The following is a 120,623-nucleotide window of genomic DNA, read 5'->3' as shown; positions in this document are numbered from 1 at the left end:
CGCATCCTCCGTCCTCCTCAGCGTAGTGATGCGAAGAGCGTCATGCGAGCGCTTGACAGCCGCACCATGGCGGTGTCAGCACTGCAAAGACGCGGACAGCATTCCCGTAGAAACGTCAGTCGTCTCCGCAATCCAAGAGGGTTATGCTCTCACAGAGAGAACAAAAACTCTCCACGAGCGCAGCCTCAGAGTGCTTGATGCCCAAGCATGAAGACAGCGCTCGTGACCGTAACTGGAACCCTTATACCTCTCACATCCAAGATCGCACGGACGAAAAGCAATCCTGAAAAGGACGCTGATCTCCGAATATACGAGAGAGTGGCTGTCTTTAAAAAGACACAGAGCTCTCACGTATCACTCTTTTAGGGAAATCACTCTTTAGGTGCTCAGCTGATGATGCGCACAGGGAAAGGCAACGCACACACTAAACTCAAAACAAAAAATATGCAGAGCAGTGGAATACTGCGAGCGTCCGCTGTGTTAGTACTGCTTGTCAATCAACTTCAGCAACCGTTCCCAGAAGAGCAGATAGTAGCTTCTCAGTCAGATAAAGCCGGCTTTCGAAGCGAAAAAAGCTGATTTCCCTATTTGCACGTGCGCCTTATATACGCACCTGGCGGGGCGGCGCCAGCATTATGCAAATATCTCAATGCCAAGTTCATTGGCGTTTTAGTAGTATTCGAAGCAGATTGGTCTCTCTAAGCGAGCTCCCAATTCGTCGGTCACGACGTGACGTCGTAGTGACCGACTGAAAGGGAACCTACCCATATTTAAGAGGTCATAAAAAGAAAACTAATGAAGGTAGGATGAAAGTTTTTTTTTAAGCAGAGGGTCTGTTCTTTCATTTGAGATATTATTTGTTTATATATTTAAAGAAGAACATTTTCTGAAAGGCATTAAACTTTTGTGAAAATCATGAAAAATGCTGGCGCTGGCTGGCAACTTTAAAAAAAAAAACACTGGCGGGGAAAGAGTTAATAAAAAACCCAATGTAGTCCAGTTTTCTACTGCATTTGCCTGTTTTAAAAGGTGTAAGTGTTGTAAATGCGGTACAATTCCAACTGAGGCAAAAAATGTTTGCTGTTGTTGGTGTTGTTTACATTACATGCGCGATTGCAAACAAAACACGTGAGATTTTGATTTACTTACGCCTGTGGTTGTGACTCCTAAACGGGGTCTTTTTAAAGTTTTGACCCCTCCAACAGTTATAAACAAGTGGAAAATCCGAAGTCAAACTGAGCCTTGTTTGTAAAGCAGTTCTCTCCAAAATGCAGCCAGGGAACAAACTCATTTGCAATTATGTTGCTGTCTGGGAAAAACGAACTGCATCCACTTCTGGGAAAAACGAACTGCATCTTACGACAGGGAAAGCTAAATAAGGTTTTCTTCTCCTTACATCCAAAAACACACTTTTTTTGTCAAACTATCTTGCTAAAACAAAGTTGTCGCGTGCTGTGCAGTGATACCAGTCACTTCTACTCGACGGAGCAATGCTAATGCGTGTTCTCGCTCTCACTTGACGTGCAGGGAAGGTGTGCTTTTCTGGGGGTAAAGGCCCATAAAAGGAATATGGGGTCAATCAAAAAAGGAGGCATGAGTTTGGCTCAGACATACTCTGTTACAAGCTCAACTTTTTTGACACTTTGCTTATGTTTAGCATGAGGACTACAACTTTTAAACTGTGTTAAATCACTTAAAACAGACGCAATAGCTGATTCGAACAAGTAATGTTTCACAGTGGCATCCATCTGTTTAATGTACAAAATCTGCTTTACCGTTGCTGCTGCGTTAGAAATGGGCTTGAATGGCCTCTTTGCCAGACTACTTTCAGAGCAAATCTAAATTTGCCGGAAGTTGTCTGGGTTTTCCCAGGCTACCTTACCATCTGAATGTCGCAGCTGAAATCAGACCAAGCAATGTTTTTACAATCTTCTATTGTCAAATTTTGGTGAGCCTGTGCAAATTGTAGCCTCAGTTTCCTGTTCTTAGGTGATAGGAATGTCACCGGCTGTGGTCTTCTGCTGCTGTAACCCCATGCTTCAAGGTTCGATGTGTTGTGCGTTCAGAGATGATATTCTGCTTACCTTGGTTGTAACAAGTGGTTATTTGAGTTACTGTTGTCTTTATATAATCTCGAACCAGTCATCAACAAGGCATTTTCGTCTGTCGCTCACTGGATATTTTCTCTTTTTCGTACAATTTTCTGTAATCTCTAGAAATGGTTGTGTATGATCCTAGTAGATCAGGGTTTTTTGACATACTCAGACCAGCCGGTCTGGCACCAACAACCACGCTACGTTCAAAGTCAGTTAAATCCCCTTTCTTTCCCATTCTGATGCTCGGTTTGAACTTCAGCAAGCCGTCTTTACCACGTTATAGATACCTAGATACAATTTGTTAACAAGCAATTGAACAGGATGGCTGAAAAACCTCAGCTGATAGGATGACAGAATGGATGACAATGTCTTTCTTCTTGTCTCAAAAGGCCTCATGATTACAGATCCTCATCAATAACTGTAAAACACTGAAATACAGTACAATTTCCCAAACAGCCTGAAGAGCTTGCATTTACAGTTTTGTCTCATTCATAAATGTGGCAATTTAGAGAGAACCTTTAACACAGTGGCAATTTTTAATCACTTACTGCCATTCTAGTCCAATTACTATAACAGCAGATGGTCACTCCACGTGTATAGTGCCATGACCCACACATGCTGTAAAGACCTGTTGTGTTACTCATCTCACTCTATGACTCAAATCACTTCAGTAGCAAAGAGCAGCATTTTGTTTACAATCCATCTCTTGTAAGACCTCATCGTAAGGAGCCAATCAACATAACGCAGCACTCACAAGAAGAGATGTGACGTAACAAACTAATCTTTCAAAGCCTGTCAGGATTTAAACAGAGATATACATAATCCCATTCAGCACTTAGAGGAGCTGTCAGGGGGATTCGAGCCCAAAGAGGGGCAATCCAACCGAGATAACAGAGCGACAGTCCGCAGAGCAACAACGCCATCCTGAAGTTCTGGTTGCAGCAGAAAACACAGTGAGGCGAGAGTAAAAGACAAGAGCGTGTAAAAGAAAAACTTCAGGAGGAGTTCAGTAGCCGAGAACAACTTTGGAATATGGGAAACACCAAGAGTGGCGCCTTGTCCAAAGCAATTCTGGAAGATCTGAAGATGAACACCAAATACACAGAGGAGGAACTGTGCGCGTGGTACGCTAGCTTCCTTAAAGAGTGCCCTACAGGACGTATCACCAAAGAACGGTTTGAAGGCATCTACGCAGGCTTCTTTCCTGACGCTGACCCAACGGCCTACGCCCGACACGTGTTTCGCAGTTTTGACACCAACGCCGACGGCACGCTGGACTTTAAGGAGTACATCATCGCTCTGCACCTCACCTCTTCAGGCAAGACTATGCGCAAACTCGAGTGGGCTTTCGCTCTGTACGACGTAGACGGCAATGGGACCATCAGTAAAAATGAGGTGGAGGAAATCGTACGGGTGTGTATCATTGACCACTGGATTTAGCATTTGTTTATGTATCTCATTACACATTTCAGATAGATGACCACATGAACATCACTTGAGTGTATGCGATGCTTGCATGAATGTTTGATATTTGTTCTCTATACAGTCAATATTCAACATGATTCCTGCTGAAGACCAGAAAAATCTTCCTGAAGATGAGAACACACCAGAAAAGCGAGCGGACAAAATCTGGACCTTTTTTGGAAAAAGTGATGATGGTAACAGTTGATGATATGAGATTTTTTTTCTGCAGATCTTCTCGCCGATCACATCATGGTATTCATTCACAATCTTCACTGTTTTCACAGATAAGATCGGAGAGGGAGAGTTCATTCAAGGTGTCATGGACAACAAAGATATCTTGAGGTTGATACAGTTCGACGAGCCAAAGAAGATTCAGGACAAACTCAAGGAGAAGAAGCACTGAAAGACCCATTCCTTTGAGACTGATCATGCATTTGAAACCCACATAAACCAAGCTGCTTTGTTTCTGGATACATCCAAAAACACAATCCTTAACACAAACCAGATCAACATAGCTTTTTATATGAACTTCTATCCTGGACCATCACCAGATGTTGAAGAAATTTTGACTGAAGTATTGGCGATTGATGTCACCATTGCTGTTAGAGTCCAATTTTATTAAGAGCAATTAGGCTCATGTTAACAGTCCTACTGTAGAAATCTCAATCCTCTTAGGATATGAAGGTCGGGTAAGACAAATCCTCAGGGTCCAGTGACTCTCCTCTTTTAGATCCCTTCAGGGTAAAGGTGATTTAAGCTTTCAACATGTATTCATCAGACTGTTTAGCAGGTATTTAATAGGATGATTTTTTTATGTGTAGAGAAGATGGAAAATATCATAGAGAATTTTTATGTGAATTAATGAATGAATGTGATCACAAAGCATAGGCAGGCAGCCATGTAAAAAGTTTCTGCCATTTTTAATCAAATGCAATTTAAGAATTGTAATGTTTGTAATAGTGTTTTAGCAATGCTGCATTCATGATATGTTGTGGTTATCGTAATTACCAGATGACAAATCGTAATATTCTGACAACTTGTTCATCTTCAAGATTATACAGATCAACACACAAATTCAAGTCAGAGCAATCAAAAATTTCTGAGTTTACAACTTGTAATTAATTATGAGTGCAACAAGCATGCATTTACGTTACGGTACTTATAATTACGGTCATGCCGACATTGCACTACCACATTAATCAGTCACGTGTTGTTTCTATTAATGTACCTGTGTATTAATTTACCACCCTGATGTGTTAAATTAAGACAAGGGCATGTTGTATTTGTTTTACTGATGATATATTTGGATGATGATGTTTTTTCAAGGACATTACTTACCTACTTTTGTACACTATTGTTACAAAACAAACCTGTTTAAAAAATGGATATTCCGATCAAGCTTTAATTACTTGATTGAGTTCAGAGTAAGATTAAAGTCCTGAGACTCCAAACCAGTTTAGACTTACTAAACCTGAGTACAAAAAATGGCTTCATCCTCAATTGTATCTTTATCAAGTTGACGCTGCTTACAGCCAAAGCCCTAAGGACAAGCCCCAAACACAGCAGCTTACCTCTCTCTAAAGCCGTCTTTGGCTCAAGCGTATGTGTGGCCTGGTTTCAGCACTGAGATACTGAGCTTCAAAACAATGGCTGTAGATCTGCTGCTGACCTAAAGAAAACCAGGGACTAAAAGGTTAAGTGTCACTCCAAATATGCCCAGCAACCATCTTTCCCCTTTCGAAAGTGTCCACATATTCTAATGAAATAAAACATTTTATAAGCATTATTAAATTATAGTACATCAACAATTTCATCATTGCATTTTTCTCAAGTCTGCTTCAAATATTTTAATATAGTGTGATCAGTCACATGACATTTACAGATCACGTGATTGGATCCAATGATGTCTCCAGAAGCACAAGGTCACATCACAAAGATCACAGATTACAGTATTATTTTACAATAAATGTATGTAGTTCTGAAAGGTAGTAGTTACTGTTGTTCTGCACTGTGAACAATGGATTTGCTGGTTCAACTTAAAAAAGTAAGTTAATTAAACACAAAAAGGTTTTGTTAAAATTGTTGTGCCAACTAATAGTTTTAAGTTAAATTAACTCAATTTTTTTATGCCATCAGATAACTGCAAAAAATGTCTGTAGAAATGAGTAAAAAAAAAATGCAGCACGAAGTTACAAGAACTTGGTTTTGCAAGTCAATTCAACCTACTATTTTAACTTTTGACATAAATTATAAATTTAAGTTGAAATTGTTTAACTTAATTTTTTAAGTTAAAGTAGCATAAAAATGTGTTGATTTGACAAATATGCTGCAAATTTGTTTACAGTGTATTACTGGCAGCTGTTTTCCAGTAACTTACTTTATTCATGTAATTTATTGGCAACAGTTTTTTTAAAGTTAAATGAACATTAAACATGAACAAGTCTTTATCTTTACAGAATGTTTAACCTCCTAAGACCGAGCTTTGGTCTGGCTTGCATTTTAGATTTTTTTCCAGCTGTTTTGCGGTTAGGAAGAACCAATAAATATAAAAAACAAATATTTTTCTTTGAACATGAAGTAGTATAATTGTCCATGTTCGTGTACAACAGGTTCCAGTTACACAGAATTAAGTATTATGGCGCAAACAACAAAAAATTTGATGTCTACGTATGTGGACACACCAGGAGGTTATTATGAAACCATAACAACTACAGTCATTGCACAGCAGGCACAGTCCACAGTGAGATAGACATTAGAGCTGTTAAAAAAGCAGTCAATTTCATGCCTTAATTCTTGTTTGCCATGTTTGTGAAGTCACGTTTGGCCGTGAGAAACAATGTGAGATCTCTGCGAGATTTTCTTTGTTGTCAGTGGAGACTTGCGTGGTTTGTGAGGTTAATCTGATGGTGCGTGGTGTGCTTTATTGACCACATAGCGGCACTCCACACACTATAGGAATGAAAGTGTTAAATCGTTGATTTTTTTGTCATGTTTGTGGTCTCTCACATTTTGAAAATCTAATAAGATTTAACAAATCTCGCGCATGTTGAGGAGATGAAAATGCATCTCTTCCTGCTTCGTTAGACTCTTCCGATGAACATTCCTCTTTATTTTTCTGTTTTGTCCAATCAGATTAGGTTTCAGAACTTAAAATGTCCTGGAAGCACACATTGGGTAAGCGATGTGTCATTTTGTGCGTCTTCGCTTTTGACTAGATGAAGCCAAAATGAAGCCAGCCATTGCCTATCCAGCAAAGTTTTGATTGATGGGGTAGTAACCAATCATGAAACAATTACAAGGATTCAACTTACATCAGTAAATTGTACTTCCATGCAAATCTGCAGAAGCGCATGCAGATATATGCGTGCGCATCATCCCCGGAGGTTTTGTTTTGGTAGCATAGAGGGCCGGCTAGCCTCTCACAGCTGCTGAGAAACCGCTACAAAGGTTAGATATAACATCTCCATTGTGGATCGTCAACTGCAGATTACTTTTTTTGTGTTGAGAGTGTTTTGGAGAAGCAAAAATACCAGACGGTATAAAAATGAAATCGCTTCACACAGTTGCACCGGACTGTGGAGCTACACTCGGATAAATTAAGTTTGTATTGTTATGTTAAGCATATTTTTACGGCTTTTGTTTCATGTTAGCGGTTTTTGATCATAAAAATAACAGTGGAGATGACTAAGACACGAGACAACTGGGCTCATTTTTTTATGACATGATATGTAAATGCATCATATTTATGGCTATATGAATCAAATGCATAGAATATACAAACTAAAAACAAGAAAATATGTGGGGGGGAAATCATAGCAAGCTAGCTATAGACAGTACATGGTAGGTACTCAATTTATTGATAATCATGAATACCTTTAGCTGAAAGCCTGGGAAGCAATAATGAAATGCTTTTCAAACTACCAAGTATCACTAAACTCTTCACCATAACTTGTTCATGCTGCATTGCATGCATATTACATATGCTTTTGTAGAAATGCAATATGATCTTGTTTAAAGTTTTTTCCAGTAGAACCAAGCTTTTGTACTATACATTTGAAAAATCTTGACTAAAATTGAAAGTAAAGTACTGTAGTTTTACAATACATTTCTGAGAGTGCAGTTTGATACACGAAAAGTCCTACTGTGAAAGTAATGCAATTACTAACCTGGTATATACTGTAATCGAATCAAACCCATTACTCAAATTGAGCTACAGGAACACTAAACACCGTTCCAAACAAGAAACTGATCATAAACAATTTGAGTATTTTTTTTCTTAATTTTCTCAACAACATACACTGTAGTCATTTCCTGGGCATATTCAACAAAGACATTTTATTTTCATAAACATGTTGATAAATGAATATTATCAATGAAGACTATTAAGTTGAGAGCAAAAAATCAACATATACAATATAATATATTTATATTTATATATATATATAAGATCTACTTTGGACCACAGACATTCAGCTGAACAGAATACACAGAATGCACACCACTGACATCAATTCAATACGACTTTTGCAACGTACTAACAGCTTGGGCAATGCAGTACAGTAAAACTTGTCACATGCTAAACTGAGCAAATGTAAACCTGTCATACTCTACAGTATGAAAAGTGAATGATTGTTAGTAATAAACTCATAAATCAATAACTTGAATGCATATCCTCAGGTGTTGCATGTTAACTTCTCAGAGATATTTCATATTGTCAAACAGTGTTTAGTTTTTTCATAGCGTACAAGTGTGATAAAAACAAGTTTGACAACTGTAGTAATTGTACACATGAACTTTGAATATCTTCCCTGCCTCGGATGTAAACAACTAATAGTAAAATATAAATAATACAAATCTCAGAGTTAATATAATAAACGCACAAATAGTTTCTTTTCCTAAAATGTGCTGTGAGCTGTTCTTCAAACTAGTGTTATAAATGTCATATGAAATCTCTCTTATAGCGTTTGAGAAATGAAAGTACAGTTTATCTGCCAGTAATAGAGCTGTAAAGTTTAAACAGTGATCAGCTGCCTGTAACATTGTGCATTCAGTGTAAAATCATGGTATCCCATCAGGCAAACGTTACGTACACATATGCATTAATATGCATATTAATATGCAAAACCTCTAAATATGCATTAGAGATTTCATTAAAACACACTCTGACAAAGACTACAGAAAAATGACAATGCTGTAGGATGTGCTTGACGACAATTACAGACACACACACATTTACAACTATTTACAAACACTTAACAGAATAGATTGTGAACATTCCAAGGCAATTTTACCTTTAGGCACTAAAAGGTGTTACACAAATCATAATTAAACTGCAATCCAGCTTTGATTGACACCATATAGTTTTACCCTTAGCAAACACTTTCCTCTAGAAATTCATAAAGTGTTCAATTTAACCTAACCATCTGCATAAGGGGTCTTAGCTTCACCTCTGATAAAGCAAATGACTTTTCGACCGCACCCTGGGTTGTCTTCCATGAACACAATCAATGGACTTACCAGTACCACTCCAATAACACTAATTTACCATTAACCATACAGAACTAGTCCTACAGTAAGACAAAACATGCTTTTCTGAAAAAATATGAAAATATATCGACTCCATCCTTAATGCATTTGACTGATAACGCATCTGTTCAGACCTCGCTCGGGAAGCCTGTAGATTTGCCAGCAGTTTGTGAAAATAGCATTCAAATTTTGCATTGCATTCTTGTTGCAAATCAACTTCTTAGTACAATACAGATTTAACAATATAACATTTTATAGATAATATAATAAATCTGTTCTTCCCTTAAATTTGATGCTGGTTATTTCTGCTCAAGGTTCATATTTAAATTAACTAGGTCATGGGGGACTGAACATCTCTAAAGCATCCTGATGAATGTATTCAAATTGAAACAATCATATAATGTGCGTTTCCATACATCATTCAAGCATAAATATCTCCAATTAGACGACGAGTTTGCGTACATGATTTCACTTTAACACCAAAAGCAGAAAGTAAAATTGGTTGGATGAACTTTTGCAAATCTTTTACTTTACAGTTCTCGCTCTGATATTTATCAATGATGACAATTTGTAATCATATTCAGAGACGTACCGGGAAGTAGCATATTAAAGTTATTCAGTACTGTATATACTGTATATATATATTTATATTTATATATATATGTGTGAAAGGACATGCGGGATTATATGTTTAAACACAGCACAGGATGGCTAGTCAATATTCATAATGCAATCTGATCTTTTGCTGTGCTGTAGTCCCGTTCATCCTCACATTGAGAAACTCTTCTGTAAAGCTTTGATGTTGTATTTGTTGCGTTTTCCAGCAGTGGAGATCCAGAAAACCAGCAGTGCTTCCAGTGGAGATACCTGTATGGCTTTGGCTGAGGTTGAAGTACTCAGGTAGACAGGCATGCAGGTAGTTTCATGTTTAATGTGTACGCGGTTCTCATACAGTAGGTCAGTGTTATCTAGATGTCCATGTCCACGGGTCTCAGTTCTCCTGTCTTATGTTCTTTCACCCACAGCTCTCTGTCTTTGGCGGGGTCCACACTTTGCAGAAGCTTGTCCACTGGCTCCAACGTCTACAACACAACCACAAAAAGTTACACTTTAAACATGTTTGGTCATTGAAAAAAACATATATATGCAGGGTGCGATTTGCTGGGGGGATAGGGGATCCCTCCACAATCTTTATATCCATGCCTCTGCTGAATTATTTTTTATTATAATTCCATAATGATAATAATTCCATCATTGTGATTAATGTTCATTAAAAGGCTATATTTCATTTCTTCAACTAGGGGCAATTTTAGCCTTGTGAAATTGAATACAATTCTGAATTGTATCCTCTATGCTCCTTCTGTGGTGTGGAAGACGAGTCTGTACCTCACCTTTTTTGGGACTGTGTTCATGTAGCTACTTTTTGGAAGAAATTTTGTTTATTTGTGCGTACTTCTTTGTTAGTCAATTTCTCTTTGGAGGTTAAAGATGTCTTATTTGGCTGTTATAACTCTGATAAAAATTTAAAAGACAAGTATTTTCTTGTAAATTTATTTATATTTCTAGCCAAGTTTTTTGTGTAAATTTGTATCTGTCAGACCTCTTTTTATTATTTTCTGCAATGACCTGAAATCTTATTTGGGTGCTATCTCTTCTTCCAACAATGCCAAAGCTTTAAAGTCAGTTACGTTGTGCTCAAAGTACAATATTTATTCTTTTCTATGAAAGCCCAAGTATCTCAAGGCACTTTTATATTTTGATCTTATTTTAAATTTTATTTTCCCCTGGCTTAATTTTATGTTATATTATTATTTTTGTTATTTTTTATTTATTTATTTTTATTATTACTTTATCCTTTTACATATTTTTGTTTTGTTTTGTTGTTTTTATTTAAATTGTTCTTCACTGTATTATTTATAATTGTTTTTGTGTTGAATTTTTATTTGCTGCTATGTTTCTTCAATACAAAAAAAAATGAATACAAAAAACTTGCTCAAAAGTATAAACAGTGTGTTTACTTTTATGGTCTGTAAGAGGACAAACCTAGATTACAAAAGAAATGTGTTAATATTTTACATTTTTTCAGACCTGCAATGAACAAATGTCATTTCCACCACATCCCAACAGTTGTTATTTAAAAATAGAATAAATTATGCCACTCCAGAATTGTTTAAGATCATTTGTGTAATAAGTTTTACCATTGTGTCCACAATGTACAATAATTATACATTTGTCAATAAGATAAATTAACTGCCCTAAGGACCAAATGGTAAACTGCTCACCTGTCACACTATAAAATTTTATATTGGTTTGGGTATGAGCTTATTAGCAAATAAATAACTTGAATTGTTATATAAAGTGGAACATGATCTCATAAATTGTGGATACATTTTTAATGTGTGATGAGAGCTTTTTAAATATTTTTAAAAAGCATGTTTGGTGATGACAGTGTGTTGTGGAAATGACAATAAATACATGAACATAGAGAAACAGTAGAGATATTCCTTAAAAAATTCTTAAACTCATCACACTCATTAAACTCAATTCAAAATAAAATCATATTAGACATGTAGCAATTTCCTTTTAACCTAGTTTTATTGTAAGTTTGACAAAGAAAGAGGAATTTTTCCATAATAATATGTATTTTTGAAAATATGACCAAAGAACATTAAAATGCCCATAATCTAAGAATCACTAAATGGCCTAAAATAAAGATTTTGTCTGTAAGTAAAATGCTCAATAGTGTAAACAACAATAAAACTAGTAATGGACAATTACTGTTAAACACTTTTGTCAACGCCAATGACGAGTATTTCCGGCAATCCGTAATGCTGCTATTATTCACCAGGTGGTGGTCTTCCGCAACGAATAAAACCCGGAAGTATCACCCTAGCTCTAATGTGTTGGGTCAGCCACTTTCTCCCTTTGTTAGTATAGTATTTTGTGGCTGGTTTTGGTTTGTTTCTGTTCTGGTTTGCAGGAGGAGCTATGGGGGTTGTACCAAGGTGGCTAATTGATGGCTTAATTGGAGGCTGGGTAAAATCAGTGCTCTCCAGCTGGCTCGCTCTCTAGGACTGCACTCGCGAGCAGACTCTCAGCAGGGCTGGCATCTTTACCTTTTTAAACTACACATATTCAGTATGTTGATTTACACAACAGTTTTGATTTGTCTTACATATACTGACTTTATGAATATGTTAGTTAATAAATATACTTTTGTTTAAAATATACTTTGGTGTGGTCTCCCCTTTATGTCGTGTTCACTGTGAGCCAAGTGGCTACGACATTACCTTAGAATGAGCTATTTCTATCTACATATACCGCGGGTACCCTTACATGGAAGTCGCCATTTCAAGTCATCATGTTTCTACAGTAGCCCTAAATGGACAAACTGCTTTACAGAGCACATTTAGTCACTATGTTGTCTCAGACGATGACATGTTTGTCCTGTGGTGGCTACTGTAGCTTCTCTATGCACTTCGAAAGGAAGTGGTAAGATGTGGACTGAGCCATTGGTTGCAATTCACAGTCTCACCACTAGAAGCTGCTAAAATTTACAACACAGCACCTCTAATAAAAGTGATTAACACAGATCATGTAGAAATGCCTCAATGAAATGTATCTTTCTGATGAGTAGTAACAAGCTGCAAAAAGTGTTAACTTCAGCTCAATGAATATCTGTGTTGCCAATTTCATCAGGTGTCACAGAAAACATGTTTGATATCCATCTGTTGCTTCATATTCAGACTGTCACAGACAGTCTGCTGTAAATCCTGCTGCTTTCACTGTCACATCGCAAGAGCTGCTTACACTTAAACTACAGTTCTACAGTAAGACAGTTCTTGGGTCTGCTTTGAATTCATAGTGTATCTGAGGATCATGGAGTGTGCACTGAGAACAGAGCAGATTATATGTTAAGGTGACCAGACGTCCCCGTTTTCCAGGGACAGTCCCGTTTTTTTGGTGTTCTGTCCCCGACTGAAGGTGTCCCCGGAAATGTCCCCGTTTTACAGCATGTCCAAAACAACCAGCAAATACACTAAACCCCGATCAACATAGCGTAACTTTGTAGTACCAGACCGGAGCAATCATGTAATGATTATTTTTACCAGCAGAGGGGGCCGCGAGCTACTTATTACTTGCACACGCCACTGATTTAGCAATGAAGAATTTACAACGAGACACATGAAAAAGTATCATCATCAATCAAGTTATCATAAGATATGAAAACAGGTAAAGTTATAGGGGCTTAAGGTACTAACTACTCATGTTAAATTAAAATAATAAACCAATGAAGTGAACTGATCACAGTATGTTACGGAGCATTTGTTTTGTGTAGGCTAAATATGTTTACATTTTGCATTATTCCTTCTGTTCTTCACGTTTACAATGTTATGAAATCAGCTGAAGTAGTACCTTATCTTGTGTAAAAAACGGGAGAAAAAAGATTTTTTGGCTACAGAAATTGTTCAATTAATTGAATTAGAAACATTGCAAAAAATGACTTTCTTATTAGTATTTTTCTCTTGTTTTCAGTACAAATATAAAAAATTCTTAAGTCAAGATGCATTTTCTTGATGGGCAAAATGACCTAAGAATTTAACTCTAATTTTTAGACCAAAATATCAAATTTGTGCTTAAAACAAGCAAAAAAATCTACCACTACTTAATTCAAGAAAAATATTTTTTGCATGTTTTAAGCACAAATTCACTTAAATTTATTTATTTTTGTCTTAAAGCTGGATTTTTCTTGGGGGATTTTGATTGTCAGGGAAATGCATCTTGTTTTGGGATTTTTTAGATATTTGTGCTGAAAATAAGACAAAGATACTATTAAGTAAGAAAAAAGTCATTTTTTGCAGTACAACAATAAAAAAAGAAAACTTTTTGTCCCCATTGTTTAATTCATAGATAACAACAAATTAGATTTTAATGATATTTTCACCATTTAACTAGGAAATGTCCCCGGTTTTCATTTAAAAAATCTGGTCACCTTATTATATATACAAAGGAGAAGTAATAAAATGTGAAGTAAAAATAGTAACACAAAGCAAAGCCTTTAGTGCTGGATATGAAAGGCTGGTTTGACTGAGAATTGCCGTAAGGCCGAGTTACTCACACTTTGGTTGAACATGTCTGTCTCATGACGCAGTGTGGTGTACTGGCGCAGGTGTTGCTGTATCATCTCCACCCGCTCCACCTCCAATCTCTCCAACTCCTTTAGGGCACAAACACAGAAAGAATCACATCGAAATATTAGGTGTTTACTTGGTTTTAAAAACAGAAGGTTCCAGCACCAGATTCCAAAATGGATGAGAGATAATAATAATGGTCCATATATGAAATATATTTTAATGTGTGCATTGACCACATTGCTTTAGTTAGTTATATAGCATATACTACAGGTCAGCAGACTGTTGTGACTGTGAAAGAGGAAATGGCAGCAAATTAACACGTAGTGCACATTCAATGAGGTGTCATTTCACACAAGAAAACTGTGATGGAAAACATGATTTGTAATTACCATGCTTGTGGTGACCATCTCTTCAAACCATTTCGACTGAGCTTGATTGTAGAGGTCAACACAACGCATCAGATCATCACCTATTGAGATCAAACACAGACATAGCATTATTATCAGTAATTTAGTTACAATAACAAGACCAGACACTGTTTAATAGGTTCTCTAAGTGGACAGAAGATCAATTGTATAAACAACGGTGCGTGAAACAACAATGGATCAAATTCAAACTTGGGTCCCTTGTACGTACTGAATACAATCCAAATGTGGCAGTCACATGGATCACAGCTCCACCTAATGTGTCATTCAGTTTTTACCTTTTTAATTCGGTCTTTCATTAGTTGCAATGTTTCTAATTATATTTTTAGTGATTTTGCAATTGTTTACTACATCTTGTCCATTTTTTAAAAGAGTTTTTTTTGCTTGCATGCACTTAGAGGATTTTGCAGCAACAGACAGTAAAATTTGTTTAATCCAAATGAAATGACTAAAGTGACATTTGTGAAAATGAGGCATTTTTAATCACCGACTAATAATAACCTTTCATGCCATTAAAGTGAAATTACTGAAACTCATTTACAAAAAAAACATGTCAGATGCCCCGAGGGTTTTGCATATGAACTCCTAATATACAAGTACAGTATAATTGGGGTTATGCTTAAAACAAGTAGTGAATGCCAGGTCTAGTAACACATTTTACTCCATTAAATATTTTCTTAAAATCAATATATTTTTGAAAATATATTTTTCGTTGGCACATAATTTCATGTGTTCAGGTCAAGAAAATGTTTACTAATTGTAAACATTTAACTGGTTGATCTTAAAAGTTTGAATGAAATTGACACTATTCAATGTCTTGATCTTAAAGATTTATTAGCTTGATGCTCACAACACAAACTAAACTATTTACCTGCTTGGAAAATGAATATAAATTCTGTTATCAATATATAAATATTTTATATGAAATAAGATTAGTAATAAAATGTTGTTTATCAGCTATATCTTGTAAGATTTACTTATTTACTGAAGGCACAGTGCTTTTCTGTACCAGCAGGGGGCAGACTTTACTCATTTATTATTATTTATGTTACCCTGTATAATACATCAAGCACATGCTTAGCTTTTAAATAACATGCATAATTACAGGTAATCTGAGGCAAAAGGAAATCTATTGGCACCTTTAGACAGATCGCTCCATCTATATGTAAATGAGGCCCTGCCTTTAAAAGATATTTGCTTTAGTGAATTAACCCGTCAAGAGTTATTGAAGGCAAGCTGCTATTGACGTATGCTTAATGTCTGTCCATTGATTTAGACTGGGAACAGTGCGTATGGGAGTTTAGGTGAGGGGGGTGGGGGGTGGGGGTCATACATCATACAGGGTTTTTTCTACTGAGCTCAGCTGCACAGAAAAACACTGTAAACATCTTGGCAGTGACACAATTAAACACAATCTACTGCACTTAAGCATTTCAAGATCTCTGCAAACAAAGCAAAGCAAAGAATCTGTAATTCTTTTTAAAACTATTCAACCCTGACATATTTCATTTAATATAACTCGAGTAACTGCAATAAGTAACTCATACTATGATTTTCTTCTGAACCATGAGAGTGGTGTTTGCACACGCAAAACCCTGATTCTGGTGCTTGTATATGGAAGATCATGACTGAGTGCCACTTAAAATGTTACGATTCGATCTTAAAAATAAATAAATCGCTTTTTAAAAGGAAAAATCATATACATATTTAAAAATGATTCTTAAATTTATGTTTTAAACTGTAAATAAATCTGAATTTGTATTTTTTTTAAATAAACAGATAATTTTAAAACTCTTTATTTTAAAACACAGATAAATAATAAAATAGTAGGGGAGAACCGGAGGAAAAGCAACGCGGGACGAAAGTAATAAAGTGATTTTCTCTGAACCCTGATAACATTTGCATTTCAAATTATGACAGTATCTTCAGCATGCAACTCTTGACAGAGTTGACAAATATTTAGTTATTTTGTCACCGTTTTGCGTGTGTAGGTCCAGAAAGCTGTTTTCAACCATGAAAAGTAAATTCCTAAAGCACCCATTATTTTCTTATAACGCGTTGTGTTTCTCGTTTCATGTGTTCCCGTTTCAAGTACTGATCAATCTACAGATTATTTAGTGCTCTTACACATCCTGAAGTGTACTTCTTAGGGGTGATTTCCTGGACAGAGTTTTTCAGAATAAAAGTAAATTGGGTTTAAATGTCAGGAGTTCCTGCCGCTGGACCTTTTTTGATAGACCCGCCCCACACATACGCAACCCAGGCAATGATTTCGGTTAGTAGACATGCCCCTTACTGCTGAAGTGTGTTATGATATTCAGCCCGGCTCCCTTTTCTAAAGTGTTTTTCAAAAATCATGCAACCCGCCTTTAAGTTCATTTTAAAATGTGAATTAAACAAGTAGTTTAAACGCTATTAAGCCTAATAATTAAAGAGTGCCTAATAAGCCTAATAATCTATTTAAAGAGTGATTCCTTTCTTTAAATTTTCTATTTGAATTATTAAAGTGATAAATTGATTTCTGGTTTTATGTTAAAACGGCACTGGTCCTCTATACTTCATTCTAAGAAAATGGTGCTACTATAAGCTCGTAATCATAGGGGAACCATTTTTAATGCTATATAGCACCTATGAAGAACCATACGGGGTAATATAGCATCATAATATAGCAGGTGCTATATGGCACTCAAAATGGTTCCCCCATGATTACAAGCCAGTAAATCACTTAGTGCTATTTAGCACAGTCTGTTTTTAAAGTGTCACTTCTGTTTTGTATGCAATTGCTATCATGTTGTAGCTTTTGACCAATAATTAATTTGTGCCTATTACTTATTTACTTTACTACTCTTTATAATGTGTTTTGATTGGAATTAGAAAGATCTATTTGTACATAGTGTCTCTTTCCTGCACCTTGGAGTTTGCTGCTTTTACTTTTCTTTTAATTCCATTTTATCTTTACCTTGTGAGAAATGCGCAAGGTTTCCAATGCACATGTACTGTCATTTTACTTGTGCAAATAGCTATAAACTAAACTAGCATGTTACTATGGTGTTCTGAGTGGTTGCCAGATAAAAAAGGTCAGTATTAACAATTTTCCCATATATTGTCATATCTTAACATGCCTTGCGCTCCTCCTTTATTCCACCTGCTTGAATCATCCACCAAGCAAAATATGCCCGTCAATTCAATCTGATCGTATAGGAAAACGAACAATTATCTGATAAAGCAAAAATGAAACTCCACTCCTAAACCAAATGTTAATGTTGTGAAAGGAGGTCCTAATAAAACGTATAAATGAGATCTTAAAAATGTATACATTTTAGCCATCTTGTAAATTAGGTACATGCTGCTAGACGATAGTTTATTACTATGGTACCATGTCCAAAAAGCACAGTACTTTTTTGGTGATCCACTAGAAGTGACTAACCCAGAAGTGCTTATATTATTAATTTAGTCTTTTATGCAAATGTGAAGCATAAACACCTTCATTCATCACACAGAGAAGAGGTGTTTCAGTGGCTGTGCAGGTTGACTGTCAGACTCATTCGACTCCTCAATACTGCATGTGTCATTCAGGCCAGCAGGTCGTCCCTAACCTCAAAAGTTGAGAGACACATCCTACCAACAAGAGCATGTGAACCTCACAGCTGCCAGGACTTCTAACATTTAGCGTGAGAGACGGCCCAGGAAGAAACTCTTGTTTCTGCTGAATATGAGGCTGTGCATGCTGAATTTTCTCATTGCAAAAATAGATCATTACACTATGCCTTTCCCAACTCAACGTCTGGAACCAATCCGGCTTGGCTCTTCTTAAACATCAGCTCCTGGGACCCATCCAATGTCCCCTTCATCCCCTGCACTGTTCTTTAACATCCTGTTCTTGCATCATGCTCAAAAAACACAGTCTCAAGTCAACAGTCTCAGTGTACTGTAACAATGGCAGGCAATTTTTGGCCCATGCAAGATTTCCTTACAAAAAGCTCCTTACTTACATAAAAACGCTGGATTACAGAGGGTTAGTTCATTGGCGAAGTCATCCAGAGAAGAGAATAACTTGAGGGTTTTAAAGTCTAAAGCCCTATTGAAGAAGATGTCAAGCTTAATGCCTTTGTTTATCCCTTATAGCAAAATGGCAAAATGAAAGAGAATAGCTGTGATTTGAGGACTCTGATTGGGCAGATGAAGGGAAACGTCTTGTATGGTTTCAATGAAACATGGGAAAGTGGCAACAAAAGTAGTTCATATGACTCATCCAGTACATCTCAAGTCATCTTTCAAATCTCGAAACTGCTGCTTTAATGAACTTTCATATTTTGAAATATATCCCCACCTGAGTCTCACAGCTTTCATCTGAGCAAACAAATAATCTTGCATGTGTGTAGAGATCTTAACAACAGCCTCTTTCACACAGTAATTCTGGTAAATTACCAAGAATTTACCAGAATGAATTTACCAGTGAATACAAAAATGTGCTGTTGACACATGCAGTGACCTTCCGTCTTTTTACTAGTAAGACATCATTCACACATCAGTATCAAAATACCGGTAAACTTGGAGAGAAAGCGGAAGTTACCTTTGTCATATTTGTAAACGGCGGGTTATGACTTAATATCCACCGTATTTTGTTGTTTTCACATCTGTGGCAAACAGTCGCGAAGTTACTTGTGACCAAACAAATTGTGTGAGGCAGCGTCAACCTGCATTTGCACATTAGGCTTCACAGATGGTGTGCTAAGGACGTCGGCAATATGGCAGACGGTAAGCTGTTTTAAACAACTTTGGTGAAGAAATGTGGATGTTAACTTCAGGTGTGCTTGACTTTTAAGCAGCATGTGTGTGGAAACATCCGTAAACAGTTCGGGGGTAAACGCGTCACCTGTATAAAAAACTTTCTGATTGGCCCGATCTGTCAGCGCGGTCTGACGCCGTCCGTTCTAAATGCCGGTAATCCTATATTTTTCATTCACACATGGCGCTTACCGGTAAATTACTGGTAATCTTACAACCTGTCTTACTGGTAAATTGGGAGCACTGATTTACCGGAAAGGTTCTGTTCACACATGACATGTTAACTGCAATTTACCAGTAAATTACCAGTAAAGACTGTATGTGTGAAAGGGACTAATGTCTCAAGTTTGCCATCAAATGATACATTTCAATATAAACTCCAATCTAATCAAAGTCTAATTAAGCCAAATTATTAGAGATATAGTAATTTAAAGGCACCATACTCTTACATTTGCAAAAACGATGAAAAACATCTGAGGTGAAATTGATACTTAGCTGATACATTTATTCATTGACTCCATTAGGTTTCTCAATCCATTAAAATGGAAACCCCACGCAATACATTTTCCCTGTTCGCTTATAAACTAAAACGTTTCTATCTGTAATCCCTCTTGTATAATATAAATTTAGTAACTATTCAGATGAATAAACCTGCCGTCGGGTATGTTCCTTATGGTAACATCATACCAGCATCATTTAGTTTTTGTTTAATGACCTAAATGAGTCTAAACGCTCAGACCTGCTTGTGTAGATTTCCGTCTGGCCTTCTTGATGTCCTCCTCAGTCTTGTTGCTCAGTTTGATCTCAAGCTGCTGTGTTTTCACCTCCAGATCCTTCTGTCTGTCTGCCAGAGCCCTCCGTGCCTGCATCACATATCAACACATGTGTGAAAACTGGACTGAAATAAAACTACATCTTTAAAGTCGCCATAAAACAGAAGTGGCAATTGTCTTATTTTTCCCGTGGTGACGTATATCTGGGTGATAAAAGGTAAGGCTGGACTTGAATTCGTCCATTGAGAATTGATTGGATCGATGTACGTTGAGTAGTGTTGCTATTTGCTAATCGTTGTAAACTTTTCCCGGACCTCGCCCACCTGCCATACCCTATGACCGGAGGGAAAGGGAGAATAGGTGTGTGCACAGACCGATCGGCGGCTGGCTTGAAGCAGTGCATGCCATTTATACATTTTGTCCGATTTTAGCTGGCGCCAACGGCATGTGACAGTGACGCATGGTTTTAAAGTACCGCAAGAGCCATTCAAGAACATCCGGCGCATCTTTTCCCAAGTGGCTGCAGGGAGTTCTGATGACGACACAGCTCTTCGTTATTGGTCGCCTCACTAATGACAAAGATCACGTGCGTTTCATGTTTAATCCAACCTTCTGTTCCACTAATACAAATTATAAATCCATGTTTTTATAACAGGTAAATGTACAATAAAAAGAAACGAAAAGAAGCAAAAAAAGAATATAGTTTTATGCTTCCAGTTATTTTCGGGCATATAGTATAAACAGCAACAAAAATATTGAATATTAAGGGTTTCTTGGTTGCATCTTTTTTTAAAAGATTAGTTTGTTTTGACACATTCACCATCTAATTCACTTTATTCGCGATTAATAAAATGAAACACGGCACAAATGTCACTACGGCAAGCAGCAGTTGTTCGAATCAAATCCTCCCTCGACTGCAAGCAGGAAAACCTCGCAAATTGGTCTGCAAAGCGATGCATGAACTCTAACACCTATCGTTTTGAGGAGGGAAGGAGATTTGTGTTTTTGATAAAAAATAATCAAAGTCACAGATGAGTCATTTGTAAAAAAAAAATAAATACTACAATATTGTAAAAAAATACCACAATAAATTATATGAGTTCATCGTACTTAATCTGATAAGTTTCAGGACTGAAAACGGCATTGTAAATTAAATATCCACTGTTATTGACACCAAGCCCAGCAAATGGCAAGTTCTGGAATGTGCCTCTCTATGACGTTGTCGTTATTTTAAACACCAATGGCAACAACTACTCTGTAGCCCCACCCACAGGTTCCCGTGTGACTTAGTAGAGAAGTAACACAAGTGGTGTGAGGTAAATCGGATGTTCTCTTAACCACAAACAAGTCATTGAACACTACAAAATATTGTACAGTGCCTGATTGTGGAAGAACACGGTTGCTGCATAACCTTCCCTTGGAATTTGATATTAGGAATGGGTGGTTGATGTTAATGTTTAAACCTGATAAGGAACACTGTGCCGTCCACGGTACACCCCCTCCCTTGCACTTGAGGCTGCATTACGTCATTGTAACTTTGAAGCATTTAATCTTCAAAATATACGGTCATGCGGCACATCGTTGGAAAGCTTAGACTTTAGGTATTCCATTAAGCGCACACATGATGCATAATATGATTTTTAGCAGTCATAAAACTGTAATCTAGTTGTTAGTTACCTGAACCGGGCGGCGCCAATTTAGGATATTTACTTACCTTTAAAATCTTCCCTTTATCCGCTTCGGTGAAATTGTCCAAAACTAATTGTTCATAAATATATCCAAGCCCTTTAATCCAAAACGATTTATTCATCTTACAATCTTGACATTTCTGACCGAATTACGATATAAATAGTGTATACAATTAGTTCACTAACGGACATTCGTTCGAATCTCACTTTTCATTCACGATTTATAATGAATATATTCGGATGTCACGTTTATTGTGCAACGTCTGAGGAACAGCCGTTCTATAAGAGGCTACAGGGCATCTATGGTCCGATTCACATTTTTACATTTCATTTGGTGTTTATGTGTATTAGTACATGTTAACGATATGCAAAAGGTTCAATTCCCAAAGTAAACGATGATGCGAGTTATCGTCTCCAACGAAAATATTTTCTTGGACTAAAACAAACACACGGATTGTAGGCAACAGTTTACTTCCTGGGATTGTTGACGTAGACAAGGCCGACATTATCATAACTCCTCCCGCTTCGGACTCTCAGCCTGTAAATTAACTCAGCATTGCATTGTTGCTGAATCTGTTATCCAATCATAACAGTGGGTGTTTACTTCCAAGTCATCAACGCGGCCCGCCCATCAAAACAGAGCATTTCATAAGCCATCCTCAAAACCAGGGTACAAAATAGCCTATTTGTATTGCTTTTTATGTTTTGAATGTAAAAAAACACACAAACATCATAAGTAGACCTCAGACAACAGTATAAAATGCAGTGGAATCTTCTGATTTAGGAAAGATTTTAAAAAATGACAAAACCAAATGATTTAAGAGTCATACCTTCTCTACTCCAGCGTAACGACTGACAAGCTGTTTCCTCAGGTCGGCGATGTGGTGGTCGTATTTCTTCATGTCCTTTTTAAAGTTGTCCCCTCTGAAGGTCAGTAAGGGCTTCTCTACTTCACTGTGGAGCTAAGAGACAAACTCCTCTGAATTAGTAAATCAAAGACACAAACATCTGGATGGCATGCCTGTTAGCTCTCCTTCACAAGTTTTGAACCCTGGCACTACAAGACCAACCATTCCACATCTGAGCACAGATAAGTTCTTACTTTATTTTGGCATATATTGGAGCAGGTTCTTTACTTGATTATTGTGCTCTCCCAAATAGTTTTTAATTTGTCATCTCCAGAGGGTTGAATGTAAATTATACGTGATCTGAAGGAATAAGACAATAAGGAATAAGAAGGAATGTGCAATAACCTCAATCTTCCTGCAATTAATCACCCACATTGAAGCTAAATGAAGCACAGTTGTATGAGCGAGGGGAAGCGCTGCAGTGAGAAAAGATGAATTGTGGCAATCTAAAGGAAGCTGTGTAGCATATTATATAGAGCGGCTAATAATATCCAGCAATGTAGAGAACTATTCAGAACTACAGAAATGAAATAAAGGCAGGACATTCTCTTTCTAGCCAATGCACACGTTTAAAACAGTTGAATTCAATTGTGCAGGATCGTATTTGGATCTTATATCATCACTGTTGAGAAATGTCATGAGACAGGATGTCTAAGTGCCCACCTTTGAGGAAAACTTGAGATGGACCTCAGCCTCATCGGTTAAACTCTTCTTAAGTTGAGCCCAAGCATCTCCAAGGGTCCTAAATCACACAGTAATAAGGATGTTTAACACATAAACAATTTTTACACATAAACTCTTATAACCAGTAAAATATTTGACACACTTGTTTCTCATCATCAACTTTTTCAAATGTTGTGTAGACAAATATGAAGTACAGCATGTTCACACTTTAATTAATTTAATTAATTTGTTTTTAAGTTAGAGGTGATTTACTATAGACTTTACTTTGGACTTCACCAAAAACCTTATCATAGACTTTGCTGTAGTCTTTGCTGTAGACTTTACTGAAAACTATACTTCCTAAGTCTTTACTGTAGATTTTAAAGTAGACTTTACTGTAGACGTTACCACAAATTTTACTAGAGACTTAATAATAGACTTTAGTATAAACTACGAAAGCATTTACTATAGGCTTTACTGCTGATTTTACTACAGGTTTTACTACATACTTCACTGGAGATTTTACTACATACTTTACTAAAAACTTAACTATAGACTTTAGTACAGACTTTACTGTAAATTTACTGTAGACTATTACAGACTTTACTCTAGACTTTGCTGTAAACCTTACTAAAGACTTTACTGTATAATTTAAAACACATTTACAGCAGACTTTACTGTAGACTTTACTACAGACTTTGCTGTAAACTTTATTACAGACTTTGCTGTAAACCTTACTATACACTTTACTGTAGACTAAACTACAGAATTAACTACAAATTTTACAGACTTTACTGTAGAATTTACCACATATTTTACTGCAGACTTCACTGTAGACTTTACAATAGACTTTATTAAAGACTTTACTATAGGCTTTACTGTAGATTTTACTGTAGACTTTACAATAGACTTTACTAAAGACTTTACTATAGGCTTCACTGTAGACTTTACTACAGACTTTGCTGTAAACTTTATTACAGACTTTGTTGTAAAACTTACTACAGACTTTACAGTAGACTTATCTACAAATTTTACAGACTTTAATGTAGAATTTACGGTTACACTTTATTTTGATAGTCCACTTTAGACATCCTACTAACTATAAACAACTTTGCAACTACATGTCAACTAACTTTCAATAATTTGCAACTATACGTCAACTAACTGTCATTAGACTATTAGTAGACTGTAAGGGTTGGGGTTAGGGAAGAGGTTTGGGTTAGTGGAATAAGTTGACATGCACCTGCAAAGATACTTATAGACAGTTGAATGTCTGTTGAGATATCATCACAATTAAGTGTTAGTAGATATTAAGCAGACAGTCTACTAATTCTCTAAAGATTGGTAGTTGATAAGTAGTTGCAAAGTTACTTATAATTAGTAAAATGTCTAAAGTGGACTATCGAAATAAAGTGTTACCGAATTTACCATAGACTTTACAATAGACTTTTACTAAAAATGTTACTATAGGCTTCACTGTAGACTTTACTACAGACTTTGCTGTAAACTTTATTACAGACTTTGCTGTAAATCTTACTACAGACTTTACTGTAGACTAAACTACAGACGTAACTACAAATTTTACTGCAGACTTTACTGTATACTTTACAATAGACATTACTGTAGACTTCACTGCAGATTTTACTGTAGACTTTACTAAAGACTTTACTATAAGCTTCACTGTAGACTTTAGTACAGACTTTGCTGTAAACTTTATTACATACTTTGCTGTAAACCTTACTACAGACTTTACTGCAGACTAAACTACAGACTTAACTACACATTTTACAGACTTTACTCTAGAATTTACCACATATTTTACTACAGACTTTACAGTAGACTTTGCAACAGACTTTACTAAAAACATTGCTATAGACTTTCCTGTAGGTGTTACTACAGACTTTATTGTAGACTTTACTGCAGGCTTTGAATGTTGCACTTGCAATCTCAGACTTGCACTCTCAGACATGTGCTTTCTGGCAGTGATGTCATTTGCAGGCATGAGCTTGACAAAAAATTGAAAAGTTCACGTTGCCAGTGGATGCTGAAATTGTTACATTTACTTAATGTAACAAAAATATTTTTCCTTGTGTTTATCGCAGGATTAGTACATTTTATATATTATTTGACAATAAATTTAAGTGTAATTTCACTTAAGTACATCAATATATTAACATACATCAACAGCACTATCATCTCTACGTTCAAGGCAAAAAGGGAAAAACATGGACGTTTTTATTTTGTTGTTGGCAAGTTATACTGTAATACCACAATAATTTTGAATAGCCTAATGTTCAAACATGAAATCTGCAATTTGTAGACACATATAATAACTTAACATTTTTAAATATCAGAAATTAACATTCCTAACAAAACCTAAATATTGACAACAATACATTGTAAGTCGTGACTGCAGGTGACATCACTGCTAGAAAGCGCATGTGTCTGAGAGTGCAATGCTGCAGCTAGACCCTGTTGCAGGCTTTGCTGCATATTATACTACAGACTTACTGCATGCTTTACTGTAGACTTACCCTTCCTCTTGTGCTGCCATAGGGAACTGAGAGAGCTTGGCGAGATTCTTGGCATATTCCTCTTCGATTTTTATCCTAAAGCAGAATCCAAGATAAGATAACAATGTGACATGAGGACAAACTACTGGCATAAACACTTGATTACAAATACAGAAAACATTGGATACTCATTGTGAACAGTGTCATATTTATTTCGACAGGGATTTTAAAAGAAAATAAACAAAACGACCTTCACTGATGCCGCTAATGTGAAACACATTATACATGAGAGAGGTATGGTTTATGTTTTAGCTTCAAGCTTCTTTAGAGATGTTCAGCGTTTTTAATTCAGAGCTCTGTAGCTGCACATTCACTAGTAGAAAAAACACCACAAATAACTTGGAAACATTCCTCTTTTTCTAGGACAGACACCATGATCATTTGCTAATGTCAATTCAGCTACCAGCTTGAATGTATAACTGTATGTATTATTCTCTTGTATTTATCCTTTCGGCCTGATTATTTGCAGGGGCAAACACTTTGTGCCACCACTGTTCTAAGAAAGTTATGGCAAATAATTGCACTTCTGATTTACTGTGTTTCTTTCATTTCTCTAAAAGAGTCACATATCATGCCTGACAGAGAATGAAACAACATGGGAAACATATAGTCCAGTCAAGTGTAATATTTAGTCTGGGTTAGCACAGTGGCTTGGCGAAGAGGCCAGTGAATACAGAGTAGGGTGTTATGTAAGGCGAAATGAGAGACTGTCTGCCCACCTTTCTCTGATGAACTCTGCCATCTCTTTCTGCATCTGTTTGCCTTTCAGCTGTTTCTGCAGCAGAACCTCGAACCCGGACACTGTGGTGGTGCCCTGAGGGTCCTTCTTATCAGCCTGCAGAGGATAGAGAGGTATTACACATGCACACTCGCATGGCTGTGACATCACCAGGAACAGACTGTCAACAACATGTGAGTATGATCAGTTGTGTGTGTGAGTCATACTGAATCAGAGTGTGTAGGAGGGGCGTACACGCTTACGGGTGTGTGCTTCAGATAAGGGCGTGTATAGGTTGTGCAAAGTATGACTAATGTAACATGAGTGCCCCTGATGCTGTTTCTGCATAGCATGTCAATGTGTGTGTGTAGGTTTAAGAGTCACACATCACAGGAGTGTCATAATCTCTTCACACAAGTGGTTTAAAAAACAACCAGAAGGAACTTGTAAAGCAAGATATGTATACATGCATGCCTGCCATTCATTTTCCCCTACTGAACTCATGCTGACTACTAATGTCAATCATTTCTTGTTCTCACACTTCATTACTAAGGCTGTGTTTTATCCCTATCACTATCCCTAGTTTACTATATTATGAATCAGTTTATTTTGAACTTGAACTTTGGTGCTAGCAAAGGTGTTAACATAGTAAAAACAGGGATACCAATGACTCTGGCATTAAAGTGTTGATTTCAGTAAGTAAACGTATGCAGATGCATTATTTTGTGAGAATAATTTTTGCGCAAATGCTTCAGGGCACTGGAATAATTGTGGGAATTGGACAGCCATAGAAATTCAATTCCCAAATCAGTCTGCCAATATCCAATTTGTAGGATGGAAAGGGAAGCACTTTTTTGCTGATAGAAATGGTTTAATGCACATAACTGATAGCAAAAAATGCAATTATTTTCCAAAAGTATTGGGATGCCTGCCCAACAGCAAACAGGACTTTAATGACATTGCACTCAAGTACATTATGAAGTCTCCCCCCTATTACAGCTTCCACTCTTCTTGGAAGGCGTTCCAAGATGTTGGATTGTTTCTGTGGGAATTTGTGGCCATTCATTTTGTAAAGCACTTATGAAGTCAGGCACGGATGTGGGGTGAGAAACCTGGCTCACATTCTCCATTTCAGTTCATCCCAAAAGTGTTCAATGGGGCTGAGGTCAGGGTCTGTATGCCAGTTAAATTTTACTGAACTCATCAAATGTCTTTATGGACCTTGCTTTGTGCACTGGGGCACAGTCATGCTAAAACAGAAAAGGACCTTCGCCAAACATGTTTCCACAAAGTTAAAAGCAAAGCATTGTCCAAAATGGCTTGCTATATGCTGATACATTAAGATTTCCCTTCACTGGAAGTAAGGAGCCCAAACCCTGAAAAACAACAAAAACAAAAGTTTCCATTTGGCACAATGCATTCAGGCAGGTAACTTTGGCATTGGACTTGGTGATGTAAGACTTGCATTAGGGATGGGCATGAGTATTCGATTGCTCGAGTACTCGAACGTGGCATCGATGATCGATCATGAAAACGATGATCATGTGGGTTTATTTATTTATTGGGGTTATGGCGGCATTTGGATGTCTGGTTAGCATTACAAGTGCCTGTGGTAGTAAAGACTGGGTGCGTCAAGTGTTTGAAACGCAGACCGGTGTGTGACATCAGTAACGTGAACATGCATGATAAAAAACAGATAAAGTCCACGCAGGTGCGCTGCAGCAACCGCCGATCCGCAATTCTGTGAAGCCGGATACACCTCACATCGGATGAAAATACAATCAGTCAGACGCCAAATGTACAGTGCCGTCACAAGTTCCCTCATATCATCTCATATTTAAACATCAAACATATCTTGACTGAGAACAGGTGAGAGTACAACACGACACAGCTATTCCCTAAAATGATAGCAAAAAAGCTGCTTACTGTTATGAAGCTTATGCTTTGACTGGATGTGTTTAAAAGCGAGTTATGGAGAGTTATGGTGCACATCCACAAAGGGAGTTAAACTTTACTAGTACATAACTTAGTTTAAGTCTTGCATTATGTGCAGATATATGCATGTTGTATAATACATTTATGTTGTATATAAGGCTTAATATTATGTAGAGTGCGTCACACACATAGAAAACACATCAGTTTGTGTTTATTAACCTTTTAGTTTCACTTCATCACGCAACTTTTCTTATTTAATTCACGAATTATTTTAGTACAGTGAACTCATTGTCATGTTCAAGAAACCAATTTGAAATGATTCGAGCTTTGTGACATGGTGCATTATCCTGCTGGAAGTAGCCATTAGAGGATGCGTACATGGTGGTCATAAAGGGATGGACATGGTCAGAAACAATGCTCAGGTAGGCTGTGGCATTTAAACGATGCCCAATTGGCACTAAGGGGCCTAAAGTGTGCAGAGAAAACATCCCCCACACCATTACACAACCACCACCACCCTGCACAGTGGTAACAAGGCATGATGTGTGTGTGTCCTCACTCCTCTTCTCCTGACACTCTCTCTCTCTCTTCTTTCTCTCTCCTCTCTCTCTCTCTCTCTCTGTGTGTGTGTGTGTGTGTGTGTGTGTGTGTGTGAGTCTCTCACCCAGAAATAGTCGCAGTAGCTCCATTCATTGGGTTTGAGTAGCTGTTGCTCTGGTGTGGATGTGGACACAGGAAAAGTGACGCAGTTGATCTGTGGAGAGATAACAGAGGGATATTGAGTGAGAAAGAACTGGTGTGTGAGAGACTCACAAGGGAGAGAAATGAAAGGTCATGGTATAAAAGTGCAAGACTGGTCACATACAACACAGTTAGCAGTGTATAGTTCATAACACACTGCGGGCTATTGTACATTTCAGAACAATAGCACAGTTTTCATCCAATTCAAATAGGAAGTCGGCGTGCCGTCCCTTTAAAAAGGCATCTGTATTTTTCATCTGTTTTCCCAAAAGAGAATGATTGTGTTTTGGACAATAGGTGTTCAGTTTGTAGGGCATTGCAATAGCAGTGCAAAATGGTCTGGGTTCGATTCACAGAAAAACAAAGCACTGACGTACTAAGAAAAAAATTATAGCTTGAAGTCGCTTTAGATGAAAGCATCTGCAAAAATGCATGTAAATGATTCAGTTTTATGCAAAACTGTAATTATAGTCAATGTTTAGGAAAAAAATAGTTTTAGCCTTGAAACATTTTCTTTATATCTCTTGTGTTTTAAAAGGCTCAACATCTAAAGGCAAAAGCCTGTGTTTGTTATATGATCCAGTAAATACAGAAGCAGTCATGCAAAAGACAATGTACTCCTGTACTTAAGACCACATACTAAATATATGTAAGAAATAATGTGATCATATTAGTTATACTATATTAAAAAGCAGCAATTTAAAAATATATACCTGAGGTATTATACACAAATACCTCAAAGATGTTGCAAGGCAATGTCCCTCAGGGAAATTTTGCAATGCACATTAATAAGGGGGCTATTTATGACAGCTGTGTTTGTTGTTTAATATTTTGGGAGCAAATCAACTGAAACAGGGCATTATACCCCGGAGAGCTACAACTCTGTTGTACACTACTGCAACGTGTGCAGAAAGTGGCATGCCATTGTAAACGAAGATAGAGATTCATCGTAACCACAAAACAGCCCAAAGTTGTTAAGAGTAGGATTAGTCCCAAAAATTCTTATACGACACAAACCTCAAACTGCTGGCTTTGACTGCCTCAGACTGCAGTTAGTGTGTACGCTCATAAAGTGTTTGAGTATACACTCTGGGGTCCATGGCGTCTCCAATTAGCCTGTAAGCACTGCAATTATGTAATGCTCACCATCTGTACCGCCTCTCTGCCTCGGCCAAACAGGATATGCTGCCTACCGTAGCCCTTTAATGCACAAACATGCACTCGCATTTTTCTCTGTAAAGGCTAAAATTGTATTTTGATAATTCAGCAGTATAAGCATGTTGCATTTGTCACAATTTAAGTCTTTGTACTTTAAAATGTAGCCTTTTAAATTCATTATATTTGCAATTTCATTTATTTACTGCTGAACTTCAAAAGAAATCACATTTTCCACATAGGGGCAAAAAACTGTTATTTATCATTACTAACCCTGTTAAGCCTCAAAGGTACTTCAAAGCTGGTTGAATGATTTTATTTTGTCTCCCATACTGATTTTAGCTGGTTAAAGGAAAACACCACCTTTTTTTAATATTTTACTATGTTCTTACCTCAACTTAGATGAATGAATACATACCTATCTTTATTTAATGCGTGCACTTAATCTTTGTTCAGTGCGTCATGAATGTGTTAGCATTTAGCCTAGCCCCATTCATTCCTTAGGGTCCAAAAAAGGGATGAATTTAGAAGCCACCAAACACTTCCATGTTTTGATGATACATGAGTAGTTACACAAGTAAATATGGTGGCACAAAATAAAACGTAGTGATTTTTTAAGCAGATAAAAAATGAAAACTATATTGTATGGCGGAGGAGCACTTAGTTTGCAGCATTTCGACCTTGGGCGCAGTAATATCATCACTCCTGACTACTCCCCCTTTCGCTCAAATTTCCATCAATATTACTGCGCCCGATGTCTACTCGTGTAACAGTCTTAGGAAAAACATGGAAGTGTTTGGTGGCTTCTAAATTCATCCCTGTTTGGATCCTGAGGATGAATGGGGTTAGGCTAAATGTTGAGGTAAGAACATAGTGAAATATTGAAAAACTGTGGTGTTTTCCTTTAAGCTGGTGTAACAGGCTGGATTTAGAGGGGTTTGGCCACTTTTTTAGCTGGTCAGGCTGCAATACCAGCTGACCCCACATCTATAACCAGCTGACCCACCAGCTTGACCAGGCTGGAAGACCAGCTTAACTACAGTAGCTTTTCCAGGCTGGAAGGACCAGCTTAAATCAGCTACTTCCATCTTAAACTAGCTAAGACCAGCCAACCAGCTTAGCCAAGCTTCCAGCCTGGTTAAGCTGGTTGGTCAGCTGGTCCTCAGCCAAGCTTAAAAGAGGCCAAAACCCCTATGAAACATTGACCTCCATATAGTATTTATTTTGCCTGCTTTGGAAATCAGTGGGTACCATCAACTGTGGGCTTACCATCATTTCTCAAAATATCTTATCATGTATTCAAGAAAATAAAGAAACTCATAGAGGTTTAAAACAACATGAGGGTGAGTAAATAATGCCAGATTTTTTCATTTTGGGTGAACTATCCCTTTAAGATTACATAAGTTTACAGTAGAATTCAGATACAATATGATTATCTTAACAGGTGAACGTGAAGTAAAGTCTCTTGTGGACGCTATAGTGTCAAAGTGAAACAGGTGCATAAGTGATAGAGCAAAATGTGGGACGGAGATCAGTTCAGCTGTCTGATTAGTGATTTAACAAACATTCAATGTACGCCACAAGTAATATTTTTCTGCTTTGCCACAGGAACAATATTTTACTATCACTATATCATTTTTAAATATATTTAAGCTTGATGAGGCCAATAGATAATTACATTTAAAATTTAAGACTAAGACAAACTCACCTATTTATTAGCACACTTTTAAACAGACAACTTGAAAAATAAAATCATTTTTAAAATGAACAATAGAAGGTTAATGCATTATGTGTTAATTACAACACTTACAACATTCAGGCAAAAAAGTATGTTTTTAATTACTTTAATACTGAAAAATAAAGACATGCACATACTGTATTCACCACAAAAACAAATACTTAAAGGTGACAAAGGATTTAAATAATGTTTCTACCCATCTACATAGAAGTATGTAACTTTATGAAGTGCAAAAATATCCAGAAACGTTTTACATTTACAAACCAAGAATTTCTCCTTTGAATGAATTGGTCTATTTTTTGCCCTATTTGGAATGGTCATGAATATTAATATTGAGCTCTGCTCTGATTGCTCTGCTTTGCTCTAAGGCTCATTTCAGTAGCTCACATTAGCAAACATACCTTATGTTTGAGCCTGTATGAGACAAAAATACAGATTTTGAGGAATATTCGATTGTTTGGAGATTGTAAATGGATGTTTCTGAATGGTAAGTTTGTGTTTTTTTTTTTAGTATGGACCTGCAAAACATAACTGTAATGTAAATAGTAGAACTTTAGCCTAAACGCTTGCATATAGCATTAATTAGCATGTAACGCTAACTCAGCAGTCACAACTTTGTTTTTAGCATTTTAACAACTGATGTCACAGTCTGTGTTATACTGAGATTGGCCTGTTTTTCAGTGGTCTTGAAATTAAATATGACAAAATTCACTTCATTCTATATCAGTATCATGAGGACACACATATCATAAATAGCTCAGTTTCCTGAGAATAAATAAAACCACAGTGATAGGTGTCAGCACATGCATTGAATGCTGGGTAATACATCTGATTTCAGAGGACTACAAGAACATAAAGATTGGGTTGATAAATTATGACTTGCGATCTCTTCTGAGCACAGCCTCTTATATATGTATCTATGCACCTCATTAGCAATGTTTTGGGCTGATAGCTGCATAGATAAAACCATTTACAGGAATTATGTATGTGTGTGTTTCCAGCTCTGGCCAAATGCTTTTTATAAATATTCATTCAGCAGTGAAATTTAGAAATAAATATAGCCTAATTCAAATCTACAGCCACAGAAAAAATAAAAGACCACTCCTGTTTTGCCTTTTAGCATTATTTCTACATCTATCGTGACTATTTCAGACCAATATCCGTTGAATTCCAAAAAAGCAAACCTCAGGAGGGACATAAAGTCCCCCAACAGCAATAAAGACTGCACTCATGCCAGAAAACATAAGAGATGTGATTAAAAATCAGGGTTATTCTATCAAATATTCATTCATTTTCCTAAGACTTTAGCATCGTGTTGTTGAAAAATAAATATATAGGGGCAGCGCTAATTTGTGTAATATGCATAGACGACAATGCGCAGTGCATACGTGCTCCTGTACACGACCTGCAAAACGCGCAATTACAATCAATGCAGCGGATAAACGGGCCATAGATATGCACGCTGATAAGTTCACATCCACTCGCCCCAGACGCCTCCTAATCTGATGGCGTTTGAGGTGATTTAGTCTATCGGTCCTCGTCACTTTGTTCATTTCATGCCTGGAAGATCATGCTGATTGTCGTGGCTAGTAGATTTTCCATTACAGTGCCATCACATCTATCACTCCTGTTGTTCGTCCCTTTCCTCTCATCTTCCCCAAAATGAGCCCATTCATCAGACTCAGGCCCGTCTCCTCTCCTTTATAACTCCTCAGTGAAGTAAGCCGCCCTTATCAGGAGCTTATTACACCTTCTGTCCACATGTTTGAAATACAACCCCCTCCTCATGCTGAAATTCAGCCCTCTCTTCCACCTAAGCAATAACTCGTATCAACATTTTGGAAACTGCGCAACTGGTTTTGGATCAGTGCAAAAATGGATACTCATGATACTGCGGTGGATTGGTGCGGGTGGTTCTGTATGCAGAAATGTTTTAAAGCCAGTGGGTGAGCTTTAGAAATTTAAATGCATTTCATATAATTGTTTTCTGATTTTATAGTTCTTTTAGATGAGGCAATTCCTGCACATCATATCACCACACACTGGGGTACAAGACACCCCCGCATCCTCCACAGTATGGAGCTTCATCAAAATCTTTTGAGCCAATCATATTCAAGTTGGATGTGCCCAGCGGGTCAGGTTTTGGCTACATACTGAAACTAAAGCAAACTCTGGATTAACAACATGTTTCGCATTGACAGTCATTAAAACAGTGTATTTTGGCCAAAATATAAAAGCTATTTTATATGAGATGATCGTGCCCATACACTGCAAAAAATGATTTTCAAGAAAAACAAAATTTAGTATTTTTGTCTTGTTTTAAGTAAAAATATCTAAAAATTCTTAAGTTAAGATGCTTTTTCTTGACCAAAACGACCCAAGAAAATAAGTCTAGTTTTTAGACCAAAAATATAAAATTTAAAAAGTGTTTTTATGCATAAAACAAGCAAGCAAAAAAAAAATCTGCCAATAGGGTAAGCAAAAAAATCTTTTGATTTTTTTTTCTTGTTTTATCCACAAAATCACTTAAATTTGATATTTTTGGTCTGAAAACTAGACTTATTTTCCTGGGTCATTTTGCTCATCAAGAAAAAGCATCTTAATTTAAGAATTTTTAGATATTTTTACTGAAAACAAGACAGAAATACTAAGATTTTTTTTTTGAAAATCATTTTTTGCAGTGTATACCAAATGGTATATACCTGGGAAAGGTGTGTCAATTTTTTTTTATTTGGCATAAACATGAGGCAATTTCAAGATGTGATACATTGTATTCAGCATTAGTGAATCAAGTTCAAAATGCAACCCCGACACACAAATGACAGCACTGCTTGTGGGTGGAGCCTGTCTAATTTTTTTTTTGGGGGGGGGGGGTGTCCATGCAAATGTTAAACCATATGCACATATATTAACTAGTCTGGTGTATGTGATGTCTTTACCTTTAAAATATTTTTAAGGTCTTTTATTATGTGCTTATGTGTATTTGGGTAAACAAAATGACTTACACAGCCAGCTCATGTCTGGCATCTGCTCATGAACCCTTTGCCCCAGTCTCTTTTTAAATGGTGTAAAGAACGTGACTGTTGGAAACCTGCCATTTCTGCTGAACGACTGAAATGATAGCAAACGTAATGATAGCATGGAGCATGCATCAGGGACACAAAATCACTCTGCAAGCAAATAAATAATTCTGTGAAAGACCAATCCGGTCAGCAGCTTTTAACCACAAACATACGCATACAGAGATTTTAACCATTGCTGAGACTGTAGGGCGCTCGGCCTCTGTTGCTAAGCGACAAATTGCTTCTCCTGTAAGGGCATCTTTCTCCCCTTACAAAACAATATTTGCTTTACACCAATATTACGTGACATCAGTATTTAAAAGTGTACGTTTTTCAAACAAATCTCACATGAGCGGCTCTCGTGTGTTTCTTGTATATTTTTGTTTACAATATTCAGTTGTACATGTGGCCTCTTAACAGCCAGCGCTTCCACAGCTGACAGCCACCTATTATTTCAAGCACAGTTAAGTGCATCGTGATGGAGTGCAAACGTGAAGCAGTCAGCCTTCTGGTTTCACATTAGTGATACTCAAGAGATACTGAAGGTAAGCAAAAGGTGAAAGTATTTTAGGCTCAAACATCCAACAGCTCTTTACTATTGATTCAGTGAGTCTACGGTTCAGTGGTTGTCATGGTGAACCGCTTGTGAGTTACAAAAACTAAAAATATGATGTAGTATATTTATGGAAATCCATAGATGCATTACACTTTCAGTAACATGGTAGGTAATACTGATATTTTTATCAGTGCTTTTTGCCAAATTGTGCATTGCCAAGCTAAATACAAAAACATTACTATAACTACAAAATGTGCAGCATCACAGTTTAGTGATGTTATGAAAAGGTAATGGCTGTCCAATTATAGCAAATAAGTTTTAAACAAAAGTGCTACATTTAAACAATAACTTATTACACATTTTCCATTTGCTTACTGTAAAATTGACCAGAAATATTCGGTATTTGCTACTACTGTTAATCTGCCAGTCAATCCAATAATTTCAAACTGGCCAGATTTCAGGCTGGGAGGTATATTAGTCTATAACTACTGTAGCCATTTGCATTATGGTGCAATTTGATCGCCATATTCCGATAAAGACTTACCAAAGCATTTAAATGCGGCTGAAATGACAGGCGCACTGGAAAAAATAATTTTCAAAAATAAATTCTTTGTATTTTTGTCTTGTTTCCAGTAAAAATATCTAACAATTCTTAAATGAAGATGCTTTTTCTTGATGAGCAAAACGACCCAAGAAAATAAGTCTAGTTTTTAGACCAAAAATATCAAATTTAAGTGATTTTGTGCATAAACCAAGCAAAAAAAAAAATCTGCCAATGGGGTAAGCAAAAAAAAAAATCTTGAACATTTTTCTTAAACACTAAATTCAAGAAATATTCAAGAAAAATTTGCTTACCCGACTGGCAGTTTTTTGCACAAAATCACTTCAATTTGATATTTTTGGTCTAAAACTAGACTTATTTTCTTGGGTTGTGTTGCTCATCAAGAAAAAGCATCTTAATTTAAGAACTTTTAGATACTTTTACTGAAAACAAGACAATAATAATAAGATAATTACTTGAAAATAATTTTTTTTGCAGTGCAGGTGCCAGCTGTGGGCACTTTTTCAGCTGGGTGCTTTGGTTGCTATGATATTTATGTTTTGTTTATCAGTCATTGTACAATGGGATAGTTGGTTGTTGTGGTATTTGTCCCACCCCTCCTCCACTGTGGGGGCTAAGTGAAAAGTGACATTGACGAGCTGAGCATTTCGGCCAAAGTTGAACATTTTAAACTGTGCTTCCATTGGAAACAATTGAAAACATACGCCGGCCGCAGGCATAAATGCTTTGGTGTACAGCGTTAAGGGTGTTGCACACCGGACGAGAAGCGCTGCGCCGCATGTAGAACAACGCGCAGGTATCGTACAGTGGACCTGCACATCAAATAGCGCAAGCCTAGTAATATAGCGTCTACTTCAGGATGCAAAATATGCATTAGAAGCCAATTTTAATCATTAACGATTTGGGACAAATATGATGTATTAGTGGCACGACAGAGATTTGAGCAGCGTCCAGAGTTACAGCGGACCACCGGCTTGCATACATTCATAGAAAATAATGTGTTCTGTTAGATTCATGGCGTGATGCGACGCTTTTCGTCCGGTGTGCGACCCCCTTTAGTTCGACTGAAGAAAGGAAGTCATATACAGTACTGTGCAAAAGGCTTAGTCCACCATGCCAGCATTAGATTTGTTGTTTTGCAATGGTATAGTAATCATATGTAATTATTTATCAGTCTCTTTATTAGAATACAACTAGAAAATACAAAAAAAATTGTATTTAGTACTAAAAGCAGTATAAAAGCTAAAGTGTCAAGTATTTAGGGTAAACTCCCCTTCCACTTGAGCAACAGCAAGCGACTGTAGGATCTCTTAAAGGGGACATTTCACAAGACCTTTTAGGGTGAAAAATAAATCTTTGGTGTCCCCAGAGTACATATGTGAAGTTTTAGCTCAAAATATCCCACAGGTAATTTATTATAACAATTGCCACTTTGTAGGTGTGAGCAAAAATGTGCAGTTTTTGGGTGTGTACTTTTAAATGCAAATGAGTTGATCCATGTACTAAATGGCAGTGTTGTGGTTGGATAGTGCAGATTAAGGGGCGGTATTATCCCCTTCTGACATCACAAGGGAAGCCAAATTTCAATTATCAATTTTTTTACATGCTTGCAGTGAATGGTTTACCAAAACTAAGTTACTTTTCACGTTTCAAAAGTTTATACAAGCACTGGGGCCCAATTATAGCACTTAAAGATGGAAAAAGTCAGATTTCCATGATATAGTATGTCCCCTTTAAACCTAAATTAAATTAAATCCTAATTTATAATTCTTATCGAATGACTTCACGCCTTCAGTCTCCTCCAAATTGCTTAAGATGTGTTTCGTGCCAAGAGAGGTCACACTAAACACCGACCGATGCCTGAAGAAGACATTTAGTTCTGAAAACTGTTTTGTGTTTTTATTTTGTATTTCCTGTATTTTCTATTTGTATCTTAATAAAAAGAGTGAAACATAAATATGGATGGACATTACAACTTTGCTAAAACAACAAAGCTGGTGGTAGTGGCCTAATGGTGTATTCCCACCAGCTGCGGTAGAGGCGGCAAAAATGCGCTATTCGCGCGTAGTTGGATGCTTGAACATTTGAGTTCACTCGCGTGTGAAATTCTAGTCATTCGAGACATTCACATGGAAATTTGCGTAATGGGAGGGGCTTCTGCGACTCCGCCACTCCGCGCGCTTCCTGTAATCACGTCACTGCTACAGCAAGGTCCTGATTGGTTAACGCGGCACGGAAATGCGCCAACACTCAATTTGCACGGAACGCATCATTTGCGCCGTGCTTACCACGTGTACCGCGCCGCAGGATGGCTAATCGCGTCTTTGCATTGACTTAACATGTAAATGACCCGCACTTGCCGCCTCTATCGCGACTGGTGTAAACGCAGCATAAGACTTTTGCACAGTATTGTACATCTGAAAAAATCATGTTATGTTTAAACTATTCTTTTTAACTTTTTTGTTGAATGGCCACTAAACTGCATGATCCATCATTTCAAGCAACTGATTTTCTAACTTTGCTAGTTAGTTTCTCTCACAAAATGAAATCATTCCACTCAATCAATACAATATTTCATGTTTACTCATTTATCTGTTAAGCAGCCGTGTAATAAGCAGTATAATCTGTTGATTATTGCAAAATAAACCCTTTCAGATTATTTTATGATCATGCATCATATCTTATATAAAACATCTATGGCTTCAATCCAAAAATAATTCCTTTGTCTGAAGAAATTACTCTGTTATTGATACAGACCACGTTTGAATACAATCTCCATCCGACAAAACTTTTATATAACACGGCATATGCCGTCCGTACAAACAAACAATAACGGGAAGAATGGCAGCTTCCTTTCATTTTTTCTTGCCTTAATCTCGTTCATTTTCTCGCTTTGTCTGTGCGTTTTTTATTTCGACATCCATTAGTCTGTACTATTGCCTTTTGTCACCATGGAAACTGGACTAGCCAAGTCTTCCCCAGCTCTCTAGGCTTCTCTGGTTTACTCTTCCCCAAGTGGGCGGTCTCTTTCTCCTATGACGGACACCCTACCTGCCCTATACACGCACCAGAATATCCAGCGCTCCCCAATCTCTCACCACTATCACGGTGCAGGTTACATAACACAAACCAACCCCCATCTGTTTTAAATCTCCTATGTGAATACACAGAGTTGAGCTGAGAAGATCTTCATTATGCACATTAAACATTTAAGGCTCTCAAATGACTCTGTGTCGGGATTTATGTTTTTTTATAAAACCTGTAACATTCATTAAGCATACCCTGAACGTTTAAATACCGATTATTCCATAAAATCCCTCAGCACCTTCATTTTTAAGGCGGTTAATTAGCTATTAAAATCATCACGTTTTAATGAGTCAGAATATTTTTTATGAAATACAGTAAAAGCCATATTCATCCAGGCATCTCAATATAAGCTTAAGACTTTCACTGAGAGTCTCAGTTGTGAACACATCTGTGCGAAGAGTGACCTGCAGTGTCATGAGCGTGCAACATCTGACCCTCATCGCTCTGATTTACAAGAAAAAGCTATTTTATTCTATTACATCGGTGTGAAATTCAAGCTTTTGACGACGTTTCCAGGTAAAGCCGGATCAAAGTGGGTTTCAAATGCAGCTGGAAAGCCACGTGAACGCACGCTGCATACATAATTTGAAAATGAGTGCAACGCCTCCGGGCACTGTGTGCGTACGCAAAATCTCCTTGGCCAAACATCAGCCATGTCGAATTTTGATACGGTGGTCTTCTCACAACTCTTATTGGTATTTGCAATGCTCTCTGTTTAGTACGTTGGGCATATAAGGTCTTGTGCTGGCCTACAGCGTCTGAAATAGTAAATAATGGTCTTTTAGAGAAATCCGAGTGTTTGAATGTGTGTGGAAGAAAAGCCAAATCAGAGGGGTGCTGAAAAGAAAATCTGATATGATTTATGTCGCGTTCTGATCTTTTGTTTCAAAGCCCTCAATTCCCAGATCTTGGGATGATTATTTGAATCAATGCTTCCATTCTGTCATCGAATCCATAAAAACGTTGTAGTGCAAAACAGCAGCGATGTGATGTAGTAGTCATAGTGTAACTTCCATTGGCATCACTCAGATATACACAAACGCACACACAGTCAGGACATTGGAGAGAGCGAGTGGCACGGCACAGAGAGCAGATGTTTCACATCTGTGAAACACTTCAGACCACTGATTTAAAATCCCAGGGGCTTGTTAACTGCAAAACTCTTACACACTGGACCTATCTGATCCACATTATCATTAATAATAATCAATTCAGGTGCCGATTCTTCTAAAAGCCTCTCTAGAGAGCATCAACACAGTGCTCTCAATAGACAATGTTTCTTCATTATACAGTTTTGTGTAAATGAATGCACTGTAAGCATTGTCAATACTCACTGTGATTTTGGTCTCCTTGATCTCCTTCTCTTTATTCTGCCTCCTGGCTGGGGAGGTGGACCCAGGGCTCTGGGGGGACAAACACGAGGCATCGTCAAAACTGCCCTCCGCGTCAAAGCTTTCCTCCATCTCGATCGCTCTGTGCCTTCTCTCACTCTATTCAGCACTTTCGCTCTGGTACACGCTCGACTCCAGCACACAGTCTGAATGCTCTGGCTCTGTTGCTGTGGTGAGGCGAGATGCAGAGTGGAGCTCGTGTGCGCGTGTGTTTGGTGGGGGGCGTGAGAGTGGGGGGTGCTCAAGGGGAGGGGGTGATCGTGGAAGCGTGACGGAGTGAATGAGAGAGGGAGAGAGACTTGAGGAATGAGCTGGTGAGGTACACAAGACGCTCAGTAGATAAGTGTGCGACTCTCATAAAAATAGTCGGGTATAAACAAAACCACGAGAATAAAATCAGAACTTATATTTAGAGAAAAAAATGCTTGTTTTTGCTTTAAATTAAATAGCAGATATGCACACACTGTAAAACAAATTCTGTAGAAATTACAGTATTACTAGCAGCTGTTTGCCAGTAACTTACTGTTGATTTAAATTTATGTTATTTACTGCCAACAGTTTGTTTAAAGCTAAATGAAAATTAAACATTAACAAGTCTTTATGTTAACAGAATTAAACTTTAAATTAACAGAATCATGCAAAGCATTCTGGACCCCAAAATCTATAGGAAATAAAACAGAAAAAGATTGATGAGGATTTTTGGTTCCCAGAATGCTTTGCATGAGCTTTAATTTTATAGTTTTATTCTGTAAAGACAAATTCTTGTTAATGTTTAATATTGATCACGATGCAAAGTAGTAGTTGTATGGGACCACTATCTGTCAAAATTTGATTGATTTATGACCCCCTTTGACAGGGGGCGGGACTATCAATCAAAATGTGTACAATCTGTCCAGTTTCTGGACTGTCGTATATCAAGGGCTTTAGACAGCGAGTATCCTGCGCGTGTTTTACGATGTGTCAATCAGCTCGTTGTTATTTCTGTGTGTGTGTGTGTGTGTGTGTGTGTGTTTTATGTCAAGCCTATGCTGTCATGTTTATTGCTGTCAAAAATAAAGTTTATAGTTTTAGACTGTCCAGTTTCTGGCAGGTTTTATGACCGGAGTTTCTCCGTCCTGTGTGCGCTCCTCTCCCGGGCACGCTTCTCGACCCCCACTGCGTGTCTCACAGCGGGGTCGGTGTTCAGCGGACCTGTGTGGTTCTTTAGACGAAAACCTGTTTATTATAAACTAAATAAAAATTTAACCGTGAGTCTTTTCATCACCCGCTCTCTATGTTCACGCGCATTAAAACTCGCTCACCGGTGCACGCGCCGGGTGTATGGGCATATCTGCAGTTTTAAAATAAACTTAATAAATGTAATGCTGGCCACTCTGACAAAAAGTAAAGGTTTATTTTAGATTTAGGGATTTCTTTAATCAAGTCTCTGATTAAAACATGTGAATGCGCGCACCGACGGTGACAGAGAACTTACGCTGATGCGCACTTATATCTGACCTTAATAAACTTTTAAATATTTTAATACGTTTTCATCCCATCTTCAGGGTTTGTTTTTATTAATGTCTACTTAAAACCATGTGTGAATATGTGTATATTATACAACGAATCTTATCGTGTATGCTCTGACAAAATAAGGCATTGTTTTGGATTTTGGGTGGTGCGGACACATGTTTGTGGCGAATACTGTTGAATGTGGGCGTTCGTTTTGTCGGGGGTTTCTTTGAAGTCAATGGGGAGTCAAACATTTTGGATGTATCTGGTTGGGCTTGGATCTGGTGTTTTCTATTGGTCTATTTCTTTGGTGTCTGATCGGACGCAGTGTTTCGGAGGCTGATTTGTGGGGGTCTGTGTGCGTGTGGGATGGTTCGCAGCAGGGGCGGATTGTAAACTAGTTAGAGACTTTTAAAACCGTGATGGTAAAATGTAATACGGTCCACTCTGAAGAAAAGTAAAGTTTTATTTTAGATTTAGGGAATTCATGAACCAAGTCTCTGATTAAAACTTCTGAGTGTAACATCACAAATATTTAATATATTCCGTATACGTGTATAGTTTAACCATTCCCTTATGCCATAACCTTAGGCGCCGTCAATACTTCTTTCTTTAGACTAAAGGAAATTTATTTTAACCTAAATAAAAGTTTATTCGCATCACGAAGTCCGTGAGTCTTTTCTAAAGGTCGATCACCGGCGGTGACAGAGAACGCGTCGGATGTACGTTCATATATTTCGTTAAGAAACTTTTAAACGATTAAACACATTCATAGCATCTTCAGGGTTTGTTTTTATTATTGGCTTCTTAAAACCATGTGTGAATATGTGTATATTATAACGAATCTTATATTGTCTGCTCTGACAAAAATAAAGTAGACTTTAAGTGAAGTGGCAGCGCGTATTTTATAGCCTACTGTTTAATATAAACGTTTGTTTTGTCAAAAGTTTCTTTAAAGTCACGCAAAAATCAAATATTTTACATGTATCTGGTTAAACTTAAATCTGCTATTATCTATTTAACTATTTTTCTGATCAGTCAGCTTACAGAAGCTGCTCTTATGATCGTGTGTGTGTGTGTGTGTGTGTGTGTGTGTGTGTGTGTGTGTGTGTGTGTGTGTGTGTGTGTGTGTGTGTGTGTGTGTGTGTGTGTGTGTGTCAGCGAGGCAATTCACAGCAGGAGAGGGTTGTAAACTAGTGAGTTAGACACTTTTAAAACGTGTTGGTAAAATGTAATATAGACCGCTCTGACAAAAACTAAAGGTTTATTATAGATTTAGCAATTTCTTAAACAAAGTCTCTGATTAAAACATATGCGCGCACCGACAGTGACGGAGAACTTACACTGATGCGCTCTTATATCTGCCGTTAACAACCTTTTAAACGTTTTAAGACATTTAAGTCCCTCTTATGGTTTGATTTCATTAATGTCACCTAACAACCAAGTGTGTACATGTGTATTTACGATAAATGTAACACGGTACGCATTGTCAAAATAAAAGGTTTCTTGAACATGGTATTCCAGTGCGTGTTTTTTGTCTTGCGAGTGCTCGTCATATTTATTGATGTGAAAAAAGTTTGATGTCTAAGGCGTTCAGTTTCTGGACGGTTGGTTTTTACCAGCGGTCTCTCATTCTCACCACCCGTTATCACCCACCCAGTAGCCCCCAATGTGTCTGAACAGCGGTGATGTTCAGCGGCCCGTATTGTTCCTAAAACTCCGTGTTGGTAAAATAAGTGTAATACAGCCATTGACAAAAAGTAAAAGGTTTATTTTAGATTTAAGGTGGTCCACCAGCGCCTTTATGGCAAGCACTTCAGGTTCTAAAAGTTTGTAACACCAAGAATTTGTTTAATGAAATATACAGTACATGTATAAGCAATGCACCCGAGTCCATAATCTCCGGACGGGTCGCCAATACTATTTTCTTTAGACTAAAGGGTATTTATTTTAACCTAAATAAAAGTTTATTTGCATCACGAACGCCGTGAAACTGTTCATGCACCGCAATCTATTGTTCACGCGCATTAAAGGTCGATCACCGGTGATGACCAGAGAACGAACCGGGTGTGTGTTCATATAAACTTAATAAATGTAATTCTGTCCGCTCTGGCAAAATAAAAGTTTATTTTAGATTTAGCCATTTCTTTAACCAAGTCTCTGATTAAAACAAGTGACTTTTGCTTAGGGCAATAGGCACATGCACACACATATCGGTGGTATTAAAAATAAGGTTTTTAAAGTTTAAGAAATTTAAACATTTGAAAAAAATCAAACATTTTAGAGGTGTCTGAGTAAACTTATATCTAATGTCATATGAGCCGTACCGTGTAGCGTTCGTGTCTGTGTGCGTGTCCGTGTCAGTTTATGTATGTGTGTGTTATGCAATCGTAGAGTAGGGCGTGGGATGTGAGAGATTGTGAGGGTGTGTGTATGTGTGTGTGTGTGTGTGTGTGTGTGTGTGTGTGTGTGTGTGTGTGTGTGTGTGGTTATCACGTGGTGGGGAGGGGGTCCCAAATGATCAATGGCAGGATTTTTATGTGATGACAGGCCCTAGGTCAGCCTGTGGGGTTAGATACAACTTAGGTTAACATCTATCAACGTATAATAAGCAAACATGAAATTATATTATACCTATGCATTGTTACTGATGTTCCTAGTTTTGTGTATTTTTTCTTAAACAAACTTTTGCTTTTCAAACTTAGACAGTCTTCATACTTATGCATACATTTGTTCAAAGTTTTTCCTCGCTAGTGTCAACCCTGTGTCTGAGATTTTCTTAAACTTTTGCTTTTCAAACTTAGTAAGTCTTCAGACTTTTGTCTCTTCACACATTTGTTCAAAGTTTTTTCTTCGCTAGTGTCAACCCTGTGTCTGAGATTTTGTAAACTCATGTACACGCTTGTGTATTTTTCTTAAACTTTTGCTTTTCAAACTTAGTCAGTCTTCAGACTTTTGTCTCTTCACACATTTGTTCAAAGTTTTTTCTTCGCTAGTGTCAACCCTGTGTCTGAGATTTTGTAAACTCATGTACACGCTTGTGTATTTTTCTTAAACTTTTGCTTTTCAAACTTAGTCAGTCTTCAGACTTTTGTCTCTTCACACATTTGTTCAAAGTTTTTTTCTTCGCTAGTGTCAACCCTGTGTCTGAGATTTTCTTAAACTTTTGCTTTTCAAACTTAGTAAGTCTTCAGACTTTTGTCTCTTCACACATTTGTTCAAAGTTTTTCTTCGCTAGTGTCAACCCGTGTCTGAGATTTTGTAAACTCATGTACACGCTTGTGTATTTTTCTTAAACTTTTGCCTTTCAAACTTAGTCAGTCTTCAGACTTTTGTCTCTTCACACATTTGTTCAAAGTTTTTTCTTCGCTAGTGTCAACCCTGTGTCTGAGATTTTGTAAACTCATGTACACGCTTGTGTATTTTTCTTAAACTTTTGCTTTTCAAACTTAGACAGTCTTCAGACTTTTGTCTCTTCACACATTTGTTCAAAGTTTTTTCTTCGCTAGTGTCAAATCCTGTTTGAGATTTTTTTGTAAACTCATGTACACGCTTGTGTATTTTTCTTAAACTTTTGCTTTTCAAACTTAGTCAGTCTTCAGACTTTTGTCTCTTCACACATTTGTTCAAAGTTTTTTTCTTCGCTAGTGTCAACCCTGTGTCTGAGATTTTCTTAAACTTTTGCTTTTCAAACTTAGTAAGTCTTCAGACTTTTGTCTCTTCACACATTTGTTCAAAGTTTTTCTTCGCTAGTGTCAACCCGTGTCTGAGATTTTGTAAACTCATGTACACGCTTGTGTATTTTTCTTAAACTTTTGCCTTTCAAACTTAGTCAGTCTTCAGACTTTTGTCTCTTCACACATTTGTTCAAAGTTTTTTCTTCGCTAGTGTCAACCCTGTGTCTGAGATTTTGTAAACTCATGTACACGCTTGTGTATTTTTCTTAAACTTTTGCTTTTCAAACTTAGTAAGTCTTCAGACTTTTGTCTCTTCACACATTTGTTCAAAGTTTTTTCTTCGCTAGTGTCAACCCTGTGTCTGAGATTTTCTTAAACTTTTGCTTTTCAAACTTAGTAAGTCTTCAGACTTCTGGCTCTTCACACATTTGTTCAAAGTTTTTTCTTCGCTAGTGTCAACCGTGTGTCTGAGATTTTCTTAAACTTTTGCTTTTCAAACTTAGTCAGTCTTCAGACTTTTGTCTCTTCACACATTTGTTCAAAGTTTTTTCTTCGCTAGTGTCAACCCGTGTCTGAGATTTTGTAAACTCATGTACACGCTTGTGTATTTTTCTTAAACTTTTGCTTTTCAAACTTAGTCAGTCTTCAGACTTTTGTCTCTTCACACATTTGTTCAAAGTTTTTTCTTCGCTAGTGTCAACCCTGTGTCTGAGATTTTCTTAAACTTTTGCTTTTCAAACTTAGTAAGTCTTCAGACTTTTGTCTCTTCACACATTTGTTCAAAGTTTTTTCTTCGCTAGTGTCAACCCTGTGTCTGAGATTTTCTTAAACTTTTGCTTTTCAAACTTAGTAAGTCTTCAGACTTTTGGCTCTTCACACATTTGTTCAAAGTTTTTTCTTCGCTAGTGTCAACCGTGTGTCTGAGATTTTCTTAAACTTTTGCTTTTCAAACTTAGTCAGTCTTCAGACTTTTGTCTCTTCACACATTTGTTCAAAGTTTTTTCTTCGCTAGTGTCAACCCGTGTCTGAGATTTTGTAAACTCATGTACACGCTTGTGTATTTTTCTTAAACTTTTGCTTTTCAAACTTAGTCAGTCTTCAGACTTTTGTCTCTTCACACATTTGTTCAAAGTTTTTCTTCGCTAGTGTCAACCCGTGTCTGAGATTTTCTTAAACTTTTGCTTTTCAAACTTGGGCAGTCTTCAGACTTGTTCTTAGTTCTATCTGCTCAGACAATATTTTGCTTTCATCAATCGTCTTGCTTTCTTTGTAAGCGACATCATATATCTGTGATTGTTTTTGTGAATACAGGTTGTTTCATTTCTATAGTTTATGCAACATTTTGGCAAACTCTTAAAATTAGTGCTAGATGATTAAAACAACAACGCAAAGTATGTTTTAGATTTACTTACTAAATCTTTCACAACGAAACAACGATGATAGCATTATGTCTGAATCTGTAAACTTGTAACACCACCAATAGCTCGATGTACATAACGAAGATTGCAAAATAATAAAGAGTGATTAAATTAAGATGCAAACATCTACAAATTGACAATGTTTTTAATCTATTGGTACCATTTTAAGGCTACATGTCCAAACTATTTCAAACACTGCCAATTTGTAGATGTTTGCATCTTAATTTAATCACTCTTTATTATTTTGCAATCTTCGTTATGTACATCGAGCTATTGGTGGTGTTACAAGTTTACAGATTCAGACATAATGCTATCATCGTTGTTTCGTTGTGAAAGATTTAGTAAGTAAATCTAAAACATACTTTGCGTTGTTGTTTTAATCATCTAGCACTAATTTTAAGAGTTTGCCAAAATGTTGCATAAACTATAGAAATGAAACAACCTGTATTCACAAAAACAATCACAGATATATGATGTCGCTTACAAAGAAAGCAAGACGATTGATGAAAGCAAAATATTGTCTGAGCAGATAGAACTAAGAACAAGTCTGAAGACTGCCCAAGTTTGAAAAGCAAAAGTTTAAGAAAATCTCAGACACGGGTTGACACTAGCGAAGAAAAACTTTGAACAAATGTGTGAAGAGACAAAAGTCTGAAGACTGACTAAGTTTGAAAAGCAAAAGTTTAAGAAAAATACACAAGCGTGTACATGAGTTTACAAAATCTCAGACACGGGTTGACACTAGCGAAGAAAAAACTTTGAACAAATGTGTGAAGAGACAAAAGTCTGAAGACTGACTAAGTTTGAAAAGCAAAAGTTTAAGAAAATCTCAGACACACGGTTGACACTAGCGAAGAAAAAACTTTGAACAAATGTGTGAAGAGCCAAAAGTCTGAAGACTTACTAAGTTTGAAAAGCAAAAGTTTAAGAAAATCTCAGACACAGGGTTGACACTAGCGAAGAAAAAACTTTGAACAAATGTGTGAAGAGACAAAAGTCTGAAGACTTACTAAGTTTGAAAAGCAAAAGTTTAAGAAAATCTCAGACACAGGGTTGACACTAGCGAAGAAAAAACTTTGAACAAATGTGTGAAGAGACAAAAGTCTGAAGACTGACTAAGTTTGAAAAGCAAAAGTTTAAGAAAAATACACAAGCGTGTACATGAGTTTACAAAATCTCAGACACGGGTTGACACTAGCGAAGAAAAAACTTTGAACAAATGTGTGAAGAGACAAAAGTCTGAAGACTGACTAAGTTTGAAAAGCAAAAGTTTAAGAAAATCTCAGACACACGGTTGACACTAGCGAAGAAAAAACTTTGAACAAATGTGTGAAGAGCCAGAAGTCTGAAGACTTACTAAGTTTGAAAAGCAAAAGTTTAAGAAAATCTCAGACACAGGGTTGACACTAGCGAAGAAAAAACTTTGAACAAATGTGTGAAGAGACAAAAGTCTGAAGACTTACTAAGTTTGAAAAGCAAAAGTTTAAGAAAAATACACAAGCGTGTACATGAGTTTACAAAATCTCAGACACAGGGTTGACACTAGCGAAGAAAAAACTTTGAACAAATGTGTGAAGAGACAAAAGTCTGAAGACTGACTAAGTTTGAAAGGCAAAAGTTTAAGAAAAATACACAAGCGTGTACATGAGTTTACAAAATCTCAGACACGGGTTGACACTAGCGAAGAAAAACTTTGAACAAATGTGTGAAGAGACAAAAGTCTGAAGACTTACTAAGTTTGAAAAGCAAAAGTTTAAGAAAATCTCAGACACAGGGTTGACACTAGCGAAGAAAAAAACTTTGAACAAATGTGTGAAGAGACAAAAGTCTGAAGACTGACTAAGTTTGAAAAGCAAAAGTTTAAGAAAAATACACAAGCGTGTACATGAGTTTACAAAAAAATCTCAAACAGGATTTGACACTAGCGAAGAAAAAACTTTGAACAAATGTGTGAAGAGACAAAAGTCTGAAGACTGTCTAAGTTTGAAAAGCAAAAGTTTAAGAAAAATACACAAGCGTGTACATGAGTTTACAAAATCTCAGACACAGGGTTGACACTAGCGAAGAAAAAACTTTGAACAAATGTGTGAAGAGACAAAAGTCTGAAGACTGACTAAGTTTGAAAGGCAAAAGTTTAAGAAAAATACACAAGCGTGTACATGAGTTTACAAAATCTCAGACACGGGTTGACACTAGCGAAGAAAAACTTTGAACAAATGTGTGAAGAGACAAAAGTCTGAAGACTTACTAAGTTTGAAAAGCAAAAGTTTAAGAAAATCTCAGACACAGGGTTGACACTAGCGAAGAAAAAAACTTTGAACAAATGTGTGAAGAGACAAAAGTCTGAAGACTGACTAAGTTTGAAAAGCAAAAGTTTAAGAAAAATACACAAGCGTGTACATGAGTTTACAAAAAAAAATCTCAAACAGGATTTGACACTAGCGAAGAAAAAACTTTGAACAAATGTATGCATAAGTATGAAGACTGTCTAAGTTTGAAAAGCAAAAGTTTAAGAAAAATACACAAGCGTGTACATGAGTTTACAAAATCTCAGACACAGGGTTGACACTAGCGAAGAAAAAACTTTGAACAAATGTGTGAAGAGACAAAAGTCTGAAGACTGACTAAGTTTGAAAGGCAAAAGTTTAAGAAAAATACACAAGCGTGTACATGAGTTTACAAAAAAAAAAATCTCAAACAGGATTTGACACTAGCGAGGAAAAACTTTGAACAAATGTATGCATAAGTCTGAAGACTGACTAAGTTTGAAAAGCAAAAGTTTAAGAAAAATACACAAGCGTGTACATGAGTTTACAAAATCTCAGACACGGGTTGACACTAGCGAAGAAAAACTTTGAACAAATGTGTGAAGAGACAAAAGTCTGAAGACTTACTAAGTTTGAAAAGCAAAAGTTTAAGAAAATCTCAGACACAGGGTTGACACTAGCGAAGAAAAAAACTTTGAACAAATGTGTGAAGAGACAAAAGTCTGAAGACTGACTAAGTTTGAAAAGCAAAAGTTTAAGAAAAATACACAAGCGTGTACATGAGTTTACAAAATCTCAGACACAGGGTTGACACTAGCGAAGAAAAAACTTTGAACAAATGTGTGAAGAGACAAAAGTCTGAAGACTGACTAAGTTTGAAAAGCAAAAGTTTAAGAAAAATACACAAGCGTGTACATGAGTTTACAAAATCTCAGACACAGGGTTGACACTAGCGAAGAAAAAACTTTGAACAAATGTGTGAAGAGACAAAAGTCTGAAGACTTACTAAGTTTGAAAAGCAAAAGTTTAAGAAAATCTCAGACACAGGGTTGACACTAGCGAGGAAAAACTTTGAACAAATGTATGCATAAGTATGAAGACTGTCTAAGTTTGAAAAGCAAAAGTTTGTTTAAGAAAAAATACACAAAACTAGGAACATCAGTAACAATGCATAGGTATAATATAATTTCATGTTTGCTTATTATACGTTGATAGATGTTAACCTAAGTTGTATCTAACCCCACAGGCTGACCTAGGGCCTGTCATCACATAAAAATCCTGCCATTGATCATTTGGGACCCCCTCCCCACCACGTGATAACCACACACACACACACACACACACACACACACACACACACACACACACACACACACATACACACACCCTCACAATCTCTCACATCCCACGCCCTACTCTACGATTGCATAACACACACATACATAAACTGACACGGACACGCACACAGACACGAACGCTACACGGTACGGCTCATATGACATTAGATATAAGTTTACTCAGACACCTCTAAAATGTTTGATTTTTTTCAAATGTTTAAATTTCTTAAACTTTAAAAACCTTATTTTTAATACCACCGATATGTGTGTGCATGTGCCTATTGCCCTAAGCAAAAGTCACTTGTTTTAATCAGAGACTTGGTTAAAGAAATGGCTAAATCTAAAATAAACTTTTATTTTGCCAGAGCGGACAGAATTACATTTATTAAGTTTATATGAACACACACCCGGTTCGTTCTCTGGTCATCACCGGTGATCGACCTTTAATGCGCGTGAACAATAGATTGCGGTGCATGAACAGTTTCACGGCGTTCGTGATGCAAATAAACTTTTATTTAGGTTAAAATAAATACCCTTTAGTCTAAAGAAAATAGTATTGGCGACCCGTCCGGAGATTATGGACTCGGGTGCATTGCTTATACATGTACTGTATATTTCATTAAACAAATTCTTGGTGTTACAAACTTTTAGAACCTGAAGTGCTTGCCATAAAGGCGCTGGTGGACCACCTTAAATCTAAAATAAACCTTTTACTTTTTGTCAATGGCTGTATTACACTTATTTTACCAACACGGAGTTTTAGGAACAATACGGGCCGCTGAACATCACCGCTGTTCAGACACATTGGGGGCTACTGGGTGGGTGATAACGGGTGGTGAGAATGAGAGACCGCTGGTAAAAACCAACCGTCCAGAAACTGAACGCCTTAGACATCAAACTTTTTTCACATCAATAAATATGACGAGCACTCGCAAGACAAAAAACACGCACTGGAATACCATGTTCAAGAAACCTTTTATTTTGACAATGCGTACCGTGTTACATTTATCGTAAATACACATGTACACACTTGGTTGTTAGGTGACATTAATGAAATCAAACCATAAGAGGGACTTAAATGTCTTAAAACGTTTAAAAGGTTGTTAACGGCAGATATAAGAGCGCATCAGTGTAAGTTCTCCGTCACTGTCGGTGCGCGCATATGTTTTAATCAGAGACTTTGTTTAAGAAATTGCTAAATCTATAATAAACCTTTAGTTTTTGTCAGAGCGGTCTATATTACATTTTACCAACACGTTTTAAAAGTGTCTAACTCACTAGTTTACAACCCTCTCCTGCTGTGAATTGCCTCGCTGACACACACACACACACACACACACACACACACACACACACACACACACACACACACACACACACACACACACACACACACACACGATCATAAGAGCAGCTTCTGTAAGCTGACTGATCAGAAAAATAGTTAAATAGATAATAGCAGATTTAAGTTTAACCAGATACATGTAAAATATTTGATTTTTGCGTGACTTTAAAGAAACTTTTGACAAAACAAACGTTTATATTAAACAGTAGGCTATAAAATACGCGCTGCCACTTCACTTAAAGTCTAAAATAATACTTTATTTTTGTCAGAGCAGACAATATAAGATTCGTTATAATATACACATATTCACACATGGTTTTAAGAAGCCAATAATAAAAACAAACCCTGAAGATGCTATGAATGTGTTTAATCGTTTAAAAGTTTCTTAACGAAATATATGAACGTACATCCGACGCGTTCTCTGTCACCGCCGGTGATCGACCTTTAGAAAAGACTCACGGACTTCGTGATGCGAATAAACTTTTATTTAGGTTAAAATAAATTTCCTTTAGTCTAAAGAAAGAAGTATTGACGGCGCCTAAGGTTATGGCATAAGGGAATGGTTAAACTATACACGTATACGGAATATATTAAATATTTGTGATGTTACACTCAGAAGTTTTAATCAGAGACTTGGTTCATGAATTCCCTAAATCTAAAATAAAACTTTACTTTTCTTCAGAGTGGACCGTATTACATTTTACCATCACGGTTTTAAAAGTCTCTAACTAGTTTACAATCCGCCCCTGCTGTGAATTATCTCACACGCACACAGACCCTCACAAATCAGCTTCTGAAACATTGTGTCTGATCAGATACTAAAGAAATAGACCAATAGAAAATATCAGATTTAAGTTTAACCAGATACATCTAAAATGTTTGATTCCTTATTGACTTTAAAGAAACTTTTGACAAAACGAACATTTATATTCAACAGTATTTGCCATAAATATGTGTCCGCACCACCTAAAATCTAAAATAATGCCTTATTTTGTCAGAGCATACACGATAAGATTCGTTGTATAATATACACATATTCACACATGGTTTTAAGTAGACATTAATAAAAACAAACCCTGAAGATGGGATGAAAACGTATTAAAATATTTAAAAGTTTATTAAGGTCAGATATAAGTGCGCATCAGCGTAAGTTCTCTGTCACCGTCGGTGCGCGCATTCACATGTTTTAATCAGAGACTTGATTAAAGAAATCCCTAAATCTAAAATAAACCTTTACTTTTTGTCAGAGTGGCCAGCATTACATTTATTAAGTTTATTTTAAAACTGCAGATATGCCCATACACCCGGCGCGTGCACCGGTGAGCGAGTTTTAATGCGCGTGAACATAGAGAGCGGGTGATGAAAAGACTCACGGTTAAATTTTTATTTAGTTTATAATAAACAGGTTTTCGTCTAAAGAACCACACAGGTCCGCTGAACACCGACCCCGCTGTGAGACACGCAGTGGGGGTCGAGAAGCGTGCCCGGGAGAGGAGCGCACACAGGACGGAGAAACTCCGGTCATAAAACCTGCCAGAAACTGGACAGTCTAAAACTATAAACTTTATTTTTGACAGCAATAAACATGACAGCATAGGCTTGACATAAAACACACACACACACACACACACACACACAGAAATAACAACGAGCTGATTGACACATCGTAAAACACGCGCAGGATACTCGCTGTCTAAAGCCCTTGATATACGACAGTCCAGAAACTGGACAGATTGTACACCTTTTGATTGATTGTCCCGCCCCCTGTCAAAGGGGGTCATAAATCAATCAAATTTTGACAGATAGTGGTCCCATACAACTACTCAAAGTTTGTCATAACATGTATGTAGCCCATCATGTGTGTGGTTCCTTTTTCAAAATATGTGTTCTGCGCGTCGAGAGATCCTTTGTGCATCACGTGTCTTGTCAATATAAGTGCCTGCTGCAGATGCGTCTAAAGGGTTTATGATAAAAGAGACGCTTGCGTTTGCCAGATACTCGCATAAATGTGTAATCGGACTTTACTGTTAAGGAGTGTCTTGCGTGTATTTTGTGAACATGAATTATTTTGACAAAACACATGATGCACATGGTTAACATGACGCAACAAACACATATTTTGAAAAAAGAGCAACACACATGACACTCTGAACACATATTTTGAATTTGTGCCCCTCGAAAGAGCAGTCATGATTTAACTTTCAACAAACTGTTGCCAGTAAATAACATACATTTTAATCTACAGTAAGTTACTGGGAAACAGCTGCATAACTAAGCAATTTTTACAGTGCATGATTCCAGTACCATTTATTTATTTATACTTTATTTTTCCACATTGTAAACTTTGATGATCACTGTTATTAAATTTATTAAGTATTGTAAACTTAATTTATTTGTAGTATATTTGGAGTTCCTGTAACATTTTCTGCTTTTTAAGTTATTATTTTTTATTAACTTAAGCTATTTGCTGTTTATGCAAACACAACTTGAAAATTATAATTTCACTGTACTTATTTTTGTTTCTCTTTACCCAAAAAATTGTTTCAGGGTACCCCCAGGATTGTCAAACCTAAATTCAAGGCTTTTTAAGACCTTTTTAATACCACTTCAAATGAAATTCAATACCTACATCGCACCCATTCGGGTAGAATAAATCATTTTAAATAACGTAATATACCTCAAATAATTACTATTTACAAGGGTTTGAACATTCATGACAACATGCCCAAGTCCAAGGCCCAAACGGCCTAACCCTTATCTTTACCCATCATTTAAAACCAACAATCAAATAGATTAAAGATTGGAAATTGAAAGAAAAACCCCTCAAACACAACAACAAATTAAAATGTTATGCTATTTTGACCCTAAAAGACAAGAGATCTGTTCACTGCACCAGACAAAAAACTGGACACAAGCTCATATATAGATATATTTCTGTTAATAAATAATCTTTATACAGGACCATACTAAGGTTTTCCAATGCTAACTTAGTGTGACAATGTAAATATGTAGCCTATAGCATATATTGCAAGATGATTATCTAATTAAACAGTAAACAAAATATATAATAGCTTTCAAATTTGCGTTATTGTTTGCAGCTTATTATTGCATGGATCACACAAGACTATTGTTTAACATATAAATTACCTTTTCCGACATAATGATCATATTAAAACGTATCTTCTCTACCTAGATTTACTAGAGACGGATTATGGAACAGAAGATTGTGTGTGTGTCACTGATTAAATCAAACAACCAATCACAGGTGAGAGGACACCCGTCATTGTCCCGCCCCCACAGTCCCAAAGTCAACTTGATCGAGCAAGTGCGTGTTGTGCAGCTGCGTGCGCATAGAGAGAGTCGAGCGAGCGCTCATCCCAGCCTTTACTTTATCATCCCAGCCTTTTTACTTAACTGTTTACTTTGCTCGCGTGACTGTGTTTGTTTGCTTTGAACAGAGGTGCGCTCTCGGGAGGATGTTTTTCAGCGTGCGATTAGTGTTCTGTGAACACGCGAGAATGCTTTTCCGCACACTAATAGTGTTCTGCACGCTCGCCAAGATGCTTTTCCGAACATGGATAGTGTTTTGCGCTCGTATCTATCGCTCGCGCATGGTTTTTGTGCATGCGAGTTTTGTGTCTGAATTAACAGCATATAAATCTATTGATCATTTGAAAAATTAAGACCTCCGTGAAAAATTCAAGACTTTGAGGTGAAATTCAATACCTTTCAAGGCCTTAATATGGGAAAATGAAATTCAATACTTTTTCAAGACTTTCAAGACTCCGCGAGTACCCTGTGTTTAGAGCACTCAAAAAAAATAAAAAAAAATAAATAAAAAATAGATAAATAAATAAATAAATAAATAAATAAATAAATAAATAAATAAATATATATATATATATATATATATATATATATATATATATATATATATATATATATATATATATATATATATATAGTGCACCTTGTCCAATTTACTTAAGTCAATAAAGTTAATTTAACGCCTTTTTTAAAAAATGAATTGAATCAACTAACTTGATATATTTAGGTTATTAAGTTTGAGTTGGGACTACATGAATGAATCTTGTTCTGTTAAAGCAGGCATGCCCTTCGTTTTAATAAGGCAACTGGTTTCCACAAATTCTTAAAGTAAAATCAACAATTTATAACTGATACCTATTTTTGTCATGTTAATGCAAATAAAAAATGCTATTCTGGATTTAAATATTATTATTACTTAACTCAAAATTGTCATAAAAAAATATTACGATGTAAATAAATCATAATTGTGGCATAATGAGATTCATTTTCTTTATGCAGAATTTAATTTAACATTTTTATTATTGCTTTTTGGGATAAAAAAACACATTATTTGCCATAAGCCTCTGTACATTTGCCAAATAAAACTTAAATTAAAACTTAAACTTAAAAAATACATGGGCATTTCTTTATCACCCAACATGACACAATCAGGAAGGTAAAGATAAGACATTGTGTCTATCATGTATGCATGTGAAAGATCTATACTGTGGAGAAAAACTGAACTTGAGACTGAGATACAGTATAGCAATGTAATGAAAAACAAGAAAAAGACAATGACAAATTTGGGAGTCCTAGAAGAAGCATATTTGGTTCCCCAAAATAACCTTTCAGTCTTATGCATTGCTTAAGTCTATTAAGTCACCTCTTGGTAAAAATAATCCCGTTTTAAAAAAATATATAAGCACACCTCTCCGTAAGTATCACTTCTAAGTGGTAAGATAAAAAAATTGCAAGAAATTAGTATTTAAAGAAGATGCAAAACTGCAGAAACAGCACCACGGCCCCTTCTTCCTCTGACATGTACGTGTGTTTAAACCAAGCGCAGCGAAGAGGAGGAGAGGGGGAGGAGAGAGAAAAATGGGCATGCGATGAGCACCGAAAGGCTAATTACCATTGGAGGTACGGCTGCAAACAACAGCACGCTGTCAAAACAGACAAACCACATGACCTGCAAAAACAAAGCCATTTCTCACCCTGCGTGTGCTTGTGTGTGCTGATGTGAGCTTATCTTTAAGGACGGGTGATGCTTGAAATGTATCTCTATTCAATCTGAATTAGCGTTAGTGAATGGAGAAAAGTGGGTGTGTTGTGTTCATGGTGAGTGCGAGTGTGCGTTTTTTTGAGCTCAAGACCCTGCATCACCATCTGTGTGTGAGCAAGCATTACAGACTGTGTGTTTTATGTGTGCAGGCAAAAACTTCCCAGCATGCATTCTAAATACATCAGCGCTCTCTCATGCTTCTGCAGTATTAACTGTGCCAAGTGTCTTTACACGATTATTAGATTCTCATCTTTCTAATAAAGAAACATAGTCAGTATATGTCCAAAAACCAGCATGCATCACCCACCGCACAAGCCGATGACATCTCACAAACACGTTATGTCTCTCACCGTCCTGCAGAACATTGTAGAACGGGCAGAGAACCTGCCGTCCGGTTCCTCGACGTTCCTTCACTTGGTCCTGTTCAGTAACTGTTCTGCACCCAATCTGCCTTACTCTTCCCTTCTCCGATTAAACCCAACACCTTTCCAATCTTGGCCTGAGATCAAACTCAAAGTCTGTATCAGGATCCAGAACTGGGCCGACCATATGGCCCCGATCCTTACCGCTCCTATTCGGATGACACAAACTGCCCTTGTCTGGCTGCTACTCGGTCACGTGAGCCGTGGATAGTTTTTCTTGGCCCTGGTTCACCATCTTCTTTAACTGTTAGTGTCCCCAGATTGGCACAGATGGTACCAGATCTACTGACTAACAGACTTTTGTCTGAATCTAAGTAACAGTGGAAGATCACATGGTTTGGTGTTTGCAAATCATTTTGGTTACAGACCGAAAAAAACCCCACCAACTAACAGATTTTCTTGATGAGACAGAATTATTTTGAGGTGTTATCCACACATAAGCAAGTGAAAACGAGCCAATTATCGGCTTTCAATTACGTATGTAGTCACGAGACTGTATAATGTTTAAGCAAAGCTGAAGTGCACCTGGTTGTTCATGCTGGTTTTCCTCAGCAACACATCTGGATGCTCCAACACCTTCCCAGTGGCTCCAACATTATGACGCCCATGTACTGCAACAGGGAGATAGGAAGTGAGTCAAAACGAATCTCTCATACTGTATGTTTAATGTTTGATTGTAGTGCCTAAAATTAAAAGGGGACATTTTACAAGACTTTTTTTAAGATGTTAAATAAATAGTTGGTGTCCACACAGTACGTATTTGATGTTTTCGCTCAAAATATCATATAGATAAATGATTATAGCATGTTAACATTGCCACTTTGTGGGTGTGTCCTTTAAAATGCAAATGAGCTGATCTCTGCCCTAAATGGAAGTGCCGTGGTTGGAAAGTACAGATTTAGGGGCGGTATTATCCCCTTCTGACATCACAAGGGGAGCCACATTTCAATGAGCTATTTTTTCACATGCTTGGAGAGAATGGTTTACCAAAACTAAGTTACTGGGTTGATCTTTTTCACGTTTTCTAGGTTGATAGATGCACTGGGGACCCAATTATAGGACTTAAACATGGAAAAAGTCAGATTTTCATTATATGTCCCCTTTAAAGCTGGCAACCACAAGAGTCCCACAAAATACGACCCGTAAGACATCATTTTTGAGACTCCTTGTGCGAGGCGACTTATCCCGGGGATTTTTACTGTAACAAGTATACTTTGGATAAAAGCACCTGCTAAATGGCCAATTATGCTTATTTAACATACATTAGATTGTAGCTGGTTAAATTGTCCACTGACACATTACACACATTATAACATTAAATGAACATTGACTTCATAAACGCTCAGTGAGTTAAGGCTAAAAAGCAACATAATATCCACACGTTAACCCTATCACTGAGCAATGGCATGCAGATGGCCATCGATGAGCTCTCTGAGGCTGACCAGTCTGTACGTGAGACCGATCGTGTCCAGGGGTGAGTTATTGTGATGATGAAGCCTGTGGCACAGTGATGAATTTTGAGCTGTCTCTCTCCTTTCCTCAGGGCGGAGGAAACGCACACAGTTACAGCATTAATAAGTCGGCCTTCACAGATATCAGCGCTGACATCCAGCCTTTGATGCATACACGACAGATCTCCAGAAGCACTGGGACATTTTCTCCACTGCGGTTCGCATAATTCATCGTGTCTCAAAATCCACAAGTGTTTATGACTAATTGACAGTAAAGTGAATATACAAATCATGTTGTCATGTAAAGTTTGATTTTACTCATTGATGATTTCAATCTTTGACGTGATCATACTCAGTCAATTTTAAAATGTATCAAGGTTATATTTTTCACATAATATTCTTTACACTATGTAGGCTGATTTAAGATGTAAGGCTGTCAAAGAGCTAATGGCTTTTAAATGCAACACAGGCCTCATGTGGAAGAGAACTGTGACTTCGAATGGGTGTGTACATTTCAAAATAGTATTTGGAAAACCAGAAAACAGGTAAATTAAAGTATTCCAAATAGTCTGATTGAGTCAAGATGTGACTGGACTGTTTCATTTAGACTGATCTCACGGAAAGTCATGCAAAATTTGATCAATTTATTTATGTCCATGGCACGAAATTCATCTTTTTTCGTGTCTTGAGCGTGAATGTTTTTCTCGTGACACTCGCACAAATTACTTTAATAGTTTTTCGTGTGCGTTGCACGACTTTCTTTAGTCACGTGTCATTTTATGTATTGTTTTCTCAATGTTTTTGCTATTTTCTTACCATTGTCGCTTAAGGTTGGGGTTAGAATCACTTTCTGTTACGTTTTTAGACATCCTAACCCAAACCCCAACTCCAGGCGAATTGTTTAAAAGCGGAAGATAAACATGTAGAAACCAATACATAAAAGTACATCCTTACTGAAACCCCAAATCTAAGCATCAATGATTTAAAAATAGGGGAAAAAATGAGAAAACAATACATAAAATGACATGAAAAAGAAATTCGTGCCATGGACACGAAAAACTATTTAAAAAATTTGAGTGTCACGAAAAAGACATTCATGCTCAAGGCACGATAAAAGCTGAATTTCGTGCCATGGACACAAATAAATGAATCAAAATTTGCACGACTATAACACAACTTTCCGTGAGATCGTTTTGGTTTCATTAAATAAAAATTTGTAATGATATGAAATCCTTTGGAATCAAAAACTGTACAGACAAGTTTAAGTAAAATCTTAGTACTTAAAAACTCCTTAAGTGGCACTGTCCCGCTCACGGGACACCTAAGTTTACGTCAATTTTTTCCATATAAATTTTATGTATATCACAACAAACTATATATTGTTGGAAAGGTCTAAGCCTCTAGAATACATATATCAACAGTGTTTTATAAAATAAATTATGTAGGGTGAGTAATTGATTCAATTTTAAAGAGAGTGCGCCTCAAAACATTTTTAAAGGATGTAAAAAAGGTGAAAAAAAACTGTTTATTATATTATTATCCAACATTCGTCCTTCGTTCTGGGCAAATGTTAGATGAATATGTATATGTATTATGTTACACTGTATTTTTTTGTCTTGAAATTCTGTACCTTTTAAAGCATCCTTGAGCTTGGCAAAGGGCTATATAAATAAACATAAAAATTAAACATTATTATTATTATTATTATTATTATTATTATTATTACAAATAAAACACGGTAACCTGGATGCTGCAAATCATTTTAACATGTACAGTTTAATATTACACAACGTTAAATATAAATATGTATTTTAATAACATATTCTATTTAGAAATGATTAAACCAAATAGTGTGTTTGTGACATTTAAACATATTGTAAACAGGTTTTCCTCACAAAAGGTCTGCATTCGTTAAAAATCAATATTCAATTTTCCTTAACTTACTTATGAGGTAAATAGTCATTTAATAAGTGGGATAATGTACAGGCAGCAGTTTGTTACAGCGAAATAGGCACATTCAGTGTGATACAAGACCCTCCGCTTCAGATCCTGATCACACTGTCGGGGCTCATTATCCTTTACATAGTGAAAATGTAATACCTGAGTTTCTGTGAGTCCTCGTGGTCTTCATAGTGGTGGTGGAATCACATGGCGGCTCCCACGTTGTCTCTAAAACAAACAAATACATTGTGACATGAATGACTGTAATGCCTTTCAAAGTTGTGCTGGCCATCTTTGCCAGATCTTAGCCTGGTACACTAACAGAAAATACTTTTTAATTTTATCCCAAAAACTTGCACTGTATTCACCAACCATATACAGTACAACCCATTCAATATTGCTTTCTACACTAAAAATGTTGTGTTATTTTCCACCCAGCTATGGGTCAAAAAAGGACAAGCCCACCCGCTGTGTTAAATCAACCCAAAAAAGTTTATATTTGAATTAACAATGGGTTAAATTACAACCCCACGGGCTGGGCCCGTCCCTGTCTGACCCAACACTGGGTTGAAAATAACACAGCATATTTTAGACTGTAAGTATCTAAAGAAAGTCATTGTTGAATAAAAACTCTGCCCCTTTCTGTGTAAATTAGGCTGATTATAGATCACGTCTATTCTCCAAAGTGTGCACTGCCTGCTGCATGATTACGTCTCCAGAACTCGGTGTACATTTTCTATTGATCATGACAGCAGTAATTCATCAACTGATGAAGTGATGATAAGCATGCATATATCAAGAGATGTTATCTACATCGTACCTTCTGCGTATTTCAGATACCTGAATAGCAGTGGTTAATGTTGTACAGTGGCAGTTAAACCATACAAACTGGTACTCATTTTTCTTTCATGTTTGTGTCTTTAAATGAATGAATTAATACATTTGTAGTGAATCAGATGCTAAATGAATGGCAACATCACATGCAAATAAATGGAATCAGTTGGTGCAATTTATTCTTGACATCCCCTGAACCCTAAAGATAGTTTTTCTGTCCCATGTTGTTTAACTGAAATATTTAGTATATATAATTTTTGTGCAACCATAATGTAACTGTAGGAGTGGACCAAAGAATATAACATTGTGCAAGCAATTTTTCTTTTTCATAGTCATGGCTGAAAATTTTTACCATATTTTTCCCAGACACTGATTTCAGTCAAGATGTATTTTTATACTAACTGTTGCAACACACCATCCCTCATTTAAAGCATTCCGTAAAATCTAAAATGTGGGAATGTCATGGGTTTCAGATGGTGATCATTCTGACAAGTTTCCACAGAAACCATTTAACATCATTACTGCAGATTTTGAGAGGTACAGTTCATGCTAAAATTAGTCCTGGCCTGTTTTAGTTAATCGTATAAGGAGCAGCCTCCAGATGTAATTTGTTTTCAGGAAAGAAATACAGCATAAAGTGAAAAACAGCAGTTTGTGGTCGTACAGTATACAGAAACTGTATATACTGTGTACAGAAACAGCCTCTGGATACTTCTGTGTTTACATGCAGTCATGAGGTTTAGTGCCAGACTGTAGGATCACCGCACTGAATAAACAAACATCTATTTCACAAAAAGAAATATGATTTCAGCCCATGTGCATCTGACTGTGTTTTTTCTTTATGCAATAGTCTGTGAAGTCTGCATCTGGCTATTATTCATCATACATCACACAAAATCCTCTTTGGAAGTCGCACTGTCTAAACTGTTAATAGTTAGCAAGAATAAATAAATTCAAAATTCAGGACAATCATGCCTCAGTGGAAAACAAGAGGTCATCATGTCTGTATTCGTCCCAGGCGGTTTGCTGAGGTTAGCAAGAAAAGAGCAAGACGATAAAGCTCTAAACAGTGTACGAGTGAATACATGAAAAGGAATGTGAAAGTCTCCGATTATTGCAGATGAGCTTGATTCGCCCCGTTCCAGCTGAATAGGCTATAAAAATGATAGCGAATGCTAATGAAGTTTTTCAGCCTGCGGCTCAGCTTTGATGAGTTGAATGATCACACAACAAAATACTGAGATACCTTATCAACTCTTCGCATTTATTATAAGATGATGTACACATGTGAAAAGTAGCTTTGGGTAAATGAATAAGAACTGTGGCATATAAAGCTGTGTTTACATGACAACAATGTGATAAAAAACAGAAGTTCACAGACACACAACAATGCTGTCACAAAGATCTGCTTTTACACAGATTCCCGAAGACGATTGAATTCTCTGTATTACATGTGCAGGCCAGTAGATGGCAATGTAACATTATAAAGAAACAGTGAAGCTCTTCTACAAGAGCAATAAATAAAAACAATAAAGACGGCAAAGCGTCAAGCTGTTTTGATTTAAAGTTGCATTGTGTAACTTTTAGAAGGATCTCTTGACAGAATTCAATATAATATACTGCCCTCCAAAGGCAGAGTGCAGTATCTACGCAAACACTGAAACTGAGAAAAATGGCTTTAAAGTTTTTACACTAGCCAGCCAAACATGTTGTGGGTAGATTAGTGGTAATGCATTCATGTAATGCCTTGTTAGGAAGAAATTTTTATAGAAAAAAAAAACATGATCACCAATGTGACCCTTGACTCTCAAAATGCAGATACTGCACTCTGCCTTTGGATGACCTTTAACAACTAAAGCACTATTGCAATAGCAGAGTGCAGTATCTACGAACTAAATGTGTTCACTCAACTTTTTCTCATGCTTCTTAATACATTTTGATTGTTTTTAATAACTGTAATAGTTTTATTGATGTTTGCATGTTGTGAATGCTAAAAATGCTCCTTTTACCACAAAGAGTATTTTACTCATTTTATTAATTTTTATTTATTAATTTACATTATACGAGGTTTGCTTTAAAAACAGTAGTTAAAATGAACACAAGTTAAAAATAGAAGAACATGTTTGTCCCAAAGACATTATTTTAACTAACAGTATGCCCATTTTAGTTAATTTTCATGTTGTCTCAAAGTAGCACAGTTATGTAAACTTAGATATTCTTAAGATTATAGCTTAAGAAGTACTAAACAAAATGTTTTAATATTAAGTAGCCTACAGAATTAGTTCGTGGAAAAGAGCACTTATTATGGAAGTGTACTTTTTCACCTAGCGTGCTTTCTGCCGGCCCCGGCTGCGCTCGTCAGGTTGACTGGGCTCCGTTAACTTTGCCTAACAATATAACTTTACCAGACTCTTATCAAACAAAGGAGTAACCCCTGTCAATACAATTGGATTAGCTGCCTAAAAAGTGGAGAGATGTTCGAATCAACAAACACCAATGCGACTGAATCGGATTACATCATTATTGTCGGAGGATATTGCCTTCAATGGACGAGCACAGGTAGGTCAAAACTTGCTAGCAGCTGGCTAGTTAACTACTTATAAAGCTGTAATTTGCCTATGTATGAGTTATTATCTTGCTATCTTCCTTACCCGTATTTGTTTATTTGCGTTTTAACGCGAGTTCAACCATAATTTGGACGCGGCATGCCATGGTTGGTTTGTTGTTGTGTGTTACGATTGGGGAAAACCGCAGTATGCGGTGTCAAAGCCGGGGAAACAAAGCCAGAACGCAGTAACGTCACTTACTGCGGTTTGCCTTGGTATTAGCATGGATTTTGTAGTTACTGCAATTTTGACACCCTCATTTCTCTGAAACGGGACAAAATTTAACTAAGAGACTTTGTCATAAGACAGAACAGATGTCATAAAGCTCGTTTCAAGCCTTAACTCCATTTTGACCAAGCGTGTAGTTACTGCGCTTTCGCTTTGGACGGCAGTATACATACCTATATAATTAGACGTGTACCTTACACAATTACCTGTATTGATTTTATAACTTTAGAATGAGCCATTTTTATTAACTCATTCACCGCCAGCCTTTTTGAGAAAAGTTGCCCACCTGCATTTTTGTGATTTTAACAAAAGTTTCACAAAATTCCTTGCAGGAAAAGTTATCTTCTATAAATATATAAACATACAAATTATATCAAATTAAAGAACACACCCTCTGCTTTCAAACAAACAATAAACAAACAAACAAACAAAATGGGGAAAAAACGTTTGATTATATATTTACTTTTTCCACTTAATTTAACCACTGAAATATGGATATTTCTCTTTAAAAATACAACATTTAGGCAGTTAAAATAAATCATTAAATCTTTTTAACTTCCGTTTTTGATAAATTCGGTTTGGCGCCATCAAGTGGATAAAAGCGGTATTACACTTTCACTTTGAAATTCGTCCAGAAAGGCATATTTATTAGTTAAATATTAACTCATAATTGATGAGATAACTCGTCAATGGCGGTGAATGAGTTAATATGCACCACATGTTCCCTTACATGGAAATCATGATGTTTTGCCACCATTTTTCTACAGTAGCCCTAAATAGACAAACTGCTGTACAGTATGCATTTTGTCACTTTGTTTGTTGTGTTAGGCAACGATATGTTTGTCCTGTGGTGGCTACTGTAGCTTCTTTATGCGTTTCGAAAGGGATTGCAATTCACAGTCTCACAGCTAGATGCCACTAAAACCTACACAGTGCACCCCTTTAAACCTAGGCTATAGACTGTTTCATCGAATGCAGTCGCTGGATCCTAAACTAACTTCCGGTAAAAAAACTCCGTCAACTTCCGGTCTGGGTTTGTTTACTAGTGGCTAATAATATGGCGCCGACTACAAAAGTATTACAAGTTAAGGTGATGAGTAGAGTAAAGTTTGGCTCATGTTATTGTGCTGTGCAGCTTCACCTCCGGGACAAATAACTTGTCGAGAATAGGTTGGTTTCACGTGACGTCACATTGCTGCTTCGCGAAAGCGCGAAACTCAGATGGAGGGCAGGAAGTGAAGTAGCTTCATCTGCCGTATGTTAAAATGCCTATGTTTTGTGTAATTTACGGCTGTTCCAATCGTTCTAACCGAGAAAAAGGAAAGGGGGTTTATAGAGTTCCAAAGATTGTCGTTCATAAAGGTGAAAAATGTAAAAATCTCACAAAACAACGACGGAAAAAGTGGATTTTAAGCGTACGTCTGCCGCCGAGAGGAGCGAACTCTGCTAATGCCCGCAGCGATCACTTGGTCGGAGGTATGTTGATATATAACTTGGTTTTTGTGGCTGTGTTTATATAACATTAGGTTGACGTTAAATGCTCATTTACGTAGTAATGATTATTAAGTAACCGGTAGTCTAATGGACCTCATTTCTACATTTTAAGCTGCCCTAGTGCTTTGTGTGACGCTAATGGGCTCCGACATTCAACCTCGTTTAACTTACCAAAAACTAAACTCAAATCATAGGCATGTCTGCCACGAGAGCAGATGAAGATGTTTAAGAAATACCAACAAACACGGTCAGAGCCGGATTAAATAAATGGACTACACTAGGCAGGCTGCATTTTTTGGGCCCCCCCATCAAGGTTATTTATGAATTGAAATCTGAAACTTACCAAAGTTACTAATAAAAGTGAATTCACATTTTACATAGCCTAGTCTTTGCTTACAAATTGGTTGTTTGTATACCAAATTAAGTCATGTGTTGTATATTAACCAGTCTATCAGACAATTTTTTGCTAAATTTATTATTTATACGTCATTACACGGCTCTATTAAATGCTATTAAATTATCCTCACCTTATCCATTGGGAGTGTCGTTGTTAAGGCAGTAGTACAAGTAAATAACCAATAGGTGTCAGTAATCCGCGGGAGAGCTTCACTGCATATTTCTCTTCAAGATTGAGAATCGCAACGAAATCCTCGTCGAGCAACACGTCCACTGAGGTAAATGTCCTCAAAACACTGGTTATTTATGTTTCAGTTATATGAATTATATAATAACAGTTTTTATATTATGTATAACAGTTTTATCTCTAAGTAATGGTAGTGCTAAACTCTAATGTATCGTTTCTGAGGCTGCTAGATTTTTCTTTACGCTATTCACGTTTGTGAAGTGAATTTAAAGCACATATTGCTTGCATTTGACTTAGTTAGCCACTATCCATTGGTTTTGTTATCATGTTTGGTATCTAACGTGATTTTTGTGGGGCTTAAAGAAAAAAAATCTTGACCCCGCTGTTCTGCCATTAAAGTCATGAATTATTATGCAAGGAACTGTTTTTTTTTTTTGCCTCGTTATTATACGCAAACATGCCTTATATAACGTAGGGAAATGATCGTTTGTCCTTTATTTATTTATTTTTTGCAGCAACCATGTCTGTGTCCTTAAAGGAACTCTGTCAGGTACAGATTAGAACTATGAACTTGAAAATCAACCATTCTGATGACTGGCGTCCCCATCCGAGTCACCACCTCAGACAACAACAGTCATAAACTCACAAACACAAATACACTCAGTAATGGGCTTAATAAAGAAAGACTTAACTATGATTTAACTATGATCTGTGTTAACCTATGATATCAGTTATTGATGTATTTTAAATATTTACGTATTACTAGGCTTATCATACATGCATTGAAGTTTTAAAATGTATCTAATATAAAACTTTAATTAAATTGAATGTTTTGGATACCACCATTAAATTATTTTGTGCATGTAAAACACAAGCAGCAATGTTTTTATTGAATTCAATTTTGAATTAAATTGAATGTTTTGCATAACACCATTAAATTATTTTGTGAATGTTAAACACAAGTAAATGTTTTATTTATTGGAGATAAAATGGCTGTTTAATTAATATAATACTTCTGTTTGTTAGGCACTAACAAGTGAAAATAGTTAGGTTTAAGTACATTTATTAAAACTCGATGCTTCTGTGCAGAAGGAAGCCCGTGAGCCACGAAGGTAAGTTTGCGAGCAGATTCATTTCCACTTATTAGACAGCAGTCCGCTCATTGTGTTTTGTATTGCATCACTTAAAGATCGTAAACCTTTAAAATCGAGTTTAGTAAGATGTATACTACAGTCAGCTTTGGTTAACTATTGAAGCATCGTCTTTAAGGCTCAATGTGACCGCAGTATTTGTTGAACACTGCTGGCAGCGGCGACGTCTGTGTCCGTACCATTTTATCAATGAGAGCATAAGTTCGTATCTCTCTGCCCCCGAGTCATAAAGCTCGTCTTTAATTGAAATAATGTTTAATAACTTAAAAAATACGGCGTTTTTTTAATTTCCTGAAAAATAATGGTTTTGGATCCCGCCCGACAGCGGCGAAATTGTAGATGGGTTATTTGTAAAAAAAAAAAAAATCCCCCTCTGTCTGGGCCCCATCCCGCCAATCGGGCCCTAGGCACGTGCCTAGTTTGCCTTTGGGTTAATCCGGCTCTGAACACGGTCGGAATGTACAGAGGCTATTGGATCTCCAATAGACAGCTGAGAGCCCGGATCTGACGCAGACAGCCGAGAGCTCCGAACCGAAGCAGCCAGCTGACAACTACTCACAATCAGAGGGCATCAGTGGGTATGGGACATTAAATGATCAAGGTAAATTATTGTACTAAGATGTGTAACTAGCATTATTATTCAATGTTACAAATGTAATTGTCAGAAAATCACCCTGTGTAATTGGACCAGAGAACTTGAATGTTTGTAAAAAGGTTGTCAACCAACTCCACAAAAATTCACATAATTCATTCATGAATTTCAGGTGATACTCGAAAAATTAAAATATTGTAAAAAGGTTTCACCTATAAGTTGAATTACTGAAATAAGTGAACTTTTGCACAATATTCTAATTTTTCAAGTTTCACCTGTAACTAATTATGCTCCCCACTGCTATATTGCAGGCTATGCAGATGCCGGATGCCAGACTGAGCTGATGATGGATGACATTGAGAAGATGAAGCATGTTCTGAGACATAACACAACAGAACTGAGAGATCTTTGGACCAAACCACTAAGATGACAAAGTTCTAGACAGGGCTCCCCAACTTCTTAGTTTTAATTCAGATTTTTTTAGCTGTGCAAACCCTACATCACATGTGGTCCTATGTCTGTGCTGTCTAAATTTGAATAGTTCATTTTAGTTTGCTAAATAAATGTAAGAGCTGTCCAAATTGAAAACGACCTTCACTGACATCTTAAAACACATCAGTGCCCTTTGTTTTGCTTCAAAATGCACACAAGTAATGTTTTTAATAAGGCATGTTTGTTAAAACTAGTTATATTTCATAAATAAACTAAGGCCTAGTCCTGGCTGAAAGATTTAGCTTGAAGATTTATAAATGCCTGTTATTTGCTGTGTCTTGTCTAATCTTTTGGAGTCTGTCATCACATTAGAGTAATGAGGAGGGAGGGTCATCAGTCACATCATGTGTTTTCAAATGTAATATTTTTATCCCCTAATCTAATTGTACTGGCAATATGTATTATATGAAATGAAATGGATGCCAATGTATTATTGCACACCATGTTCTTGTAGTTAGTATAACAATTGTTTAAAAAGTCTTGTAAATAAACCAATGGCATTTAATCACAACAATATTCAAAATGTCATCTTGTCTCATACGACACTATTGATATAACAGAAATATATTACACAGCCTACTTTAAAGAGTGCTTGGAGTTCATATCCTTTCATCACATTAGACATGTAAGTTTGTAACTTGCTGTCGCGGTATTTCTGGAAGTATACAGTTTCTAAAAAAACATTCAACATTAGGAACCACACACCATCCCAAAGTTTAAGATCTGGCAAAAAAAATACTTTGAACAAAAATTCTATTACAGTGATGTCAACAGCCTTGACTGTCGGTAAATCTTTCAGTTCTACCGAAAACTCACTCATCTTCATGAGGTAAGGGTCACGTCTAACATATGTTAATAAACTCCTTGTATCTATGTCTTGAAACTGGATCTAATTCTGTACAATACGGACTCTCTGCAACGGTTCCCTCCATTAGACGTATTCAGATTTTTACTTCCTGCCCTCCATCTGCCCTTAGACCCGCCCTCGCACGTCATCAAAATCACGTGACTGAAACCCTGCTATTAAAATGTTTCGTTTTCCAAAAGACGAGGGGAGACGGCGAGCATGGATCGCCGCTGTGCAAAGGGACGGTTGGCTTCCAGGCAAAAGTGCACGGATCTGTAGCACTCACTTCATTTACAGGTAACAACTCGTATTAAAGGCGGAGTCCACGATGTTTGAAAGCCAATGTTGATATTTGAAATCACCTAAACAAACACGCCCCTACTCCAATAGAATCTGGACCTTCTGTTGATAGACCCGCCCCACACATACGCAACCCGGCAAGGATGTCGGTTAGTAGACACCCTCCTTACTGCTGATTGGCTATAAGTGTGTTTTGGTAGTCGGCCCGTCTCCTTTTCCAAAGCGTTTTTCAAACATCGTGGACTCCGCCTTTAAGTACAGAAAATAGCTAGATTATCAGTAACACGCCTGCAATAATAAGTAATTCGTTACATTTATTACACACGTAGCTGACAATGTAAACACTAATCTTACACTGTAACGTGAGCTCTGTGTAGTAGCTGATACGCTTTATGATTAAAAACAATAACGTTATAATGCCGGATAGCTATCAAACAAAGGAGCCACAAAGTTTTTACATGCTGTATTGAACAGTTAGTGCTTCTGGTTTACTCCCTGGATACATAATAATAAATACAAAAATGCTTAGGTTTTCTAATGCAGCTTTAAATTAACTTTCTAAATAAGGAATTGTACATTTTCACTGATGCAATAACTGCATATCACCATTATATTTATTAGTACAGCTGCTTTAAAACAGTGTGAAAAATGCTATAAATAAACTTAACTTTGATGTAAATGTATTGTACTAGTATTTTTATTGATATCATAGAAAGAATGATTTTTTTACACAACTATCCATAACCAGAACATTTATGGATAAGGCAAAGTATGTGTGATGGTTAGTAAAGTGCAATACTGACTATTCCTGTCACTTGTTTCATTTTAGGTGCGCCATCAGTGGACCCATGCCATCCAGACCATGTTCCATCATTGTTCACACACAAATGTTTCACAGAAGTTGGAGCAATACCAGAGGAGACAGAGTCAAACACCTGTGCTTTCCACTGATGTGGAGTCCATTGATTCACCTTCCTTAGAAATTACCCATACTGACCCTAAAGAACGATGCACTGCTATGGGTACAGATCTGTCAATGGCAGACATTGACAAGCTACAAAATGAAAACTTAGAATTAAAAATTAAAATGGCTTCACTGGAGAAGAATCTGGAATCTTTAGAAAAACGACTACACGATCATATGTTTGCCAGTGTGTCCGATTTTATTTTAAATGATGACAAGCACACACATTTTTACATAGACATCTATCTGGAATGCATCATCCACCATATTTACCCTTCCCGATCAGTTTCTTCTGATCCTGATGAAACTTCGGCTAGGCTTAACTAATGAAGACCTAGCTTTTAGTTTCAAAGTGAGTTCTGGCACTGTCTCAAATATCGTTCATGACTGGCTCGATGTGATGGCTAAAGAGTTACAATGCCTTGTCCGGTGGCCATCCAAAAAAAAGACATCAGAAGAAATCTCCCCACTCGTTTTCAACAAGTCAGATGTATAATAGACTGTACCGAAGTCTTCATTGAGAGACCAACTAGTTTGCAAACACGAGCAATCACTAACTCCCACTACAAATCACATAATACTGTGAAGTTCCTTGTTGGTATCAGTCCAACAGGAGCCATTACATTTTTATCAAAAGTCTGGGGTGGTCGTGCTAGCGACAAGGTAATAACAAAAAATTCTGGTTTAATTGACCTCCTTGAAAAAGGAGACCATGTAATGGCAGATCGAGACTTCAATTTCCCTGAATATACCTGATCCCACGAATTTCCGTGACATAGTCACGGATCTCCACATTTTTTCGTGGCCCTGCTGTCTTTTTCCGTGGCACTCTCACGGATTGGTTACTCAACTGTTTTGTCCTATTTTCTTACCATTTTCGCTTCGGTTTAGGGTTAGATTTACATGAAATGACATCCCTACCCAAACCCGACTCTAACCCCAATGCCAGGATACAATTGTTTAAAGTTAAGAAAATATAAAAGAATAAATCAGAAAAAATAGTATAAACCAATAGTTAAAGTGACATACTGTAAATCCTCTAATATTGGCCTGTATTCCATTAGCGGCCGGGTCTCTAACATTGGCCGGTTTCTATATCGGCGGAGGTAAATAAAGGCCGGTCTTTAATAGTGGCCGGGGCTATTATTAGAAGTAACTTTGTTCTGGGCAGGCCACAACATTATGCTTGTCATACATGCAATGTTTGCTCACGAATCCAAGCCATCGCTACGGTAGCCTGGTCATGTCAATCAATCAATCACTTCGCTTTTGACTCGCACGTGAGACTCCAGTCACCATTGTTTACCATGGCAGCTGCGGAGCCAAAGAGGAGACGGAAATTTGACATTAAGTTCAAAGACGGCCCTGCGCTGCTGGACGTGAGGCTCTGACTGCTGCCCGCCTGTGTGAGGAAGAGAACAGACGCGCAGCGGAACATGAGGAGGACGAAGAGGAACTGTACAATAATGAACTTGTTGTAGGGGCTGGCGCAAGCGATGAGGAGATTACAGGGAGAGATGAAGAGGAGGAAACTGAGGAGGAGGAGGATTAAATAGAATTGGAGGATTTTTTTTACTTCAAACCAAACGAAACCGGACACACAACAACATGACATAGGACTACAATTGAACAATCTGAGGATGGTTAAACTTTGGAGTGGTAAGGTGTCTAAACCAGTAAGTTGGCTTTTGTTATGAATACCGGTAGCCTAATTATCACAGTGTATGGTTAAATGTTTAAAATGTTATGTTTGCTATGTTTTTGCAAGTAGCCTGAATTACCGTTATTTTTTGTAAATGTTCTGTATGCATACCATAATGTTATATGGTAACTGTACGTTTTCAATAAATAAACCTAGTATTTTATAGGTTCAAATTGACACAAAATCTCGTTTTTATTCATTCTACTGGTATAGTCCGTTTTGCTCAAATAGAAATAAAGGCCTGTCTCTAATTCTGGCCTCCTTCCAATAAAGGCCTGGGCCGCGATGTGCTTGAGTAAAATAAAGGCCCGGGCCTATATTAGAGGATTCACGGTACTAACGCAAACACCAAATCTAACCCTAAACCGAAGCGAAAATGGTTTGAAAACAGGAAAAAGCAGTTGAGCAACCAATCCGCGAGAATGCCACGGAAAAATTCCGTGACTATCCCACGGAACCCCGTGAGATCATGTTGCAACGAAATGTGTCCGTCTTCATGTAACAGCATCTACAAAGGGAAGACAACAATTAACAGGATTAGAGGTGACACACTCTAGAAAAATGTCACGAGTGAGAATACATGTGGAAAGGGCCATAGGAAAACTGAAGTCATTCAGAATTCTGAAGAACACCCTGCCAGTCAGTATGGTCAAACGGAGAAATTATCTGGGTCTTTGCACAATAGATAAAATAATTGTATGTTCAGCACTTTCAAATTTGGTGAATCCGCTTGTACCAAAATAAAGCAGGACTGAAACCCAACCTAAAGGGTTTGTTTTTATATTGACTGCTATTATAAAATGAAATTGTACATTCAGTAATGAAAACCTATTTTTATTATTATTATTATTATTATTATTGTAGATGTATTAACTGATCAATAAAGTACTGTAGATTACAATTTCTGTTGTTTCTAATGTATTTACTGTTAAAACAAAATGAAAAAGCTTGGTGCTCAAAAGGCAGGAACATAAAAAACATACAAACATTTTTCTTTATATGTCATTTCACATTCAGCACTATTGGGCTGTTTTTAAAATCATTTTCATGTAGCTGTCACTTAACTGTCTTCCCTGTACAAATGCATCCACAATATTAGGCAACATGTGTTTAAAGTAAAAACTACGTAGCCTTTGAATATTTGTGGTGACAAATTCATTGTCATAAGGCACATCAACCTCCAAGTGCTCTACTGGGGTCCAAATAACAAGACGGGATGTTTTCAGCCCGAGACATTGCATCCCTAACTGTACCTGCCTGTAGTAACCTCTGGGGCCTTTCGGGTTTATAATATACTGTCCACCCTCCACTCTGATATCATAGCTTGTGGCAGTAAGTAGGCTACATCATTAATGGATGTGCAAGCGTTGAGTGTGATTGGGCATTTAACTTCTAATAGCTCGTCATCAATGACACCATCAGGGCTTGCTGCCAGCCATGGGTCTCCTTCACACACCACCAACCCTTTGTCCATCACTATGCAGCCCCTTTCCCTGATCTGCTGCTTAGCAAGTCTCTCACTTTCTGTTCCATACCTTGTGGCCACGTTCCCCTCAAACTTTGGGTAGAGATGTTCACTGAGAAACTTAGTGGGGTTAGTTGTCTCACGCTGAGGCACCTTGCTGGCTGTGCTTGCTGTTATGCGTAGCTTGCATGCATCATGCCAGAGTGGTTCTATGCCTTGTTTTCTGGTGTTTCTCTCTAGTTCCATCACTTGACCTGGGTTTAATTTAATGAAGGCATCATAAAATGTTTTGCACTTCGGACAGCTCAGTGCACTGCCATCTTCACTGTGGGGCTGAGCTAAGCTGCTGAGAACACTGAATTCCTCTCCCTGACCATCCTGCTTTCCCTGACTGCTGATGACTTTCTGACTTCCTGACTCAGAGGCTGTGTCTGTCTCACTGCTCTCACACATGACAGAAAAGAGAGCACAGTCTGGCACAACTTCCTAAAATAAATGATGAAAACAACTTACATACACTACCATATATCTATACATAGGCCTATATGGTACTGAATCTTTTACATAAGGAATAATTGACAATGGGCCACTGAGCTATTCAAAAGTAATGCACACCCAAGGTGGTAGTTTCACCTTGGTTGTGCATTACTTTCAAACAATTAAAAGGACCATAGTCAATTATTGCTCTTAGACCACGGTCATTACTCTGGGGTTTATTTTAAGGGGGTTTTCACACCTGCCTTGTTTAGTTTGATTGAATCGTACCAGAGTTCGATTGCTCAGTTGGTGCAGTTCGTTTGGGCAGGTGAGAATGCAGCAATCGAACTCTGGTGAGCACCAAAAGCAGACCAAACAGCGGTGGTCTCGGTACGCTTTCAAACGAACTCTAGAGCGGTTCGTTTGTGGTGAGAACACGATCCGAGATCGAACCGACCTAACTGCAAAAGTACTGCGCATTTTGGACTAAACCAGCTGCCGTAGTCAACTGCGCAGTGCATTATCGGATGAGGAAGTGTTTGTTGACAGTTTCTATTAGCAATATTAGCACAATGACAAATCGCGGACATACCAGGAGTTGCGAGGAGGTGCGGGCGGATCCTCGGAAATTTTTTGTCTTCGCCGTTTGTAGTGCATTAAACCGTTTTCAAGCCGCATCCGCGATTCATTCTGAAAATGAACAGTTTGTCTAGAGTGCTGTATACAAACTATGTATAACAACCATGGAGACATAATTACAGCGCGCAGACGTCTGTCCATGGTGTCTGCTGTATTATCCTTCTTTTGTTTACTTCCGGGGGTTCCGTTGGAATTTCCCGCACATTGATTCTGACCAATCGTGAAGCCGTTTAGGAAATACGTTCAAACACATGTGGCCAATGAGTGATGTTGATCTTATCACATGACAGAATTTTGGTTCGTTTCAATTGGTGCGAATCAGAGCAATCAGTGTGGTGTGAAATGGAACCAAATCTGCTAAAAAAGTTATAATGTATCATTTTTTCATTTGGTCCGGACCAAATGAACCGAATTACAGATGTGAAAACGCCCTAAGACATTTGACAGGTTAGGTGTGCGTTTTACAGAAAAATAACACCAGTGGAACATTTCTCAACCAATCACAATAAAGCATTCAACAGACCCGTGGTATAAATTAGACTAACTGGTTGATTTGTTGGAGATATATGAACTATAACATACTTTCAGGGCTTTAAAAAGCTTTTTTGGTGACCCATCTGGATTATCTGGGGGTAGGCAGAGAGGAGCTTGCAGTCTAATCTTCTTGCCAGGTTTGGAGAAACTGCACTGGGCTACTGGTTGTGGATCAGCCTAAAAGGATATTTAAGGTTAACATGACTTATTTAAGTCAATGTATTAGCTAATGTACACTTCCTATGAACAAAACTTCTACAGCATTTATTATTGTTAGTTTATGTTAATTTCAGCATTTACTAATTCATTATTCAAATCAAAAGTTGTATCTGTTAACATTAGTTAATGCACAGTGAACTAACATTAACAATTGTATTGCCATTAACTAACATTCAAAAGATTAATAAATTGCTGAAAAACTATATTGTTCATTCACACTCATTTTAAAAATGACTAGAATATAATTAATAAAATGTTGGGTTTAATAATATATTATACATATAATAAATAGAATAATTGTTAAAATGCTTCCCTTCTTGGTAACTCGTGACCAAACGCTAGGTTTTGTGGTGATGGATGGGCCACTCTGAAGTCCATCCTGGATACACTGCTCCACAGCCACCAAAATCATACCCACATGGCTACACACCTCTCCGTTGCTGCATAAATTCAGTTTTGAAAAAGCTTATCTGTATGCTATTGTAAAATGTAATGTTAGCAGTATTGTTTAACTAGCCAGCCACTTACCCTGCCATGCAGGTGCAATGCCCACTCTGGACTTGGCCAGACTTCGCTGCAACGATCCAGGCAGAGTAGATCTTTGACAGCGCCTGACCCGCTTGGATTTCCGTAAACAACACGGGTAGTTCCATGTATGTTTGTTAATATGCGCTTGACTTTTCCGGAATAAAAGTAGTTGTATGCGTCTAAGCGGTAGTGTACCGTATTAGCATACGAGTTTAGCCAAGTAACGTCTCTTTTCTGCAGCTGGCAGCCCAAAATAGTAATGACTAGACATCGTTTTAAGAGGTGCTCTGTTGTTGTTTACCTGCCGGGGTCTACTGTAAGTTAGGGTCTGGCCACGAAAGCGCGCATGCGCAGTAACGTTTGTTTATGTTGTGGTCGCTGAAACGGTCTATAAAGTGCCAAAATTTTGTCAACTTGTTGTAGAAGCGTTAATATACTCAATATCTTGACCAGCACAAACACAATCTGTATGTTGCCATTGTATTTTTGGTTATACCTATAGACTGAATTAACACATTCGCACAATATTCACAAATTTGCGCAAATGTGGTTTACACAGAGATGACAAGGCATTGTTATCAAAAACTCCTTTTTACATGACAAACTATCATTGTTATGTAAACTTTTTAATTTATGGTTAAAATTGTTGTTGTGTAAATGGCCATAAAGTTTATTACCGATACCACAAGACTGGTAGGAAACCAATCAATTTGGTTAAAGTTGCAAAAGGCAGCAAAATACAGTTATTAAAGGGCCCCTAACATAGGTTTTTCCAACTATATAAAAAATAGTCTCTGGTATCCCCAGAATGTGTCTGTAAAGTTTTTGCTCAAAATACACCACAGATCTTTCATTATACAATGTTGAACATGGCCATTTGTGGCTGCAATAAAAATGTTTTTGTGTGTGTCTCTTTAAATGCAAAGAAAGCTTCTGTTCCCCTCCCTGTATGCAAAATAGGGGGGAGGGCGCTTCAAAACGTGTCTCTGGGAGAAGGTTGAACTATGCACTCATAAGGCGAAGTCTCTGAGCGGTGGTTGGGACGTAATCAATGTGACATCACATTGCTAGGGGATCCCTAACAGGCTGTTTTGTGTGTTGTTGAGGTTTAAAGGAGATTACACAAAGAAGAATATATTGATTTGTATAATTACAGGATGTTTTTGCACACACACTGGATACTCATTTTCTGATAGAAACACATTTAAAAGTGCATTTTTAGGTTAGGGGGCCTTTAAGATATACTGCGTTGATTTATTGTACATACAGGATATGACCATCATTGGGATTTGTTTAAATAAGTGATATATACAGTATAGTATACAGTATGTGTTGCTATAACACCCTGAATGAATCCTAACTCACTTTGGATAAAAGCATCTGGCAAATAAAAAATATCACTGCCAAGACAGCAATACCAGACAGTTAGTGAATCCGTTGCAGAACGTAAAAAAATAGTAAAATTGAACAAGCTGATATATAACATATGTCTTTTAAAAAAGACTGACTTGGCTTGCACACTAGTCTGTCAGCATTGCTCAAGTAATTCTGGCATGATGCTTTTTTAAACACAGACTGCTCATACTTCAGGAAGTCAAACCGCTATTATTAAGTTTGCTGACGCGTACAGAAGAGATCAGATCTACCATTAGTACTGGTGTTGACATAGTATTTCCTTCCCTCAGGTGACCTGTAGCTTTTCCAGCCTACAGGAAGACAGACACTCTTTACTTCAACTGGAACAGAGCAGGAGACCACCGACTGCTGCTGTGGAAACAAACAAAACAAACAACAGATACATGCAAAGACTTAGTTTTACTAAATAAACATTATTAGAACAATATCTAAAAATATAAAAGGCCAACATTTTTTATAACGTGTGCCATTTAGCCCTAATCATAAACATAACTCTGAAAATTAACAATTGAAAATGAATAGTTATTTTTATGGTACTTTCAAACACATAGATTTTTAAATAATACTGGTTTTATTATATCCATAAAACATAACATTGGAAATCAGCATCTCTCTCTCTCTCTCTCTCTCTCTCTCTCTCTCTCTCTCTCTCTCTCTCTCTCTCTCTTTCTCTCTCTCTCTCATACGCCAAACAATCTGCGCAGTGCTGTATGCAGAAGTACTTGTAGCACTGCAATCTGTTGTTGCTTTCTATCAAGTCACACTGTGGACTTACATACTGTAGGTTAAACAACTTTACCACATCAATCACCAACATGATTTGCAAGTCCTGTCAGATTGATTCCTATTGACACTGAAGGTGAAGACTCATACTTCCATCACTTCTCAATCTATCACAGGGTCATCAACCCATGCTGTTGTTAAGCGAACTCTAATGACAAAAACATAAAGTATTTGCAGTCGCTTTTGTTATTACAGGCCAGACGGTCACTGGGGTCCCTCAGGGATCAGTGCTTGGTCCACTCCTTTTTATCTATACAACATCCCTAGGAAGAAACACCACCTCCAGTAGAAGCTAAAATGGTGCTGCCTGTATTTATGACACAACCCACGCTACAGCAAAGCACATCCATACAACCTGGCAACACAACCATTTCTTCTTCCACAACTGCCAGAAACCTTGGTGTAGTCTTTGATGACAAACTGTCCTTCTATTATAACATTGAAAAAAGACTTCAATGTTCAACGCACTTCAATGCGATTATGCCATTTTGCATTTTAAAATATCAGGGCGATATGACCATACCTTACAGAGCACGCTGCACAACTTCTGATCTAGGCCCTTGTAATCTCTAGGCTGGACTACTGCAAAGGGCTCATGTAACGCCGCTTTTCTTCTCTCTCCATAGGGTACCATTTGAAGCATGTGTCAGGTATAAGATACTATTGCTCACATACAGAACTTTTATTGAGATTGCACCGGCAAACTTTCAGACTTTCATATGGTGCTTTTCCATTGCATAATACTCATGGTTGAGGTCAGCTCACTTAACTTTGGCTCGGTTAACTTTTCCATCGAGTTTAGTAACACTTCACACATCCCATGGTGCAATGCTCCTAAAGGACTCGGTCTCGACTCAGACTTGCTTCCTCAAAGACTCGGTCTTGACTCGGACTCGACTGCATTTGAAAACCAACTGACTAGGTCTCAACCCTTTAAAGACTCGGTCTTGACTCGACATAGGCGGTCTCGTCCCCATCACTTCCACAAAGGGGCATTAAATCGTGTTCCCGCTTATTTTCATTCACTTCTTCCTGCTGGTGAAATGATCTTCCTATTGCAATCCGGTCAGCCACATCTCTTGCAACATTCAAAAAACCCATATCTTTCAAAAAAACTTGAAATAAATAAATAAAAACACTAACACTCTCTTTTTCTCTCAACAGGTATTGTTTCGGAATAGTGAAAACTTGTGTTTTGGTGTAAGCACCTTTTGTACTATTGCCTCCATATGACATATTGCTTTATTGTTTCCTTATCTTTGTAAGTCGCTTTGGATAAAAGCGTCAGCTAAATGCCTAAATGTAAATGTTTATTGTAGCAAAACTACAGTACAGTTTGTTTGGGACTTTACTCATTGTGGAATTACCAGAAATTTGGAATGAATTAGAAATGAGGTATGCCAACAAATAAACGTATCAACTTACAGTCCAGCCAAATATATGTTAAATACATTTAAAGTTGTAATATAAATAATAAGTCTGAGACGGAAGAGTTTCAAATAAAATCAATTGCAGAAAATATGCAAAATATTCACAAATTGTTTATTTTTCTCATCTGCTTTTATTCTGAATTTGATCGATAAAAGTGAAATGCGTAAATGTGCAGATCAAGCTGCAAACACCAGAATATGGAATAAAGCAGAAATACATAAAAAGCTTTTAACCAAATAACACAGACTTTATAGCAGCAGACAGAGAAGACCACTGTGGACTGATCCTCTCTTTTGATGTGTGACATAAAAGAGATTTCACACCCACTCCATCCACCCATCCTCTCTCTCTCTCTCTCTCTCTCTCTCTCTCTCTCTCTCTCTCTCTCTATAGAGAGAGAGAGAGAGATAAACATGTGGATGACCCCCAAAGCAAAGGTTGACAACATTCAGAATGAATTTGATGCGATCACTCAGCCTGATCTCATATGAATTCGTACCAAGTTAAAAAACATACGATTGTCTTAACGAAACCCAACCCCATCGCAGGGCAAAAGCAAATCGTACAAAATTGTACGAATGTGGTCGTATGAATTCATTTGAATTAGTTACCCCATATGTACGAATTGCCATAGTGTTGGATCACCTCAATGAAAAAAGCTAGAATCTATTTGCATATTGGTAATTCTTGGGTCCAATGTTGTAGGTGGACCAACATAGAGTAAACATGCAAAACCATGCAAAGCTGGTGAACCAGCATAGTCTTTCTGATTGACTAAGGAAGTCTAAACTAGATAAGAAGGTTAATGCCAAACCAGCATGCCACAATGTGGTAAAACATCAAAAACAACAAATACAGGATTGAATTAATTGCTTTAAAAAAATGCATATAAATACAAGTCTACAGGAATACACAAATTGTTTTAAAACATCCATTGATAGTTAATATAAGCTGCTGAAATTCTCAAATCTTACCATATCACTCCTCACCAAATGTGCCTGTTAGTGAAGTCTGGTTAATTTTAAAAATAAACTCCCGTGTGCATCCAAGGGCAGAGTGTCCCACGAGAGTCAGCCAAGCTTCTCACACATATGGATCTTCTCACTCCTTCATGCATAAAATGAACCAGTCCAGGGTCAATGCAATAAACGCCGGAAAGAATGAACTAGAATGACTGTCACTCAACTCATCTTTTTCCATGTCTCGCTCTGGTTTCTGGGCTTGGAAGATTTCTAAAAGCTTTTGTTTGGGACTTCCAGATGTAGGAGACCTAAGGGTCTGCTGCCATAATCCTTCAGTTCTCTACGGGCCGAGACGTTGCACAATGCTTGATACTGTGTGGTTGAAGCAATGGCACTCTCTTGAGCAACAAGGCCTGTTTTGTGCCGTCAAACTCTCCATTTTTAATAAATCAAATTGACCCTTGTGTGTCATGCATGCTGCCCATACAGTCCCTCATTTCCTCCAGTAATGATACGCTTTTAGACAGTGCTAAAACTGCTCTACTGCTCTCACAACTGACAAGAGTGCTAAAACAAAGAGGACAAAATACTGTCTTGAGACTGCATTCTATAGTTTCTCTGTGCAAACTCAAACTGGCAGGATCTTGACATGAACTTGATGTGGCAGACGTTTTAGGAAATGAATACAACGACTGTTTGAAAGCACACAGAGCAGTCTGCTCTTGCAGTACAGAGCAGTTTAATGCTTTTAGAGCCTGTTAAACTGGTACTATAAAACATTTACGATCATACAAAGAATTATGTACAGATTAAATTGAATGGACATCAATAAGCTAAATTCTTTTTGCCAATGGTGTAGTTAAAGCATCTAACTAACCGCTTGGTCTGCTTACAAACAAGTGATTGATTGGGTTCATTTTTAGTGTACGAAACAACAGCCGCATCACCTATTTAATAGCACAAACAAAGCCCTAGACAAAAAAACATCTTGACGTGTAAGTGAAAAACAGTTCACCATATTAAGAGAAGACAAAGAATGTCTGCAAACACTGTACAGAGAGCAGTCAGACATGCTGAATTACAGCTGTGTCCTTTCCTTCAGACACAAGACCTTCATAGGGTTCCCAGCAGCTGTGTCTTTAATTAATGGCATTTATCAGGTGCCAAACAAGCTTAAAGTCATCCACCAACAATTGGAAAAACATGAACAGTTTGTTAAAATGATTAAAAAAGCTGTAAAAAGCAACTACAAAAGCAATATAATTTTACAAACAGTCGAGCCTTGAAGCTTGTATTGCTTTACTCCATTTTGTATTTCTTAGGGTATATATTACAATACATTAAATTACATTATTACACGGCTTTCTTAAATGCTAGATTCTGATTGGCAAGACGCGACAGGTTTGTTCTTTTCAGATAACTACCTCTCAAAACTAATGACACACGTTAACATGGATGCTGCAAATCATTTTGACAGGTACATTTTAAAAAGTACACAAAAATAAATATAAATATGTAGACTCACTTAAAGGATTATTAGGAACACCTGTTCAATTTCTCATTAATGCAATTGTCTAATCAACCAATCACATGGCAGTTGCTTTAATGCATTTAGGGGTGTGGTCCTGGTCAAGACAATCTCCTGAACTCCAAACTGAATGTCAGAATGGGAAAGAAAGGTGATTTAAGATTTTGAGCGTGTTATGGTTGTTGGCGCCAGACGAGCCGGTCTGAGTATTTCACAATCTGCTCAGTTACTGGGATTTTGACACACAACCATTTCTAGGGTTTACAAAGAATGGTGTGAAAAGGGAAAAACATCCAGTATGCGACAGTCCTGTGGGGGAAAACGCCTTGTTGATGCTAGAGGTCAGAGGAGAATGAGCCGACTGATTCAAGCTGATAGAAGAGCAACTTTGACTGAAATAATCACTCGTTACGTCCGAGGTATGCAGCAAAGCATTTGTGAAGCCACAACACGCACAACCTTGAGGTGGATGGGCTACAACAGCAGAAGACCCCACCGGGTACAACTTATCTCCACTACAAATAGGAAAAAGAGGCTACAATTTGCACAAGCTCACCAAAATTGGACAGTTGTAGACTGTTGTAGATCCTACTTCCAGCAGGATAATGTCCCATGTCACATGACTATGAGTTCACTATACTAAAATGGCCCCCACAGTCACCAGATCTCAACCCAATAGAGCATCTTTGGGATGTGGTGGAACGGGAGCTTCGTGCCCTGGATGTGCATCCCACAAATCTCAACTGCAAGATGCTATCCTATCAATATGGGCCAACATTTCTAAAGAATGCTTTCAGAACCTTGGTAAATCAATGCCACGTAGAATTAAGGCAGTTCTGAAGGCGAAAGGGGGTCAAACGAAGTATTAGCATGGTGTTCCTAATAATCCTTTAGGTGAGTGTATTTTAATAACATATATGACATTATATTTACAAATGATTGAACCAAATAGTTTGTTCGTGACATTTGAATGTCTTGTCTTATCTTAAAACCGAAAGTAAAAATAACGAGTTTTCCTCACAGAGGTCTGCTTTTGTTAAAAATTGGCAAATACAATATTTCAAATCAATATTTAATATTCCTTACCATACTTATGAGGTAAATAGCCATGTAATAAGTGGGATAATGTACAGTCAGCAGGTTGTTATCGCGAAATAAGCCCCTTTAGTGTGTGATACAACTAAACCTGATCACACTATTGGGGTTTACTTCTGCGATAACAACCTGCTGCCTACATTATCTCTTACTTAACACATTTGGCAGAATCGCTTATTTAGTTTATATTTTAGCAGTATGGGTTCCCTGTTTGAACCCATGACCTTTTGTTGTTAACTCAATGTTCTACCAATTAATATTGATAATAGAGTAACATATGCCTGGGACACATACATTACAGATACATATGCCTACCTTAGTTATTAAGTACAAAAAAGCTATTAACATTTCCATCCTTATTTCTTATGAACAAAAGATAGACCTACAGCTCATTTATTTACATTATTTTTGAGTCAACCTAACCGGTATAGTGACTTAGACATCCTTGTACAACTTACCTCTATGTTTAACTTTCTGCCTATAGCAGCTTTCTTACAGTATCTGTCTTTTTGTATACTTTATAAACTATGTCAATGTTGGTAAAGCATAACTGTAAAGTATACAGACAAAACCATCCACTTCCATTATTTCATATCTCAGTCTTTTCCCTCGGAAGCTGCTGCAGGAATTAAGGCATGTCTCGCTCATGTCTTGATCATGATGCTGGAAATACACACAAGCACACATACACATACAGCACCAGGCATTGTCAAGTCGCAAGAAATCATAAACATAAACTTTACCCTTATTTACCTCATATTTTTTTCTGTCTAAAATAATATATGTTGCATCATGTTTTTATCATGTTTTCTTGATGCACATGTCACATTACACTTATTCCACCACTGTTTAACTAAATAAAACAATTTTGCAGTCCAAATCTGTTTCATAAATCTAATTTTAATATTTCTAAATATTTCAATGTTTTCCACAGACAAAATAGTTTAGTTCTACACACTGTTTCAGTAGATCAGACAGAAAATCATGGTAATCATTTCAGACAACACACAAACTGATAAAAGGGTCTTTAGGTCACACTGGATAAAACACATACAGTAAAGTAAGATTAGTACTTGAGCGCCCTCTAGCAGTCTAGTGATGTAAGGTATGATTCCAAGAAAAATTAATTATGCAATAAACAAATATACAGCAAACAAATAATTTGTTCTATCATTGCTTGTTGTTTTTTGAAGTTAATTATTTTTAGACCTTTTCAACTGAAAAAATACACTTTATAAAATTTTATACATACTTTAGCCTATAAACTGTTTGGCCAGGAAAAATATTTTGCCAAATGGGTTGTAAAATTAGAAATGTATTTGTTGCCCATGAAATAAATATTTAAATATATGATATATGAAGGTTAAAACTAAATATAATTTCAAATCCCAAAACTTATATTAAGCTTTATTTTCCCCAATATGTATTAAGCATATATTTAAAACATATTTTTGGCCATAAAGCAACACCCTACCAATCTTGTCACTAACAAAGGCTTAAAGAAGCATTAATGAGTCTGAAACAAAGGGCCCTATTTTAACAGACACTGAGGGTGCTTCTCAATTTTTATTTGTTCATTCTTGTTTCCTTTCCTCGCTCTTCCCTGAGTGATTTGAAGATGTGATGACGTGAAGGAGACGTTAACGTGCACAAACACTTACACATGTATTCTTGCTTATTAGAACAGTGGATCCCAAGGAACAGGATTGAAACCACTGCTTTAGATTTGACATCCCCTTACAGATTCTAGTTATTGCCATTTAAAACTGCAGGTTTCTGGAAAAAAAAACAGCTTCTCTATGAATCTCTAATGTATTGTAGCTACCAGAAGGTGTCAAAAGTGCATATTGTCCTGCCGAATCCTATATGGAGATTCAAAGTCACATTTCTTGGTATCTGTAACTTAAAAATTCCTGTGTGCTAGATGCAATGTACAGTAAATCATCTTTAGCTAATGAAAGAATTGTAAAAACTTATAAAACACCTGGACTTTGTTCAAAGGCTATAAAAAGATTTTTCTGTTAAAAGATTATTCTCTGATGAGAACATTTGGTCCTCAAGAGAATCCTTTATTAGGGGTAATGTATATGAGGTTATAATATTTCTTAATATTACAGTTTCAGGATATGTAAAGTTGTTATGCCAGAGGAATATTAGAATTTATCCCTGAATTGCTCTTGTCTTTAGCGGTTTCATTGTAAATACACTGCTGATTTTGGATATATGATAAATTATAATATATGATAATGTAAACATCGTGTTTTGTGAAATTCGGGTTATGCAATCGTTAATTTTGAGAATATTGTATTACATTTTATATGATATTGTATTTGGAAGTAGGCCTATATTGTTAATGATGTTAATGAACAGCACCATACACATTTTACACCCCATGCAGCACTTCTTTGGTTGATTTATTTATTCTTAAGTACATTTGTAATACATTGAATTTCATGTAAGAAAATACTGCACCATGGGGAATGGTCACAATGCAATTATTCATATTGCATGCAATTCAAGCAGCATTCCCAGCTAGAAATAAAAAGTTCTAAGAACGTTCCCTGAAAGTTCCCAAATGTTCCCAAAAACATTCTGCCAACGTTAAAAGTGTCCAGTTTTTTTTTTAAGTTCTAGGAACGTTCCTGTTGTCTGAACGTTAGAGTAATGTTACATCTTACCATTTTTAAACGTTATGACAATGTCATGTTTTAATGTTCACACAATGTTTAAAACAACAACTGTTTATTATATTGACTTGTTTAATTGTTATATAAATGATAGAGAAACATTGCATTTTATTATTTTATAAGACATTATTTCTGAATGTTCAGTAAATATATTGCTGTAGAAAACATAATTCACTTACTAGGTTTAGATGATGTTTTGTTTCATTTTAAGTCACCCTTATTGTGGTTAGTGTTTGTTTTAGTTGGACTCTTGACATTTGACTTATTGCTTGCTAAATTTTTCTTGGTTGTGTTAACTCTATGTTAATGCACCACATTTGTTATGAACATGCAAAGTTAATAGTGTAATTCTGTGATTGTTGGTACATAATGGTAAAGATCATAACCTAATTAATTTACTAATCAAAAGTTTATTTTCTGCCAATAATGTAAATGCGATCCAGCTCTTTCTCAGCAGTTTGTCATTAAGGAGTTTTAGAAACTTTGGACAAAATATCTGCTGTATATTTGGGATGCACAAACATCAAGAATCGGACTGTGAATCTCAACCATGGTGACAAATCAAATTGTTAAAAAAAATCCTTATTTATTCATGCTGCAGTGCATGCTGGGAGTCCTGAATGAGATTTGGAATTTGTTAATACCCAGCATGCATTGCAGCATGAAGTTTTTCATTTAATTGTCACCGTGATTGAGATTCACAGTCCGATTCCCGACGTCTGCGCATCCCAACCACACAGCAGATATTTTTGTCCAAAGTTTCTAAAACTCCTTAATGACAAACTGCTGTGAAAGCACAGGATATCATTTACACTATTGACAGAAAATAAACTTTTGATTAGTAAATTAATTAGGTGATGATCTTTACCATTATGCACCAACAATCACAGAATTACACTATTAACTTTTCATAACAAATGTGGTGCATTAACACAAAGTTAACACAACCAGGAAAAAAATAGCAAGCAAAAAGTCAAATGTCAAGAGTAAAATTAAAACAAACACTAATCACAATAAGGGTGACTTAAAATGAAACAAACATTAACATCTAAACCTAATAAGTGAATTGTGTTTTCTTCAGCAATATATTTACTGAACATTCAGAAATAATGTTTTATAAAATAATAAAATGCAATGTTTCTCTATCTTTTACAGAACAATTAAACAAGTCAATATAATAAACAGTTGTTGTTTTAAACATTGTGTGAACATTAAAACATGACATTGTCATAACGTTTAAAAATGGTAAAATGTAACATTTCTCTAACGTTTAGACAACAGAAACGTTCCTAAAAAAAACCTGGACACTTTTAACGTTGGCAGAATGTTTTTGGGAACATTGGGAACTTTCAGGGAACGTTCTTAGAACTTTTTATTTCTAGCTGGGTTAGCACTAAAACGTTTAAGATTTGAGTTTATTTATTTATTTATATTTAGTCACACAAAGTGTTCGTGTGTCCTTCTCAAGTTGGTCATCAGCATGCCCTGATTCTTTTGTGAATAGCAAAGTATTTCATACAGTTTGAAACACTCACCAAAACAAGAAAATATAAATTATGTGAAGATAAACAATGTGGCACGACATAAAGCGTAGATGCATTTTTTTCAAATAATTCAAAGCAATAATCAATAAGTTTGTTATTTAAGGTTGTGATGCTGTACATTCTCAATAAGCTCAATGCATGCAAGCAGCTAAATTAATTTCGAAGTCTATGAATTTCCAGTCTATGCCCTCCTTCTTATACTCCTCTTGATCCAGGCTTCAGCACAAACATATGATGGTTTAAAACAGTAGCAGTTGGTCATTGGTAAAGTTGATACACATGCTGATCTAATCTCTAAGAAACAATTAAACTACTGTATAAGTCATCCATCCACATGAGCTGTTAACAAATTAACTTTCATGAGTCATGAAGCATTAAGGAGTCAAATCAAATCTTCCGACAGCTGTGACAGCTTGAAAAGTGTTGGTTGAATAGCAGTCTACAAGACAGTTAAGCTTCCCGATTTTCATCAAAAATATCTAAAAATGTGTTCCAAAAATGATCAAAGGACTTATGGGTGTGGAACAAAGTGATTTATAATAAAATTGTTTTTGGAGTGATCTTCCCTTTAATAATTTAACAAATAGGGGCAGTTTCCCGGACAGGGTTTAGATTAATCCAGGACTAGCTCAAACATTCATTTTTGTCTGGAACTGAAAGCACCCCTTGTCTTTACTTACTCCACGACTTCTGTAGACTACATCCTCTCTTTCCATAGCCTGCTATTCATTGTACATAAACAGTATTTTTATATTTAATTGCACTTGCTAACCCATCTATCTATCTATCTATCTATCTATCTATCTATCTATCTATCTATCTATCTACACTGCAAAATCCCTGGTGTTAAATTAACACCGGCTCGGTGTTTATATGGGTACCACCAGCAGGGTGTTAAAAGTAACACTGCATGAAAAGTGGGATTTTCGTCCCCGTAAGCGCCTGTAGGCTCCCGAAAATCTCCCTAATTTTCGGCAGCTTTCCTCAATTTACAGGCAGCGAGCGTCGCGTTCGTCTGTGTCACAAATTGTCGTAAACGAACCATGACGCAGGTGGAGAGCCCCGCGGGGGTACGATGCCTCTAATTAGCATATGAATAGCAGCGAAACCTCTGCCGGCCAGGTAGAGCGTCTCTAGTCTAATTAGCATGTGAATAGCAGCGAAACTAGAGTAACTGCCCACTTGGGTGTGCTCACTCGGTGTTGGCTGAGGCCACTACTTTTAGGCGGGTGAAATCTCCCGTGAATGGTTGGCAGATCACTTCAGGCCAGTCACGGGGGATTTTTCTTGTTTGGGAGGAGTGGCTTCGGCCAATACCGAGTGAGTAAATTCAAGTCGGGCCGTTACTCTAAAGAGGGGGGTTATTGGGCACCCTGGCTCATTATAAATGTAAACCCCAATAATAATAATAATAATAAATATATAATTTATGTGATATTAATTTTTTATATAATAATGTCATTGTGCTATGTACTTCATTATTCACACCATCAAGAAATATAAGAGAAAACAAAGAGGTTTATTTATAAACACACAGCTGTTTATTCAAAGAAAGAGCTTTAATTAGAAACACACAACTATGTACAAAGCAGCATAATGTCTCTTATGTTGTCCTCCAAACACGTCCAAAAGTGCCCAAGACATTCGGGAAAGATCCCTAAAAATCTTTTTCAAAGTTATCAAGCGTTGAAAAAAGAAAAAGAAAAAAAAACCGTTGTAAAAAAGTCGCTTTTGCAGGCATATATGGTGAGTTCCCCTGTACTTTGGTATCGCCTCTAATCTGAATTTCAGCGTGGCACAGAGCTCGGAGAGTTCCAGGCTGCGAGAGGGCGGTGGCCGCACAATCCATCCAGACACCCCGTCAACAATGCCGTCTTCATCAGACATGAGATCTATGGTGGCGCACTTTCAAATGTCCATCTCACCCTCAGCCAGCACACTTCGTCTCGCTTCCAGCAACTGTAATATAATCAATAAAGACAATAAGTGACCTGAAAAATACTCACATTGACAAAAAACTGATCTAATATAATAAATCTTACCCTTTTTCTTCTGGATCGACTCCGAGCTAAACTTTTCGCATTTTCCGCCCGCGATGCGAGTTCAGGTTGTTTGTATCTGAAGCTCCGGCGAACCGACTCATAATACGTCTTACAGGCCGCTGGAAAACAATTAAATGAGACTTGTATTAATAAACAGAGTCACGGTACAATTAAACAAGAAATGAGGAAAAACATTAGAAGTTATACTCACAAACAATGTCGTCATTCTCAGCAGTTAAATGTGGACTTGCTAAAATAGCCCCAACCAAATAGGAGGTCACGGCTTCGTTATGAGGCGACGTCAGTCTGTGAAAACAAAATGTGCGGGTTTAAGCTCGGATCTATTAACGTATTTATTTACTTATACAAGAATAAAAGCATATTCTTTAAATCGTAACGTTACCTTTGCTCTGGTTCAAAGCGCCTGCAGTGTGCCTCAGAGACGCCGTACAGCCTCCTAAAAATTACAAGACAAAAACACCTCTAAGCAATAAAACACACAGCTTGGGCTTTTAGCTTGGGCTACTTAAAAATATGCTTTTACATAAAATTATTCTTACCGCAATCTTGGGATTGTGCACCCGTCTTCTCTTCTTGGAGAGTTACAAACACCAAACCTAACATCTCTTAATGCTCCTCTTGTACTGCTGTGAGAGCCGTGGCCATGACCTCGCACGCGATTGGACGAAGGCGAGAAGCCTGTCCGGCTCCTCCAATCACACGCGAGGTTATTGAAATAAGGAAAATCTTGTGAGACGTGCGCGCCGCGCATGCGTATGATATAAACAACAAACGCGATGTGCCGGTGTCGTGAGCAATCCAGTCCCCCCGAGCAATTCTGCCCCCCTAGGACCCCAATTGGTACCTAGCAGTAATGCCTGGTCAAAAACTTGTCATCGCGATATCTTGACCTTTTAATAAGCATAATCATTTTAACGTAACAGTAACATTAAATTAACTATTCTTAATAAAGACTAAACAATATTGAAGATATGGATTGTTGTAACTTCAGATTGACGTTCTGTTGCATACAAGTAATTTATTAAGTTTACACAGTACAAAAGTGGAAAAGGTAGACTAAAGTATATAATATCTAAATAACAAAATTACACACGTAATCGCCTAAAAACCCAATTAATTGCCTTATTAAATACACAACAAAAACACATTTCAATTTTATGTTATTGATTACTAAGTTATCTGAACGTGAAACATATTTTTTAAAACCTCAGGATTAAAAAAAATGACATTACGTTATTACGGTGAGTGCAACTGGTGTTTGTGTTAAGCTATTTTACCCGATAGCTGTATGCTAAGCTGGTACGTCACGTTAAGCTAATTAAAAAAAATCTAAGAACGAGATTTGGTAGATCTCACCACCTAGAGCATCAGTTATATACTACTATATTAAACGGATAATTTAAAATACACCAATTGTAATTTTAACAACATTCTAACGATATAAATCATCACGAAATTTTGAAGGAATTGTAATAAGGCGCTACAAAGGCTACCCATGAGGAGTTTTTTCAGCCAATGGAATTACGCGGGGTCCTAGGGGGGCAGAATTGCTCGGGGGGACTGGATTGCTCATGACACCGGGAGCTCTGTGTGATATCAACACAGTGTGCTGTCAGTTGAAAGATGGAAGTCCCAAGACTGAAAAACGACCTTGGCGCTTCTGTGAACATTGCAACACTGAACTGTGTCATACACAGTATTTTGACCACAGAAAGCGCTATTTCAAAAATGGAGTTTGGGAGAAAAAAATCCAAAAGAACTAACGTTACGTCAGGTCAGATAACGTACAGAGCCTGCTGCTATCCAGTCATGAACCCGCTGTGAGTGATGTCCTGTCATGTGTAAAGACCCGGAGGATAACTTTACTGGAGTTAGAGAGATTGGTGAAAGTGAAATGCAATCCGAGGACCCAGAAAAAAAGTGATTGAAGAATTTGAAGAAATGCACCCAGCGAATTGCAGTTCAGACAACGGTGAGCATAATTACATATTTTTATATAAGCTTGGCTTGCTTTACGTATGTTAACATTTTAAACAATACTAAAACATATCAACAAATAAAATAAAATAAAATAAACAAGTTAAACAAAAACGTTTTGAGTATGCTATATCAAAAAGTAGCCATCCAGCATGTTTTATCTATTGTGGCAGCCCTTGCTCACAAAAAGGTTGGAGACCCCTGGTCTAGTTAAATGTGGTTGATTATCACTGTTGTTGTTATTTTAATAGTATAAATTAATTTATAATTAAATAGGAATATCGCGTTATAATGCATAATGGTATCTTCTGTTTGTTGTTTTTCAGACGACCAGCAGATGACCAAAGCATTCATCTTTTCCTGGACATCTCCTGTTGTGTTGTAAGCATGAAATTACATTTGGATATACCAGTATAAAGTTCAGTACATGCTAATCCAGAGCTAAAATGGGAAAACCTAACATGTTTCACCCACATTATTGTTTTCCACTCTCAAATTTCTGTTAGTTTACTAATGAAAGCAACTAAAGTATAAACACACTTTATAAAGTATAAAAAAAACTAAAATGAAGTTGAAGTGGATGAAGTTCCCACAAAGTACTTAACTGGTTCATTGCACTAAGATAAAGCTAGCTGTTTGAGATGCACATGATCTTTTCCAACTACAGTTTTCAAATCTTTTCATACTCAAATGGCCATATTGATGAGAAATGACCATATTAATTATGTTCTTTTTAAATCTCAAATGACCATATTAACGATGGGGTTTTCAATCTCTAATGGTCTAATGGTGGTGCTGAGTATGTGCATTGCATGTGTTTTAAAGGGGTCATATGATGAAAATGTTAGCATTGCCACTTTGTAGGTGTGAGCAAAAATAGGTCATTGAAATTTGGCTTTCATTATGATGTCATAAGGATATCTTATTAGAATAATACCGCCTCCTTAATCTGAACTCTGAAAGAGAGAGAAAAGAAGGACTTGACAGCACAATTGAGTTTGAATTACAACAAACCACCATCATTGTAATCAGTGTTTGAACTTTATCCGCTCATTTGCATTTTAAAAAACACACCCAAAATGACACATTTTTGGACTTGACAGCACAATAGAGTCTCAATTACAACAAACCACCATCATTGTGATCAGTGTTTGCACTTCATCCGCTCATTTGCATTTTAAAAAACACACCCAAAACGACACATTTTTGCTCAAACCTACAAAGTGGCAATGCTAACAATTTCATCATATGACCCCTTTAAATATGTCCTTTAAATTTCCATAGGATGACTATGTGGATGAAGAGGGGGAAATCCTTGCTGAGGAGCAGAGTGAAGCCTATCCTCACATACAAGATGAGGAGGAGCATGGAAGTGATCAGTCCAGAAGTGAAAAAACAGAAAACTTGTTGATGAAGCTTTTAGCCATGATGAAATTGACTGGTATCCTCCGTGACGACTTCTTACAGTATGTGGTTTGTCCAAAATGTATGACAGTGTACATGCTTACTGAAACCTATGAGCGCAGACAGGATGGTACAAAGGTTTGCAGGACTTGTGGTCACATCCCGTTCTACAATCACCCGCAGCAGAGGTCTGCATTAAGGAAGAAATATAGCTCTGCCTTGCTAAGAAAGGCTACACATTCGAGCGGTGAAGAGTATGTCCATCCAATACGTTCTTACTGTTACAAGAGTGTTGTGCAGTCTCTGGGAGGACTTGTTAAAAGACTTGGATTTGAAGAGAAATTAGATGAAAGGCGAAAGCGGGAACTGCCAAAGGGTGTGTTAGGAGATGTAAATGATGGACAAGTATGGCAGGATTACCAGTATGTGAATTCAATAAACTGTAGTCATGCCACTATGCACAGTATTTGAGCTGTGATGTAATTGCACAAGTTACCTTGCTTCATTCCCATCCGGACAGACATTTTGTTGTTTGACATGTTGTTTGATGGTGTTTGCATAGAATGCACAATTAAGCCTGATTAAAACTCTGTTAAAACAATTAAAATTGTTGAAATAAATAGTTTGGTGTATCTTTTTTACCTAACATTGGTTATTGCTAATTACATACAGAGTTATTAATATACACTGTTAGCCTGGAGAAATTGAATCTACTTAAAGGGATAGTTTAAAAATTATTAGGAAAAAATATTTTGAAAGTATTGTGATAAATGGTGAAGAAAAGTTTGATAAATGATTGTCATTAAACTTAAAGTTGATTTTGAATTACTCTGTCCAACATCTCCACTTAGTTAACTGAGTTGAAAAAAATTATATTTTTAATTAATGTATAATTATAATTCTCTTAGTGTTATAAATGGTATTATAACACAAAACTCATGACTTAGTCAGTCATTAAATAAACTTGATTCTCCACTGAAACACAATACAATACAATGTGTTGTTTATGTCAATAAACACTGATCACCTGAACGGGGACTTTCATTTACAAAAATGGTAATTTATCATTTTAAACTAAACAACATAAATAATATTAGAGCATAAACCTCTATGACATTTTAACAAATATTTAAGTAGTTAAAGTTCTTATTAGTTCTTAATTCTGTAAAAAAGCTTAAATAATCGTAATATTCTGAGACAAAGGATTATGGGTGTTCCTTACAACATGTACTGCTAAAGTTCATTCACTTGAATGTTTTAGTTTAATTAATTTTATACACTTAAAAGTTAAATGAATTAAGATTTTTTAAGTAAATGTCCATAACTCAAAATATGTTTACATCATGAAGACAATGTCTTAACAGTGTAGCATACTTTATAAATAAATAAATTCAAACTAAAATTTAAGAGTCTGTAATTTGGCTTTACTGATACCAAAGATTTTCTTAAAATCAAAGATTAAAACCTCTCAGAATGTCACCTGAGTAAAACTCCCCCAGCTGCTACCCTGATTTGCATTTGTATAGCTCACAGCATGTTCATTTACATGTTAAAGCCTCCCCTAGAATTAGGGGAAGGGGGGACAACTTCCAAGCAAGACCCACGTCAACTTCTGACAACTTACGGCAGTTTTCGGTGTTGGCTGCAAATTGTCGTGCGCAGTCGTAAACTTGGAGTTTCACAGCAATCTACAGTGCCACATTCTGACGAAAATTCCACTTTTCATGCAGTGTAACACCGAAGCAGTGTTCGAGTTAATTAGATAATTAAGCAATCATTTGAGTGATTATTTGATTTTTGAAGACACCTGGTGATAATGAGCAGAACTACAACTACAACTTCCAGCTACTGCCTTAGATAAAATCAACTGAAAAGACATCTCTCTTATTACAAAGCAGACTGACTTTTGTATACTTTGAAATTGTTTGGTCACCATTATGGTGATCAGTGGTTCCTTTAGTTGGGTGTGTTGACTCTTATTTTCCTTTTGAGGTCTTTGCAACAGTGTTTACTGAACACATTATTTGTTGTAAAGGTTGTTAAAGCAACGTTTATGAAGTTTTTGATAACAGAGATTGTAGATTTAAGTAAGTTGTTTAAACAGTCAAAAAATTCAGTATTCATGGAAAGTAAAATGTTGATCACATATATATTCTCTATTGGTTTTAACTTAAAGAGCTTTTCAAATTTTATTGTTAAAAATACTTGCCGGAAATTAATATTGTGCCTCGCGTGCAGATATCATGAATCACCCCATTAATCACAACAAGGGTGACATAATTTATGTTGCAATGCATGATGGGAGTCATGAGTTTTATACTATGGTGGATCCCAGCATGCTTTGCAACATTGTGTTTGTCGCCATGATTCCGATTGGTGGGGTGGTTCGTGATATCTGCACATGAGGCAAAAAAGTATTTCCAGCAAGTATTTAACAATAAAACTTGAGAAGCTTGATCTGAGGAAAGCTATGTTACTGAAATCCAATAAAGAATAATATACATATGATCAACATCTAATTTTCTATTAACACTGAATTTTTTGACTGTGTAAACAACTTACGTAAATCTACAATCTCTGTTATAAAAACTATATAAACTTTGCTTTAACAACCTTTACAACAAATAATATGTTCAATAAACACTGTTGCAAAGACCTCAAGGCAGAAACAAGAGTCAGCCCACCCAACTAAAGGAACCACTGATCACCATAATGGTGACCAAACAATTTCAAAGTAGACAAAAGTCAGTCTGCTTTGTAATAAGAGAGATGTCTTTTCGGTTGATTTTATCTAAGGCGGTGACTGGAGGTTGTGGTTGTGGTTCTGCTCGTTATCACCGGGTGTCTTCAATGGTCAAATGATCACTCAAATGATTGCTAAAGTATCTAATTAACTCGAACACTGCTTCGGTGTTACTTTTAACACCCTGCTGGTGGTACCCATATAAACACCGAGCCGGTGTTAATTTAACACCAGGGATTTTGCAGTGTATCTATCTATCTATCTATCTATCTATCTATCTATCTATCTATCTATCTATCTATCTATCTATCTATCTATCTATCTATCTATCTATCTATCTATCTATCGCATAAGGGAAATTCTGTCACATTAAACTAGCGTGGGATGTGCAGATTCCTTTGAGTTCAATAGACAGTAACTAATTATGTTCTTTAACAATTAATATAGTTGTGTATATTGTTTCAGTGAGCCTTGAGATCATCATGTTTTTGATCAAATTCATGAGCCAACAGCGACATCCGTTGGTTATCTGTTGTCATTACAACCTTGAAAGTAGACAAACAGAGCTGTGGAAATTTGTAAATTGAAACCAAACCATCATTTACCATAAATTTGGGAAAAGGTCTAGTATTCAAGCAACTTTAGAGTAATCAGGGCCCCTGCCAACATGACACCTCATATCCTAAATATTCATTTATAAGCTAAAACAAAAGTTTTCATAAGATTTTGACTGTTGTAATTTCTGTATTTCTAGAAATCAGTCAGTCTGCTCTCTGCTGTATCTTCATTAACTTCAGCGGCCCCATTTTGTACAGCAAAGAGGTAATTTTGTTAAATTTAGTTTTGTCTTTTGTTTTTCTCTCTTTTTACTTCATTTATTTTTATTTGTCAACCGTCCCTGATCATTTGTGGTTCAAACCGAAAACAAGAATCTGTTTTAAGGTCATTACTTACATAATCTAAAAAAATCACCAGCAGGTGTTTCCTGTGTGAAGAAAATCTCCTCACATCACTGCATCTGCTAGAAGAGGAACTTCTTTTTTACATGTACTGTATTTATTACAACTAATAATACAACAAATTTGTTACATTTTTGTTTACCATATTTGTAAGTCGCTTTGGATAAAAGCATCTGCTAAATGACTAAATGTAAAATAAAAATGCAATAATTTTGAAGTAACATTTATTGATACAGAGAATAAAGTATGCCAGTATTTCATAAATCTAATATGTAATTACAAGACTATTTTAGTATTTTATCATAATTCCTGCATTAAGACACATTACACTTTTTTACAAATTAAGTGATGAACATTACAATTTGTACTGTAGACTGAAGAGAGTAGTTCACTTCACCCACATCGCAGACGTGTTTTAGTTTAGTACTAAATATTAAAGCTTTTATGGAGTATTTTACAGTACTTATTTAGCACATTTGCTGTGTAACTTAATAAAAAAATCATGTTTGAAAATTAAACTTAAAATGAAATTGGATATTTCGGGTATGTTAACATCAGTTTTCTATAAAAATCAGTAAGAAAGCAGTTTATGTATTATGCAGTTTATTTCATATTAAAAAGCACAATAATGTACAAGGATCATTTATAAAGAAATTCCCACATTTTTTCAAGACAAAACATATTGTCAAAGAAATTAAGATACTCAGATTAATTCTTAAATATTGCCTATATCTTTGTTTTCTGCTACACACTTTTGATACAAAAACAAGGACAAGGCAATATACTTGGAATTTATTCATTGCATTCAGATTTCTTGATCTTTGTGTTTGTGATCTTTCCAGCAGCAGTCACTTTACATGTGAGATCTTTGTCTTTCTCCCACTCTGATCTCTCAATGGTTAAATAACTGCTCAACTTGAATTTCTCATTCGGCTGCTGTTCAGCAGATCCGGTGAAGACGCCATCAGTAACTGAGTTTCCATTCACAAACCAACTCACATCAGCAAATCCCACAGACATGTCATTGATCAAACACACCAGAGTCACTTTACTGGAGCTCACATCTTCACTGGATGGAGGCAAAATCTTCACAACAGGAGGAGAAACACCTGAATCTACACAACACAAATCATGAAGAAAGATCAAGAAATAAATGCACTTTATCAGAAAATAAGAAGTGTTCTGTAAATATTATGTTATAACTGTGTTTAAGTTAATTTATATAAACCATCCCATTCCCAATACTATCCAAATGTATTATTTATTATTATTCTAGGACTTATTTAAACAGGTTAGTTGGTTTTGTATTTTTTTTTAGAGAACTGAAACAACTGAATAAATGTATCCATCATTTAGTTATTAACATTGATGTTTAACAGGTGATTAAATCAAACACAACATTACCTAACATCTCTGCTAAAATGTAGAGCAGATACGTTTGTGTGCTATTTAAACATTAATTGTGTTACAAAAATACATAAATTCTGGATAATTTATATAAAATAACAAGTGGAAGCGCATAAAACATAAATAGTAAAAATGCACATGAAGCCTTAAAGGTTCTGTACGTAACGTTTCTACTTAAACTAATCCATTTTCAATTGCCTTTGTGCGAATGTGTTGTAATCTCACATTAAAATGATCCACTTTGCGGGTTTTGCTATTACCTCTGAAAAAAAATATTATTATTTTTATGTGAAAGTACCGGGCCGGATTTGGCGCGAAATCCAGTGACGTCACCTGCATGCGCGCTCCCGAGCCACTCGCCTCGTCTACTGACTTTGCGCTCAACAGCGACGACACTGTCTGATAACAGACTGAAACGACATGCTCCCAGCACAACACAGACTCCACATATTGTGAAGAAAAGTTATCTGCTGAAGTTCGTTAGGCCAAACGTGAATCGGATCAACCAAGGACAAAAACACGGAGTAACATTGGCAGGGCATATAAATTATGGAGAAACCTCCGCTTTGTTTTGGGTATAAAACGGATCCGGAGTTTGCTTTCATCCTTTTGGACAGGTAAGCTAACATTACTACAAAGCATGTCAAATATATTTTGATTATCTGCTTTAGTTTTTTAGACGTTATTTCGGTTTGCTAGCCTTCGCTTTAACGTGTTTGCCCAGCCGTCGTCGATCGATGACGTAAAACTGCGGACGCGTTTGTTTGCATGCGTCCGCTTTTTAAAAGTCTTTAAACTCGTACGGTCTGACATTGATGGAAACTGAGATTATACAGTGTGACATGGACTAAACTACGATATTGATCGCACAGTGTGGCAAGCAACAACCCTAAAGGACTATTTTAAATAGCACAGTATATACCGGGCTTTACTGTTTATACTGAAATTGTTCAGTGTAGTTCACTAATCGTTTTCATTATCTTACCGTAAATGTAAGTAACACCACATAACAGGCTAAATGCAGTCAATTAAACGTTGCAGTGGGAGTTTACCTGAGTTTCCAGCATGTTGTGTGATGCTTTCTCCGGTGTGTTAAATGTCAGTCTGGCCGTCGCTCATGAGTTCGAGGACGCGCTTTTAAACTTATTGGTTGCAATCTGAAACATCACCGCTAGAGGCCGCTGTAAACTACATACAGAACCTTTAAGTGTTGATTAAACAGTAAAATCTTTCTCCAAAAAATCAATTGCATCAAATATCATTTTTGTATTTTATAAACATTTAAAATATAACAACAGCTTAGTATGTGAGTAGAAAGATGACTTACCGGTCACAATGAGTTTTGTTCCTTGTCCGAATACCACAGTGATAGATTTCAGATCTTCAGTCGTACAAAAACCTCCTCAGTCTCTGATGTGATACAAACAGAAGTGAAACAGTCACTCAACTTCAACTCATCTCTGTCTACTTTAGTTATTTTATATTATTTTAACATACTTGTGATTTCAATATTTTAAAAAAATGTGTTAAAACTCAACAAAAACTAATGTGCTGAAGTTTAAAATTTCTATAATAAACTACAAAATAAGTCTGTTTACATAATTTATAATCCAGAGCCACATTCAGTAAACTTCTTCAGTGAGTTTATTATAAATCAACAGTAACTATTATTATTATGATTTGATTTGTGTTTTATAAATACAGATTTTCTTCAGTCAGTTACATCCACATATTTTACTAATAGTGTTTTAAATTATATTGATACTTTCTAAATAATATTTTAATCATGTGTTTTAAACAATAATAATAATGTCAGTCAGCTCTCAGAAGTGACTGTGATCAGTGAGGAGGTTTTTGTCATGATGTGAATCACTGTGATACGTACTCACTAGCAGAGCTGTCATATGTCTGACAGTAATACACAGCTGAATCTCTCACATCTACATTATTGATGATCAGCTGATAGTCAAGATCTGACATTTTTTTAGATGTGAAATGGCTGGATGAAAAACTGGCACCATAACTATAAGGAGAGCCATCAGATGCACTGGAACTCAACACAAACTGAGGAGCTGCATTTGGAAGCTGTTTATACCAGTGAACATGGTTGCCATAATATTTTCCTATATTACAGTTCATAGTCACAGATTTTCCTTTTTCTTCTGTCAGTATTGAGGGTTTTCGTGTGAGAACTTCAGCTGAAATGACACCTGAAATAACAAATGAGAAAATCCTTAATTTCATGTCCATGACATCAATATGTTAAGAGTGAAATGTGTAACTTACATGAGAGAAGAGTGAAGAGATTGATGAATATTAACAGCATCTTGTCTGTGTTTGTGAAGCTGTTTGAGTTTAGTGAAGACATGAAGACAATTTGATTCTCATATAGAGATTTTGAAGAAGAGAAACTCTGAAAGAAGGAAGTTCATTTAAATTCAGCCAATCAGCTTCACTTCCTGCTAGAGAGCAAAAGAGTTTCATCAGTCTCCCTACAGACATCAATCTTCAAATAAATGCTATCTGAGGAAAATATCAAAAGGTCCTCCCACAAAACTCAAACTAGTGTATAATCTCTCACTGTTGTCTCAACTCTCTCATGAGAACAGACCGACCTGCATTTACAAACATGTTCTTTAAACTCTTCCTTCTCTTTACGACTCACCAAGGACCTTTGTAGACAAGTTGCTCAAAATGTTTTTTTGAGTCAACCTAACTGGAAAAGTGACTACAGACAACCTTGTAATACTTACCGTTTAACTCTCTGCAGGTCTCTTACAGTATCTGTCTTTGTATACTTTATAAACTATGCCAATGTTGGTAAAATATATCTGTAAAATATACAGACAAAACCATCCCCCTCCATTAGCCATATCTCAGTCTTCCCTCACGACCTGCTGCAGGAATTAAGGCATGTCTCGCTCATGTCTTGATCATGATGCTGGAAATACACACAAGCACACATACACATATAGTACCAGGCATTGTCAAGTCGCAAGAAATCATAAACATGACATAAGCTTTATCCTTATTTACCTTACTTTTTTCTGTCAACCTACAGGCAATAATATACGTATATAAGGTTTTTATCATGTTTTCTTGATGCATATATCAGAGTTATTTCACCACTGTTTAACTAAATAAAACAGATTTGCACCAATCACAAAGTCCAAATCTGTTTAATAAATCTAATTTTAATATTTCTAAATATTTCAATGGTTTCCACAGTCAAAATAGTTTAAATCTACACACTGTTTCAGTAGATCAGACAGAAAATCATGGGAATCATTTCAGACAACACACAAAGTGATAAAAGGGTCTTTAGGTCACACTGGATAAAATGCATACAGTAAAGTAAGATTAGTACTTGAGCGCCCTCTAGTCCTCTAGTGATGTGAGGTATGATTCCCAGATAAATAAATTATGCAATAAACAAATATATAGCAAACAAATAATTTGTTCTATCATTGCTTGTTGTTTTTTTAAGTGAACCTATTTTAGACATTATCAACTGCAAAAATACACTTTATAAAATTGTATACATACTTTAGCCTATAAACTTTTTGGCCAGGAAAAATATTTTAGCCAAATGGGTTGTAAAATTAGAAATGTATTTGTTGCCCCTGAAAAACATTTTTAAATATATGTTGATATATGAACTGAAGGATAAAACTAAATATATTTTCAAAAAAAAGCTTTACTTTCCACAAAATATATTAAGCATATATTTTAATCATATTTTTGGACAGAGAAATGCACTTGTTGATGAAGCAACACCCTACAAATCTTGGCACTGGCAAAGGCTTATACACTGTAAAAAATAAAAAGTTGACTCAACTCAAAATTTCGAGGCAACTTGCTGCACAGCATTTTTGAGTTTACTCAACTTTTGAAAAAGTTGTTCACTCAATTAGAATCACTGAGTTAAGTCAAAGGTCTCTTTTTGTTCAGCCAACTCAGTTTTGTTAGTTAACTGGACTTATTTCCTTTTTGACACAACTCAAAAAAAGTTCTCTATTTGTTCAGCCAACTTAGTTTTGTTAGTTAACTGGACTTATTTCCTTTTTGACACAACTCAATAAAAGTTCTCTATTTGTTCAGTCAACTCAGTTTTGTTAGTTAACTGGACTTAATTCCTTTTTGAAACAACTCAATAAAAGTTCTCTATTTGTTCAGCCAACTCATTTTTGTTAGTTAACTGGACTTAATTCCTTTTTGAAACAACTCAATAAAAGTTCTCTATTCGTTCAGCCAACTCAGTTTTGTTAGTTAACTGGACTTAATTCCTTTTTGAAACAACTCAATAAAAGTTTTCTATTCGTTCAGCCAACTCAGTTTTGTTAGTTAACTGGACTTAAATCCTTTTTTGACACAACTCAAATTATGTTATGTGAACTTTTTCCTGTGAGTTAAATGGACAAATGTTCTGTTCTAGTTTGCATTTACACAGTCTTGTAAAATAAAACCAAATGCTTGCTTCAAGTTTTGTTTACTTTCTGTAAAGAAATACAAACAAGGTCAAATAAGTGTCATGCTTTATTATATTGAGTGTCAATATAATAAAAATAAAGAAATACTGGAAAATGTCAAAATCAATAATACAAATTAAAAACATAAAAACTAAAGATAAATGTATCCCTTTTCACATGTAAAAGCTTTGACTCTATTCCTTAGAATGTTTAAAACATCAAAACATCAATGAACATGTAAACATTGCAGTTCAACACTGGATGGTCAGTCCACCTTTTGAAATGTAAAATTAAATTAAAATTTTTCTAACAAAAATACACTTTTGTATAAAGTATTTGTAAAAAAAGTACAAACACAAATTAAATTAAAATACAAATAAAATTACAATAAATAATCTGAAAATTAATAATAAGCATACAAATAAACAAAACAATTAAAATGACATTGTAAGACTTCAAAGTTACATTTCAACAAATTTAATATTAATGTCCTAATGTTAAAATCTTCTTAGTTTAATTCAAAAGATGCTCACAACTAAATTAACAGTTCTCAGCAATAATACCCTTTTAGAGCAAAAGTGTCAATGTGCCTAACACAAAAAAAATCATCACAATGTCATTAAACAGTCTTAAAACATACCTGAACATGGGTAAACAATTCACAACAATTCAACAATCTGTTTTACATTTTAACATACTCTGTTCCAACGTCAATTCACACAATTTAACTTTCACAGCAAGAGTTTTGTTTTAAGGACTGTACTCTCGTAGAGCACCGAGTGCCCATTTCCATGAACACCACCTCAATTACTTCAAAAGTATATTTCAGTTCTTTGGGGTATTCAAAATTCAAGGCAAAGACAAGGCCAAACAGGTATGAAACCGCAGATGGAAGGTCTGGAATGTCCTTCAGAACAATTGCCTCCTCCAAAACAATAGCAAAGTTTTGAAAGGTTGGCAATTCGCTAGAGGCGACATCATCCTCAGTTATCGCCAGAATTCCCATTTTTATCCCTCTGGTCTGTCTGTCTATTGGCGATGTGTCCTAATGAAACAACAAATACATCATTATCAGCTGATATCAGTTTTATAACTTTATTCTGAAAAACAACTAATTATATGAAACAACCAGATATTATAGGTTTAGTGTGGATGGTTTATGAAGATTTGTTTATCTTGGATATGGTTAAGATGTGGAGGCAAATGCAATGTACATAATCAACTATCATGTTGTTTTTTAAAGTTTTGGTTCCAATTGACCTACATTGTAGGAACAAAACACCTACCTAACATACTTTAAATATCACGCACGCACGCACGCACGCACACACTAAAAGTTTGCATATTATTATACTAATACTAATTTACATTTAATTGCATTATTTATCCTTTTCAGAATGCAAGTGAATGATGACTATCAGTGAGCCTGTCATTAAACATAATTATAAAGTATTATATTGATTAATGCTACATTCAAATCATCCTAAAATCAAATAAAAATCTATTTGCTCACAATGCAAAGATTTACTACCCTTGCCCACTAAACAAAATCATGTCCAGAAGATGTCATTGTCACAAAAGTTGTACATTAAAAGACATCCACTGAGGTAACAAAATGAAAGTTTGGGGGATGCTTCGCCCAAAGATGTAAATTCTGTCATAATTTCCTCACTCTCGTGTTGTTGCGGACCTGTACTATTTTCTTTCATCTGATAACACAAGATATTTTGAGAAATGTTTGTTACAAAACCAATCGTGGACCCCATTTACTTCAATAGTATTCTTTTTCCTACTGTGAAAGTGAATTGGGTCCACCACATGATGTGTGTTCATCAGAACAAAATAGATTCATGCAGGTTTGCTGCTACATGAGAGTAAATAACTGAATTTTCATCTTTGGGTGAAGTATTCCTTTAACTTTTTCCGATTTCTTCTGAATAAACAATATAGACATTGATAAATACTTTGTCCAAGGTTTATTAAGAAATAAATAAACAGCCACAGACCCATTCATATGTAGTAAAACACATGTTCACACCTTTGGACAACGTAGCATCTGTAATTCACACATCTTTGTATTGTGAGAGACACCAGATCTGAAGGAACACGAACAAAAGACCTTCTTGATGTGAGGACACAGTGTTTCCCAATGAGCCACAAGTGGTGATCTTTGCAGATATTTGTTTATGTTTATATGTAAAATAAGATGGAAAAAATTACATCTAAACCCCTTTTAATTGTCTGTAAGAAATTCAGTAGAAATACAGTCAATATGGTTAGTAGTAAGCGAAGCTGATAATGCGCCATCTGTAAACGCCCTCTGCTGAAATCTTGAGAGATTTAATGTCTTTTACTTGCAATGAATTTTTTTAAAATGCTTAATCATCATTTAGTCAATAGTTAGCTCATTATCTTCAACATGGTTTCCATGTTTCTTATCATTGTGTATATTGGACTCATAAACACTGAGCGGTGTTCACTGAGGATTTTTGTACCTGCAATTTTTTTGCATACCCATAAAAAAAATCTGCAAAAATCAAACACTGTCTCCTTCAGATCTGGTGTCTCTCACAATACAAAGATGTGTTACAATGTAATACAAAGAAGAAAGTTCCATGAATGTCTATATCGGATGGTCAGAAGACCACTGGAGCGGTCCTTTCTGAAATGCATTGGACTTTTGTTTACAAAGACGTGAATCTCACAGAGTGGTCAGGGGTGTTTACTGATATGCTCACAAAAAAAATTGCTGCAAAAGATGCTTTCCAACAGCTGTTTTACCATTCTTCCGCTGAGAGCTTAAATAATAGACAGTCCAGTTCAGTTGGTGGCGATAATACACCTTTGCCAATTGCAAAAATACAAACAAGGCTCCCGGTGCGGAGTAATACAAAAACTAATGATAAAACAGCTGTTGGAATGCGTCTTTTGCAGCGATTTTTGTGAGCATATCAGTGAACACCCCTGACCACTTGGTGAGTTTCACGTCTTTGTAAATGAAAGTTTAATGCATTTTATGAAGGATTGTTCCTGTGCACCTATACAGCCATTATAGAGTCCTTTAATGTCGTCCCAAACCCGTAAGATCCTGTCCTCAGAACACAAATTTAAAGGATAGTTCACCCAAAGATGAAAAGTTTATTTGCTCGCCCACAGGGTATCAAAGATGTAGGTGACTTTGTTTGTTCAGTAGAGCACGCATGATGATTTTTGGCTCTGCAGTCTATTAGTCGTATAACAGGCTTGTGACAACACACTGACGTCCTAATACACGAAAAAATCAGTTTGTGTGAAAAACCGAGCAGTGCGTTTACATCAATGAGTGCGAGAGATCACTTCCGGCACAAGAGCACGTTCAGACTCCACACACATCGGATGCTCAAAGCAGTTGGACTTAGTGGTAATGATATAAATTATATAAAATGAAATGCCGTTCGTTTTTTTCGCACAGACCGATTGTTTTGTGTCCCGGGACCTCAGGGTGTCGTCACGAGCTGCAGGGTTTGGATTTGTCTGCATGTTTTTTCATTCTCATAGATTTTGTTACCATTTTAATGAATTGTAGGACTAACAAACTGCAACGGTTGGAGTTAAATCATTATTTGTGTTCTTCTGAAGAAACAAATTCACATCTTTCAGATTTTCTGACATTTTTTTCTTTGGGTAAACAGATAAACGTCACATTTTCATTTTTGAGTGAACTACCGTATTTCCTCAAATAAAAGCTGTTATTCAAATAAACGCCGGGCCTCTGATAGTGGCCGGGGGCGTGGTCATCGCGGACAAATAAAGGCCGGTCACAAATTAAGCCCGGGGAAGATGAGTGCTGGGGGGAAATAAGTCAGAGCTTAGCATGTCAACTATATACGCCTTGTCTGTTTGGTGAGACGCGCGCGCGATCCGCGGAGGCTTGCGTTGCGGACCAAAGCGCGAGTATAAACAAAGCTTAGCTTACGCGCAGTGAGAGCGTATTCGCACCAGAGCACGTTTTAAAAGGAGAGACATCAACTGCGTGAGCACTCACCTTCATCTGCCTTTGTTAAAACCTTTTAATGCGCGCAGCAGGGCTAGTAAATATCTATGGTGCACACGCAACAGATCAACTATGCGATATCATAGGCATGTGAGAGGGCTTCATATGACTAAATAAAAAACACAGACTTAACATTACGATGGGTTCCAGTGTTAAGAGAGTGTTTTACCTCCAGCTTTGCTCAAAACAAATGCATTCTAATGAGGAAAGCGAGGGGACGATCGCGCAGGGGCATGATTTAGATAATGTGAGCGCTGTGTTATCTCCTAAATGCATTCAAGTTCATCATAATGCACAGCTGCCAATAGATGGCAGTAGCTCCATTGGATGGGTCTCATTTAGTGCTACTGACGGACTTTTCAACAACCTTGAAAAAATATACTGTTAAAAAAACGAATGATCTCTATCCACTAGAACGCTATCGCTTTTAATTTAAAGGCTAATTTAAAACAATTATTTATCAAACAGATGGAATTTGAAATAAAGGCCTGTCTCTTATAATGCCTACTTTAAATAAAAGCCTGTTACCTTCGGCAGTTTGGGTAAATAAAGGCCCTGGTCTTTGAGTTATTACGGTATCCCTTTAAAGGTGCAGTGTGTAATTTTTTACATTTTTGGGATGTAAAGTCCAAACTAGAGGCTTAGTATCTACTAGCTAGTTTATAACTAACTCTTTACTTTATTCGGTTGCACCATTTGTTCTTAAGGCAGAACGTAGCTAGTAGGTCATAAGCTCTCCGTAAAGTAATGCATTGTCGCATAGAATGACGTCTATTTTTCTTAACCCAATCACAAGCCTTCTAATGGGTAAACAGGAAATAGTCTGAACAGTACATAATTTCAAACTCATTCTTGACTCGCCTAAACTGAAAGTTAAAAAGACGTTAAAGCAAACGTTATCGAACTCAAAACATTACACTTTTAATTGAAAATATATATCCCACACATGGAGAAGAAAATAAACAGGAAGAAATTTTTAATCTTATTTTAATTGATGGATACACAGAAAATTAAACAGTTCTTGAAAACTCATTGACGAACTTGCGGCTTTACATAATTAATTACGAGCTCATCGATGTAATCTAATCTGGCTGACATCTTATTCCAATCGTTATTCATGGACAGAGGCATCCATAAATATTTAGTTACAACGTATTGTTACGTTTAAACTAAGTTTAATGGTGCAACGCAAAAACATTTAGTAGTGCGCAAGTTGTAACTTAGTGCCCATTTACGTCGTAACTTACACACAGCTGGTGCAACCGGCCCCAGATCCACACAAGCAGCAATGACACTCAGTCTTTTGAGGTCTATCAGGATATCAAAAGACATTGATAAAATGGTCAGCATGACTACAGTAGTTCAACATTAATATTATAAAGTGACCAGAATAATGCGTGTGTGCAAAAAAAAAAAAAAAAAAACACTGACTTTCAACAATATCTAGTGAAGGCCACTAATTTGAAACAAGATTCATAAAACATCAAAGCTTCATAAATCAGTTATTCTGAAATCACCATCACTAGATATTGTTGAATAAAGTCTTTATTTTGTTTTGTGCACATAAAGTATTCTCATCAATTTATAATATTAATGTTAAACACTGTAGTCACACTGACCATTTTATCAATGTCTTTTAATACCCTTCTGGACCTCAAAAGATGCAGTGTCATTGCTGTTTATGTGTGGATCTGACAGAAAGCCTTGGATTTCATTAAAAAAAATCTTTGTGACATATTTTCTCCTTGATCTTTCATACAAACTTGCTTTAAAATAAGCTTGCCCAGTGACATTATGTTACTTTAACACGACTTCAGTTTCAAAATACACAGCATAAAAAGATACTTACTTTAAACGATGAAGTTTGTTGCAAACTCGTGCTGCACGTTTTACTGAAGATCAAAATGCCATCATTCCACGTGAGCTCCAACAGAGTTTTCTGTGATGCAATAAACATTAAGCTAAGTTTATGTGACAAATCGCACATTATTTCTAATAACTGTGTTAGATATAGCCAAGATTTAAAAACATTACGTTAGATTTGCAAGATATAAAACCGGGATAGTGACATATTTTCTCCTTGATGATCTTTCATACAAACTTGCTTTAAAATAAGCTTCCCAGATAGCAAAAGATAGCAATGAGTCGGCGGACCACCGGCGGTGCTCTGGCGACAGTAGAAGCGTCATAAAGGCGTAATCGCAAACACGTCTGACGGCGGTCCGCCGGCGGCAGCCGCTTTTTAAAAGCGGCAGCCGGCTGTCTACCGCCTTCAATCCGCGGCTGGCCCGCCGGCCAACCGCCGTTCGGCCGCCTTTATATTGAAGGCGGCTCTTTCGCGGCCCGTCGGAGGCAAACGCTATTTTCGAGCGATTTGCCGCCGCTTATTGTATATATATAATATAGGCTATTTCTAGTATGCAGTTTATCAAAAATAATAATTGATCAAATCAGACAAATTCTCATTTGGAGTTTTTATTCCACATTTCAAAGTACATTAACAGTCATTGAACTATGATGTGTAAGAGCACTAAAATATAAATAACTGAAAAATAAAAAAGTACTAAAGAACATACAGGTTTTCAAATAAATTCTAGTTTAAAAAAAACATTACAAGCAAATTAGAACATTTACAACAATTGTTAATAATTTAGAGGTCAGCTCTAAGATGAAAATAATTAGGCTACCAGTAAACATTATATTAAGTAATGAGGATATTTGGTACCAAAGAATGGCCAGCATACCAAATAATAGTCATTTCTAACAATAGGATAAGTGTTAATCATTTAGAGTAAAGCTCTGGACTAGAATAGACTATTATAATGGCATTGCTGACCTGGGACACAATATTTTTACTTTGCTGCAATATGATCTGTCTCTTGTGAATGAAAAATGAACAGATACTTTATTGATCCTCAATGGGAAATTCAAGGTCCAAGTAGCTTATAACACAACACAACACACATCAACATAAACAGAATGATAAAAAAAAAACAAATCCACATGACTAAAAAAAAAAACAGTAAAAGACACTAAAGACATTAAAAAAGATCCACATGAATGTAATGTATAAGCATGAGGCGCTTATGATCAGTACTTTATCTCGTGCACCTGTATAAAGGACAAACCTTCTCGCCATTCCATATCTTTCCGAGGAGCTGCCATCAAGGCAGGGTCCCAGGGAATTTGGAAAAAAAGAAAAGTAATTTTCACAGTGAAGTGTGGATTGGTTGAGTGTACTGTCACACTTCAGGCTTCTTGATGTTACTGACTGCAGGATAAAGAAAGGGTTCCAGTTGTCAGTGATGCTGGGGTGTCAGTAGTCAGCCTCGGTTTAAGGGGTCAGGTGTGGGTCCCTCTCAGCTGTGTGCCGCCTTTATGGTCAGATGCTCCTTTCAGGTTACGCGTAACATTAACCTGGACAGCCCCATCAGTGGCATCCTGGGTTGCCGGGTTCTTTCGGATGGCTCCTGTAGAAAATACAGAACTGTCATTCCATTTGAATAACATAAGGCCATACACATCTACTTAAATATAAAAATCTAACTTACTTTGAACAATGGTCTTCAGAAACAGGTCTCTAAAACATGCTTGATTCCCTACACCAGTCCAGGTTGTATTAATTGAAAGGTGATTAGAGAAGATACTCTAAAGCTGAAAATTCAAAAAAAGTGTTACAAATTACATTTCTCAGAATTTTCTCATACATAAATGTGAGACAGGCTGTGGATTCAGACTGTATATGCAGTGTACAAACTTAATTTTACTTTTAGATTACCCTACGGCAAAATTAGCACACTTACAAATTGTTCCTGGAGCATTTTATCCTGCCTCAAAGTGTTGTCAAGCAACATTAAAAGTAAGCCGCTGTCATCCGAAGCTACAAAATGAAAGGCATATGGTAATTTTGGACCTACATCACAGACAAAAAAAGTAAAATTTAAGAAAGAATGCATGTTCTTACCTGCTCGTTCACTACGTTCCCTCGGGGCTTGGTTCTTCTCCCTCACACTGCAAAAAATGATTGTCTTACCTAGTTTTTTGTCTTGTTTTCTAATATAAATATCTAAAAATTCTCAAATTGAGACACATTGACTTGGCAAGCAAGTGGCTCAAGATATCAAGTCCTGCTATTGAAATAAATGATAAAAATCAAGAGTTTTTCTTTTTACTTAAAACAAGTCAAAATATCTGCCAATGCAGTAAGAAAAATAAACTCAATTTAAGTTGATTAAGTTAAAAACTGGAATTTAGTTTATTTTTCTTACTGCACAGGCAATTTTTTTACTTGTTTTAAGTAACAAAAAACTCCCGATTTTCATCATTTATTTCAATAAACAAAACTCAATATCTTAAGCCACCTGCCCACAAAGTCAGCGTCTCAATTTAAGAATTTTCAGATATTAGAAAACAAGACAAAAGAAAACCAAGCAAGACTTTCATTTTTTGCAGTGCAGGGCTTGGTTTTCATTCTGGAGCCTCTAGAAATCTACATTATATAAAAAAAAACAACAACTAAAAGCACTATTTTAAATATTGTTAAAACACTGCACACTAAGACACAGGCCTAATATACCTTGATAGCTGAAAACTTCATGCTGTGCACGAGATGCTGTGCTCTGGGCAAGCTATCTGCAAGAAAATATGAATAAAACTACATTGTTAATACAACTTCAGTTACTGGATAAGCAGCATAGAGCAAACATAGTCTTACTAACAACTTTTAAATTAAAAATAAAAGAACTAGAACTTTGCTTAACCTCCGTGTGTACTATAACAAAGGCAAAACAGCATGTGTTCGCTTACACTTGCTAGCCACTTTAGCTAGGGGAGCATACTTGTTCAGACAAACGAAGTAATTTAAATAACTTCTATACATGAACATAATCTTGCGTTACACAAAAATGAAACATGTACTTACTTAAACGATCGTAATTGATGACTTTTGTCTTAAATCTGTATCTTGATCCTCTCTTCAAACACTGAAATGTGTGACGCCGAGTGCTCTCTGGGAGGACACGTTATCTTCCGGTTTACAATTCTTCCGTCTTTTTTAAGTGCTGCCCCTGTCGACCGGTGGCGGTACTTCACTGTTTGTGCTTTAACACTTTCTTTTTTTGTCTCAATTAATTTGTACAGGTCGCAATCGCAAAATAATCCTTGTACATGTAAAAGGTAAAAAAAATTAAATCGATGTTGGAAAATAATGAAAGACATAAAGGAAATTTCCAGTCAAGTGCATAAATCAAAGACATGTACAAATGTTCACCTAAGTGATAAAATAATTCGATATATTTCACATATATTACTGTATAATCGCTTCAGAGTTTAAAAGTAATTTAAATGTAATTTCCTAAAACTTCAAGAATCTATTATAAACCCTACTGGCTTTAGATGCACGTGAAACATGCTTGAACTCAGGGTGTAAAAAAGGAAACTAACTTAAAACACATTCGTATAAACATAACTTACATATCTTTGCTTTGGAGCAAAACAACTATCCTATTTCATATAATTCACATATATAGGCTATTATGATTTTATAACCGATCAAATGTGAAAGTTAAAATTCTGTCAGTACTTTAACTCCAATGGCCAATGTTGATTTTGAGAAGATTTCAAAGCGGCTTGCCGCCAGCCTGCCGCGGTCTATTAGACGGAGGCAACCGCCAGAGAAAATTAAGCAGTCGGGCCGCCGGCTGCATGCCGGCGGCAAATCGCAAGGGAGGGGAGTGACGTATTCGGCGGCAAACGTTTCATCCCCGCCAGCGGGACGCACCTATAGCCGACAGCTTAGGGCTGGCGGCAAAAAGAAGTCCTGCGGATATTTTTTGCTATCTGGGTTGCCCAGTGACATTACATTACTTTAACACGACTTCAGTTTCAAAACACACAGAATAAAAGATACTTACTTTAAACTACGAAGTTTGTCGCGATCTCGTGCTGCACGTTTTACTGAAGATCAAAATGCCATCATTCCACGTGAGCTCCAACAGAGTTTTCTGTGATGCAATAAACATTAAGCTAAGTTTATGTGACAAATCGCACATTATTTTCAATGACTGTGTTGGATATAGCCAAGATTTAAAAACATTACGTTAGATTTGCAAGATATAAAACCGGAATGTGACACATTTTCTCCTTGATGATCTTTCATACAAACTTGCTTTAAAATAAGCTTGCCCAGTGACATTACATTACTTTAACACGACTTCAATTTCAAAACACACAGAATAAAGACACTTACTTTAAACGATGAAGTTTGTCGCGATCTCGTGCTGCACGTTTTACTGACGATCAAAATGGCGCTGTCATTCCACGTGAGCTCCAACAGAGTTTTCTGTGATGCAATAAACATTTTAAGCTTATATGACAAATCGCAAGTTATTTCCAATAACTGTGTTGATATAGCCAAGATTTGAAAACATTACGTTAGATTTGCAAGATATAAAACCGGGATTGTGACAGAGTTTCTCATTGATTAGCTCTTTCATACAAACTTGCTTTAAAATAAGCTTGCCCAGTGACATTACATTACTTTAACACGACTTCAGTTTCAAAACACACAGAATAAAAATATTTACTTTGTTTAAACGATGAAGTGTCGCGATCTCGTGCTGCACGTTTTACTGGCGTTCAAAATGCCACCATTCCACGTGAGCTCCAACAGAGTTTTCTGTGATGCAATAAACATCAAGTTAAATGTATGCACATTATTTCCAATAACTGTGTTGGATATAGCCAAGATTTAAAAACATTACGTTAGATTTGCAAGATATAAAACAGGGATTGCGACAGTTTCTCCTTGATTAGCTCTTTCATGCAAACTTGCTTTAAAATACGTTAACGTTAGCCCAGTGACATTAACGTTACATTAATTAAATAGGACTTCAGTTTCAAAACACACCGAATAAAGATACTTACTTCTAACGTTACGTTTGTCGTGTTCGTGCAAGGCGCTATCAATTCACGTGAGCTGCAATGACGTTTTTATGATGTAAAACAACACAATTACATTTTGAGTTAAGTCTATGAGACGAATCGCACATTATTTCCAATAACTGTGTTGGATATAGCGAGGATTCGAAAACATTAAGTTTAAGATTTGCAAGATATAAAACCGGTATTCCAACATATTTTCTCCTTGATTAGTTATTTCATGAAAACTTGCTTTAAAATAAGATTGCACAGCGCCATTACATTACTTAAATTCAGTTTCAAATACACAGAAAAATATACTTACTTTAAACGATGAAGTTTGGCGCTATTCCACAATCCACATGAGCTCCAGCAACGTCCACATAGGCTACAGTGCGCATGCGCCAACAACCAAAAACAACTTGTGTGCTTTTAAACTTGCATGTGTATATCCAGTCAACGGTAAAATGTAAGTTGGTTAAACAATTTTTGAACCAACTTATTCCCACTTGTTAAGTCAACTTTTTTTGGTTTTATTGTCCAGTTAACTAATAAAAAATAGTTGTGTAAACTTTTTGCGAGTTGGATTTTTTACAGTGTGTGCTAATTAGCAAATCCAGGTGATTGGAACAAAATACTGGAGAGGACGTTTACTCATGGCACATGGATTGTCCGCCTCTGAAAATAAGATAATTTCCCCTTCACAAGAACGCGATTTGTGGTTCATTCTTAAAAAACAAAAGCGCGCACACAGAAAACAACCGAAGACAAACCGAAATCATCACTTCAACAAAATTACCACATTACATTGTTTTTTAAATAACTTTTAATATCAGTCGTATAAATCAAACTTTATCTCTTGTCTAAAACCGAAGAAATGTACGTATTTACACTTGGTTGAACATTGCAATTAACAGCGCTTTCTACGAGCTACTTCACGAACATTAGTTGTTCATTTACGTGCGTTTCCCAAAGATGCACTTAACGATCGCTCGCAGCTGGGTTTTAAGTGGCGCTACTTACGAGTCGCTATCCGTTTGTCAAGTGCTGAAATGTCACCAATAGAATGACTCAAATTTGTAGCAGAAGCTTGTTTAGGCTAATGATCATTAGCCGATGTGCACTAATATTTTAATATTATTAATCATAATTGATCAATGACTTGTTTTATGAAATGTTTTAATAATTTGTGCATAAGGAAATATTATTTTCCGTATTTAGTTAGGACTCGTCCCACCGCGAAATGCCTTCTGCATTTTATTATAGTTTAGATTATTATTATTTGTTTTATTATATATGTTTATTTATTATTATGGATTATTGCATTGTACTGTAAATATTTATTTGGTTTCTTTAATAAGATGCAATTTCCCTTCAAAACATTTTTAGAAGAAGCAGCAATCGGTAGGAACCATTTATCAATTTGCTAGTACCAACTTTTACCAAAATACAAAAAAAACTATTACCAACTTGTACCAAATACGTTTTACTTCTTTATTAATTTATGTTTAGTCGTATAAATTTTATTTCTCATTAGAATTTTTAATATATTATATTATATATTTAATATAAAATAAACAAATAAGAACCCAATAAATAAATATAGCCTACATTTAAAACATTACATTATCGTCATTGCAGGAGTGCAATTTGCTGGTTGTCCTGCAGGTGTCCTTGTAACTCTGTTGTTTTACGATGCACTTAAGAATTAACGATTACTCCAGACCACTCGTAGATCTACGATGATTTTCAAGTGCTTGTTACGAAGCTTTTGGGAAATTCTAAGATGATTCGCACGATCGTTCCCTTACGAAAATACTCCATGGTTTTACTACAGTTAAAACCAAAAAAACATGGTTACTGTAGTGAAACCATGGTAACCACAAAATAACCATGGTTTTGACAACTATGGTTTTTAAAACCATAGTTAAACCATGGTTAGTGTAGTAAAACCATAGTTTTGCTGATAGTAATCCATTCACCAAAAAAACATGGTTACTACACTTTTACCACAATAAAACCATGGTTAATTTTCGTAAGGGTTTTACGATCTACTTAGCCTTACGATGCTTTTGGGAAACCCGGCCCTGTACTTTACATCCTATCTGCGCTGTTTATAAAGGGTAGCGCGGCTTCACCAAATAACTAAAGTAAAATAATAAAATAAAACCATGCAGGCGCAGATTAATATTTATGAAATAAATATTTTTCCGAAACCCGTTAAATTACACAGAAGAAAGCACAATTTAAGACCTGACCTGTAAAGTTTAAAGATTAGTAGCCTACAGCAGCGGAGGACTTTTATTTTGTTGAACAGACTTGAGGAACAACGGATGATGTCACATATTCACATTTTGGTTGACCAATTGGCGGAGAAGTGCGTCTAGCGACCGCCCACATGTCACAATGAATTTTTGAGTGGTTTATTCGTTTTGTACCAAAAAACAACAAAAAAAACGAAAAATCAACCCGAAATCTCGTTATTCGTCTTGCGGTAAAAACAAAAAACTCGAACAAAGTAGTAGAAGAACTTTATTGTCCCCGTGGGGCAATTGGGTTTGCGGCGCAGTCTCAAGGCACTACATGACAACATATAACAAAAAAAACAATACGATACATTACAAAAACACTAAAATACATACATACAAATAAAATACCATCGGGTCTAACCCTGCCAGCTGGACAGATAGCTTATTTTAATTGATTTAACTCCTTAATGGCTTGTGGTACAAAAGAAAATTTTGATCTGTTCTTGGTCATAAGAGGTGGGCAGAAACGACGCCTAGATGGTAATAAATTAAAATGGGATGCTAATGGGTGTGTGTGATCGCATACAATGTTTTTGGCTTTTTTCAACATTCTGTCCTTGTAGATGAGTTCGATGCTTGGTAATCTTATCCCAAGTAGCTTGCTAGCAGTAGTGACTGTTTTTCTAATTATGTTTTTCTGTGCTTGTGTCGCATTTCCGAACCAGCAAATGATACAGCACGTTAAAACACTTTCAATAAAAGCAGTATAAAACATCTGAAGCATTTTGTTATTGACATTAAAAACAACCAATTTCTTTAGGAAATACATTCTTTGCTGAGTCTTAGTGTGCAAAAGATCAGTCCAAGAGTCCCATTTAAGTTTGTTGTCCAATACAATGCCAAGATATTTATAGTTTGTGACAACCTGAATGATCTCCCCATTGATAAAAGTATCCATTGTTTGCGGTGACTTTCTAAAATCTATGGACATTTCTTTGGTCTTAGTGGTATTTAAAATTAAGTGTGACTTATTGCACCATTCTAAAAAATAATCTAAAACTGGCCCATGATCTACCTCCCCATCCTGTAACAGACTCACAAGAGCTGTGTCATCCGCATATTTAATAAGATGCCTGTTTTGAAAAGTGCTAATGCATGAATTTGTATATAAAATAAATAATAAAGGAGATAAGACACATCCTTGTGGAGAGCCTATATATGTTATCTTCACATCCGACAGAAACGAACCCACTCTAACACGCTGGACTCTACTGGTAAGGAAATCCATGATCCAATAAATAATACCTGTGTTAAGAGAGAATTCACTGGCTAAAATTTCTGCTAATATTTTGGGTTGCATGGTGTTAAAAGCAGATGAAAAGTCCACAAATAGAATCTTAGCATGGGTCTTTGGTTTCTCAAGATGAGTATGCAAAAGGTGCATTAATGTCAAAATTGCATCGTCCACCCCCCTGGAGGACTGATAAGCAAATTGCAAGGGGTCCATAAGATGGTGAGTTTGTGATATAATGTACCGCTTAACCAGGCGTTCCAGGCACTTCATAACTAAAGATGTCAATGCAATTGGTCTGAAATCATTTAACTCTGTGGGTCTTGGCAGTTTTTGCACAGGTACGATGGTAGATGTTTTCCACAGAATGGGGACTTTACAAAGATTAAGAGAATAATTAAAAATGTCAGTGAACACAGGTGCCAACTGTTCTGCACAGTGCTTCAGGATATTACCACAGATTTTGTCAGGGCCAGGGCTTTTTCGTGGATTACAACGTCTAAAAAAGTGAAAGACATCCAATTGTCTGATATTTAAAACAGATGTAGAAACAGAGGATGGAGGGGGCAGCATCGCTTTCGCACCACGGACACCCTCAAAACGACAGAAGAAGTCGTTAAGCTGGTTTGCTCTTTCCAGTCCCTCACCTCCATGCATAATCAGGGAAGGATTTCCTCTGCCCTTGTGGGGGACATTGGTCATGGTCTTAATTCCCTGCCATGCCTTACGAGAATTGCCTGACACCAGGGTTGCCTCAATCTTCTGTCTGTACCTGTACTTATCCAGCTTTATTTGTCTTTTAATCTGTCTTTGAATGTCCCTTTTAACTATATCATCATGCTGATTCCTGTATGCATTTTTCTTTTCAATTATAAGATGCTTTAATTTATTGGAGATCCAGGGCTTGTCATTTGGAAATACTTTAATGGTTTTTATGGGAATGACTGAGTCTACACAGAAATTGATGTATTCAGATATTGTTTCCACTTGTTCATTTATATCAGGGCATTTAAAGATGTCCCAATTTGTACAATCAAAACAGCCCTGCAGGGCCATAATACTATCATTGTTCCATACTTTAACTGAGTGTTCTTGGGGCTTCTCCCTTTGCAGGAGTCTCTGATATGTAGGCCGGAGATAAAAAGGGGCCGTTTTCTCGATTCTGCTTATTTCATATGAAGTTGAAAAACAAACTATCAAAAGGTACACGGACCAGAAAGATTAGCTTTACCGAATCTTTTTGATAATGTACGAAAGAAGGAGGAGGAGTTATACCGCGGGAGGAGCGAGTATGAGTCATGCATTTATATAATATGCATGCGCGTATTTCCAGCATAAGACAGAAGTCTTAGTTACCGCATGCAACTCATCATGACCCGTTTGGGAAAATCCAGCGCATCAAACACACACGCAAAACTCTGCTGCTACCCCGAATAATAAACTATATCCATTGTTTTCATAAGGCTGGATTTCTTCTCCTTACATCCAAAACACACTTCTTCATTCGTTCCATTGTTGAGTTTTGAAATTAAAGAAAGCTGAGTGGCGTGAAAAGATGTTTGCAAGCTCTAGTGTCTCCCACTGATTGACGGGTGGGCGGGGGTTTCCGGGGGAAGTGCCCATATAAAGAAGTGATACGTATAGAAAACCCCTGAAATGTCAGTTGGACCTGTAAACGAAAAAAACTTTCCGAAACTTGTACGAACCCTGGCGAAGTGCATTCGGCACAGAAATACTCTGTAACATGTCCAACTGCTTTTTTGACACTTTGCCTACGTTTAGCATGAAGAAACAACTCTATAACTGTGTTTATAAGTCAGAATGCTTGAAATACCATCAACCCCCCCCCCCCCCCCTTTAAAGGACACTTCACCCATTTGCATTTAGCTTTGTATAGTTACACAGCAAAATCCCCGGTGCCAAACACACACTGTGGGTGCACATACAATCCACTCCCAGATGGGTGTGCACAAAGACTGGTGTTGAAATTCAACACTGAAGCAGTGTTGAAGCCAATGAGACAATGAAGTGACGATCAAGACACCAATGGCGAACACCTGCTGGTCATTCTGGGTCAAATAACTAAATTTTCCTGGATTTTTTTTTTGGAGAAAGTAATACTGAAATGATGAAGAAAGACAAAGTGCAATGGATGAATTAAGGAGAGATCCCCAGTATTAAATGAACATTATTGGGTGTATGACTCCAAAAGCTGCAATCTTTCACGTTTGCCTCTCTGTCATCGTCTCTGTTGGGGGGACTGGAATTATAACTTGCAGCGTTATTTTCTAAACCGGGATGATAAGTTTAACTTCTAAACTGTCAGAACAAAATACAAGCATCCACACACATGATTTAGTAGACAAATCTTCCTTCTGACGTGATGTAATCACAGAATGTGTCACATTAAATCTTAAGTTTGTGTTTGTTATGAGTTCATTTGAAGTCACCATTATTGTGATTAACGTTTCCTTTAGTTAGGCATTCTTCCTTTAACCTTCACTAAACTAGTTTTCCTCTTTTAGCAATTGTAACATTGTTTTATTAAGACTGTTTGTTCATTGCTTGATGTAGAGGAAAAACTTTT

General features: G+C 36.6%; 3 protein-coding genes and 3 long non-coding RNA genes across 10 annotated transcripts; 2 read left to right on the top strand and 4 right to left on the bottom strand.

The window, feature by feature from the left end:
* The first annotated feature begins 2,923 nt into the window (after window positions 1–2,923).
* On the top strand, window positions 2,924–5,444 carry rcvrna (recoverin a). The gene is made up of 3 exons (XM_055179946.2): window positions 2,924–3,509; window positions 3,643–3,754; window positions 3,845–5,444. The coding sequence occupies exons 1-3, from the start codon at window positions 3,129–3,131 to the stop codon at window positions 3,961–3,963; spliced, it is 612 nt and encodes a 203-aa protein (XP_055035921.2). The 5' UTR covers window positions 2,924–3,128; the 3' UTR covers window positions 3,964–5,444.
* A 2,423-nt stretch (window positions 5,445–7,867) lies between these two features.
* Window positions 7,868–81,878, bottom strand: gas7a (growth arrest-specific 7a). The gene is made up of 14 exons (XM_055185735.2): window positions 81,682–81,878; window positions 78,724–78,844; window positions 61,582–61,650; window positions 58,556–58,641; window positions 40,928–40,996; window positions 29,357–29,446; window positions 26,759–26,874; window positions 26,001–26,075; window positions 23,467–23,545; window positions 22,726–22,857; window positions 20,174–20,297; window positions 14,611–14,690; window positions 14,206–14,304; window positions 7,868–10,168 (listed from the first exon to the last, which is right to left on the bottom strand). Exons 1-14 carry the CDS (start codon window positions 81,682–81,684, stop codon window positions 10,055–10,057), a joined length of 1,257 nt encoding a protein of 418 aa, XP_055041710.2. The 5' UTR covers window positions 81,685–81,878; the 3' UTR covers window positions 7,868–10,054.
* Window positions 81,879–91,755: 9,877 nt separating this feature from the next.
* Window positions 91,756–95,000, top strand: LOC141350975 (uncharacterized). Its single transcript, XR_012359101.1, has 3 exons — window positions 91,756–92,558; window positions 92,890–92,944; window positions 93,848–95,000. It is a non-coding gene; the product is annotated as an uncharacterized lncRNA (long non-coding RNA).
* Window positions 95,001–98,445: 3,445 nt separating this feature from the next.
* LOC129424337 (immunoglobulin lambda-1 light chain) lies at window positions 98,446–101,460 on the bottom strand. Its single transcript, XM_073856872.1, has 4 exons — window positions 101,363–101,460; window positions 100,958–101,286; window positions 100,404–100,437; window positions 98,446–98,784 (listed from the first exon to the last, which is right to left on the bottom strand). The coding sequence occupies exons 1-4, from the start codon at window positions 101,442–101,444 to the stop codon at window positions 98,462–98,464; spliced, it is 768 nt and encodes a 255-aa protein (XP_073712973.1). The 5' UTR covers window positions 101,445–101,460; the 3' UTR covers window positions 98,446–98,461.
* A 1,427-nt stretch (window positions 101,461–102,887) lies between these two features.
* On the bottom strand, window positions 102,888–115,097 carry LOC129429046 (uncharacterized). 5 transcript variants are annotated; one of them, XR_008639118.2, is made up of 7 exons: window positions 114,822–115,097; window positions 114,503–114,554; window positions 114,163–114,254; window positions 113,826–113,918; window positions 113,491–113,580; window positions 109,428–109,517; window positions 102,888–104,590 (listed from the first exon to the last, which is right to left on the bottom strand). It is a non-coding gene; the product is annotated as an uncharacterized lncRNA (long non-coding RNA). The 5 variants fall into 5 exon arrangements; XR_008639117.2 differs by having other exon boundaries at window positions 114,503–115,097; XR_012359110.1 differs by having other exon boundaries at window positions 114,163–114,554.
* On the bottom strand, window positions 110,038–112,957 carry LOC129429040 (uncharacterized). Its single transcript, XR_012359107.1, has 6 exons — window positions 112,500–112,957; window positions 112,155–112,210; window positions 111,543–112,067; window positions 111,382–111,458; window positions 111,130–111,232; window positions 110,038–111,048 (listed from the first exon to the last, which is right to left on the bottom strand). It is a non-coding gene; the product is annotated as an uncharacterized lncRNA (long non-coding RNA).
* Window positions 115,098–120,623: the final 5,526 nt, after the last annotated feature.

The sequence above is a fragment of the Misgurnus anguillicaudatus genome, chromosome 19, assembly GCF_027580225.2.
Source record: "Misgurnus anguillicaudatus chromosome 19, ASM2758022v2, whole genome shotgun sequence".
NCBI lineage: Eukaryota > Metazoa > Chordata > Actinopteri > Cypriniformes > Cobitidae > Misgurnus > Misgurnus anguillicaudatus.
The sequence above is the reverse complement of the archived record's forward strand: the minus strand, read 5'-3'. Positions and strand labels throughout refer to the sequence as shown.

Excerpts from the sequence above, each read along its gene's own strand:
- gas7a (XM_055185735.2), bottom strand. Across the intron at positions 29,447-40,927 it reads TCAAGGAGACCAAAATCACA|ATCAACTGCGTCACTTTTCC; the intron begins GTGAGTATTGAC and ends ATCTCTCCACAG. Across the intron at positions 14,691-20,173 it reads ACGGAAATCTACACAAGCAG|GTGATGATCTGATGCGTTGT; the intron begins GTCTGAGCGTTT and ends TGATCTCAATAG.
- LOC129424337 (XM_073856872.1), bottom strand. The coding sequence starts at position 101,444 with ATGTCTTCACTAAACTCAAACAGCTTCACAAACACAGACAAGATGCTG. Across the intron at positions 101,287-101,362 it reads TCTCTTCACTCTTCTCTCAT|GTGTCATTTCAGCTGAAGTT; the intron begins GTAAGTTACACA and ends TTGTTATTTCAG. Across the intron at positions 100,438-100,957 it reads ACAGCTCTGCTAGTGAGTAC|GTATTCGGACAAGGAACAAA; the intron begins GTATCACAGTGA and ends TCTATCACTGTG.
- rcvrna (XM_055179946.2), top strand. The coding sequence starts at position 3,129 with ATGGGAAACACCAAGAGTGGCGCCTTGTCCAAAGCAATTCTGGAAGAT. Across the intron at positions 3,510-3,642 it reads AGGTGGAGGAAATCGTACGG|TCAATATTCAACATGATTCC; the intron begins GTGTGTATCATT and ends TTCTCTATACAG. Across the intron at positions 3,755-3,844 it reads TTTTGGAAAAAGTGATGATG|ATAAGATCGGAGAGGGAGAG; the intron begins GTAACAGTTGAT and ends CTGTTTTCACAG.